We start from the raw sequence: 144179 nt of genomic DNA on the forward strand, positions 1-144179 counted from the left end.
TTGTAAATATGCCCCTTTGCGTGGCTTACTGGACCATCATTCCTGCAATACAGGTGCCTTTGCACCATAGTGCATGGGTGCCTACGCTGGTGCTAGGCAGCTTTAGCTGCAGGGCAAAGGAAAACACAGGGATTCACTGTATTCTTGTAAACACGGCGCATATCTGTGTTTTTTAAATGGCGCAGCGTGGCACAGCTAAATTGCTTGCAGCACCGCACTGCGCCATTTCGTTATAAATATGCCCCTTGATTCCACCTGGACAAGTTATGGAAATTAGTCCTAAAATAGAAATAAATGTGGAACAGAAGAGCACCATATGTGCGTACCGGGTAAGCTCTACGTACTGTCCTGCCCACATTTTAATGGTTCATGCAATTTTCTGCTACTCCTCATGTACGCGAAGGGCTTATTCTAAATCTGCATTTTAAATTACCCCATTCTAAAAAATAAAAAAAATGGTCTCAAAGCAGATGCAATGACTATGCATGGCCTGCATAAACATACATCTCCTGTACATTTAGGGTGTCATTAAGGACAATTTTGCCAGTTCTGCACTCTGTCTTCATTGCTCATCACAGGGGTCTACCAGCTCCAGGCTCTGTGCCTTTCCTGGGCTTTAAGTAGTGAAATGAATTTAAACCCTCACCCATGCCTTGTTTCAAAGCACACTGATTACATCAACACCTTCCATTTGGAGCTCCCCTCAGAGGCCATGAGATCTCTCTTCCGCTGTTACTAAGAATCAAACAGCAGGCTTGTTTACTGATGAGAGCTTTTTTCCCCAGGGTGTAGCTCACCTGCGTCTTACCATTCGCACTCTCTGCTTCTAAGATTTTGTGTGAAGTTAAAGGTGATGCCTTTGATTTCTAAAGCACTATTTTTAGCATTGCATCTGAGGGAGATGCCACACCAATCCAAGACGCCATTTTTTCTCTTAATAGAAAATTGGAATAATAAAAGCAGAAAGCCGGGGGATTTCAGAACGACTGCCAAGTCAAAGTCTAATTAGCCAAACTTTTAGTTACACTGGTACATGCCACAGCACTAACTGCAGCTTTTTTCACTAAATATATTTAATCTGCATTCTTTGTTTTCCCTTTTAAATTTATAGCTTTGGATTTTAGGATAAACAGGCACCAAGCACATGTTCCCTGTAAAAACGCCATTAATGATTGTTTTTGTGCAGGAAGGTGCTCCTCTGTAAAAACAGGACTTTTCTGATTCTATCGTGGCAATAAGTATTTTAAATATGCAGCTGAATTTTCTCTGGACTCTGCTTCAAACCTACTGTCACGATCTATGGCCAATAGGAGGACAAGGAGAGCGAGCACTGATGCTGCGCTCACCATTTTTTGTCATGGCCTTCCATGATTAACTGAGTATCGGGCATGTGCCTGCTTCTCTATTATGCATTATGTCCAGTGTGCCAAGCTGGCATGGCATTAGGATATGCTGGGGTCAGAAGACTCCTGCCGCCCACACACATCACTAAAACCAGCTGCAATGACATGTATGGAAATTAAAGGGCCTAAACATGTCAGTGCTTAGATTTACATTTCCAGCCTTACACTCAGTGCTTAGTTTAAGCCAGTGGCTTTCGGTGCTCAGGGTGGGGGGTGATGTACATCTGTGCTACAAGTATGGTGCAAATATTGTGCCTTTACCTGTGGTGATTTTTGGCTCTGTGATTGCAATTTTTTTATACAGCTGTGCCCCCAGTGCACCTGTTCCCCTTCCCAACCCTGCCCATGGGCACCTGTAATGCACTGCACGAGTTATAGTTACTTGAAGTAACTATAACTGGTAAATTTCAGTGTTTTAATAGTTTTAAATGGGAAACATCCATTACAACGCAGGCATTACAATGCAATGCCTTCACAATGCAGCCACTAAAATGCAAGTTCCATTACAAGCATGCTATTACAACGCATGTCCTTAAAAGCTGACCAGCACCTTCCCTGAGGAAAGCGCCTGGCGGTGATAGAATAGTAAATTACGTTGTAATGGTGCATGCGTTGTAATGGCTTGCATTGTAATGGAGCTTGCATTGTAAAAACAGAGTTGTTAAAGCATGCGTTTTAATAGCATGCGTTGTTATGTCATACATCTGTTTAACCCCTTCTGTGCCCCGCCCTTTCCCCGCCCTGTGCCGGGCGTTGAATTAGCGGGCGGGGTTCATGACGAGATAGTCTCGTCATGGGCACAGCGCAACCGCGCTCCATGACGAGACTATCTCGTCATGGGCACTGAAGGGGTTAAAACGGTATGTTTTAACTGACATATTCACCTAAGTGTAATGCCCCTTTAACCTTTGTTGTTTTAATTGATTTTCTAGGTTTATTTAAATGTAAAGAATTATTTTATACCATACCAACGTAACACCAACACCATGCTGCGCATAGCCAGTGTGGGTTTGACCCTGCATGTAACCTCATGCGGGTAGCCAACCCCCAACGCGCATGGCCTTTGGCTTTTTCTTGCAAACAGGCTGTTGGCCATGCATTCTTTGGCTGTGGGTGTCAAGGCAGTGACTGCCTGCTGCCAACCCCATGCTGCGTACGGCCAAGGGCCGCGCGTCGATGGGGGTTGGTTGCTCATGGGTGGTTGGATGCAGGACTTACAACTCGGCACTCTACCATGTACACAGTTCTCCTACAAGCTGTAAGAGATGGAGAGGTGGAGATATCATGAGTGTTGTTTAACATACTATAAGTGATGTAATGTGAAAACATATCAGCAGTGCATGGAGAAGGCGTGAGTTATATTTAATGTAATACAACCAGAAAGTTCCCAATGGTGAACGAGTTATAAGATTTTTTGGACAGGGCACAAGTTATAACTGTAAGGAATAACTCTAACTTTCGAATTTCTGCGTTTTTTTGTAATTTACGTTGGGTTTGAATACAAAAAATTAATAAAATTGTCCTGACTATAACTTATCCTTAAACTTTGTTTTTGTATTGAATTTCAATGTTTAAAAAAAATAAAAGGTTTTAAATCGTAGAGTGGGGCATCGTTGAGTGAAGTGTTGTTAAATGGAGTGTCATAGAGTAGAGTGGAGTGTCATAGAGTGTCGTAGATTGGAGTGGAGTAGAGTGGAGTGGTATAGCGTAGAGTGGAGTAAAGTGTCATAGAGTGAAGTGGGGTGGTGTGTCGTAGAGTGAAGCAGAGTGTCATAGAGTTGAGTGACGTGTCGTAGAGTGGAGTGATGTGATGTGTCGTACAGTACAGTGGAGGGGCTTAGAGTGGAGTGGCTTGTCATACAGTACAGTGGAGTGGCGTGTCATAGACTGACATATTGTAGTGTGTCTTAGAATGGAGGGAAGTAGAGTGGAGTGGCATAGACTGTAGTGGCATGTTGTAGAGTGGAGTGATGTGGAGTGTCACCGAGTGGACTGGAGTGTCGTAGAGTGGAGTGTTGTACAGTGGAGTGGTGTCTCATAGATCAGAGTGCTGTGTCGTAGAGTGGAGTGGAGTGGCGTTATGTGCCATGTCGTAGAGTGGAGTAGAGTGGCATAAAGTGATGGGACATAGTAATGAGTAGAGTGTTGAAGAGCGCAGAGGCATAGTGTGAAGTGACATGCTGTAGAGTAGAGTGGAGTGGCGTGTCCTAGAGTGGTGTGTTGCACAGTGTCGTAGAGGAGAGTGGCATAGAGTGAAGTGGGGTTGAGGGTAGTAGTGGAGTAAAGTGGAGTAGAGTAGAGTGGTGTGTCATAGAATACAGTGGAGTAAGGTGGCGTTGAGTGGCATAGATGGAGTTGTGTGGAATGTTGTAGAGTGCAGTACAGTGTCATAGAGTGGCATAGAGTAGAGTAGAGTGCCATAGAGTAGAGCGGTGCAGAGTGGAGTAGGGTAGAGTAGCATAGAGCATAGTGGAGTGTTGTAGAGTAGAGTGGCACGTTGTATAGTAGAGTGGAAATGCGTATCATAGAGTGGCGTGTTGTATAGTGTATTAGGGTGAACGGGGTAGAATTGAGAGGAGAGTGGCATAGAGTGAAGTGGGGTTGAGGGTAGTAGTGGAGTAAAGTGAAGTAGAGTGGAGTGGTGTGTCATAGAATACACTGGAGTAAGGTGGCATTGAGTGGCATAAATGGAGTTGCATGGAATGTCGTAGAGTGCAGTACAGTGTCATAGAGTGGCATAGAGTAGAGTAGAGTGCCATAGAGTAGAGCAGTACAGAGTGGAGTAGGGTAGAGTAGCATAGAGCAGAGTGGAGTGCTGTAGAGTAGAGTGGCACGTTGTAAGGTAGAGTGGAAAGGCGTATCATAGAGTGGCGTGTTGTACAGTGTATTAGGGTGGACGGGGGAGAGTTGAGTGGCGTAATGAAATGAAATTAAGGATTTATAAAGCGCTACACAAACCCGAGGGTATCTAGGCAGGCAGAGAGGTTGAATTGTCTGGTAAGTTAGTATGGCCAGGTTTTTAAGTGCTTCCTGAATAGCAACAAGTTGGGTTCTATTTTGAGAGTAGTAGGCAGGGAGTTCCCGAGTCTGGCGGTGGTGTAAGCAAAGCTTTTACCTCCCCATTTTACTTTATGTATCTTGGGAATGGAAAGATTGCTACTGTCTGACGATCTCAGTGATCTGGCCGGAATATAAGGCTTGAAGAGTTGCAACAGTTGTCGAGGGCCCTTACCGAGTGTAGCCTTGAATGCAATACATAGAGCTTTGAACTGAGTGTGTTTGCTGATAGGCAGCCAATGAAGCTCAGCGAGAGCCATGGAAAGCAGAATCACAGCGGGTGAGCCCGAGCAGGACTCTGGCAGCGGCATTCTGCGTCATCTGGAGTTTATGTATATTGCGCTTGCTCGCGCAAGTGAGAAGGGCGTTGCAGTAGTCCAGCCTAAAACTAATTAAAGCTGTGACCACTGTTTTCCTTAGCTCAAAAGGGACGAACGGAAGTACTTTTTTTTAGGATTTTAAGGATAAAGAAACAGTTGAAGAGAACTCAAAGGTTCTTTACCTTACTGGCTGGTACTGGGGGAAGGCCCATATCACTTGGCTACCAGCTATCTGACCAGATAATTGGCGTGATGCCAAATAGCATGACTTCTGTTTTTGAAGTGTTGAATTTCAAACAGTTAACCTGCATCCACTACATGGCTCATGCAGTCTTGAAATCGAGATGCCGCATCCATGGATGGGCTGTTGATGGACACAATAATCTGAGTGTTGTCAGCGTAGGATACCAGCATGAAACCGAAACTTCTTATCAGCTTGGCCAGGGGGTTAACGTACAAGTTAAAAAGAGTCGGGCTCAATGATGAGCCCTGTGGAACTCCTCAGGGAAGTGAGAAATCCGGAGAAACAAATACATCATGAGCCACAGATTACGTCCTATTGGACAAAAAAGATCTGAGTAGGAGGAGTGCTTTATCCCTGATTCCCAGCGAGGCAAGGCGCTATACCAACACGTTGTGGTTGACTGTGTCATTTGCCGCCGAGAGATCTACAAAGATAAGGACAGCACTCCCTACTCTGTCAAGGGTTTGCCTAAGTTCCTCTGTGGCCGTGATAAGTTCTAACTCAGTGCTGTGATGGACTCGGAAGCCATATTGCGAGTGTTCCAGGATGTCACCTACCACGAGAAAAGAGGACAATTCCTCATTTAAGAATCTTTCAATGACCTTGGCTGGGATCGGTAGCCTAGAAATAGGTCTATAATTGGAAGTGTCCTCAGGATCTAGATTAGGTTTCTTCAGGCGTGGCAAGATGGAGGCTTTTTTCCAATCAGTGGGAAAATACCCCATGGTAGCAATGTAGTTAAAGATGGGCCATAGGGCAGATACAATTATTTCAGGGACCATATGCAAAATTTTAGGTGGGCATGGGTTGAAGGGGGATCCAGACTTGATTAAAGAAATGTATTTGGCAGTCCAGTCAAGCATGATTGGCGGAAAGATAGGGTGTGTGGTGGTCGAGCAACCATCTGCTTTAGCGTGGGGAGTTAGGCTGGCGTTTGGGTTCTTTCCAGGGAGTGCAGATAGGTTTGGTTGGAGCACAAAAGCATTGAAGACTTGTTTAACTTTTAGTTTAAAGATATCTGCTAACTTATTACGGAATTGATGGCTACTTTCCTGGACTTGAGTTTCTGGAAGCTTAGAGAGTTTTTTAACCATAGTAAAAAGCCTTTTAGTGTAGCCTTTGACTGCTTCTATTTTTTCTTTAATGAAGTCTGATTTAGCCTTCAGAATGAGCTTTTTGTAGGTTTGAATGACCAGTCTGTACTCTGATTTAGTTTGGGCATCCCTTGCTAGCCTCCATTTCCTTTCAAGTCTTCTACAGATTAGTTTTAGTGCCTTCAATGACTCATTGAACCATGGTTCAGAGGGAGACTGCCTGACTGAGTGCCGCACGGTCTGGGGGGCCAACTTCTTCCCAGCTAGGTCAATTCAGGAATGATAGCTCCTCACTGCCTCATCTAGGTCCATAGGGATGGACTGACTAGAGCATTTAAGTGTCTTACTTAGTTCTTCTCCCTCCACCTTGTGCCAAGGTCGAGAGCTAAGTGCTTTCTTAGATACCTTAGAGGATCTTTTAGGTGGCAAAGTGATTTCAAACATTATTGCCTTGTGGTCAGACCAAATAAGTGGCAGAGCTCTATTGCATAACAGATTTGGGTGGTCAGAGAGGACCCGTACAGTGTAGAAGCATGTTGTAGAGTGGATTGACGTTTCGTAGAGTGGAGTGACATGGAGTGTCGTAGACTAGAGTGGAGTGTAGTAGAGTGGAATACTGTGTCATAGAGTCGAGTGCAGTGTCATAAAGTGCAGTGCTGTGTCATAGAGTGCAGTAGAGTGACTTGTCGTACAGTATTGTAGAGTAGGGTAGAGTGGCAGAGAGTGTAGGGACATAGAGTGGAGTAGAGTGTTGTAGAGTGCAGAGGGGTAGATTGGAGGGGTGTGTTGTAGAGTGGAGTTCAGTGGCCTGTCATAGAGTGGCGTGTCATACAGTATCGTAGCGTGAAGTAGAGTGGCGTAAAGTGAAGAGGCATAGAGTGGAATTGAGTGCTGTAGAGTGCAGTGGCATAGAGTGAAATGAACACAGCAAAAATAGTGCTGAATGACTGATATTTTGGTCTCTACGTAAGATATAACGTATTACTATGTTTTTAACCTACAGGAAGAAATTAGGCACTTTACCAAAGTGTGAATAGTTACTTAAAAGTATTATTATTAATGTATATATTTTTAAAAAAGGTATTGGAGTACCGCTATACTATATCGGAATACTGTGTTAACTAGTGAAATTAAAAAAACAAGGATTTATGCATTGATGGAAGTACCACAAGGTGGACTCTTTTACTACAATTATCTAGGAGGCAACTACAAATTAATGCAGCCCAGAAGGACTATTCACATATGGGACTCATATTGTTTGTACAAAAACGTTGTGTATGTCTTTATCTGTGGGTGTTTATGTAAGTATACTTAATGATTTTTGACAAATGATTTGGAATGGTGTGATACTATGACTGGCAAAATAAAAGCAAATTGAGTTGCACAAACAAATAATGCTCACTTCAACAGTTATCAGTGACACTATTGTTGAATTCCCTGAGGGGTACATTGAAATGTGCCCTACAGAGAACCTCTTAAAATTTTGTGCGACGGCATTATAGGGGAATTCTTGCATAAAGCAGTGAATAATAAATGAGCAGCTCCAGACGCTCATTTAGTATTCTTTTTTGTTTGTTTTATGGTTGCTCCGCAGCCCACCTGGGGCAGCCACAGCATAGCAAAAGTAGGGGGTCTGATGGGAGAGCCCTAGGACTCCACGCTACATACCGGTTCTCCTGGTATCAGTCGGCCCCTGTTTGCTTTTGTGGGTGCCCCTGTGTCCACCCATGGCACGCACCTGTTTTAAATAAATTGGGGGTTGCGGGTGGAGCCCCAGGGTTCCGTCTGGCTCCCCTGGCAGGAACCGGCCTCTGTTTGCTGTTGTGGGTCATTCAATGTCCACCTGTGGCACCTACATGTTTTGAATAGGTTGGGGGCTGAAAGGGGAGCCCCAGAAGCCACCGCAGCCCCTGCTGGCTCCCCTAGCATGAGCTAGCCTCTGATTTGTTATGGGTGTCTCGGTGTCCACCTGGGCTACCCACAGCTTTTAAATAAGTTGGGGCTGAGGTGGGAGCCCTAGGGCCCCTGCCGGCTCTTTAGCCAACACATCCTCAGTGCTGGCAGTAGCTGGCCACTAGTATACTACCGCCCAGCAGGAACATATTTTTAGTCTGTTCCTGCAGCAGGAGTAAAAGAAAAAGTTTGCTCTTGCCCTGGGGGAGCCATATATCGAACCCCAGGGAGATGGGGCTGTAGTAAGACTGGGTGAGGAGGGGCCTCATGAATAGGCCCTAGGAACAGGTCCCTGGGGCTATAGTATGGATCGGGGAGGGTGGGGCGATATGCTGCCTACCCAGAAATAAGATGATTGACCTGGACCCTGGCACACCCAAAATGGCATAGAATAGTGCAATTGTATTTTGTTGTTGTGCTGGTACCGCTAAAGAAAACAGTTTTTAGCCCCATGGTCGGTCATTCCTGGACGCCACACCACCAGGCCGAGGGGAAAGATTAACCATATCCTACCCCCCATTATGTTTTTTCCCTCAGCAGAGTGACTCCCTAAGTATTAAAATGGCTGCCACCCCACCTTTGTTCATGTGGCAGGCAATCATATCTCATCTTGAGATCTGTCGGCTCAGCGGATCGTCCGCGCTGTGAAATGTACGAATATTTTGAACCTCAATTTCTCACAAACTACTGAATGGATTTACAATTCAGAAAAAGCACACTGCCTCGACCAAATTCTAGTTGCTTGCCAAATTTATGTAATTCGGTTCAGCCATGTTCGCTGTATTGCTGTTCAATTTTCCTATGGAAACCTGCATTGAGAAAACATGTTTTGGGATCCCCACTTTTTCCCAGCCTCCCCGCTTGATGAATCACCCTGAACCTTTCCAGGAAGGAGCTGAGGTAAATGAACTTTTTAAAAAAGTTTTGTGAAAATTCGCGACATGGTGCCAAAGTTATTAGCAGCCCAAAAAATAAATTTCCTATGGAAACGTGGTCCTAACTATAACTGCACAGTGGAGTATGAGTATCTATATACATGTATATATATATATATATATATATATTCACTGAAAAAACCATAGGTTTCACACACGTTATAGTTAGGAATTAGCATTTAAAAAACCTTGCAAATTCACTGAAAAACCATAGGTTTCACACATGTTATAGTTAGCTGTACATTTCACTCGTAAAAAACCAATGAAATTCCCCCGTTATAGTTAGTGCAGGCAACTATAACTCACGCGACCGCAATCCTCTGCTGATGCTAATACTGTATTTAGACACTTATTTGCCCATGTCTTCTTCCATTAAATTTTAGCTATACATATATTACAAATATTTTTTTTTCATAAAGACACATATGTCATCAGCAGAAGATTGCGGTCGCGTGAGTTATAGTTGCCTGCACTAACTATAACGGGGGAATTTCATTGTTTTTTTACGAGTGAAATGTACAGCTAACTATAACATGTGTGAAACCTATGGTTTTTTCAGTGAATTTGCAAGGTTTTTTAAATGCTAATTCCTAACTATAACGTGTGTGAAACCTATGGTTTTTTCAGTGAATTTGTACGGTTTTTTAAATGCTAAGTTACTTTACGCCATTCGTGGCGTGCGCGCCCAGTTAACGCAGTTCGTTCCGTGCGCGCACGGTGCGCTTCGCGCAGCGCGCGCCCACTTTACGCAGTTAGTGCCGTGCACGCACGGTGGTCACGCGGTGCGCTGCGCGCACCGCGTGCCCACGTTATGCGGGATGGGCCATGTACGCACGATGCGCTTCGCGCACCGTGCGCACATGGGGGCCATATTATGCGCATCTTTGTGAAATTTATTCTTTGTTTATTTATTATCTGTAATAAGCCATGCACAAATGGTGCCCTTCGGACACCATATGCACACGGGGTGGGGAGGGTGTGGATAATTTTTTTTTTACAAAATTTTTACCGTACGCGTACGGTAAGCGTAATCGGCGATTTTCCGAAAAAAAAAAAAAATTTTATTTGGGCTTGGGGGTTGTTTGGGGACCCCTATATCAATGCTGGGTGGTTAGGATCTCAAGAAACTGCCTCTTTAGACATTTTTTGGCATCGTTTTTGCTGCCCAACTCAGAGAGCGAGAGAGAAAATGGCGGCCGCCGCTTCCTGGTTTCGACCGATTCGAATGTTTACTAAGATCTAACAGCCAATCAAAATCGCACTCGCGCACGCCACCGTACGCGTACGGTAAGCGCACCGTAAGCGCACCGTACGCTGGCTCAGATATATATATTGATTTAAAGGCTATTTTCTCTGAATCTACTGAACAGATTTACACCAAACCTACAAAAGGCACTTCCTTGACCTGAGGACTACCTCTCTGCCAAATTTCAAGTAATTCTGTTCAGCCGTTCGGGCTGTAGCTGTGTCTAAAGGTCCTATGGAAAAATGCATGGGAAAAACACGTTTTGGGACCCCCCTTTTATCTCAGCCCCCGCTTGACGAATCCCCCCGAGACTTTCAGGGTAGGAGCGGAGCGTAGCGCCCCACCTATTTTGAAAAATTCGCTAGGATTCGTCAACCGGCGCCAAAGTTATTCAAAATAGAATGTTGCGGATTTCCTATGGAAACGTGGTCCTAACTATAACTACCTACTGGCGACCGCCAGTAGGTAATATATCGCCTTGTCTCCGTGAACAGTCGTCGTTTTCGCTGTCATAAAGCAGAGTGCAGACCACAAGAATTGTGTTACCATCTAAGATTTAATCAGCCACAGCAAACACAGTCGGCATGACGCGTTTCGATCCCAGAAGGACCTTGATCACAATATATATATATATATTCACCCAAAACTGCCCAGCAGATGAGGCCGCAGCACACAACGAGTAAGGAACAACCTTTATTTTCAGTAACAGACAGCTTACGATTTCGTGCTCATTTCTCCTGGCCTGACGCGTTTCAAAGGGTGTCTCCCTTCTCTTCAGAGGCCGCCCTGTGCAAAAGGGAAATCCGTGCTTTGCCTCAAATTCCCTGCATGTTTTAACATATCTGATTGGCCACAGGTGTGGCTTTTTTTCTTTCAATTCAACAGTGCATGCCGGAACTTGTGGTTAAAGTTTAGTGCATAATAAATCCCTCCACTGGGTTCCAAATGCTGCAAGGTGTTTCTAGAGTTCCTTTTGAGCCCACCATTGGACCCCCGAATCGCACTCTGTCTGTCGAAATTCGTTCAAGTTGTGCCTTTTAACAAGGAGGAGGTATTTCCCCCTGCAAGCATCCAAGTGTTAGATGGCGCGATCCCTCCACGGCCTGGACCCGCCGTGTAATAAATTCACCCAAAACTGCCCAGCAGATGAGGCCGCAGCACACAACGAGTAAGGAACAACCTTTATTTTCAGCAACAGACAGCTTACGATTTCGTGCTCATTTCTCCTGGCCTGACGCGTTTCAAAGGGTGTCTCCCTTCTCTTCAGAGGCCGCCCTGTGCAAAAGGTAAATCCGTGCTTTGCCTCAAATTCCCTGCATGTTTTAACATATCTGATTGGCCACAGGTGTGGCTTTTTTTCTTTCAATTCAACAGTGCATGCCGGAACTTGTGGTTAAAGTTTAGTGCATAATAAATCCCTCCAGTGGGTTCCAAATGCTGCAAGGTGTTTCTAGAGTTCCTTTTGAGCCCACCATTGGACCCCCGAATCGCACTCTGTCTGTCGAAATTCGTTCAAGTTGTGCCTTTTAACAAGGAGGAGGTATTTCCCCCTGCAAGCATCCAAGTGTTAGATGGCGCGATCCCTCCACGGCCTGGACCCGCCGTGTAATAAATTCACCCAAAACTGCCCAGCAGATGAGGCCGCAGCACACAACGAGTAAGGAACAACCTTTATTTTCAGCAACAGACAGCTTACGATTTCGTGCTCATTTCTCCTGGCCTGACGCGTTTCAAAGGGTGTCTCCCTTCTCTTCAGAGGCCGCCCTGTGCAAAAGGTAAATCCGTGCTTTGCCTCAAATTCCCTGCATGTTTTAACATATCTGATTGGCCACAGGTGTGGCTTTTTTTCTTTCAATTCAACAGTGCATGCCGGAACTTGTGGTTAAAGTTTAGTGCATAATAAATCCCTCCAGTGGGTTCCAAATGCTGCAAGGTGTTTCTAGAGTTCCTTTTGAGCCCACCATTGGACCCCCGAATCGCACTCTGTCTGTCGAAATTCGTTCAAGTTGTGCCTTTTAACAAGGAGGAGGTATTTCCCCCTGCAAGCATCCAAGTGTTAGATGGCGCGATCCCTCCACGGCCTGGACCCGCCGTGTAATAAATTTACCCAAAACTGCCCAGCAGATGAGGCCGCAGCACACAACGAGTAAGGAACAACCTTTATTTTCAGCAACAGACAGCTTACGATTTCGTGCTCATTTCTCCTGGCCTGACGCGTTTCAAAGGGTGTCTCCCTTCTCTTCAGAGGCCGCCCTGTGCAAAAGGTAAATCCGTGCTTTGCCTCAAATTCCCTGCATGTTTTAACATATCTGATTGGCCACAGGTGTGGCTTTTTTTCTTTCAATTCCACAGTGCATGCCGGAACTTGTGGTTAAAGTTTAGTGCATAATAAATCCCTCCAGTGGGTTCCAAATGCTGCAAGGTGTTTCTAGAGTTCCTTTTGAGCCCACCATTGCACCCCCGAATCGCACTCTGTCTGTCGAAATTCGTTCAAGTTGTGCCTTTTAACAAGGAGGAGGTATTTCCCCCTGCAAGCATCCAAGTGTTAGATGGCGCGATCCCTCCACGGCCTGGACCCGCCGTGTAATAAATTCACCCAAAACTGCCCAGCAGATGAGGCCGCAGCACACAACGAGTAAGGAACAACCTTTATTTTCAGCAACAGACAGCTTACGATTTCGTGCTCATTTCTCCTGGCCTGACGCGTTTCAAAGGGTGTCTCCCTTCTCTTCAGAGGCCGCCCTGTGCAAAAGGTAAATCCGTGCTTTGCCTCAAATTCCCTGCATGTTTTAACATATCTGATTGGCCACAGGTGTGGCTTTTTTTCTTTCAATTCAACAGTGCATGCCGGAACTTGTGGTTAAAGTTTAGTGCATAATAAATCCCTCCAGTGGGTTCCAAATGCTGCAAGGTGTTTCTAGAGTTCCTTTTGAGCCCACCATTGGACCCCCGAATCGCACTCTGTCTGTCGAAATTCGTTCAAGTTGTGCCTTTTAACAAGGAGGAGGTATTTCCCCCTGCAAGCATCCAAGTGTTAGATGGCGCGATCCCTCCACGGCCTGGACCCGCCGTGTAATAAATTCACCCAAAACTGCCCAGCAGATGAGGCCGCAGCACACAACGAGTAAGGAACAACCTTTATTTTCAGCAACAGACAGCTTACGATTTCGTGCTCATTTCTCCTGCCCTGACGCGTTTCAAAGGGTGTCTCCCTTCTCTTCAGAGGCCGCCCTGTGCAAAAGGTAAATCCGTGCTTTGCCTCAAATTCCCTGCATGTTTTAACATATCTGATTGGCCACAGGTGTGGCTTTTTTTCTTTCAATTCAACAGTGCATGCCGGAACTTGTGGTTAAAGTTTAGTGCATAATAAATCCCTCCAGTGGGTTCCAAATGCTGCAAGGTGTTTCTAGAGTTCCTTTTGAGCCCACCATTGGACCCCCGAATCGCACTCTGTCTGTCGAAATTCGTTCAAGTTGTGCCTTTTAACAAGGAGGAGGTATTTCCCCCTGCAAGCATCCAAGTGTTAGATGGCGCGATCCCTCCACGGCCTGGACCCGCCGTGTAATAAATTCACCCAAAACTGCCCAGCAGATGAGGCCGCAGCACACAACGAGTAAGGAACAACCTTTATTTTCAGCAACAGACAGCTTACGATTTCGTGCTCATTTCTCCTGGCCTGACGCGTTTCAAAGGGTGTCTCCCTTCTCTTCAGAGGCCGCCCTGTGCAAAAGGTAAATCCGTGCTTTGCCTCAAATTCCCTGCATGTTTTAACATATCTGATTGGCCACAGGTGTGGCTTTTTTTCTTTCAATTCAACAGTGCATGCCGGAACTTGTGGTTAAAGTTTAGTGCATAATAATGCACTAAACTAAATTATGCACTAAACTTTAACCACAAGTTCCGGCATGCACTGTTGAATTGAAAGAAAAAAAGCCACACCTGTGGCCAATCAGATATGTTAAAACATGCAGGGAATTTGAGGCAAAGCACGGATTTACCTTTTGCACAGGGCGGCCTCTGAAGAGAAGGGAGACACCCTTTGAAACGCGTCAGGCCAGGAGAAATGAGCACGAAATCGTAAGCTGTCTGTTGCTGAAAATAAAGGTTGTTCCTTACTCGTTGTGTGCTGCGGCCTCATCTGCTGGGCAGTTTTGGGTGAATTTATTACACGGCGGGTCCAGGCCGTGGAGGGATCGCGCCATCTAACACTTGGATGCTTGCAGGGGGAAATACCTCCTCCTTGTTAAAAGGCACAACTTGAACGAATTTCGACAGACAGAGTGCGATTCGGGGGTCCAATGGTGGGCTCAAAAGGAACTCTAGAAATACCTTGCAGCATTTGGAACCCACTGGAGGGATTTATTATGCACTAAACTTTAACCACAAGTTCCGGCATGCACTGTTGAATTGAAAGAAAAAAAGCCACACCTGTGGCCAATCAGATATGTTAAAACATGCAGGGAATTTGAGGCAAAGCACGGATTTACCTTTTGCACAGGGCGGCCTCTGAAGAGAAGGGAGACACCCTTTGAAACGCGTCAGGCCAGGAGAAATGAGCACGAAATCGTAAGCTGTCTGTTGCTGAAAATAAAGGTTGTTCCTTACTCGTTGTGTGCTGCGGCCTCATCTGCTGGGCAGTTTTGGGTGAATTTATTACACGGCGGGTCCAGGCCGTGGAGGGATCGCGCCATCTAACACTTGGATGCTTGCAGGGGGAAATACCTCCTCCTTGTTAAAAGGCACAACTTGAACGAATTTCGACAGACAGAGTGCGATTCGGGGGTCCAATGGTGGGCTCAAAAGGAACTCTAGAAATACCTTGCAGCATTTGGAACCCACTGGAGGGATTTATTATGCACTAAACTTTAACCACAAGTTCCGGCATGCACTGTTGAATTGAAAGAAAAAAAGCCACACCTGTGGCCAATCAGATATGTTAAAACATGCAGGGAATTTGAGGCAAAGCACGGATTTACCTTTTGCACAGGGCGGCCTCTGAAGAGAAGGGAGACACCCTTTGAAACGCGTCAGGCCAGGAGAAATGAGCACGAAATCGTAAGCTGTCTGTTGCTGAAAATAAAGGTTGTTCCTTACTCGTTGTGTGCTGCGGCCTCATCTGCTGGGCAGTTTTGGGTGAATTTATTACACGGCGGGTCCAGGCCGTGGAGGGATCGCGCCATCTAACACTTGGATGCTTGCAGGGGGAAATACCTCCTCCTTGTTAAAAGGCACAACTTGAACGAATTTCGACAGACAGAGTGCGATTCGGGGGTCCAATGGTGGGCTCAAAAGGAACTCTAGAAATACCTTGCAGCATTTGGAACCCACTGGAGGGATTTATTATGCACTAAACTTTAACCACAAGTTCCGGCATGCACTGTTGAATTGAAAGAAAAAAAGCCACACCTGTGGCCAATCAGATATGTTAAAACATGCAGGGAATTTGAGGCAAAGCACGGATTTACCTTTTGCACAGGGCGGCCTCTGAAGAGAAGGGAGACACCCTTTGAAACGCGTCAGGCCAGGAGAAATGAGCACGAAATCGTAAGCTGTCTGTTGCTGAAAATAAAGGTTGTTCCTTACTCGTTGTGTGCTGCGGCCTCATCTGCTGGGCAGTTTTGGGTGAATTTATTACACGGCGGGTCCAGGCCGTGGAGGGATCGCGCCATCTAACACTTGGATGCTTGCAGGGGGAAATACCTCCTCCTTGTTAAAAGGCACAACTTGAACGAATTTCGACAGACAGAGTGCGATTCGGGGGTCCAATGGTGGGCTCAAAAGGAACTCTAGAAATACCTTGCAGCATTTGGAACCCACTGGAGGGATTTATTATGCACTAAACTTTAACCACAAGTTCCGGCATGCACTGTTGAATTGAAAGAAAAAAAGCCACACCTGTGGCCAATCAGATATGTTAAAACATGCAGGGAATTTGAGGCAAAGCACGGATTTACCTTTTGCACAGGGCGGCCTCTGAAGAGAAGGGAGACACCCTTTGAAACGCGTCAGGCCAGGAGAAATGAGCACGAAATCGTAAGCTGTCTGTTGCTGAAAATAAAGGTTGTTCCTTACTCGTTGTGTGCTGCGGCCTCATCTGCTGGGCAGTTTTGGGTGAATTTATTACACGGCGGGTCCAGGCCGTGGAGGGATCGCGCCATCTAACACTTGGATGCTTGCAGGGGGAAATACCTCCTCCTTGTTAAAAGGCACAACTTGAACGAATTTCGACAGACAGAGTGCGATTCGGGGGTCCAATGGTGGGCTCAAAAGGAACTCTAGAAATACCTTGCAGCATTTGGAACCCACTGGAGGGATTTATTATGCACTAAACTTTAACCACAAGTTCCGGCATGCACTGTTGAATTGAAAGAAAAAAAGCCACACCTGTGGCCAATCAGATATGTTAAAACATGCAGGGAATTTGAGGCAAAGCACGGATTTACCTTTTGCACAGGGCGGCCTCTGAAGAGAAGGGAGACACCCTTTGAAACGCGTCAGGCCAGGAGAAATGAGCACGAAATCGTAAGCTGTCTGTTGCTGAAAATAAAGGTTGTTCCTTACTCGTTGTGTGCTGCGGCCTCATCTGCTGGGCAGTTTTGGGTGAATTTATTACACGGCGGGTCCAGGCCGTGGAGGGATCGCGCCATCTAACACTTGGATGCTTGCAGGGGGAAATACCTCCTCCTTGTTAAAAGGCACAACTTGAACGAATTTCGACAGACAGAGTGCGATTCGGGGGTCCAATGGTGGGCTCAAAAGGAACTCTAGAAATACCTTGCAGCATTTGGAACCCACTGGAGGGATTTATTATGCACTAAACTTTAACCACAAGTTCCGGCATGCACTGTTGAATTGAAAGAAAAAAAGCCACACCTGTGGCCAATCAGATATGTTAAAACATGCAGGGAATTTGAGGCAAAGCACGGATTTACCTTTTGCACAGGGCGGCCTCTGAAAGAAGGGAGACACCCTTTGAAACGCGTCAGGCCAGGAGAAATGAGCACGAAATCGTAAGCTGTCTGTTGCTGAAAATAAAGGTTGTTCCTTACTCGTTGTGTGCTGCGGCCTCATCTGCTGGGCAGTTTTGGGTGAATTTATTACACGGCGGGTCCAGGCCGTGGAGGGATCGCGCCATCTAACACTTGGATGCTTGCAGGGGGAAATACCTCCTCCTTGTTAAAAGGCACAACTTGAACGAATTTCGACAGACAGAGTGCGATTCGGGGGTCCAATGGTGGGCTCAAAAGGAACTCTAGAAATACCTTGCAGCATTTGGAACCCACTGGAGGGATTTATTATGCACTAAACTTTAACCACAAGTTCCGGCATGCACTGTTGAATTGAAAGAAAAAATGCCACACCTGTGGCCAATCAGATATGTTAAAACATGCAGGGAATTTGAGGCAAAGCACGGATTTACCTTTTGCACAGGGCGGCCTCTGAAGAGAAGGGAGACACCCTTTGAAACGCGTCAGGCCAGGAGAAATGAGCACGAAATCGTAAGCTGTCTGTTGCTGAAAATAAAGGTTGTTCCTTACTCGTTGTGTGCTGCGGCCTCATCTGCTGGGCAGTTTTGGGTGAATTTATTACACGGCGGGTCCAGGCCGTGGAGGGATCGCGCCATCTAACACTTGGATGCTTGCAGGGGGAAATACCTCCTCCTTGTTAAAAGGCACAACTTGAACGAATTTCGACAGACAGAGTGCGATTCGGGGGTCCAATGGTGGGCTCAAAAGGAACTCTAGAAATACCTTGCAGCATTTGGAACCCACTGGAGGGATTTATTATGCACTAAACTTTAACCACAAGTTCCGGCATGCACTGTTGAATTGAAAGAAAAAAAGCCACACCTGTGGCCAATCAGATATGTTAAAACATGCAGGGAATTTGAGGCAAAGCACGGATTTACCTTTTGCACAGGGCGGCCTCTGAAGAGAAGGGAGACACCCTTTGAAACGCGTCAGGCCAGGAGAAATGAGCACGAAATCGTAAGCTGTCTGTTGCTGAAAATAAAGGTTGTTCCTTACTCGTTGTGTGCTGCGGCCTCATCTGCTGGGCAGTTTTGGGTGAATTTATTACACGGCGGGTCCAGGCCGTGGAGGGATCGCGCCATCTAACACTTGGATGCTTGCAGGGGGAAATACCTCCTCCTTGTTAAAAGGCACAACTTGAACGAATTTCGACAGACAGAGTGCGATTCGGGGGTCCAATGGTGGGCTCAAAAGGAACTCTAGAAATACCTTGCAGCATTTGGAACCCACTGGAGGGATTTATTATGCACTAAACTTTAACCACAAGTTCCGGCATGCACTGTTGAATTGAAAGAAAAAAAGCCACACCTGTGGCCAATCAGATATGTTAAAACATGCAGGGAATTTGAGGCAAAGCACGGATTTACCTTTTGCACAGGGCGGCCTCTGAAGAGAAGGGAGACACCCTTTGAAACGCGTCAGGCCAGGAGAAATGAGCACGAAATCGTAAGCTGTCTGTTGCTGAAAATAAAGGTTGTTCCTTACTCGTTGTGTGCTGCAGCCTCATCTGCTGGGCAGTTTTGGGTGAATTTATTACACGGCGGGTCCAGGCCGTGGAGGGATCGCGCCATCTAACACTTGGATGCTTGCAGGGGGAAATACCTCCTCCTTGTTAAAAGGCACAACTTGAACGAATTTCGACAGACAGAGTGCGATTCGGGGGTCCAATGGTGGGCTCAAAAGGAACTCTAGAAATACCTTGCAGCATTTGGAACCCACTGGAGGGATTTATTATGCACTAAACTTTAACCACAAGTTCCGGCATGCACTGTTGAATTGAAAGAAAAAAAGCCACACCTGTGGCCAATCAGATATGTTAAAACATGCAGGGAATTTGAGGCAAAGCACGGATTTACCTTTTGCACAGGGCGGCCTCTGAAGAGAAGGGAGACACCCTTTGAAACGCGTCAGGCCAGGAGAAATGAGCACGAAATCGTAAGCTGTCTGTTGCTGAAAATAAAGGTTGTTCCTTACTCGTTGTGTGCTGCGGCCTCATCTGCTGGGCAGTTTTGGGTGAATGTTGTGTGCGTGGCCACTCGCACTCAAGCCCCCACCCCCAAGAGTTCGGCGGACCGTGGCAACTGTTGGTGCATCTCAAGGCGCTTGAGAAAACGCCGAACCACCGCAATTCACAGCGTAATGCGAGGCCAGAGGACTGGGTGATTATTGTATCGCGGCGCCCTTGCTTACTCAGGCGATGGCACACCTGCTCGCTGTGATTACTGTTGGTGGGGTGAAGGTCAGTAGAACGAGCCACCAGAACACTACAAGGACCACAATCCTAAGGGAGCTGCAGTCACCGCCCACTGGGGTAAGGACTTCCACATGTGTAACTGCAGCTAGTTAAACTCGAGCAGCGAGCTTGAAGATCATCCCCTTTAAATGTGGCAGGAGTGTCTTCGTGTATTTTAGAGGGACGCTCTTTACTTGAAGTGGACAATTCATTTTGAAACAAGCTATGGCATCAGATGAAGGCACGGAGTGCCGAAATGCATAATGCCGTTTGTTTATTGAAATTAAAGGAGGCGGATTTTAACTTACCTGTGTGGGCTCACGTCTTTCCTACCGGAGAGGTTCGTTTGGTCGGATGTTGTGTGCGTGGCCACTCGCACTCAAGCCCCCACCCCCAAGAGTTCGGCGGACCGTGGCAACTGTTGGTGCATCTCAAGGCGCTTGAGAAAACGCCGAACCACCGCAATTCACAGCGTAATGCGAGGCCAGAGGACTGGGTGATTATTGTATCGCGGCGCCCTTGCTTACTCAGGCGATGGCACACCTGCTCGCTGTGATTACTGTTGGTGGGGTGAAGGTCAGTAGAACGAGCCACCAGAACACTACAAGGACCACAATCCTAAGGGAGCTGCAGTCACCGCCCACTGGGGTAAGGACTTCCACATGTGTAACTGCAGCTAGTTAAACTCGAGCAGCGAGCTTGAAGATCATCCCCTTTAAATGTGGCAGGAGTGTCTTCGTGTATTTTAGAGGGACGCTCTTTACTTGAAGTGGACAATTCATTTTGAAACAAGCTATGGCATCAGATGAAGGCACGGAGTGCCGAAATGCATAATGCCGTTTGTTTATTGAAATTAAAGGAGGCGGATTTTAACTTACCTGTGTGGGCTCACGTCTTTCCTACCGGAGAGGTTCGTTTGGTCGGATATATATATATATATATATATATATATATCGGAAAGTTCAAATTCCTGCTACTTCCACTCGACGGGCGGCGAAGAAGGAAACTCGGACCCCGCTGGACTTCAGGTAGGATGTTTATTGCAGTTCACAACCCACGCACGACGCGTTTCGGGCCTCGAGAGCCCTTGATCACATGATCATATATATATATATCTTTTAGGTGAAACCTTTGCTAAAAATAACGTGAAAATAAATAAATTGTGAAGTATCATCAAATGTGCTGCATTACTCTGCATAATTTACCTTTTCTTGCAGCATAATTTTGTCAACCCTGCCACATATTTTGGTCTTCTCCTGCAGCATAATTCCAGCTGCCCTGCCAATGATACTTTCTTAAACATATGTGACACTGCTTAGGTTGCATGGGCGAAATGTGCTTAACGCTGGATGTTTAATTAACTTAACTTATGATGCTAGTTGGTCGGACCGCCGGCCGCTATTGCAGGGGTCAGGAGACCGCCGATAAGCATGCACGTGTTCAGACCGCCGTATCATGATGTGATCAGCGGGCGGGTGGTCTCAAACTCATCGGGGGCGTGCTGTGGCTGTATTAAGGGCAGCAGCACATGCCAATGCTATGCAGCATCTCCTGCACGTTCATACGCCGTGTGCCATGCACCATGTTGTGCATGGCACATGGTGCACAGAGGTGAGAGGGGCCCTACATGTGCCCCCACAGTCAGTTTTCTGTGGCCTACGACGCCCATATCCCTTTCCGGGAACCTTTTCACAGCGTGATTCCAGCCATGAAAAGGCTTTCGGAAAGGAATATTATAATACCAGTAGGCGGTGCCTGCCTCAGCATCGCCGCAATTCAGGGACGCTGCTCCAACCGCCGCTCTGTCGGGATCTATGATCCTGGGAGAGCCGGCGGTCTTGCGTTTGACAGCTTAAGGTCCGACCAACAGTATCAGAATACGGGGGTCGGAAACAAAGGGCTGTCTGCGGTCGGACCGCCATGGACGGCCTATCGGCGGTCTGAGCTCCACCATTGCAATGAGGCCCTAAGTATACCTCAAGGTGCCACTGTTCACCTTTATAAATCTGCCTTTCCAAGCTCAATATTACACGTTAACTGCATTTCCTCTCAATGGTGTGTGTTTAAGCTCAAGGTTAAATGGCTCAAATGCATGTGCCGTAGTAATCTTTGTAGAACTTGTATGTTGTACTTTCTGATGCTGACATGCTGTTGTGCCATTTTTTTCTGCGCTGAAAATAATGAATATTATTGATCCGACAAATACTAACACCTAGCAATATTTATTTATTTTATTATAAAATATAATTCAGTTGCAGCATACATTCTATGGATAGTTTATATTATTATATCCCGCAGTACAAATATTTGCATTTTTCCGAGTTCTTTCTGTTTTCTTACCCATTTGGTTGTTGAGGCTTTTAAGAAACTGTAGTAGTACACTTGAAGCTTTTCGATATTGTTCTTGCCAAGGTCTCAAATCTTCCTTTTAACCGTTCTCTAGGTATTTCCTATTTATATCCAGCGAGATCTCTAGACCTTATGAAAAAAAACCTTCTCGGTTTCGAAAATAATTATTGTGAAAGTTCAACCAGTGTGTCGCGGGAGATCATGTCCTCTTTCACGAGCAATACAATCCAGTCCCCCGGCACTTGCTTTTAACTGCGCCTTGCTATAGACTTTCATGTCAATATATCAGGCTCTTTAAAACACCTGTCGAGCTGCACTTTACCGTTTTTTCCCAAAAATAAGAGTCTTCTTTTGCAAATGCGTGTATCAGAGTGCAGCCAAGGCTCTGCATGCTACAATGCCACGTCATGTTTTATGCTACTTGTGCGTAGCAGCCAATGTTCTTTAAACCTTTACTGTGCAGCAGAGGTTTCAGGCAGGTGAGGGAAACAAAATGGCGGACGAGCCTTTCTAAACAGGAGAACCTTCTAATAACAATGGTTGAACTCTTAGCTGCCGTTATCGGCAGACCTGTGAATCAAATTCAAGCAATTCTCTTTTGAATTCAGAGCGTCATAACTCATATTTGAATTATGAGAAAACAGCAGGTTTTTTTTTTACTCTGCTGAGTGACAAGGTCTTCTCGCTTCCCAGAGCCATTGGTGAATGCTTCTTTGTTAAAGTGTCCACAAAGAAAAAGTTGCAAATTAATTTTTACCTACACGCACCAGCTTGAATAGCAAGTGAGCGAGAGAGAAAAACTGAGTGCCGCCATTTTATGGCGAGATGGCGGCAGCAGCGCTACCAGAAGATTAGGCCAAAAAGTGGCAGAAACATTATTCTTTCTTTTAAAGGCTGCTTTGAAAGGGCAATAAACCCCGGCTCAATCTGCAGCACTGACAAGGTAATGTCACATAGGCCCGTCGACAACCGCGGTTAACGGTGGCCATCGCTCTCAGCTTTGTCATCTTACTTTATACGCTCCTATCCACTCACTATCAAAAAAGCATCCACCGAGACATACTCCTTCTTGCACCTGCAACAGTGTGCTCATATATTTTTTTTCCTGAAAAGATTTTTAATACAGATAAGTCAATGAGTTAAGTACTTGCTGCCAAGGGCGTAACATAGTCCCCTGCGGCTCTGGTGGTGTTGCATGCCCCATCCCTTCAGGGACCCACCATTTATCCCAAGACAAATAAATATCTGTGAAAATATGGGAGACTCAGGGGCCCCTCGCCACGCTCTGAAGGGTGGCCCCATCATTTTGTGTTACTCCACTGCTTGCTGCTAATGCCTGTGTTCGACCTTGGTTTAACCTAGAGGTCATAGGTTTGAATCACAAAAAACCCCTTCAAGGACAACAAACTGAGGGGCATACTTACATGCCCCTATCGCCACAGGAACGTCACTTTTAGTGATGTTGTGATGGCGATAGGAGCTTTGCCTTATTTACAAGGCCGTGTTAAGCCACTTAACGTGGCTTAACGCTGCCCTGTAAATAAGGCACCCTTTCACACTGTACTTAGCTTGAAAGGGGAGGGCAATGGGTTTTGCAGTGGGCGTTCAACCGCAACACCCATTGATTTTGACATTGGCCCCTATTTTCAAGGGTATCGTAAATAGGAGGCAGCGCCACAATGGGAAAACCTGGTCTCAAACAGGCGAAACAAGGAGAAATGCTTTATTTCTCCTCGTTTCTGTTGTTTCCATGTGTGCTGTGTTGTGCAGCACACATAGAAACAGCAACAGGCCATTGAGTGTTTATGTGCAGGAAGGTGACCGTTACTGCACATAAACAATCTTTTTTTTAAAATTACATTTTGTAACTTCTATGTGTGCTGCATTAAGCCGCACACATAGAACTGACAAAACACCATTTAAAGATTGTTTATGTGGTGGAAGGTGTCCCTTCCTGCACATAAGCACTGTGGTGCAAGGGCACTATGGTGCAAGGGTGCCTGCGTTGGCGGTAGGCTGCTATATTTAGCGCCAGTGCAGGGGAAAATGCAGGGCTGCACCATATTGTTGTAAATAAGGTGTAGCCCTGCGTTTCAGAAGTGCCAGAGCGTGGCGTTAAGCCAAGGAGGCTAACGCCACGCAACGCCACTTCGTTGTAAATATGCCCCTGAGTATCATCGTGTTTTCGATAGTAACACCTGTTATTTATAGAACTATGAAATGGGAAAATTGCAGCAGCAAGTCCTATATAAAACAGTTATCCTTATTATTGTTATATGATAACGGGGGGGCGTGGCCACGACGCCGAGCAAGATGGCCGCCTGACGCGGGACCTCCGGCGCACCGGAGCTTTTCTTTTATGCCGGTTCTCCTCCGAAGAGGATTAAAAACATTGCGGACATCGGTTTCAGATGTGGGAATGCAGCGCGCTTCTGGTGAGCGCTTTTTGACTCATTTTTAGGGCCGGGCTGCCTCTTTTTTCACCGCGTTCGTTCTCTCCTCAGAGAGCGGCCGCCATTTTGTTTGAAGCACGATGCCCGTGCTTACTGCTGGCTTGCCTGCATTTGCTCCACATTGCCCTTTTTTAGGGTCCTGCGCCTCCTGAATGCTGATTCATCCTTTTTTTGGACGCTGCCTTGCCCTATGACTGCCTTGTTGCTTGTGCTGCTTCACGCTACTGGAATGAGGTAACCTCTGACGATGGCTTCCATACTATGTTTCTGCCTCCTCTTTGATTACGTTCAACATTGCCTCTGACGGGAGCGTCCATGGCCTGGTTGGTCACTGACCCTGCGCTCTTCATTTCTGCATAGACCGGCACTTGCTTGTCCCTATGTGATTATCCTGGACTTTTTTCTGGAACATTTCTTTATTCGCTCCACAAGCTCTCCTATGGTTACTGCTTCACCTTATATGTGAGTGGATGCCTTCACTTTCTGGTCTTCCTTTATAGTCGTCCTCTTGCTTGCTGCTTGTTATTTCTGATTGGCTTCTATGGGCAAGTTACGTAACCCAAAATTTGTCTTTACTCCTTCGGGGAGCTCTCCTGTGGTAACTTCTTTACCTCACTCAACGGCAGACTCTCCTCCCAAAGCAGCGCCAATGGCGGGAGTAGCTCTCCCTCGTTCCTCCGCAGCACAGCCGCCTTTAAACAAATCTTCGCCTCCGTCAACATCTGCTAAGCGTCTCAAACAAGATTCCTCTTCATCAGAGAAGTCGCCATCCCCTATTTCCATGGAGATGCTTTTTGAGGAAATTCGTGCTCTTCGGCCGTTTGTGGAGGAGACCAACAGTAAGATGCAGTTTCTTGAGGAGAAATGGTCGTCCATGGATAACAGAGTTACATCTGTGGAGCAACAGATTTCGGATCTTCAGTCTACTTCCCAGAGGGTCTCCTCCTTGGAAAAATCTGTTTTGGCGCTTCAACAGCATACGGAAGAATTGGAAAACAGAAATAGGAGGAACAACCTTCGTATTTATGGTTTGCCGGAATCTTTAGAAGGGGACGACCCTGTGCTCTTTTTCTCCTCCTTTCTTCCGAAGCTTTTGGATATGCCGTCCACCACTTCCCTCAATATTCAGAGAGCACATAGACTTGGTCCTCGCTCGTCCACATCAACCAAGCCAAGGGGAGTCATTATTCTTTTTTTGAAGTTCACAGATCTTCTCTGTGTTCTCTCAGCGTCCAGGGCCAAGCGTCAGGTCTCCTGGTTGGGTCAGAGAGTGTATCTTTCCCAAGATGTTTCAAATGCTACTGCCTCTCGTCGGAAGGAATTTTTATCTCTACGAGCTCCTTTGAGGTCTCTTGGCACTAGATATGGTTTATTCCACCCATGCACTTTCAAAGTTACGCACCAAAATCAGACTTGGACCTTCCAGGATCCTGCTGAACTCAAAAATTTCATTCATATCCGCTCTAATTCTGCTATGGAGACCTCTTCCTCTTCTTGTGGCTGATTGTTTAACTGTTTTACGCCTGCAGATTACTTGAAAATGTCTAACTTTTGCTTCCCTTACAGATCATCCATTTTTGTCCCTGTCTTTGTTTCCGTTTATTAGTCTTTTCGTATTAGATTATAAAACATACTTTTCTTACTCCCTTGTATCTAACTTTAATCTCCCTCTATCCTTTGTTTAATAATTGTATCTTGTTTTTGTCCTTCAACAATCCTTTTTGACTTCTCTGCTCTATGCTTCCTCAGTTCTTTCCTTTATGTGTCACTCTTGGATTTTCACCCTTTGATCGTCGCAGTGTCTTTTCCTATTCTCAAATGTTACCCATTCTTTATTCATTTATCTAGATGGACCGACTTCCTCTCCACCTGGCTCTTCGGTTATGTTCTTTGTTCCGGTGCGATCCTGCCTGGTCTCCCGTCTTGGGGGATCTGTCTCGTTGAGTGTCGCCATTTCCCCGTTGTCCTATTTCGTACTCCCCTCAGGTATGTTTACTTCAGTCATCCCTTTGGGATATGTGCTGTCTCTCCTTGTATTCGCTTTCTTTTCCTGTTTCCTTTTTCCTTTTCCCTTTTCTCTCCCCTTTACTGGTTGATCAATTCCGATTCTCCTTTATTTCTCTTTACCCCTCACTTTTCTTTTTCAACCTACTTTATCGATATTTCTCAGAGTTTTCTCTTTTTCGGCTTGTTCTCTGCGCATGCCCCCTCTTTTTCACTTTTCCTGTCCTATTTGATTCTATGTTATTTGTTAATTCAAAGTTGTTACCTGGAATGTAAAAGGTTTCATTAACCCCATTAAGCGGCAGAGAGTTCTTTCCCATTTGGCTTCCTATAACCCAGATATAGCTCTCTTGCAAGAAACCCACCTTAATGATGTTGAATCTCTGAAGTTAAAAAGAAGTTGGGTGGGTACAGTTTTATTTTCACCCTCTGACAACAAAAAGAATGGAGTCGCTATCCTTTGTCACAAAAGGCTTAAATGTACGGTTCTGTCCCAGGAGACGGACTCTGAAGGTCGTTGGATATTAGCCAAATTACTACTGAACTCTATTCCTTTAACTGTTTTCAATGTCTATGGGCCTGTACAAGCAGATTGTTCATTTTGTCCTTTAATTACTAAGAAATGTATTCAATATAAGGATGTATCATTTATTTTTGGTGGTGATTGCAACCAGATTGTTGACCCGTTCCTTGACCGTAAATCCACAGTCCGTTTCGCACCGCACAAACCCCACAAACAATTTCTTAATACTATTTCACAATCACACCTTATTGACTCTTGGCGTCTTGCACACCCTGACACGTTGGACTATTCCTTTTTCTCTCCTCCTCACTCATCTTTTTCTCGCCTTGACTATATTTTTCTCTCTAAATCTTTATCTCAGAATGTTTTGTCTTCTTCCATTGAACCTATTGTCATCTCGGACCACGCTCCCATCGTGACAGATTTTGATCTACTCCCACCACATCCTTAACCCTCCCGGTGGCGCTTTAATAGTGCACTTCTTACTGATCCCAACTTTTCTTCCTCTTTTCGCTCTTTTGTTGAAGAATTCTTTTCTCTTAATTCGGATCCTAGTATTTCTTCCCATACTCTTTGGGATTCCTTTAAAGCCTCTGCGAGGGGATTCATTATTGACTTTGTCTCTCGGAAGAAGAAACAGTTTACTCAAAAGCGGAAATCCTCCCTGGCCCATATAAAATTTTTGGAGCATCAGTTTTACACATCTTCAGATAAATTTATGTCACCGGATCTCCTACGAGCTAAGCTGGAATTCAATAAATTAACTACAGACAATGCTTCTTCGGTTCTTCTTCGCAGTAGTGCAAGGTATTACGGTGGTCGCAATAAATCTGGTAAGCTCTTGGCTAACTATCTTAAATCCCGTAAGGAGCGCACTCTTATTGACTCTATTTATTCTTCTGCAGGCACTCTTCTCCACAAAGACAAAGAAATCCTTGAGCAATTTCAATTGTTTTACCAGAATCTTTACACCCCAGAATGTCCTCCCACTCCTTCTCTTATTCAGAGCTATTTTGAGAATCTCCCTAAACCGTCTAATTCTCATCTTAATTTTCCGAATCTTGACCTCGATCTCTCACTACATGAACTCTCTGCAGCCTTGACCTCCCTTACTAAAGGCAAAACCCCTGGCCCTTATGGCTTTCCTGTGGAATTTTATTTGCACTTTTCAGACATTTTATTGCCTAAACTTTTAACCCTCTTTCATTCATTTTCCTCCTCCGGCAAGGCAGAAGGCACTTTTCAAGATGCTACCATTTGTCTGATCCCCAAAGAAGGTCGCGATCATCAATTTTGTAAAAATTATCGGCCGATTTCGTTAGTCAATGTAGACTACAAAATTTTTGCCAAATTACTTGCAATGCGCCTAGATCCCCTTATGCCTCATCTCATTGGCAAAGAGCAATGTGGCTTCGTTAAGGGTAGACTTACTTCGGACAACTCTCGCCTTTTTCTTAACGTCCTAAATAAAGCTTCCTCACTCTCAACCCCTCTTGCTGCTATCTCTGTTGACGCAGAGAAGGCCTTTGATAGGGTTGACTGGTCTTTTTTGTTTGCTTCATTGCGGTGGCATGGTTTTGGTATCAAATTTATCTCCCTTATTTCTCTTCTCTATTCTGCCCCCAAGGCCTCGGTTCTTGTAAATGGACAGCTTTCTCCGTCTTTTAACCTTCAGAGGGGTGTTCGTCAAGGTTGTCCTCTCTCTCCACTCCTCTTCGTCTTATCTCTTGAACCCTTTTTATCTTCCATTCGCAATAACACCTCCATTTCTGGTTTCCCATATGGTTCTAATCAATTGAAACTTTCTGCCTATGCGGACGATATCTTATTGTTTATTTCTGATCCTGAATCCTCCATACCCCCCTTGTTATCCGAGTTTAACTCCTTCTCTTTGGTCTCAGGTTATAAGATCAACTCGGACAAAATGGAAATTCTCCCTCTCACCTCATCCTGTCTCCCCCATCTTTTCTCTGCTACTGGTTTTGCTTGGAGTAGCTCCAAGATTAAATACCTTGGCATTTTGTTTTCCAACTCCATCGCATCCTCGGTTAAATTAAATATGTCGGCAGTTATTTCTAGGATTGATCAATCGCTCTCAGCCTGGAATCCCCTCTTTCTTTCCTGGTGGGGTCGATTGGATTCAATTAAAATGATGATTGCTCCTATTCTAATTTATACCTTCTCTATGTTGCTGGTTCATATTCCTACATTTTATTTTAAAAAAATCGATTCTCTTCTTTCTCGATTTCTTTGGAAAGATAAGAAATCCAGAATTTCTCTTGCCACCCTCCGTAAGCCCAAATCTAATGGTGGGGTTAACTTCCCTGATTTCCGTCTTTATCATAGATCCTTTTCTTTACGTCAGGCCTCGAGATGGATCTCATCAACTCTTTCTCCTTTCACGCCCCTTTGGCTTCTCATTGAACACTCTTTACTATTACCCTTCTCCTTTGCCGAGGTGGTACGATTCTCTACCAGGAATCCCTATTCTCTTTATCCCCTATTCAAACATACCTCTTCTCTTTTAAGTCCTTTGGTTCTTCCCTCCATGGTCACACGTACGTCCTTTTTAAATTCCCCTATCTGGTATAATTCTCTTATTCTTCTAAAAATAGACCCATTTTTTGAAGATCGTGGAGGGTCAAGGGCGTAATGTGGGTCAACCAACTTTTTGATGGCATATCCCCTTGCTCTTTTCCCCAATTTTAACTTTTATTTCGATGCCCTCGTTCCTTTTTGCGGAAATTCACAACCCTCATGGCAATTATCCTTGATCGTTATTATTCTCTCCCCTCTACACCATCATCGTCACCTCCTCCGCCTCTTCTCAGTATTCTTGCTACACTCCCTAAAGCATCTCTCATCTATAAATCTTTTGTATCTCCTAACCCTAATCGTGTCAAAACTAAAGTGGAGCTCTCTTGGGAAACAGATTTTTGTTGTACTTGGCCGATTGCTCTTTGGGATAAGCTGTGGTCCAGATCTTTAAAAATTTCTCGCTCTGCTTCTCTTACTCAATCCTTATTTTATCTGTATCACAGACTCTACCTCTCTCCTCTTTCTTTATCCCGTTTTTCCCCCTCCTCTGACTCTAAATGCTGGACTTGCGGCTCTTCTGATGCTGACCTTTTTCATATGTTTTTTCTGTGCCCAGTTGTTTCTACCTTCTGGGGGAAAGTGTGGTCATGCCTCTCTCGTATCTTCCCTCTCCCTTCCTCTTTCACAAATTCCTTTCTCTTTTTGGGTAGTCTTTCTGAACCTTTGAACCTACCCGTTCATCTACACGGACTCTTTGACCTGACGCTTGCTCTTGCTTTCCAACACATTTCTTCCAACTGGAAATCTCTAGCTACTATTTCCTTACAAGGCTGGTGGAATTCTTTATGCCATTTTCACAGACTGGACGTCTCCTTTGCCTCCACTTGTAAACCTGTTCGTAATGTTGATCTTTTCTGGTTGCCCCTCACCACGTATCTGGACTGCTTGGCCCTGAAGAAACCTATACGTCTCAATGCAGAAAATTTTAAACCCCCTTGAATGTCTTGAACTCTCTCCTTTTGTTATCCCATATAGGTTTATTTAATACTACTGCTTGTTTATGATGGTAATTTTGCATCGCTGATTTATATAGTTTGAATATATGCCGTAATTATTAGATAACGCATGGTCTGTATTATTATCTTTATTTCTTCCCCTCCCCTCCCCCCTCTTTTCCTCCCTTATCTTATCCCTTCTCTTGTTTCCTTCAATGTTAAAATTCTCTTAAAATGCTTTTTGGGTTTCTAACATTGATATTAGCAGTGTTAAGTTTTTTTTTCACTGGATTCTGTATTGTTGCAATGTATGCTGATATCTTCCTTTTGTTATCAATTCTTTAATAAAGCTTTCAAACATAAAAAAAAAATTGTGATATGATAACATTACCAATCACTCTATATATATATATCTTGTTAAGTAAACGTTTTTTGAAGAATTGTATTCTAAATTTATGTCTTGAGGAATGTTCATCAATTATGCCAGATGCATTTTGGTCATTCATATTATTTTCCAATTCTTTTTCTGTTATTTACATATTAAAGGCCTGATTCACAAGGGTAAACTTAAACGTTAGTGTACGTTTACTATTTTTTGTTACTCACTAACAAATGTTGCTAATAGTGTCTTTACGACTGCTGAATCTCCACACTCGTAGCAGAGACTCCGCACAAAAAAAGATAGACAGCCCTATATTTTTATGTTAGGAGTCTCCACCACAGTCGTAAAGTTACTACTAGAAAATGTGTTCATGAATAACAAATAATTGTAAACTTACACTAAAGTTAAGTAGCCACTATTTTCAGAATTTTGCTGTTATTTTTGGCTGAGTCAAACAGACAGTGGGAGCCATATTTTACTTCATTTGTAAGTGTCTGGTTGGATCAATCAATCAATTCTTCCAGTGCTGTCAATCAGAGGGTTCTTTTTAAATCCAAAAATAGATGTCTTCATTAGTTAAAGGTGTCCAAAAATAACCCAATCCGATTTAGTAGTTCTATTTGTATTGTCTTTTAAAGTAGTTGTGGATGTGTAAGGCTGTTGCTGAATAAGTTGATTATTATTGCCCTCGGTGGATGAAGCTTATTTTATCACAGGGAAATAAATGTCAAATTTAGGCATATTAGGTAACTGAACAGCCAGGAACTCCTTTTAATGTATCCTAGGGTGTTTATTTTAAAATATTATCTTTAATTTTATCCTAAATATGGATTGTGGCCATAGTAGTGTTTGTATGTAAATTTGTATCTATTGTACCTATTATAGTGCTTTTGACCGAAGCAAAAGGAAACACTGTACAGAGCAAGTATGACATCAAAATATAAGCAACTTTTCATAATTAGAATCAAAGTTAGTTAGACAATTCCTTGACAGTCTAATACTCGGAGCGCGTTTTGGTGGCATCGCCTCTTTCTCGCCGCGTTTGACGGTGATGACTGCAGCAGCTCGGCTAAGCATGTCAGACTGAGGTCCCAGGTAGGAAATACTATCAATCTAGTTATTGGTGCTAGAGCAAGGTCCTCTATCTAGCATGCTGAAGATTTAATCATCACAAGTCCTTCACCTTTCTCTGCAGCAGTCACTGGAACAGACACTCTTGTGGATCTTCACTCACTAATTTGGTTTCTTGGTCGAGCATGGAGTTCGGGATGCCCTCTGGTTCACGTAGATTGGCTCTGGACAGACTAATTTGACGATTTGCTTCTGGGCCACTGCACTGACTGACTTGGTGGCTGGACTTTTTCTTCACAGGCAGATATCTCCTGTAGTAAAAGGCACACCAGTCTTCCCTCTCAACAGGCAGGCAGGCAGGCAGATGCATTGCTCTTTCAGCACATTATGTAGATTTCACTGCCTTGTCTCTGGTAGTCTGGATCATATCAGCTCTTTTCTTACTCTATGGTGTATCCCCATGAAAAGGCTGTCAGAAAGGGATATCATAATCCCGACCGTGGTAGGATGCTGCTCCGACCGTGCATCGTCAGGACTATGATCGTGACGGAGCCGGCTATCTTGCGTCTGACAGTTTAGGGTCTAACCGCCAGTATCATAATATGGTGGTTGGACCGAAGGGATGTCGGCGATCAGACCGCCACCGATGGCATGTCGGTGATCCAACCACCCCACATCATAATCAGGTCCCAAATCTCCAAGCACTGACTGAAAGTATGCCTTTTCAAGGTGGCCCAACAGTGGCCCAGTTCTCTCTAAAATGAACCACATGGATTCTTGAGTAGAAGTTGCTAGTAACATTTTTTTTTTTTTTTTTTTTTTTAAATCGTTTATTACATGTTAAAAAAGGTTACAAGTATGGGCCTACAACCATCCGGCCGGCCGCTAGAGTGGCAGAAGCATATGACATACCTACAGTAAGAGTCTCTTGGCGGTGCAGATCGGTAAATCAGGAGATATCAATAGCGCAGGCCCCATAACTCCAAGCCCACAATACGGTTTCCTTTTTCCAAACAGAACAACACAAAAAACCACACCCGCAAGGCAACCCGCCATCCAAAGTGACGGCACGTGCTCCTTAAGTGGGGGATCCCAACCAGCAGCCAAACTCTGAAGAGGGGAATGGGAATAGATCAGGGACAGGGGAACCACATGCCCGCGGCTGGGGGAGGGGGTCGGCTAAGGGGACGGAGCTGGTGAGGCGGCCGGTAGCAGTGGCGGCTCACAAATACCCCCGCGATAGGCGTTCCAGGGGCCCCAGATTTTCACCCACGCCCCAGGCTTACCCCTCGCAACATACACCACCTTTTCACGAAACATACACCAATCCATGTGTTCTTTCCAGGCCGACACCGCCGGGGGCCTCTGGGATCCCCACAATTGAGCAATGTCACGCTTAGCTATCATGTATCCCAGAGTCACCCACCGCGTCTGCGGGACCGAATAGTCATTTGGTTCCCACACATTCAGCAAGCATCTCCTCGCTTCAGGCAACAGCGCAACACGCGTCACCACACGCAGGACCTCATGCACACCACGCCAGAATCGCTCCACCTGTGGGCATTCCCACAGAATATGCATGAAAGTTGCCAAGGCACCACAGCCACGCTTACACAATCCGTCACCAACAAAGCCCATACGTAGAAGCCTTGGCCCCGTCACGTAAACCCGGTGGAGGATCTTAAGCTGGACGAAGCGAAGGCGAGCCGGGATGGCCACCTCCTTCGGAGAGGCCACCGCGGAAATCCAGTCCTCGTCGTCCAGTTCCAGCCCGTCGGCAACCCAGGCCTCGCGGAGACTAGTCAGCAGGCACAATCTGTCGTTGATCAGTTTTTTATATATAAGGGAGATCGTGCTGTCTGGGACATGGCCATCCAGCACTCTGTCCTCCAGGGGGGAAGACTCCGGAATGGACGCGACATCAGGGAAGACGGAGCCCAGCGCGTGGCGGACTTGTAAGTACCGAAAGTACTCACTGCCTTGCAGCTGAAATTCCGTCCGCAGCGTCTCAAAAGTTTTAAATCCACCCCTTGTCCAGAGGTCTCCCACTGTGCTGATTCCGATCGTGTCCCACTTCTCGAAGCCCTTCGATGTCCACAGGGAGCCCAACCTCTCAGACGCATATAGCGGTGTCGCCCGGGTCAAACGGTCCTTCCACCCCATCGCTGCATTAGCCGCGTGCCAGACACGCACCATGACACGCGTCGGTCCCGTCAGATGGGAGTCGGGCGCGCCAGAGTAGAGCGCTCGATTGTAGTCGCCACCGGGCAGGAGCATCTTGTCCATTTCAAATGCCGGGTTCAGGACGGGCCCGTAAAGGCCATGATTAATCGCAGCTAGCTGGGAGGCCCAGTAATACCGTTTAATGTCCGGGAGGGCAACCCCCCCATCGTACCACGGGAGCGTCAATTTAGCCAGAGCAATACGCGGCCTCCCGTCCCAGAACAGGCGCCGCTGCAGGCTCTCCACCTCACGGAAGTAGCGCGCAGGAACCAAGTCCATAGTGTTCTGAAGCGCATACAGAAAGCGCGGCAAGGACATCATCTTAAACAAGGCCGCTCGGCCAAGCGGCGAAAGCGGAAGACGCCGCCAGCGCGCAACGTCCTCCCGCAAGCGCTGGAGGGGGGGTAGCAAGTTCCGCTCGTAGCCGGCCTCCGGGTCTAGAGTAATATATATACCCAGGTACCGGAACCCCTGGGAGGCAATCTGGATCGGGCAGTCCCGTGGTAGGGCCGGAGCCTCCCCGGAGAGCACATACACGCAGGATTTCGCCCAGTTGATGACAAGGCCTGAGTTACGACCGAAGGAGCGCAAAACATCAACCAGGACAATCAGCGAGTTACGCGGGGAGGCGAGATACAAAAGGATATCATCGGCGTAGAGGGACACGCGGTCCTCATGCTCAGGGGTCCAGCGGAGACCACGGATGGAGGGGTGCCACCGCAGCCACTCCGCCAAGGGCTCCAAGGCCAATGCAAACAGGAGCGGTGACAAGGGGCAACCCTGACGCGTGCCCCGCCCCAGCGCAAAGGGGGCCGAGACTCGCCCATTCACCACCACCTGCGCCAATGGGCCCGAATACAACAATTTGACCCAGCTAATGAATCCCGGTCCAAATCCAAATTTCGCCAGCATCGCCCAGATGTATGGCCATTCAAGCGTGTCAAACGCCATGGTGGCGTCCAAGGACGCCAAGATGGCCGGCTCCCGCACAAACGGGACACGCGCGAGCACCCCATGCAAGCGTCGCAGATTAAGAGCCGTGTTGCGATGGGGTATAAAGCCAGATTGGTCTTGGTGGACCAAATCGCCCACCACGCCAACCAGCCGGTTGGCCAGTACCTTGGCGAGGATTTTGGGTTCCGCGTTCAAGAGCGAGATAGGCCTATAGGATGTAACCCGCTCACGGGGTCTCCCCTCCTTGTGGATCACCACGATTGTGGCCAGACGCTGGTCCGGCGGGAGGGAACCCTGCGAGTGGGCCGCAAGGAACATGGCGCGCAGGTGGGGCGCCAGTACATCCGGTCGCAGCTTGTAAAGCTCGATGGGGATACCATTGGGGCCCATGGCCTTGCCGGATGCGACCGAGCGAATAGCCAGGGCAATTTCGTCCGAGGTGGGAGGAGCGTCCAACAAATCTCTGTCCTCCACCGTAAGGGAGGGCAGCGCGATGTCCCGAAGCAGGGCATGGGAATCTTCCTCCGAGCAGGGAGAAACCGGGGAGTACACCTCGCGGAAGTAATCCGCGAAGCAGGAGACAATGGCTTCCGGCTCGGTGACAGGCACACCATCCATCCCCTCAATCAAAGGAACCACACGACTCGCTCTCTCCCTCTTGTCCAACCACGCAATCAATTTACCAGCCTTATCACCCACATCATACAGTCGCCCCTGTTGCTCTCTACTGAGGCCCCTGGCCGCCTCCGTGACGAGGGCCCTATAGGCCGCCTGCTTGAGGTGCAGAACATGCAACTTGGCGTCTGTTACCCCGCTCCCCAGGTCACCCTCCAGTTCCGCAATTTCGGCCTCCACCCGGGTTACCTCCTCCCGCTCGCGCCTCCGGGCATGGGAGATAGAGGAGAGGGCCTCCCCTCTGAGAACTACCTTAAAAGCCTCCCACAGGGAGATGGCCGAAGGGACAGACCCCACATTCTCATCAAAATATCGCTGTAAGGATTTGATCAAGTCGGCACGAATAGTGGGGTCACGCAAGTACCAAGCATTGATTGGAGCCACCCTGCCCTCCCCCCTAGGGAAGACATCGAAATGTAACAGTACTGGGGAGTGATCTGAAATGCCCCGCGCCAGATGGCACACCTCTCCCACCCTCCCAGCATAGGCCGCCGGGACAAGGATGTAATCAAGCCGCGAGAGGCTACCATGGGCACCCGAGTGGAAGGTGTATTGCCGCTGCGCGGGATGCTTTAGTCGCCAGCAATCTACCAGGCCCAGAGTATCTAAAAGGCCGGACAGCCAGGCCTGTGCCCGGGGGAGGTCCCTAGGGGGATGGCGATCCATAGACCCAGAAACTACCGCATTAAAGTCCCCCCCAACCACCAGCAGGCCACCCGGGAGGTCCAGGAGGAGGCGCCCCAAATCCGCAAATGTAGTAGATTGTAACCCAGGCGGGACGTACACTGATATAAAAACAAACACTCTACCCTCCATTCTACCCACCAGAACAGTGTAGCGTCCCCTCTCATCATGGCGCAGCTCATCAATCTCCAACGGGAGCGAGTTCTTAATCATGATACCCACCCCCCGCGAGCCCGAGGTGAAGCCCGAGTGGGCCACCAAACGATAGCCTCGCCGATTCATGGCATGAAAGGAGTTACCTATAAGGTGTGTCTCCTGCAGGAAGATAACATCTGGTGAGATACGTTTCAGGTACTGCAGGACCACACCACGCTTAATCCTGTCCCCCAGGCCGTTAACATTCCATGATAACACAGTCAAATCCCTACCCCCCATCATACGTAGAAGCAATCAGTCGTCCCCCACAGAGCATCTCGAGAGCAACAATACAGTAAAGGGCTTGCCTTGCGGTGCAAACAAACAACACACCCCCCCCACCCCCCCATCCCAACAGAACTCCCCCCTCCCTGCACCCCTGCATGAGCCCAGACAGCCCCCCCAAAGTGCAGTGTGCCTGTCGCCCCATAGATGAAAACTAACTAGTCCCCCAGAGGAGGAGGGAAGCCCCCAACAGACCCCACACGACCTCCATCGGAGGGGAACCTAAACGATCAGTAAATGGTAAAGGAATGTTGTCCAGAGCAAGGCCTATTCTTCACCCCTCAGGTCTGATCCGGCGGGCCCTCCCCGCCAACCGCACCCCCCCCACCCCCTCGGCCCCGATCTCCAGGCAGAGTGTCCAACCAGTCCCCAGCCGCCTCGGGTTGGTCAAAAAAGTGCGTGCGTCCATCCACCTCCACCCTTAGCTTAGCTGGAAAAAGCATTGAATACTTAAGGTTCCGGTCCCGTAGGCGACGTTTAACTCCGAGAAAACTCAATCTCAGTTTTTGGACCGCCGGAGTAAAGTCTGGGTAGAAATGCACATCCATGTTATCAAGCTTGACCGGTCCCTGTTGCCTGGAGGTCTGCAGGATAGCGTCTCTGTCCCGAAAATTAAAAATCCGGGCAATGAGAGGCCGCGGCGGGGCACCGGCCTTAGGTCTGCCCCCAGGGACCCGGTGAGCACGTTCCACCGCAAAAAGCTTACTCAGCCCCCGGGGCTGGAGATGGGTAAGGATCAATTCTTCCACAAAAAGATCTGCCGCCTCCGCCTCTCGTCCCTCCGGCACTCCCACAATGCGAACGTTATTCCTCCGGGCCCGACCCTCGGAATCCTCCAGTCGCCGGTCCATCAGGGCGCTCGCCTGGCCAAGCCGGCGCACCTCCTTTTGGAGGGCCACCACGTCCGTCGTGAGGCTCGTTGTGGTGTGGGCCAGGGAATCGACCCGGTCGTTGGTTTTGGACAAGTCAGCCCTCACAAGGCTAACATCCACCAGGACCGAGTCTATCTTTTGCGCTAAGGTATCGAAGCGCTGGTCCACCGAGGCCTTCATCTCTGCGATGGCGCCCATGACGTCCCGGAGGGTCAGATCCACCGGTTGAGCAGATGCCTCCGTCGGGCCCGCCGGGGATGTGCGCGATGTCTCCGGAGATCCCTTCTGGAGGGTGTAGCGGTCCATACTGTTGGATTGAGGCGCCGGGCCGCGGCGGGTCGTCTTCACCTTCGCCCGGTCGCCATCTTGTTTGGTGGACATGCCTGCTCTCCCACCGTCGTGCCAATCTCCTCGAAAGGGCCGATAAACCAGTTCACGGGTTCCGGGGGGGGGAGGGCGACCACTGGGCCGCGGGACGACTCGCGGCCGGCGGGTCAGCCGGGCACCTGGACAAGGCCACACCACCGCACCCCGCTCCGCAACCCTACCTCGCTTGAGGGCAAGGAGAGCGCAAAAGCGAAAGTGAAAGCACGGGATACGCGAGTCGCCCAGCCCTGCCCGCCGCTTTTGTTCGCTTTGTCCCCGGATCGCCCCACTACTCCAATCCGGGGGGCCAGCGCGGAGAAGGCCGCAACCTTCAATCGGTGCTCCCACCGGTGTCCGGGGTCCGATTCGAAAAGGAAAAACGGATGGCGCCTCAGCTCGGGTTCACCGATGCAGTCCCCTCAACAAGGACAGGATATAGCCAGGATTAATTCAGGAGGTCGTGGTGGTCCTCGGGAGCCTCGCACCTACGCGGCCATCTTGGTTGCGCGCTAGGCTCCTCCTCCGCTAGTAACATTTTTGATAACTTTTTCACACCCCAAAGAATAATCTTTGTTTAGGTAAACTTCCATTGTTGAAATATTTTCTTTCTAGCTTCTTGGAATTGGAAAAATATAATTTTGTCCATGAAGTTAAGCAAAGTTGGAAAACCTCAGCTTTTAGTGAGATCTGTTAAGTTTCCTACATTGCCTGATTTCACTGAGTCAATGTTTAACTTTGCATAACACCTATTCGTTGCACTTCAGGCCACAGTGAGTTGTTTTTGCTCCACATTATGAGGTGAAATGAAGGATTTCCACAAGATCTGGGCGGAGGAGAACAAGCAGGTGAAATTCTATAGGGGCTCACGATCCCACTAATATATTACACTATATAGAGTTCTTAGTTGCACTGATCGCTTTGCTTTTTTTAAATAAAATAATAAATAAAGTGTGTGATCAGGAAGTCTCTCCAAATCACTTGAGTTTCTTCAGTCAGATATCTGAACGTGTTTAAGGATTGTTCTTCAAAGCTTGCCGTTGTGCAATATTTAGAAAAGGCTTTAGATATAAATCCGATTTTACTTCAAAGAAAACAAGCTGCATTTAAAAGAAAAGGTTTCCATATTTAAATGCAACCACCAATATTGTGGTCTGCTGTTCCAAGCAGCCACCATCCCTGTGATGGTATCCAATATGAGTAAGTCACAATTTGCAATTTTCCTCTTTAATAAGAATGATCTAGGTCAGATTGGGACCCACTCTGAATGGAAATTTTGCAAGCCGACATATTGGTACATAGGTCAGTAGTAGCAGTCAGTTATTTTGGCAGGGTGGGGGCAGGCGGTTCACACACACAGAAATCTACACTCATTCATCCACACCCAAGGATTCACACACATGGGTGCATACACACCAGTTCACAACACTCACAACAAATACATACATTTATACATGCACACAGCTACCTAACCTAAAAAAATAAATAAAAAAAAATCCTGACCTGCAGCTCTCGAGAGGAAAGCCTTGGCGGTCCCAGGAGGGTTGGTACTGCTGCCTTCTCTCATTGGCTAACCTTCTGGCAGTCAGTGAGTGAAGCCAGCAGTCCCTCACTCGTCACAGAGTGGGATGGCGCCAGTGACACTAGTGACCCCCCAATCTGTGACGAGGTGTCACTCAATTACACTTGGCCCTGGGTACTTCAGGGTTTAAAACTTAAACGCCCAGGTCCGAGGCAATCAGTGGCGCTCCCCCTTTTAATAAGGGGGCTGGCCTCAAGTCATTTTTGCTATGCTCAGGAAGTCACACCAAGAGGGCTGTGAAATCCTCTGCCTGGCAAATTCCAGCTCAGGCAGCCAGGACCATGCGAATTTATTGCATATCTAACTGCTGGTGTCCTGACCTGAACAAGAGAAGTGTCTGTCAGGCTGACCTCTTCTTAGCTTGACAGACACTATTCTTCAAAAAAGATGATGGGGCATGGACCCTCCCCCATAAGGATGAGGCGCTGCTCGTTTGGTTCTCAAACTCAAATTGAATTCACAAAATGAATGTGGGCAATTTATGGCCACTTTGTATACTTTCAATGTAAGCACATCTGGCCCTTAATTCTGTACTTTTGATTTGGTTATTGGTTAAATGTTTCTCTGTTGCTGCTTTTATGTTCTAGCTCTTTCTCCTTTTAATGGGGGATCTCTACTCATTTTAGAATAGAAATATGAACTTAATGTAGTTTTTTTCTTGGTGATGTTCTCTCCCCCATCAGAATTGCAGTGGCGGCTCATTCGCAAAGGCAGAGGAGCACTGCCCAACTGCCTTTAGCAGTGAAAAAAAGGAAAAATAAAGTTAGAAAAATTCGCATTACTATCATTTTATTTGTTCCTGCTGTGGCGTCTTGGCCGGCCGGGGCGGATCTGCTCTGCTCTCAGAGCAGGGGGAAGAGTGGTGGGCACTGCAAGTGCCCATGAATGATTGACCGGCCCTCTTGGGCCAGCCAAACATTCATGCCTACATTGCATGTTCTCTATGCAGGCTGCATACAACCTGCATGGAGAACATGCCCAGGTTCCCATTCCCTGGCTGAGCGCCGAACCACAGTGCTCAGACCAATCACAATGCTGCATTGCGTTGTTGTGATTGGCTATGGGGAAGACACAGAAGAAGCCAGGAAGGGGACGGAGGAGAAGTGGCGGCGGGCCAGCCGACTGGCTAGCAGGTAAGTTATTATTATTTATTTTATTATCATTCCTTCTCCTGTTGCTTCATTTTTCTCTCTTGCTCAGGGTCAAAGGTTGATGGTGAAAGAAAAGTCAATTTCCCTAAAAATGAAGAGGTAGTGACCGCCACCTGCAAGCGCCGGCACAAATTAAGCACTGAAACCAGAAATCAGCATCTAGCATTGGCTTCAACAATAATTTCACTTCAAAGGCTGAAAGCTGGTAGTCAGCACGGCTCAGGTTTTCTCTGAATAAAATATAGATTCTTCTGTTGTGTATCATTAGCACAGTGACGGCACAACAATCCATATGTCTATATGACAACCGCTAGGTACATGCACGTTCATATTTCCCCACGGCTCAGCAACGCTATGTGAAAATAGAGTAGGAAACGGATCAATGCTTAATCCCGATTTCTTCTTCAATACAGAAATAAGGTAATCAGTGAAATGGTGACAGCTTGCTCTTCTCACTTGTCTGTAAATCTGCTTTGGATGATCGATAGGGGCGGCAGCTTCTAATCTAGAAGCCTCCTCTGCCTGTCAACACTTTGATCAATGGGGTTATGGGTAAATGAGACAGCAGCCATTACCACTGTACGTGTATTAGGTCTAACCCTTCTTCAAGTAGAGTAAATAATCAGCTTTAATGATTACCAAATTCTCTACACCATGTTGGGTCTATACCGCCATTCGAGAGTCCAACTCACAAAAATACTACGAAATTGCATCATTGTGCAAAGACTGTACCTGTATTGTGCAATCCTCTGATCGCAAAAGAGTGGTGGATGCTCATTAGCGATGTAGGCATTTTGCTCTTATATTCCAATGTTTCTCTTATTCCTATCAGCTTAATTTGGAAAATTCTACCCTCAGTGGCATTATAACCCTTTTGCACAGCAACACCTGTTGATAAAGGCCCTCTCTCTGTGTTGATGACTCTTGTCGGCTGTTCAGGACTGTAACATTGGTAGAGAGTCTTTAAAAATCTCTATGGTTTCAATATCTTCAATATCTTTCACTCCTCACCGAGTGTGGCAAGATACTCATGGTCGCTTTGTAGCGCTCAACGGGACTTGGGAAGGGGGCCGTACTTAATTTGTGTTCAGGGTATGTCCTGCCAAGGCTCCATGGCTGTTAACATTGCCCTTCGGGATTCTGGTTGTTGAGGGAGACATGAATGCAGTCATGGATGCTGGATCTGACAAAGCGAGTGGAGCTGCTGGATGGGAGGGGAACGGGTCCCTGTCTCAATTTGTGGCAGCGATGGGTCTGGCGGACCTGTGGAGGGAGCTTACCAGTGCCAATACATGCATTTCTCCCCACCACATGGGAGGTTCTCTAGGATAGACCATATTTTCACTCTTCAGGCCCAGGTGCCTCAGTTTAGGTATGCAATACACTTTACGAGGGGTATATCAGAAAATTCCCCGGTAAGGGTCCAACTCCTGGGCCTGACACAATACTTTCAGATTCCCCCGATACTAGTCACCTGATATCTGAGGGACAGGACAACACAAGACAAACTGCATAAATGTGCGGAGTTGTGCTTCAAAGAAAACCAGGGTTTGATTGGGTCAGCAATCACCCTCTGGGAGGCTTTCAAGACTGTGGTCAGAAGGGAGGCTCAAGCATTAATTGGGAGGTCCGCGAGGGGTCATTTCCTCAATCATTCATCCTGATCAGTAGGCTTTCTGCCCAATAGAAGCACCCGGCTTAACATTGGATGGCTGTATGCAGTGTTGCACTTGACGGGGTTACAAACGGAGGAACGTGCGGTATTTACGGCCCTAGAAGCCAGAATGGTGTTTGACTCTGTTGAATGGAACTATATGTTTGTAGTGCTGAAGAGGCTGGATTTAGGGCCAAAGATCTGTATGTGAGTCAGACTACTTTACCAAGCCCCCATGTCCAGGAAGTGTGTGAACGGCATCACGTTCTGTAGATTTGAGCTGTGGAGGGGCACTCACCAGGGCTCCTGCTTTCATCCATGATGTTCACCCTGGTGCTTGAACCATTGGCGGCATGGATCTGTCAGGATCCCTTGATATGGGGCATCGGGGCACCTGGAGGCTCGGAGGAGCAGATTTCCCTCTATGCTGATGATGTTCTCCTGTACGTCACACATCCCTACTTCTCCATAGACAGGATCATGCAGGTATTTTGTATCTTTGGGGACCACTCAGGTTATACGATCAATTGGTCCAAGTCAGTGATATATCCATTATCGGGAGTGACCCCCCGCTTGCCCTGGGGCTGCCGGGCTCCGGGGGTTCCGGTACCCGGGGATATTTGTCACCCAGGATCCACAGGAGCTTTTCTGTAGGCATACATCTCTCTAGTTGGAGAGGCTCAAGGTGGATGTGACACACTGTGGCAGCCTACCACTGACATTAATGGGAAGAGAGGCCCTGCCCAAATGATGAGCCTGCTGCAATTCCTCTACATCAATCCCTCGGGATGCCTTTAAGAGAATAGACCAAGAGGTCTGTAGATTAATATGGCAGGGGGAGTCCATTGAATAGCACTGAACAAGCTCCAACAGGGAATCTACGATGGCGGGTTAGCAATTCCAGATATCTTGAAATACTACTGGGCCTCACAGCTACTGTTGTTCAATGAATGGATCTTCATGGAAATCTGGGACCCGGTGTACAGAATGGTCAGGGATGCCAAGGGGTGAGCAGGGCACGAGGGTCCCTTATATGGTGCGAGGAGCACCAAGGGCATGCTGCATTACACACACACAGTGATTGGAGTCTGAAAGGAGGTCACAGAGTTTCTGGGCTGGAAGGTGGAGTTCACCAGGCTGATGCCGCTCTGGCATAGCTGCTTACTGTCTGAAGTGAGCAGACTGAAAAGGGTTCTCGAAGTGGGAGCTCATAGGCACAGTGCATCTGCTAGACGTCTGGAGGGCCCAGGCCATCATTGGATTTGAGGACCTCTTATCAGGAATACGTCCTGGAAGACTCCGAGTGCTTTAGATACGTACAGCTGGGGCATTTCCTTCGCTTTCACCTGCGGGAGGGCCAACACATACCTGAGTCTTCCCCTCTGGAGGACCGAATACTCACAGAGGCCTTGCCGGAGAAGGGAATGTCTGTGATATATATGAAACAAGTCAACAATTCACCCGATCTGCTGACCCTCCTGAGGTTGGTTGATTGGACAGAGGCCCTCTAAAGCCCACGAGAGATAGCCATCTGAGGACGATTCAGACTCATCTAATTTCAAATACTGCATAGGTTACAACTCACAAACACTACTCCACAAACTCGGCAGGGCTGAGTTACCGCTATGCAGGGGGGGTTGTGGGAGGGAGGTTACTTTTTTATGTACTCTGGGAGTGCCCACTCATACAAAGATACTGGGCTGAACGGCACAAATGGCCCGGGTTGCAGCTCTGGAGCTCCCCCTGGACCCTAAGAGGTTGCTCCTGGGGATTAAAGGGGAAGAGGCTTGGCCAAGGCACATCGAGGTCTGGCTAAAGTTGCCATCAGGGGTTGCCAAGCACCGCATATTGAGAGTGTGGGGTGCTGTGGCTCCTCCGGGAATAGCGGAGTGGGTGACAGACCGCGATTGGTGCCAGAGGGTCGAACAAGTGATATACAAAGCAAGAGGGGGGCAAGGAGTGAATACAGGGGGTGGGTGCAGATTGATGCTGAGGGAGAGATGTTGGGGTAATGAGGGACAAATGTGTGCATGCTGCTAATTGAGCATCGTGCTAAGGAGTCAATTTAAGCAGGGGTTCAAGATATGAATAGGGATAAAGGGTTTCATCTTGCAGGGCAGGCAACTTTATGTAAAATGGGCTATTTAAAGTGATCTACAAAGGAGAGGCTTGTAGTAATGTAAAATATCAATTACACAGCTTGAAAGCTTGAGCTGGCTAAAGGTGGCACAGAATTGAGCCAACCCTCATTCTCAGACTGAAGCTTGACTCAATCTATGAGAACAAATTCAGTTTTGATTGGTTGATTCAGTCATGTAGACATTTAGGATTGAGTGTTTTCCATGCTGAGCCTTATATGGTTTATTTAATACAAGATGATCCAACTCAAATATTGTGATTACAAAGGTGGGTTACATTTGATGAGGTCCCTCTACTTTTTGGGTCTCTGCTACAAACAGCTTCAACTTTCTGTTGGCCAGACCTATTGTTCCAATAAACATATAGGGCCTGATTATGATGTTAGTCGGAAAACCTCTGACCGACAGTTGGATTATCCTAGATCGTGTCGGAACCCATCCGCCCGACTTGGTCGGAAACATTCCCGACCAACCGATTACAATGCCCGTGGTCAGAAGGGGAACCGTTTGGTCATTCCGAATAGGTTCCGACCAGCATTTCGAGAATCCGAGTCTGTTGGAGCTGATTCATACAGCTCAACGGACAGCGTTTCTGACCAACCGATTACGAAATCAGATTCCACCACCCTTTCTGACTTGGTCTGTCCGACACAAAAAGGCTGTCGAAAACTGACTTTGGGGGCCCCTAGCAGGCCGTCCTTCATCCTGAGCCTTCCGGTTTGGAGTGGAGGGGGTACCCAGGGGACCTCCCTCTAAAACCATGCACATTGCTGCAGGCAACCTGGGGTGTCCGCTACAGAATGCAAGGTTTTCCGCAGTCACCCATTTTCCCCATAGGAGCCTGTGTTGTCGGTCGGAACACAGGCTCCCATTTAAGTCAATGGGAGTCCTTCCGAACGGTGTTCGAAAACATCATAATCAGTCGGGCGGAACCGCCGACCGCGAGTCGGTCGGAACTGAATCCTACAAGGAATAGGGCAGTTTAGTTTTCAACCGACATCTTAATCAGGCCCATAGTAGTTTTGGACCAGCCCATTGCTCATGAGTGAAGGGCTTGCTCCTGATTAGATGGCTTTCCTCCCTATTCATCTACTAACGTGCATAACCCGCCGGGAGCATTTCGGGCTCAATGTATTCTGATTGCTTAACTTACAACTTTCCATGGTTTACCCTACTTACATTCATGGAATTCCTTTTTTCTCTTTTTGTAATCACGCAGTGGAAGTGCATCTGTTTTCTTGCACTCAACCTCTTGTGCTGCTTCAACCCCTACCAGTCTCTATACTGCTTTTCCTGTACCTGGCCATCCTTCTCATTTTTTTTTTAATAACACCACACCAATCCTATTTCACGCACTCTTCCCCTGACCTTAGTTCCTAGATGTTGGTCACCCATCCCAGTGTGATTCTTTTTTGTATATTTTTTTAAAGGTCCTAATAGTTGCAAAATTAACCTGTACCACTAGCAACTTTTTCATACTAGCTTTTTTTTTATTTTAATTTACGGATCTAAAATGGCGTCTTCCGGGTTAGACTGGCAAATTAAAAATGGTCACCAGCGTCATGATGCTTGTGTGCACGTGTCACAATGAACCTAGGACATGCATGAATTATGATGCTGGCAGCTATCTTGGAATTAGTTTTCTTTAGAGATAGATTTGCATATAGATTAGCAGTTTAGAGGCAATACCTATTTGCTTTAGCAATGCTTTTTGTTTGTGTGTGCAACAGCACGTACACCCATACTCTCCATTTTTGTTACACTCCACATCGTGTATGCTATCTGCAGGAGAAGGATAAATGAAGGTGTGAATGAAAAAATAATTTTAAGGTTGATGAGATGGCAGGTGAGTTATTGTTTAAATGTGTCTCACCTGCAGGTCATGAGGCTGAATTCCAGCAAGGACAAGTTAGCATTTCATTCTTCTTAGATTGTTAAATGTAATTCAATTAAATGTATTAATAACATGTGTCTTATTTACAGTGTTTAGAAATGGCAAAGATGTAGATTTAAGTGTTTTTTTAGAGAATATGTTGTAATGGTATGTGGGTATTACCTACACTCCTTTTCTGTTAATGCTATCCAGAGTTATTGCCAGTGGTTTGACTATTTGCAAGCTTTCCTTCAATCTCCCTTTGTGTGCTTGATTGGCAACAAAAGATGGATTGGAACGCTACCCAATGCGATTGCCAGTGGGTTGGACTATTTTCAGGCATTCGTCTCACAACCTTACGTGTTTCTCTTTAGCATACTCGCCAACGTACTTTTTGTGTGAAATTTAGTGCCTTTTGTAAGCTCAAAATGGCAGTAACACTGACCAAAACCAGTAGGATTTAGGGCCAGATGTACGACCATTTTTTGCGGTTACAAACAGGCAATCAGCCTGTTTGACACCGCAAAATAGGTCTGCCCCATGTACAAACCCTATTGTGCGAGTCGGTAACCTATTACCGACAAGCAAAATAGGGTTTGCAACTTACTATTAGGAAGGGGTGTGCAAAGGGCGTCCCTTTCTATTAGCCAAGTCACACTTCAATGTACGATTGTTTTGCGACATTAATTGCGGTCGCAAAACACTCGCAGTTTACCACCTACTTCAAGTAGGTGGGAAGCCACTCTCAAACCGGAACCCATCCCCTTTGTGAATGGATGCGATAATATTTTTTAAGAACAGGCAGTGGTCCCGAGAGCCACTGCGTAGTCTTAGAAAATGAAACAGAAACGTTTCATATTTCTTTTTTAAATGCATCCCGTTTTCCTTTAAGGAAAATGGCCTGCATTTAAAAAACAACTGCTTTATTTCAAAAGCAATCACAGACATGGTGGTCTGCTGATCCCAGCAGGCCACCATCCCTGGGAGTGCTAGCCATTCCAAACGGGGTTGCAAATTGCACCTGTGTCATGAATATTAATGAGGCAGGCAATTTGAGAACCCATCAGGAATTGCAAACAGTGTCTGAGACACTGTTGTAAATTACATTTTGCGAGTCGCAAAACAATGTAATTTGCAACTCACAAATTGAAAGGATCGTACCTCTGGCCCATAAATCGCACATACAGGTGTGTTGGGAATTGTCTCAGAAGTAATGTCTGTGGACGCAGTATGAAATCGTACATTTTTCAAAACTTTTACATTTTCGATTGATTAAACGCATATCATTGCATCAGGCGCTCAGCCCACTGAGCTATCAGACTGACATTGAAACTTGGGAACTGCCAATTACGCAGCGGCTACAAACTAGTGCCTCACCCTGAGCTATTGAAAGCTGCAACCTCGAGAAGGCACTCTGATGTCTGGAGCAGAGGCCAGGATTTTGTATTCAGTCTTGTGCACTCCAAAGGAAAGTTCAATTTGCACCAGCATTTCAATATGAGGTGTCCTTTTCGGGTGTCTATTATACTTGGTAGGCAGCCTTTACCTGGCAGGAAGTTACTATGCAGGTAAGTATGACACAGGTAAGTATCACACTGGCCCTTTTTTAGTACATTACCCTGCTGCACTTTAGTATAAAAAAAAAATGAATTTAAGAGTTAAGATATAGGAAAGGGTTAAGGGATGTGTAAGATTAATGAAGGAGAGAGGTAAAGGAAGGTAAGGTATTAGGTTTTAAGTGTGGGTAGCGGCAGAGAAAGGTAAATCATTTTTAGGATACAGGGGAGGGTAGAATAAAGGGAGATAAGGTTTTGTTTTAAGGTTCAAGGACTAGTATAGGTAAAGAGAGGGAAGGTTAATTTAAAGTTCAGGGGTGATTAGAGGTTATGGGAGGTAAGGGTTTTTCAGGGTTCAGGGGAGGATAGAGGTAAAGAGAGATTAGGGTTTTTAGGGTTCAGGGAAGGGTGAAGGTAAGTGGAGGTTAGTGTTATAAAATAAAGGGAGGGGCTTGGGGATTTCCTCCTAAAAAGCCAAAAGAAATAAAGTGGGGAATTTGTTATGGCCATCCTCCCAAAAACCCTCAAAAAACCACGGCTATATAGATAGACAGAAAAAATAGATAGATTGACAGATAGATAGATAGATAGATATTGCACTTTACATCACTTTACATCAACATTACTCCAAAACGTATGCACTGTATAGCCCTGCAGGGTAAGGTCAGCGCGTTGTAATTCCCACAGGGTAAAGGCATGTGGGGTAAAGACGTGTTGTAAAGCCAGGCATTCATTAAACTTACCTTAATCAACCTGTTTGTGTCCTTACTTTTGTCACTTTTCTCAGAACACCTGTGTCCCTTCAATAACTCATACTTCCAATCAAAGATTTCTCTAACTTTTCCTCTGTGTATGTCAGTGTAAGGACCCTGTGCACCACAGCTGAGGCTATGTTCTCAAACTCACCATCTAAGTGCACACTTTTCTCAAACGCATGAAATTCAAAAGGAACAATGAGTTGCCAAAGTGTAAAATTGCAGTGAGCTAAGTACCACAATTCAAGGTGTTGTGAGCTTGGGTAACGAGTTGATTCAAGATTTATATTTAAAGAGCCATAAAGATAGTTAAACAAGTTCTCTGTTAATTCTAACATAGGTCCAGATAAACCACTAAAAACCTATAAAACATACAGTTTATCTTTGTCGCCTGCTAACATTCTGTTCAGATCAGTTCTGTGTGGCTATGCTGAAGAGTCTGGATACGGCAATCATAACTTTTCTTTGATAGATTACTTACTATCACAGCTTTACGTTTTCATAGTTCTGGTGATAACAGCTCTTAAAATTGCCCGATTCTGTTGTGATCATTTTATAACCTTGAATGGATGAAAAGTTGAATCAGACATGGCAGGATTTGAACATATGGCTCTTGTATTAAATTTAGATTTCTACAGAGTGTGCTTTGCCTACTGGGCTAGTTCAACAGCTTTAACATTGATTTTTGTTTACAGTACATCAAGGGAAAGAAAGAACACCCTAGAACAATTCAATATAAATTGAACATAAATGTTAGATGTTTTAACCCAAGGTAACAAAGTAGTAATAGATGTTAAAAAAACCTAATTAATTTGTCTGGTTTGATATGTATCTTGCTCTAAAAGTGCTCTCCTGGATCTATCGCAATTTATCGGTGAATTACTGAGGCTCTTTTTTATCCAACTAATTTCTAAAATCTTATAACGGTAGTGGGGCATCAAATAGTGCATCACATCATTTCCGTAGGCTAGTTATCACTAGCCTGCAAAGAACAGTAATCAAAAGGAGCAGATGATGCCTGTCCTATAACCACAAGACACTTTATATCCCCATTCACAAGATGCTGAACGAGAAAAGCCTAAAGCAGAATTTCCCAAACTGTGGTTCGCAAATTGATTTTTGGTGAGTCGTGAAAGTCCAAGCAATAAATAAATTTGCATTTGAATTCTATATTCACCTTGTCACATTTGCTGCACTTCAAAGACAGAAGTTGAATTTCAGGCTATGTCTTCTGACGAAGTGCTGCTTATTTTATTAACTTGAGGATTGGTGTTTACAAACCAGTGCTTAATTTGTGCTGGTGGTTTCCATTGCTCGGCACCGGCACTTAATTGGTTTCCGGTGCTCGGCACCGGCACATGTCAACACAGCACTCATGACAGTCTGCCACATGGTGGCGCTACTCGTCTAATTTAGGAATGAGCAGAACAACTGTTGTTTATGAAGGCAATATACTTTAAAAACTACTAATACTGCTTCCCCAGCCATTCCTTTAGGTTTGGGGACCTGTAATAATCTGAACTGCTGCACTTGCAGTTGAGAGAGAAATTGGAGGCGCAAGCTGCAGTGGCCTCCTGGCCAGGGTCCTGGCACTTGTTATTTTTCAAATTAAGCACTGCTACAAACTCCTCTTACTTTGCAGTCAGAGAAAACAAAGTTATGTAAATTATGTCACAATCTCTCCGGGGTACAGAGGGTGTGAAAGAAAAGGCTGTAGGATGTCATACTTGTAACACACAACAACATTTAAATACCTGTAAATGAACTGCGCACTTTCAGCAGTTAGGAAAGCTAAAATGAAAAATACTTTTTTTGTAATTCTGAAATGTGATGGAAACAAAGATTTTAATAGGATCAAATCAAGACACTTTAATTAGTGATGCACAAAAGTTAAACATTCACTGAAACCTGATTTCAACACACATTACCATTTGTGTGCAACATAGTTTTATCAGAAAAACAGTGTCTGTGCAAACTTAGTGGCCAATTCAATGGAAAATGCGCTGTCTGTAACACTATGCTTTAATTTTATTAAACAGCAGTCCATTAAAGATAGGTGGGTTGCAAACGTTTGACACGCTAATAATTGGGTTGTTGTTCTAAAAAGTCTGGGAAGCAGTGGCTTGAAAGGGCCTCAGTATGGCTTCCTGTGTTAGGCTGTTGTTCGTAGAGAATCAGTGCTGCTTGCACAGATGCAAAGTCTCTTAGGTGAGGTCAGACCACATGTTTTAATTTGATTTGAAGTTTATCTGGACCAAATGTGAAGGAGATGAGCTGAGTTCCTACCCCTTTACTGGTATGGAGCTTCAAATCTCAGCAAAGAGTCACTTCTAACCATTTCTAAAAGGTTAGGCCAGTCGTATTGCTAGAATCACACACGTTGCAAAAGGAAACAAATACTGCAATGCGTAACGATACTCTTTTATACTGTGCAACAGAGAAATAATGCCATATTTAGAGCCGCAGTCATGTACTTTGCAATTGAAGGAATAATGCAATGCGTATCACCACCAGCATGCCCTGTACCAGGAAGAAACAAAGCAATGCGTCATGCTACAATCCTGTACGGTGCAATTAAAAATTAATACACTGTGCCACGTTATCCTCAGATACTGTGCACTGAAGAAATAATGCAATGCTCCATGATACAATCAGGTAATATGCAAGGGAAAAATAAATGCAGTGTGAAGCGCACCAAGCATGTAGTTCGTCAGGCACAAATGAGGTCAGGCGTCATATGACAGTTTGATAGTTCGTTAGCAGCAATAATGTAAAGTGTAATTACGACAGTTTTACGTGCTCCGTTAAGAGTGCCCCCATTATTGATCAAATGATGACACAAAAGTACTGCTTCCCACTCCAGCCCCAGCACTGCCCCTCCTTGGGTCAGCACGGGCCAGGATCGGAGCCGAAGCAACGGCTAGCGCAGCTGACTGAAACGGGAGGCCATCTCTCCGTGCACACCACGACCAGGCGCTCCTCACCAACACCTTGGCCTGCACTTTGACATGCACCCAGCACGTTCGAGACTTAGCTTAATCCTGCGTGTCCACGATCACACGGCACAACTTCTGAGGGTCTCAAGCTGCAAAAGCACGCGCACACCACTTTGCTTGGGACTTCTCCGGAAACTTTTATGATCATGTATTTCCAAACAGTGAGCCAGCTCACATTGGGCCCTTGGGGGCAATAAGACACAGCACAAAGCACAGTCTTCTTCAAGCAGGGGGACCCAGTGCCTCCAGCACAGTCCCAACAGCCTCTCCCTTAGTTAGAACAGCAAACTGCAGACCAGCCCCAGATCACGAAGCAAAGATTGGCCTTTCCACAGCAGTGTCTTCAGTTGCTCCTTCTTTAGCAGAGGTTCCTCTTGACCACAGAATGGGTCCAAGCCTTTACAGTCTCAATCCATATCTGTTTCATTCCCACTTTCAGGGGTTTCAACTCTTCTAATTATACCCCTTAATGTCTTTGAAGTTCGTATGTGCTCAGGGGTCCTTGACCCCTCCCTAAATCAATTCTGGGTGTCTCCCTCCCAGTGTCACCTCTCTCCCTTTGATACTGGGGGTCTAGATCCTTAATCACTCAGCAGGAGATGGGTCAATTGATTTATAGCACCAGCCCAGGCCTTTTCACCTCCCGGGCTCTGCCCCCCCCTATTCTCCAGATGCAGGGCAGCTCAACCCCTGCCTGGGTCAAGACCTCTCCCAGCTCCTCTCACCTTTCAGTTCCAGACAGACAATCCACATTTCAGAGACACACAGAAATGCTCAGAGCACAAAACTCAGCCACTTTCTAAAAGAGTGGTTTATGAACACACAGTGACAAAACCACCTTCACAGAAAGATGTGTTATAACACTGTGAGTTCATACATACTAAACTTCACCTCTCCATTATAAACTGACAGGAAACTAGGCTAACAAACACAACACCCAGCCTCCCCCATTCTGTCCTATGGGCAGGATGGCCTTTCAGCAGTGAAAAATGAAATGAAGAGTTTTTCACTGTCAGAACATAGCACACACCTCAGAATATGTCCTACCTTTTACCTATACTGCACCCTGCCCAGTGGTTACCTGGGATCTACCACAGGGGTTCCCAATGTGTATGTAAAAGGGAAAGTCAGGCCTGACAAGTGGTTGCACTTGTCAGGACAACATACCAACTTAGCATTCTGCACGCAGGCCCTACACTGAAGGCCTGAGTTCCCTTCTCTGTGCGCCCTTGCATTACTAGCCCTTGCACACACAGTGCACATCACTAGGGACTTTTACTAGTAAGGCAAACATACCAATCATGGCCAACCAATCACCATTACATTTTAAACAGGGAACTCTTGTACTTTGACACTGATCAGCAGTGAAAAAGTACCCAAAGCGTCTAAATTGGCTATTCTGTCAGGAAAACGGTCTAGAGGGAAAGCAAAAACTTCAGTGCACTTTAGTCAAAAAGGCCAAGTCCTTCATAGACTCTTTTCTTTTGCATCAGCCAAGCTCCACCAGGGCAGAGGAGCCATGCAAGCAGAGTATGATCAGGTGACTTCACATGGGTTGCCAAATGCAGAAAGAGAGAAAAACATTAACATTCAATGTGTTTCTATTGTATTCATTCCTTTACACGGAAAATGTAACCCTCAAATTTTCCACACAACGTTTCATAGAAATAAAAAAAGAAATATTTTTTTAAGATCATTTATTTTTAATGAAGTGATATAATTCCATATTGGTTTTCGTTGGAAGGATTTCCTTTTTGTCGTGAGCTCTAGAGGCTTACTTCGAAGTATTAAGGACTTCACCGTAAAATCCTTAAGCAGTAATAAAGAATACATTCATCAAAAATGGGTGAATTTACTAATGTATTCTGCACTGGCACCTCCCATTAGGTTAGAGATGAGTGATATGTATTAATAAACTCAGCAGTTCTGATTGACATATTTACATCGTTTCTAGTTACTCCCACAGGGCAGGTCTTTAAAGGTTTAGTAAGATATGTTTGGCTAAGAGGCAGACACGTAACTAACTTATCAATGCTTCTAGTGGGATGAAAAAAGGTGGGGTTTGCGGGTTGGGAAGAGGTCTGTAAAAGGTGTGTTACTAAGGAAGTGTAACTAGGCATCCTTTCCAAGAGAGGTGGCTCTGTGCTAAGAGTGTGGCTGTTTTGATTGTGCCTATCAGATAACACAGAATCTTCCACACGGTAGCCCAACACCCGGTGCAGCCAAAAACGTTAACACAGCACCTTTAGAAAAGGGTTTTATTTTACAAAATGCAAAGATTCTCTCTTTAGGATAAGGCTTGTGGTTTTATTTTACACAATGCTTTCTAACAGAAAGGCTTTCCCAGATGTCAAATGCATAAGATTCAAATAAACAAAGAGATATATATGTTTATTTGCAAGCAATAATCTTAATACATGAATAATACTAATTAATAAAGAGATCAGAAAGATATCAATATCAAGGCCCAGGTGGGGCTGAAACGCGTCATGGCGGAGATGCAGGGCACCTAAAATAATTTTTTGACTGCACAATGAACTTTGGGTCCACGTTCATCTATCCGAGTGAGAGTGGATGTTTTGCGACAAAGTCAGCGATATATATATATACACGTCAGATGATTACTGTGGATGTGCACCTCAACTCACTCCTGCATCCCAAACAAAAAAAACACCTCAAATGATCAAAGCCACTGGCCAAACATCATAATGGTAATAACCAAAACTCAATCCATCACCTGGTGCAAACACCGCATCTCAAACTGGGGAAGTAAACAGCCGTCATTGAGAGCCTCAGCAACCAGGGTCCACTCTGAGGTAGACACGTACGCCCCCGTTCAGATTCCAAACTCCCAGTTTCCAAGTCCACAACCCCCAGCTTTAAACACACTAGAAGTTTCGAGAAAGACCTCCCCCTGGGCCAGAGGAATCTTACTAGAACTGGCCAGGTTTCAAGCAATTATTCCCACGGCAGGAAGGAGTTCTCACGTCCCCTTCTCCAAATCTCGCATGTTCCAGCCTCTATCTTGACGAAGCTCACAAAGCCTATACATAAACAATCCCTCACAAAAACAGAAAGACCTTGAACGTGAATAACCCAAGCAACTTGCAAGCGCTGCTGTGCACGCAGAAAAGTTGAAGCAAGGCAAAGCCAGGGAAAAATGATGACATGAGGCCATGTCAAAGCCAATAGTAAGAACTTCATAATTCTCATAATAACCCAAACAACTTGCAAGCGCTGCTGTGCACGCAGAAAAGCTGAAGCAAGGCAAAGTCTGGGAAAAAGGATGACATGAGGCCATGTCAAAGCCAATAGTAAGAACTTCATAATTCTCATAATAACCCAAACAACTTGAAAGCGCTGCTGTACACGCAGAAAAGCTGAAGCAAGGCAAAGTCAGAAAACAAGATGACATAAGGCCATTTCAAAGCCAATAGTAAGAGCTTCATAATTCTCATACAACACGAAGCACATGTGTGCATCACTGCCCACAACACTGCACTTCAAAACCAAAGAGTACATTCCACACCTCTCTCTCCCTTTCATGCTTTCAAATGCACATCCCACACGCTCTGCTCTTGGCAAGGCTGTTCTACTCTGTGACAGCTCCCACTAAAAGACTGCAAGATTAGAAGAAAGCAAAGCAAGGCATATGCAGGACCGTCAGACATTCAGGCTAGGATGAAATAACACACTAAAGTCAGTTAAAATAATGATAGTCAAAGGTCACCACTGGGTGTCAATCCACAAGAGTGCCTCTAGCACTACATTCCACCCCATGACCTTTGACTATCATTACCTACATATATCAAAAACTGAACCTCTTAACTGAAGGCATAACTATGATTGAAGAACTGCATTTCTTAACTGAAAGCACAAATATGATTGAAAAACTGCATTTCTTAACTGAAAGCACAACTATGATTGAAAAACTGCATTAAACAGTGAAAACATAAAGGCATGTAATAATCATTTCAAAGCATGTAGAAAAAGCTCATGCATATCTGGATACTCAGCAAGAATAAATGATTGATGGATACACAAAATAAAAGATGCAAATAGAATCAAGCATATGAACTCAGTAATGCTCCTAATGTCTCAAATGGCTAATACTGGAACTTCTACTGTTGAAGCAGGCAAACTTATATATTTTTGTGCTGAAAAATAAAGGCAACATCATCATCTTCTTTTTATCTTTAACTCAAAAAAAATCTTCAATTTCGATTTAAATTGCACAACATCTTTGTTGTTCTTTTTCTTTCTTAATACTGAACAAATAATGTACTCCTGTGTTAAAGACACACAGCCTTCTTGCATTTAAAAATATAACTGTGTACATTGTACTTCATGTTTATGATATCAGTTCATCAGTCTTGGGTTGGTACGACTGTCTGGTTTGTTCAGCCACAGAATGTCAGCTTGCACCGTCCTGTGATCACTCCAGGATTGGGGGGAAGGGGAGGGATCCCACCCACACGGGATAAACAGACATGGACATCAGGCACACCAACACGTCGCAGTATGATGACCTGGAAAAAAACAAGCATCACTCTTCTTGCAAAAATAAAACATTTTTCAAAAAGCACACGTTTTCCTGTCCCTGTTTTGAGTTTGAAGCCACAATATTATCATTCCTGTCTGCACGGTTCTCTGCTGACTCTAGGAAATTATCTGAGAATTCTACCCACACTTTAGCCTTTGAATTCTTGGTATTAGGATGAAACTCTCTTTTTCCCTGCATAGTAAGAAGGGCTGGGGCAGTCTCCTTTTTGACTATTTTTCCACTCACTGCTGAATACGTGCTCCCTTTACTAATTGGCAGAAGCCCAAGGCAATCCATCTGCTCTGTCTGCTCTGGTTATTTTCCTTTCTTCAACTCGCCCCTCACCTTCTGTGAGACTGGTCTGGCTTGTGCATACTGACACATAAGAATCACAGTTCTAGGTAAATCTAGGGGGATATGCATCTCTTCATTCTCTGCCCACCTGTTTGTATGGTCTTTCTCTCCTAGGTGCTCGTATTTAGTCATGCACACCAAATCTGAATCGTGTATCACCACCTCTGTCTCCAAGAGTTTAGCCTTTTCATCTGCAAGGGAACTAAATGTTCTGTCATGCACAGTAGCTGCACTTTGCAGTACAATCTGCCACTTCACTGGGGAATCCTGTGTTTCAAACTCCACCCCTGGACTTTCTATAGAGACCTGCACATACTGTTCATGCAAAAATGCATTCTCTGTCTGTATATACCACTTAATCCCCTTTGCTTTGTCCCATTGCATTTGAATCACATTATGTCTTATTGTTGAGGAACTTCGATTTTCGATCACGATCGAATCGACCCGCCATTTTGTGGCCCGCCGCCATTTTGTGTTGCCATCGCTCAGGCAGCACGGCGAACAAAGTCTATTCTGCTTTTTCTGCAGCCTGGTGTCGAAATACGCCTTCTGCCTCTATTTACAAAGCTGGTGTTAGAACTAGCCGAGTACACTAATCCCTGTCTGACTTTCCTAATCCCCGTCTCAACTATCTGTTGGTTCATACTATTCTTTCCTGACCTCATCTTATCGTCTGGCCTTCACTGTCTCCTGCTAGCATTCTCTCGTTTCACAACTGTCCTCCAACACACACAAACGTATCTCGCCACCTGCAAGTTAGTTATGAGTCTGTTAATAAATTAGATTGAGGGTGGGGTGACAAACATAGTTGGGGGAGAGGTCTCTTCAAGTCATCCGACACTTTTGTTTTCCAACTTTTCCCATTGGTTCCATCCTGTTTTCTAACTTTTCTTATTGGCTCTTTCTGTGTGTTTTGGGAGTGCTTTTGGACAATGTATACGAACTCTATACAGTATAAAACCTTGTGCGCCACAGAGTGAAGAGGCAGTCTCCTGAGAACCTACTTTGTGTACTTCTAGGATAACTGTACTAGCTGCAGCTAAATAAATCTGATCTTCTAACGCCGACAGAGTGTCCCGTGTCTCTGTGTAGCTAAGCAGGTGAACTCCGGAGACTTGGGCGTACCCTGCGCCGCCAGAACCCAAAAGGTTCTGGTTCTTCATTGTCATCTGCCCAGTGTCTTTCAATGCGCAAAAGCACAAAAGCATCGGTATTTGTCTAGTATTTAAAAGAAAATTCAGTCCACAACTTTGAAAGCATACTTTTCTTTCCCTGTGTTTCACAAGCACTAAAAATAGCACACTGCTCCTGAACTGGCACACAAGATACACTGTCTCCTTTCTGAATTGACCATATGTTTGAAACATTCTGCCCAGTCTGTTGTGCAGATAGATTCAAAATCATATTGCTCCATTTCTTTTCACAAAATAGTGTCTTTCCATGTAGAGAAAGATTCATCATTCAATGAAATGTTTGATTTATATCTGCAACCAGCAATTGCCAATTCTAAGAAACGGGTCTGTTTATTTTCCTGCACATTCACATTTTCTCGGTTCAAATTCATTTCTGGCAGAGGAATGTCCTCAAAAGAATTAATTAAGACCTCCTGTGAGGCCGGCAGATTAACTGGCTTCACATTTTTCACATATGACTCATTCTGATTATCTAAACACCCTAGCAAAACAAACGGCATCAGAGCTTGGTACATGTTTAACTCTTTTTTCAAAGACTTTTTTTCAAACTGAGCGTCAGTCAACTCTCGTCTCAGCTCACTGCATTCTTTTTCTAAATGTTCAAATTTTTGATACATGCTAAACAATGCATTCAAAATGACACCACTGTTTCTGTCTGAAATACCAAATTGTTTTCCCTCTTCAAATAATTCAGTTGGCATCTGGGACTCTGCAACTGAAAACATAGGCATTTTAGAGAGCATTTTCCCCTTTTAATTTTCTTCTCGAATCCTGCAAGTGATGCCAAGATGTTTTGATTGCGCCTATCAGATAACACAGAATCTTCCACACGGTAGCCCACCACCCGGCGCAGCCAAAAACTTTAACACAGCACCTTTAAAAAAGGGTTTTATTTTATAAAATGCAAGGCCCCTCTATTTAGAATAAGGCTTGGGGTTTTATTTTACACAATGCTCTCTAACAGAAAGGCTTTCCCAGATGTCAAATGCACAAGATTCAAATACACAAAGAGATATATATGTTTATATGCAAGCAATAATCTAAATACATGAATAATACTGATTAATAAACAAGCAGCAAATTATATGAGATAAGACCCAAGCAAATATACTGGACGTCCTGCAAGAGATCAGAAAAAAAAAAAATATATATATATACATATACATCAGATGATTACTTTAGATGTGTACCTCAACTCACTCCTACATCACAAATAAAACACCTCAAATGATCAAAGCCACTGGCCAAACATCACAATGGCAATAACCAAAACTCAATAATCACCTGGTGCAAACACTGCATCTCAAACTGGGCAAGTAAACCGCCGTGATTGAGAACCTCAGCAACCAGGGTCCACTCTGAGGTAGACGCGTCCGCCCCGCTCAGATTCCAAACTCCAGGTTTCCAAGTCCACAATCCTCAGCTTTAAACACACTAGAAGGTTCGAGAAAGACCTCCCCCTGGGCCAGAGGAATCTTACCAGAACTGGCCAGGTTCCAAGAAAGCATTCCCATGGCAGGAAGGAGTTCTCACGTCTCCTTCTCCAAATCTAGCATGTTCCAGCCTCTATCTTGACGAAGCTCACAAAGCCTTTCAGAATACATAAACAATCCCTCACAAAAACAAAAAGATCTTGAATGTGAATAACCCAAGCAACTTGCAAGCGCTGCTGTGCACACACAAAAGCTGAAGCAAGGCAAAGCCAGGGAAAAAGGATGACATGAGGCCATGTCAAAGCCAATAGTAAGAACTTCATAATTCTCATAATAACCCAAACAACTTGCAAGCGCTGCTGTGCACGCAGAAAAGCTGAAGTAAGGCGAAGTCAGGGAAAAAGGATGACATGAGGCAATGTCAAAGCCAATAGTAAGAACTTCATAATTCTCATAATAACCCAAACAACTTGCAAGCGCTGCTGTGCATGCAGAAAAGCTGAAGCAAGGCAAAGTCAGAAAGCAAGATGACATAAGGACATTTAAAGCCAATAGTAAGTGCTTCATAATTCTTATACAACACCGAGCACATATGTGCATCACTGGTCACAACACTGCACTTCGAAACCAAAGAGTACATTCCACACCTCTCTCTCCCTTTCATGCTTTCAAATGCACACCCCACACGCTTTGCTCTTGGCAAGGCTGTTCTACTCCGTGACAGCTCCCACTAAAAGACTGCTAGATTACAAGAAAGAGAAGCAAGGCATATGCAGGACCGTCGTACAATCAGGCTAGGATGAAATAACACACTAAAGTCAGTTAAAATAATGGTAGTCAAAGGTCATCAGTGGGTGTCAAACCACAGGAGTGCCTCTAGCACTACAGTGGCTTAAACCATGAGAACTAAAATCAATCATACAGTGTGTCACCAGCCCAACATTTGGGTACCACTCTGTGAACTTTCTGTTATTGCATTCAGATGTAGCACAACCCAACATATGCCAAAAGCAAGCCAGAAAGTTTGGCTTTGCAGTATATGAGTAACAACATCTATTTTGTTGTGAACGATTAGAAGCGAACATGTTTCAATTCTGAAAATATTAGACTGAATTAAACATTCCAAAGGTCTGTGAAGGGGGTAGTGGACTTTGAGGTGTCTTAACTCAGTCTGTTCTCGCCTTCAGCCCTTTTTCCTCTGTCGTCTCTCAGTTTGTTACTCACTTACGCCCTTTTTGCCGGACACCTTTCTGAAATCCTCTATGTGAATATCTCACACTTCTTCTCCTTCTACTCCATCATTGTTTTTTTCACTCTATTCTTTTGCATATACTTCATCATGTTACCTCTCCATCACTGCACCCTCTCTCTTTCATGAACTCTCCATCACCTGTACCTCCTCATCACTGCGCCCTCTCGCTTCCACACACTCTCTTTCACCTATAAACCCAGCATTTTCTTTCCCATTGGCACTGTCAATATCTCAACATCTGGGTGGGAGGAGCCTAGCGCGCAACCAAGATGGCCGCGTAGGTGCGAGGCTCCCGAGGACCACCAAGACCTCCTGAATTAATCCTGGCTATATCCTGGCCTTGTTGAGGGGACTGCATCGGTGAACCCGAGCTGAGGCGCCATCCGTTTTTCCTTTTCGAATCGGACCCCGGACACCGGTGGGAGCACCGATTGAAGGTTGCGGCCTTCTCCGCGCTGGCCCCCCGGATTGGAGTAGTGGGGCGATCCGGGGACAAAGCGAACAACAGCGGCGGGCAGGGCTGGGCGACTCGCGTACCCCGTGCTTTCACTTTCGCTTTTGCGCTCTCCTTGCCCTCAAGCGAGGTAGGGTTGCGGAGCGGGGTGCGGTGGTGTGGCCTTGTCCAGGTGCCCGGCTGACCCGCCGGCCGTGAGTCGTCCTGCGGCCCAGTGGTCGCCCTCCCCCCCCCCGGAACCCGTGAACTGGTTTATCGGCCCTTTCGAGGAGATTGGCGCGACGGTGGGAGAGCAGGCATGTCCACCAAACAAGATGGCGACCGGGCGAAGGTGAAGACGACCCGCCGCGGCCCGGCGCCTCAATCCAACAGTATGGACCGCTACACCCTCCAGAAGGGATCTCCGGAGACATCGCGCACATCCCCGGCGGGCCCGACGGAGGCATCTGCTCAACCGGTGGATCTGACCCTCCGGGACGTCATGGGCGCCATCGCAGAGATGAAGGCCTCAGTGGACCAGCGCTTTGACACCCTAGCGCAAAAGATAGACTCGGTCCTGGTGGATGTTAGCCTTGTGAGGGCTGACTTGTCCAAAACCAAGGACCGGGTCGATTCCCTGGCCCACACCACAACGAGCCTCACGACAGACGTGGTGGCCCTCCAAAAGGAGGTGCGCCGGCTTGGCCAGGCGAGCGCCCTGATGGACCGGCGACTGGAGGATTCCGAGGGTCGGGCCCGGAGGAATAACGTTCGCATTGTGGGAGTGCCGGAGGGACGAGAGGCGGAGGCGGCAGATCTTTTTGTGGAAGAATTGATCCTTACCCATCTCCAGCCCCGGGGGCTGAGTAAGCTTTTTGCGGTGGAACGTGCTCACCGGGTCCCTGGGGGCAGACCTAAGGCCGGTGCCCCGCCGCGGCCTCTCATTGCCCGGATTTTTAATTTCCGAGACAGAGACGCTATCCTGCAGACCTCCAGGCAACAGGGACCGGTCAAGCTTGATAACATGGATGTGCATTTCTACCCAGACTTTACTCCGGCGGTCCAAAAACTGAGACTGAGTTTTCTTGGAGTTAAACGTCGCCTACGGGACCTGAACCTTAAGTACTCAATGCTTTTTCCAGCTAAGCTAAGGGTGGAGGTGGATGGGCGCACGCACTTTTTTGACCGACCCGAGGCGGCTGGGGACTGGTTGGACACTCTGCCTGGAGATCGGGGCCGGGGGGGTGGGGGGGGTGCGGTTGGCGGGGAGGGCCCGCCGGATCAGAACTGAGGGGTGAAGAATAGGCCTTGCTCTGGACAACATTCCTTTACCATCTTCTGATCGTTTATGCTCCCCTCCGATGGAGGTCGGGTGGGGTCCGTTGGGGGCTTCCCTCCTCCTCTGGGGGACTAGTTAGCTTTTCATCTATGGGGCGACAGGCACACTGCACTTTGGGGGGGCTGTCTGGGCTCATGCAGGGGTGCAGGGAGGGGGGAGTTCTGTTGGGATGGGGGGGTGGGGGAGGTGTGTTGTTTGTTTGCACCGCAAGGCAAGCCCTTTACTGTATTGTTGCTCTCGAGATGCTCTGTGGGGGACGACTGATTGCTTCTACGTATGATGGGGGGTAGGGATTTGACTGTGTTGTCATGGAATGTTAACGGCCTGGGGGACAGGATTAAGCGTGGTGTGGTCCTGCAGTACCTGAAGCGTATCTCACCAGATGTTATCTTCCTGCAGGAGACGCACCTTATAGGTAACTCCTTTCATGCCATGAATCGGCGAGGCTATCGTTTGGTGGCCCACTCGGGCTTCACCTCGGGCTCGCGGGGGGTGGGTATCATGATTAAGAACTCGCTCCCGTTGGAGATTGATGAGGTGCGCCATGATGAGAGGGGACGCTACACTGTTCTGGTGGGTAGAATGGAGGGTAGATTGTTTGTTTTTATCTCAGTGTACGTTCCGCCTGGGTTACAATCTACTACATTTGCGGATTTGGGGCGCCTCCTCCTGGACCTCCCGGGTGGCCTGCTGGTGGTTGGGGGGGACTTTAATGCGGTGGTTTCTGGGTCCATGGATCGCCATCCCCCTAGGGACCTCCCCCGGGCACAGGCCTGGCTATCCGGCCTTTTAGATACTCTGGGCCTGGTGGATTGCTGGCGACTAAAGCATCCCGCACAGCGGCAATACACCTTCCACTCGGGTGCCCATGGTAGCCTCTCGCGGCTTGATTACATCCTTGTCCCGGCGGCCTATGCTGGGAGGGTGGGAGAGGTGTGCCATCTGGCGCGGGGCATTTCAGATCACTCCCCAGTACTGTTACATTTCGATGTCTTCCCTAGGGGGGAGGGCAGGGTGGCTCCAATCAATGCTTGGTACTTGCGTGACCCCACTATTCGTGCTGACTTGATCAAATCCTTACAGCGATACTTTGATGAGAATGTGGGGTCTGTCCCTTCGGCCATCTCCCTGTGGGAGGCTTTTAAGGTAGTTCTCAGAGGGGAGGCCCTCTCCTTTATCTCACATGCCCGGAGGCGCGAGCGGGAGGAGGTAACCCGGGTGGAGGCCGAAATTGCGGAACTAGAGGGTGACCTGGGGAGCGGGGTAACAGACGCCAAGTTGCATGTTCTGCACCTCAAGCAGGCGGCCTATAGGGCCCTCGTCACGGAGGCGGCCAGGGGCCTCAGTAGAGAGCAACAGGGGCGACTGTATGATGTGGGTGATAAGGCTGGTAAACTGATTGCGTGGTTGGACAAGAGGGAGAGAGCGAGTCGTGTGGTTCCTTTGATTGAGGGGATAGATGGTGTGCCTGTTACCGAGCCGGAAGCCATTGTCTCCTGCTTCGCGGATTACTTCCGCGAGGTGTACTCCCCGGTTTCTCCCTGCTCGGAGGAAGATTCCCGTGCCCTCCTTCGGGACATCGCGCTGCCCTCCCTTGCGGTGGAGGACAGGGACTTGCTGGACGCTCCTCCCACCTCAGACGAAATTGCCCTGGCTATTCGCTCGGTCGCATCCGGCAAGGCCATGGGCCCCAATGGTATCCCCATCGAGCTCTACAAGCTGCGACCGGATGTACTGGCGCCCCACCTGCGCGCCATGTTCCTGGCGGCCCACTCGCAGGGTTCCCTCCCGCCGGACCAGCGTCTGGCCACAATCGTGGTGATCCACAAGGAGGGGAGACCCCGTGTGCGGGTTACATCCTATAGGCCTATCTCGCTCTTGAACGCGGAGCCCAAAATCCTCGCCAAGGTACTGGCCAACCGGCTGGTTGGCGTGGTGGGCGATTTGGTCCACCAAGACCAATCTGGCTTTATACCCCATCGCAACACGGCTCTTAATCTGCGACGCTTGCATGGGGTGCTCGCGCGTGTCCCGTTTGTGCGGGAGCCGGCCATCTTGGCGTCCTTAGATGCCACCATGGCGTTTGACACGCTTGAATGGCCATACATCTGGGCGATGCTGGCGAAATTTGGATTTGGACCGGGATTCATTAGCTGGGTCAAATTGTTATATTCAGGCCCATTGGCGCAGGTGGTGGTGAATGGGCGAGTCTCGGCCCCCTTCGCGCTGGGGCGGGGCACGCGTCAGGGTTGCCCCTTGTCACCGCTCCTGTTTGCATTGGCCTTGGAGCCCTTGGCGGAGTGGCTGCGGTGGCACCCCTCCATCCGTGGTCTCCGCTGGACCCCCGAGCATGAGGACCGTGTGTCCCTCTACGCCGATGATATCCTTTTGTATCTCGCCTCCCCGCGTAACTCGCTGATTGTCCAGGTTGATGTTTTGCGCTCCTTCGGTCGTAACTCAGGCCTTGTCATCAACTGGGCGAAATCCTGCGTGTATGTGCTCTCCGGGGAGGCTCCGGCCCTACCACGGGACTGCCCGATCCAGATTGCCTCCCAGGGGTTCCGGTACCTGGGTATATATATTACTCTTGACCCGGAGGCCCGCTACGAGCGGAACTTACTACCCCCCCTCCAGCGCTTGCGGGAGGACGTTGCGCGCTGGCGGCGTCTCCCGCTTTCGCCGCTTGGCCGAGCGGCCTTGTTTAAGATGATGTCCTTGCCGCGCTTTCTGTATGCGCTTCAGAACACTATGGACTTGGTTCCGGCGCGCTACTTCCGTGAGGTGGAGAGCCTGCAACGGCGCCTGTTCTGGGACGGGAGGCCGCGTATTGCTCTGGCTAAATTGACGCTTCCGTGGTACGATGGGGGGGTTGCCCTCCCGGACATTAAACGGTATTACTGGGCCTCCCAGCTAGCTGCGATTAATCACGGCCTTTACGGGCCCGCCCTGAATCCGGCATTTGAAATGGACAAGATGCTCCTGCCCGGTGGCGATTACAATCGAGCGCTCTACTCTGGCGCGCCCGACTCCCGTCTGACGGGACCGACGCGTGTCATGGTGCGTGTATGGCACGCGGCTAATGCAGCTATGGGATGGAAGGACCGTTTGACCCGGGCGTCACCGCTATATGCGTCTGAGAGGTTGGGCTCCCTGTGGACATCGAAGGGCTTCGAGAAGTGGGACACGATCGGAATCAGCACAGTGGGAGATCTCTGGACGAGGGGGGGATTCAAAACTTTCGAGACGCTGCAGACGGAGTTTCAGCTGCAAGGCAGTGAGTACTTTCGGTACTTACAAGTTCGCCACGCGCTGGGCTCCGTTTTCCCGGGTGTCGCGTCCATTCCGGAGTCCTCCCCCCTGGAGGACAGAGTGCTGGATGGCCATGTCCCAGACAGCACGATCTCCCTTATATATAAAAAACTGATCAACGACAGATCGTGCCTGCTGACTAGTCTCCGCGAGGCCTGGGTTGCCGACGGGCTGGAACTGGACGACGAGGACTGGATTTCCGCGGTGGCCTCTCCGAAGGAGGTGGCCATCCCGGCTCGCCTTCGCTTCGTCCAGCTTAAGATCCTCCACCGGGTTTACGTGACGGGGCCAAGGCTTCTACGTATGGGCTTTGTTGGTGACGGATTGTGTAAGCGTGGCTGTGGTGCCTTGGCAACTTTCATGCATATTCTGTGGGAATGCCCACAGGTGGAGCGATTCTGGCGTGGTGTGCATGAGGTCCTGCGTGTGGTGACGCGTGTTGCGCTGTTGCCTGAAGCGAGGAGATGCTTGCTGAATGTGTGGGAACCAAATGACTATTCGGTCCCGCAGACGCGGTGGGTGACTCTGGGATACATGATAGCTAAGCGCGATATTGCTCAATTGTGGGGATCCCGGTGGCCCCCAGCAGTGTTGGCCTGGAAAGAACATATGGATTGGTGTATGTTTCGTGAAAAGGTAGTGTATGTGGCGAGGGGTAAGCCTGGGGCGTGGGTGAAAATCTGGGGCCCCTGGAACGCCTATCGCGGGGGTATTTGTGAGCCGCCGCTGCTACCGGCCGCCTCGCCAGCTCCGTCCCCCTAGCCGACCCCCTCCCCCAGCCGCGGGCATGTGGTTCCCCTGTCCCTGATTTATTCCCATTCCCCTCTTCAGAGTCTGGCTGCTGGTTGGGATCCCCCACTTAAGGAGCACGTGCCGTCACTTTGGATGGCGGGTTGCCTTGCGGGTGTGGTTTTTTGTGTTGTCCTGTTTTGAAAAAAGGAAACCGTATTGTGGGCTTGGAGTTATGTGGCCTGCGCTATTGATATCTCCTGCTTTACCGATCTGCGCCGCCAAGAGACTCTTGCTGTAGATATGTCATATGCTTCTCCCACTCTAGCGGCCGGCCGGATGGTTGTAGGCCCATACTTATAACCCTTTTTAACATGTAATAAACGGTTTCAAAAAAAAAAAAAAAAAAAAAAAAATATCTCAACATCTGGGTGCCTCCTCTCATATTTTCATATAAAATAGTAATTACAAGTGGCACACATGTGGTTGTTGTCCTATACACTCTGCTGAGAGTCAATGATTTGACAATAATGTAGTCTAAATACCTTGATCGACTGAAAGGCACTGAGACACTCACACTGCATTCAGCCTCAAATTCAGATCTCTCAACCATGCTCAGTCATAAACATCCATGATGTGAACACCCAAACACCTACTCTGTGCACATCGTGCACTATACAGGAGTTGTAAAAACTTCAGATTCACATCTGGAATAGCAAGTACTCCTAGTAAATACAAAATGAAGTCAAATGTGTGCAATGTAAACAGGGAAGCCTCGATGACATGGCAGGATCACACTAGTTAAAGCCCTGGCAACCAAACATTTCCCACAGTACTCTCTTTGTAAGGCGTTTTGGAGGGAATTCACAGCCTCTGCACTACTTGTCTGTGCCAGTTACTCGGATTAGCATCATGCAAGTTGTTTCATTTGAAGCCATTATATAAGAGCAAATAAAAGTTACATTTAGAAACAGTCTGTTCTTTTCACACTGATAGACCCTGCATGCTCTCTGTCCAGTGTCTGTAAAGTGGTTTTGAAAGAGCTGGCATCAATTAATCAGCATACTCAGTTAATTGACTAACCACGATCTCTTTCTGCACTAAGGGGCATATTTACAAACCCCTGTCGCCACTAAAACGTCACTTTTTAGGAAGTTGTGGTGGCGATAGGGGCTTCGCCTTATTTACAAGGCAGCGTTAAGCCACTTAACACGGCTAAACGCTAGCTTGTAAATAAGGCACCCTTTCATGCTATACTTAGTGTGAAAGGGAAGGGCAATGGGTGTTGCTGTGGGTGTTCCACTGCACCACCCATTCATTTTGACGCTGCCCATATTTACAAGGGTGGCGTAAATATGGGGTGGTGCAAAAATGATGGTGCAAGGGTGCCTGGGTAGGCGCTAGGCAGCCACATTTCACGCCAGTGCAGGGGGAGACACTGTGCTGCACTATAATCTTGTAAATGTTGTGCAGCCCTGTATTTCTAAAGTGACGAAGCGTTTCTTAGCCTTCTTGGCTTAACAACACGCTTTGTCACTTTACTTGTAAAGATGCCCCTAAGTTCTTTTTCAGCAAAACTGCTCTACACATTTGTGTAAAAAATGACACTGAATTGTCAAAGTGCCATATCCACAGGGCCTGCAATGGAAGCATTTGAAATTATGATGGCTAACATCAAGGATGTGATTGACCAGAATTTTGACCTGCTCTGGGGGAAATTAAAGCAATTGGACTGTGTCATGGACAATCTAAGCGGTGGGAAGTTGGACAAAGTTCCTAATGAAGTGGGGGGGGGACCCTATAACATCTGTGCCAACAAATATAGGCTTGATTTGCAACTGGTGGGTATTGTCCCTTCTCTGGATATCCCCTTTGTTAACCCTGGTGTATCTTGCCGTAACCGTAATGACTTTTCCATGCCGAACCCCACCCCCGCGCAGAGGGAAAGTCTGGGCATGCTAGGAGCGCACAATATAAACAACCCAAATTTGGCTCTAGGGAGCATGAACTTAAATCAGCCTCAGCAGGGTATTATTGCGGCTGACCTAAGCAATGATGCTGAGGACCGTTTTAGGGACATACGCTTAAGTCCAAATACTGATGTTCTGAGCCTATCATCGGCCTCCAGTCCTTATGTGCTAGTTCTGGCTGGTGTTCCTAATCTTGCTGGGGGTCAGAGGGAGTCCTGGCCAGATCTCCGCAACAAATCTGTAGATTGGCTATGCAAACATAAAGGTTTTCACCCTTCCTCAATGGATGAAATTATTATGGCCAGGAGAGTAGGGTGGGTTGGTTGTATTGTCCTTAAGTTCCGTAGACCACAAATGGTTCATCGCTTATTAAGTGTCCAAGAGCAATCTTTCCCACAAAGCATTGTCATTTGTGCACTCCCCCTAGGTTATTTTTACAAACCACCAGCCATACCGTTTAGGGATGTTTATGCACTACCGCTGGCAGCCAATAGGTTTCATCCACTTTCCAACTTAGATGCCCAGGACTGACAACCACTGCTGATGACTAACACACAGGATCATGAGGAGGACCAACTAGGTATTATACTCTCATCTTACAATGATAAGCCAGTTTCAACCAGGGCTAACAGGGGAGCTGACCTGAGCTTTCTAAGTTGTAATGTAGCGGGGCTTCAATCTAGGCTTGACGACCAGAACTGGCTGCGTGTAATAAAGGAACAAGACGTAGTCATGTTCCAGGAGACCTGGGCTATTGACGACTTACATATTGAAGGGTTCCACTGTTTTAGTGTAGCAGCCTCAAGCCCCAAAATGGGCAGACCGTCGGGGGACTTATTTATTGGGATCAATGTGGCCGCTGGAGGCAGTTTCAAGGCCCTCCCAACTAACAGTAAAAACCTATCAAGTTGTGTTTTTTAAAAAGGAGAGTTTGTTTCTACCTGGTAAATTTTTATAACAATGATTTCTATTCTGTTCCCAACAGGAACTTCATTGGGCGTTTTGATTTTAGCTCTAATTTAGACAGTAAAAGAAGGAGGGATCCATTGGGATTCCCTTGGGGGAGATTTTAATGCCAAACTAACTGATATGGAGCACGACGAAGGGACAAGCAATACTGGTCCCTCTTTTCGTAGGGGTGCAGAGCTAGCAATGTTCTTAAGATCGTATAATTTGACCAATGTTATGGATCTGGTGGGTGGTCCTAATGTCACCAACCACAAATTACCAACATTTAGGGGAAGGGGATGTTCCTCAACTATCGATTTTATTTTTATTTCCCCTTCTCTTGAAGATCAACTAATGGCCGCAGAGGTCATTACCACGGATCATGGGGATCACAACCCTATTAAAATAGTAATGAGTTCTAAACCTCGGCCCGTGTTTTCTTCTGAATGCGGGGCAAAAAACTTCACGCCCTCAACTGATAACTTAAGACTAATATGGAATGGCGTTGATAGTGGCGAACTCTTTAAAACATTGGTTAAGGACCATATGCATCTCATTAACTCTTGCTTGTCACCACAAACTGCACACACTGAGGTAGTCCAGGATTTTTCTAAACTGTGTTTGGCCACCAAAACTCTCCTGTCGAAACCTGCCCCTTCGGCAGGAAACAACCCTAGATGGTTCGACCGTGAGTGTACATTGGCCAATAGGAATCTCTGCAGGGCATTGTCATCTAACCCGAGGTGTGCCATAGATGTACAATTGGCAAGGCGGAAATATAACACAGCGATTTCGAATAGGACGGGAGCTCTTTTAAACGAACGCTGGGAAACTCTATCACAGGCCGCCAGCATAAAAAAGGGCAACATCTTCTGGTCTGCAGTAAGGGACCTTCGATCGATGGGCCAGTTATTAACTCCCATTAGCTGCAATATCTCTAGTGAGTCTTGGGAAAATCATTTCTCAAAAAGTTATGCTACCCCCCAATCAGAGACAGATCAATATGACCATGGCCCACTCACAACCATAGAGCTAACTGTCTCTGAAGTAGAGGAGGCTATCCATCAGAGCATTGGGAACAAAGCACCTGGCCCAGATGGGTTGGCAATCGATTTAATAAAATGGAAACCAGACTTCTGGGCCCCGTTACTGAATGTTTTTTAATAGTCTAACCCACGCTATGCTACCTGATACGTGGGCCAAGAGTATCATAGTTCCAATTTTTTAAAAAGGGGATCGATCCCAGCCTAGTAATACTCTAAAAATATTGGGAAGAGTTTTGTATAATAAGATCTTAACCTGGTCAGAGGAAAATGGTATCTTAGAGATCTGTCAGCTAAGCTTCTGTAGCAAGGTGGGCACAAATGAACAATGTCTCAACCTCAATTTGGTCATTGGGAAATATACCATCACACGGAAGTCCCTGGTCTATTTGGCCTTCATGGATTTGTCCTCAACATTTGACCTTGTCAATAGGTCAAAGCTTTGGACAATCCTTTTCGCATATGGGCTGGATGAGCCTTTGGTACACTTTCTAGCATACCTTCATAAAGACCTCCAGGCGCAGGTAAGGATCGGCATGGGAGGAGAGGTTTCGGGAGCCATTAAGGTCGAAAGGGGGGTCAGACAGGGTTGTGTCTTGGCCCCCCTCCTTTTCATTATCTACATTAATGGGCTGAATAACTCGCTAAAAACCTCGACTCATGATGTTCCCATAATCAATGGGAAAACTCTTCCAGTGTTACTATACGCAGATGATGAGGTCCTCATAGGCCGCACTCCGAACTCCCTGCGTATTTTAGTACAGACTTTTGTCAGGTGTATGGATAGCCTGGATCTATGTGTTCATTTAAAAAAAATCATTTTTAATGTCCTGTGGTCCTGGGAAGCGACAGCTAAGTTCTATTGTAGTGGGTAGTCAGAAATTGACAAGCACCCGCACATTCCCTTATCTTGGGCTGGTCTTTGCTGTGAACGGCTCCTAGACTGAGCATCTCGCTCACTCCAGGATCAAGTTCTCAAATGCCACCAATTCAATCCTTAGCCTTCCCCGCCCAAAGACCACTGGTGCCATTTTAGCCATTCAATTTTTTTTTAAATTACAGTGCGTCCCTGTGGCCACTTATGGGGCTGAGATTTGGGGTATTGCAAACAGTTCCTGCATTCAGCAGGAAGAAAATAGGTTTTGCAGGAAACTGTTGGGTATCCCAATCTCTACTCCACAATACATTTGCCACAGAGAAGTTAATCTTAATTTTATATCGGACTTTATACGTGCTCGACCTGCTCTTTTTTTGTTATCAGTATGGAAGAACCAGGCCGCCTCCCTTACTAGAGAGATTATTAATGACTGCGTTATGTGTGAGAAAGGGATGGATATTCTTTGGTTGAGTGGAGTGCACCTAAGCTTGCGCAGTGTCAACAAAGAATGTATCTTCTTAAACCCAAGTACAGCTGAAACTGTTTCTAAAAAGGAGTTAAGAGATGCCCTCTATTCTGTATATAACATAGAAAGGATTGGATTGGAATCTAAGACATCTTCTGTTCTTAGCTACATGTCTATCGAACAGTATCACCATCCCCTACCCATATACCTCACCCTATGCATGAGTCATTGGGAAAGAAGCCTACTATTCCGCTTAAGAGCAGGAACTGTCAGATTTGCACTGTGTTTTCCCCTTGAATACAACCCTAACCTCGATCATGTACCATGCCCTTGTGATGGGGTGAGTGGCCAATCCATTTTACACTTTTTATTTTTCTGTAAGTATTATATAAAATACATAAAGTGGCTATTATATCCATTTTTTAAAAAGAGAAGGCCTATTAGTTTGGATAATGCTTACTCGTGTTTAGTCTCCCTGGATGATGAAGAGTTGATTTTTCGTACAAGTACATTTTTGAGAATCGCTACCAGAGCACGCAAGACCATGTCCGAACCCTAAGATTTTATTATGATTGACTATCTTTGCACAATTGTAGGATGACATAATGTTTTATATAATAGTAATTTATTTATATATTACCAATGAAGTTCTTTTTCACTTGTAATCTAATTCACCAAAATGCTATGGTTATATCATTGTAAATTTTCTCATTGCCATGTATTTCTAAACTCTCCGCTTGTCACTTAATTTGCTATGATGTTGTGCCTTTATGGGTACTAAGCTACCCGAATAAAGTTTACGAACTCAAATGACACTGAATTGTATGAGACTGAGACGAGCACCAAGCTTTTTCTTTTTTGTGGTTACCCAGAACAGCAGTTATAGATCCCCGCCAGAGTCAGTGGAACTCCCACCAGCAGAAGTGGTCTCACTCAGAGTGGTGGAACCACGGGGTTAAAAAGTGCAGCAGTTTATACAGCACTAAACAAGCGAGAAACTTTCGTAAAGTGCAAATACCCGGCTGGATGCAAATTAGATGAAAAACAAACCTGTTTCTTTAACATTTAAACTAAAAGACAGCTTTAATTGTAACTCTATGTGCGCGCTCAGAACCTCATGCTGCCCTCCATGGTGAGGAGGTGGGAGGGGGCGCGCAGGCGTGCGTCTTAGGGAGAACACCTATTCTGACAGGAAAAAAAATCCAGTTATTTGCAAATATATAAGTGTAGTAAGGACCATTTGTTAAGACTGACCAGGCATCCCGGATTCACCTGGACAGTCCCAGTTTTCCACCAGCTGTCTCGGCAGATTTCAGGAAATTAAGCTCATGTCCCGGTTTTTTGAGAGGGCCGGCTGAAAACGGTGGGAGGTATCTTTTTATGTTTTGCAAAGCAGGGACAGTTAGCAGCTGTTGAAAGAAAGCAATTTAATTAACAGGCAAGCTACTAGCTTTAAAAATGGCAGTTTATGTACGTTCTTACTGCTTATTCTGTAATTCTCTGCTGAAGAGCACTGTCTCTCTGTGCGTGGGGGTGAAGTAAAATTGTAGTCCTTCTTCTATTATTAGGAAAGGACGCGGTTTTTGGCTTTAAAATTCTGGTCACCCTACCATTTGTGCCCCTAAAGTGTAGCTGATCTTCATTATCTGTGGTTTGCCAGCACAAATGCATCTTTTGGCGCTCCTGATTGCACTATTTCATCAGTGGCGTAGCAAGGTCAGGTGGTACCAGGTGCGGAAAATTTCATGTCACCCCAGGCTTGACAAAATGGCAAAAATATGTGTATAAAGCACATATTTTTGCCATTTTGTCACCCCCTCAGTGATTTCTTGTCAGCCCAGGCTTGACAAAATGGCAAAAATATGTGTTTAAAACACATACAGGCACATGCATCAAGCACAAAACCGGTCGCAAATGGGCAGATTCTCAGAATCTGCCCCTTTGCGACCGGTATTTTTGCATTTGGGATGCATCATCCCAAATGCACAAATCGCTATTTAAGGAATCTCAATTAGGGATTCCTTAAATAGCGATAGCATTTAAGGAAACCCTAATTGAGATTCCTTAAATGCAATGCATTACAGTTTTAAAAATAGCGATTTCGCTATTAGCGTGAGCAAATTACCATGAAGCTGGACTTCATGGTAATTTGCGAAAACTTAGAAAAATGCACTCATTTGCATTTTTCTAAGTTTCATGTTGCGCACACACATGCCCTTAGAGCATGTGTGTATGCAACATATGTGCAGAGTTAACATACATGAGTGCAATAGGGTGTCATTTTGACACCCTTGCACCATCGAAATTGCGGGAGCAATTTGCGAGTACCTACTGGTACTCGCAAATTGCTCCCGCAATCTCTAATCTCCTGGAGGCCCATAGGAATGAATGGGAAGACATTCCTTAATTGCGACTCGCAATTTGCTAGTCACAATTAAGGAATTTGTGGGAATCGCTATTTCTTTAGCGATTCCTACATGCATGGGGTTTTGCTACTCCTTAATTGCGATTCCTTAATAATCGCAATTAAGGAATCGCAAAACCCTATGATGATGCATGTGCCTGATAATATTTCCATTTTGTCAACCCCTTCAGTGATGACACCCGGGGCGGTCCTCACCCACTGCACACCACTGTATTTCACGACTTCACGAGGCAACGTGGGAGGTCATATGGCACTTCAAGAGGCAATTTACAACCTGCCTTATTGTTCTTTATGACTTCAGTGCTTAGTACCACCCCTTCCCTACATGTTCATGATGCTTCAGGGGCGCCCAAAGCCTTTCCTGTTTAAAAAGCTTTGTGATTTGATCGGCAGACACACATTTGATTAAAGTACACTTTAGAGGCAAAGCATGAAAAACAATGTCTAAACAAGCCTCCATTAGGAAGGTAATTAGCTGCTCCTTAATATTATGGGTAGCATACTTGAGAATTTTGAGAAGCACTCGGTTACTTGACAAATGGCGGAAGCATCCTGGCCCATGAAAAAAACAATGTTTTTTCGCTTTGGGCATGATGCTTAAAGGCACTTTACTGTTGTATGGTCTGTGATTCTCAAAATCAAAGGCGTCGCAATCACAAAATATCCTTTCTCAAAGTACAAAAAGCCTTTTTAGGAGTTGAAAAAGTCTCTCTGATTTATTTAGTTTTTTGGTTTCCTTTTCTGAATTTCAAATAGGAGGGTGTGTGAAACACGTATTCCCATCATCTTTGCAAGTCTCAAAAGAATGTATCAGTGGTTTGTGATCTCAAATGTAATTGCAAACCAATGAAAAATGACCGCTTCTCAGGTTGGGGGGGGGGGGGGGGGGGTTGGAAAGGGGAAGCTGACTCCTTGGGAGAGATTTCCCTTTGGGAATCTTGTCCGGTGGCTCAGGTGGAGCAGATGGTGGTCCAGGGGGCCAGCGCATGGTCCCTCTAATGTACTCACAGACAGGAAGCTCTTTTCTCTTTGATAGACATGGGATGTTTAATTTTTTTCCCCTGTTTTGGGAAAGCAAATAGTGGTTACATGTTCCTTGGAGGCCATTATACCTGCATTTGCAGCCAGTTGCAGGGTGCCCAAATAATTCATAATTAATATTCATTCGGTAGGCCATTTTGTGATCCCCTTAGAATGGGCAATTTGCAAAACAATCTATTTCTACATAAGTCACATTGCAAATTACATCTCTGTTCACAAAACAGTCAATGGACAATTTGCACATCCCTGGTTTGTGAAATGGGACACTGGGCCCTTTATTTTTTATTTAAGCACTATTAGGCAAGGGATATTCAGATTCACACATCTATCTATCTATCTATCTATCTATCTATCTATCTATCTATCTATCTATCTATCTATCTATCTATCTATCTATCTATCTATCTATCTATCTATCTATCTATCTATCTATCTATCTATCTATCTATCTATCTATCTATCTATCTATCTATCTATCTATCTATCTATCTATTTATCTATCTATCTATCTATCTATCTATCACATTCACATGTAGTTTATGAGTGGAGCAATAGATGATGGCTCTAGTTCATCTTGTTCAATAACTACCTGGGCACGGTGCCAATGGTTGCAGGTGGGTCCCACCGGCACTGATTTTTGGGCACTGGTGCTTATTTTTCCTCATCAGACTTTGACCCAGAAGAAAAATGAGAAAAACATAAAAGGGTGAAAAAGGAGGCTGAGAAAGTCAGAACAACAAAGACAAAGGGAGACAGCTGGGAAGAAAAAGAGCGTGTAGGAGTGAGATAGAGGGGCAGGGATGGTGGCCTCCAAGGGACAGATTACCACTATCCCAAAATAGGAAACTCTGGGATGACGGATTAAAGATGCATGAGGTGGAACCAAGACTACTGCAGACTTGGAGGCAGATTTACCTCTTTTTTACTAGCGCAATGCAGTAGCCGCAAATGCTGTGGTGCGTGAAAAGGAGAGAGACGAATTTACTGAAATACGGCACTCTCCTCCCCTTTCCCTGGCACTGGTGCTGAAATCAGCTGCCGTGAGCCACGGAGACACCTTTACCCCATGGGACAAGGGTGTCTCCATGAGTCTAGCATTGGTTTTGTACTAGAAGAGTACCCTTCCAGTACAAAATACTATACATGGACTGACTTAAACCATTTTGCCTCTTTGCATGTATGCTATACAGTTCAGCACACGTACAAAGTCAGAAAAGGAAAGAGAAATCATAGCATTTCTCTTACCTTGTGCCTACTTCAAAAGGGCGCAGTTCTCTGATGCTAAACCCCGTCTACTTGATTTAGAAAATTGGGTTTAGCATCAGAAACCTTGGGTGGTTGCATGGGAACCTTGGTGCTAAGTAATGCAAAGCGGCAACATGTGCTGCTTTGCATTACTTTTACGTTATTTCCAGCGCTAAACAAGTTTAGCGCTGGGAAGTAAATTGAAAAAGAACGTTTTTGTGCCGATTTACGTCACTTTTGTGATGCAAACATGGCGTAAAATATTAGTAAATCTCCCCCTTGATATACGGCACCAAGATTTTCTGCAACGCCAGCTTCTGAGCAAACGGTTGGGCCCCATCACTTATTATTTTACAAATTAAACGCTGTCTGGGCGTGTTACTGCCCTTGTATAATGCTGCTTTTGTACATCAGATTCTTAAAGTCTGGCATCTAATTCGCAATATGTTTTGTAAGATGTTGTTTTTCAGCTGTATCATTTTGGCGGAAGGTTACATGAAGGAAAACCATGATGCTCTGTGTTTTGTTTTATGCGATTAAGGGGCTGATGGTTTCTCCTGGTTTCCAAGGTGACTCTGACAATGAAATGCAGGTGCAGCATGCTCTCTTTATTGAACTGTGGTGGGGTGGATGATTGCATCTGTGCCTCTCAGCAAGAAATTCATTACATTATGCCTGAAACTCTGGTTGAATTTAGGGTTAGGCCCACCAAATATGGGTAATTTACCAGATAGCACAGAGAAAAGATGATTCCACCATTTTCAAAAGAACCCCTATGTTCCAGCCTAAAGTCTGTGAAATTCATGAATTCATCAAGAATCCATGTGGACCAAATGAAGGTGTAAATCCTATCAGTTGAAAGTAGACGTCTATATCGTTAATAATGTACATGCAGAGATTTGCGTAGTCGTAAAAACAGGCGCATGTCGTATTAGGGCATAAGCCGATAACAAAATGTTGTTCCCCATGTTATTTTTTATTTTTCATTTACTATCTCCACATCATACTGGTCCCACACTTACATATAATGCATCCAAACTATAATCCTTATTCTTAGTAAAAATATATTCTGTTTTATTGAAAAATAATTTGTTATTCAGCGATAATAATGTTTAAAAATCAAAACAGTTTAGAAACAATTCATATTTTTATCGATGTATACAAAATTATTTTTCAGTAAATGAAAAATCAAAAATAACACGTGGAACAACATTTTGCTATCGGCTATTTATACCCAGTTCCCTTTGTTCTTTAAGGCTTGCTCTCAAATTTGTTTTATTAGGGCATAAGGTCTAAGATGTACGCGTGAGAGTGTGGGTGGCTGAAAAGTCTGGGTGGGTGTGTTCTATGCAGAAAACCTGCCGTGAGCACATATTTAGTTTGCCTATGTGTTATTTTCAGGTTTTCAGTGTGGTTATGTGGTTCACTTCTGTGGTTTCTGATTGATGCTATGGTACAAGTAGTTAAGACAATGGAATGAGATAAGTATCCGAATTTATCCCCTTTTTTCAATCAAATAGTCTACTAATGCCTTTAAAATAGCGCAAAATGTAAAGGGCCTCATTTATGAAAAGTGACGCATCACTGCGTGAAAACAGTGATGCGTCACTTTTCACTGCGGCCTCCCTGCGACTCCAATGATGCGTCATATTTACAGTATGACGCATCATGTCGCAAGGAGTCACAGATACGTCAGTATTTCTGACGTATCTGTAGGCGCAAAAGTGACGCATCGCTGGAGTGTGTCACAAAAGTGACGCAACTCCAGCAATGTGTCCTTTCACATGGGGCAAGCCCCATGTGAAAGGGCCTGCGTCAGTCTTACGCCTGCTGTGAGGCAGGCGCAAGAAATTGACGCATTTGCACACTAGAAGTGGCGCAGTGAAATCTCGTAGATTTCACTGCGTCACTTCTACGACCCTTTTTTGCGTCAAAACGCCCCCCTTGCATACATTATACCTGGCGCAGGTATAATGTGGCGCAGGGGTTTACAAAGTGACGCATCTACCTAGATGCGTCACTTTGTAAATATGGCGCAACATGGCGCATGTTTTATGCCACTGGTGCGTCACAAAAAGTGACGCACCGGCGGCGCAAAAGTGACGCAGGGGCTCATAAATGAGCCCCAAAGTCTTTACAGGCGAACCTGACAGTGGAACCTTCTATCTGCCAGCACCTAACCTGCTATCCCTCCGCCAGTCTTAGCCCCTCTATACTTGCTGGGGTCTGTGTGCACACTGAATCGCACCCACCGTCACAGTGCTAGTTCCCTTGTAAAGTGTTCTTGGCAAAAAAAACAGCACTGGCTGAAAGTATCAATCACCCAAAGCTCACAAACTCCAGTCATCAGTGCTACAGGCAAACAACACACACTGACGGGGCAGATATTTGCATTGCATTATATGCAAGTATTTTTCTTGAAACAGAAAAAACCCAAATATTGAAAATTATCAGAAATGTACTGTACACAAAGGTGTTGTAATCTGATGCGACAAAGTAAACTAACACATGGCACATTATGCTGTTCGGTGACTACTGTCCTGTATTGGGCCATCCATTTTCTGATGCTATTGGGTTATCTCACAACCAGCTGTCATTAGAGCTAATTTTATTGACATCAGACAGATCTACTGAAGTAAACCACACTACTATTTGAACTTGTGACCTCCAGGTTACTGACAGCTTTCTCCATCTTGGGGTCAAGCCACTCCGCTGTCAGGACCGCAAGGTCACCTTTAGGTAGCACTTACTAATCACGTTCTGGTGCCGGTTGATGGCGCCTCTGAGCAAATAGGGGCATATTTATAAGGAAATGGCAAATTTTCAAGCGCAGCGTAGTTTCCAAAACGCAGGGATGCGCTGTATTCACAAGAATACAACGCATCCCTATGTTTTCACATACATACTTGCGCCATAGTACAAGGGTGCCTGCGTTACACGGATGATTGTTTATGTGCAGGAAGGTGTCCCTTTCTTCACATAAACAATGAATAATGGAGATTTGCTACTGCTATGTGTGCTGCATTGCACACATAGAGGTAGCGAGTTGCCATTATTTAAGAATTGTTTTTGTGCAGGAAGGGAGGCCTTCCTGCGAAAAATAATCATTAATGGTGTTTTGCTCTTTCTATGTGTGTGCAGCACATATAAAAAATGCAAAAACAAGGAGAAATAAAAGTTTTCGAACACCTGCTTTCTCATCTCCTTAGTTTTTGGCGCTGCCTCAGATTTACACATCCTTGTAAATCTAGGGCAGCATCAAAAAGCAATGGGTTTTGCGGAGGAACGCCCAAAGCAACACCCATTGCACGCTCCTTTCACGCAGATACCTGCGTGAATGGGTACCATATTTACTAAGCCGCGTGAAGCCACAAATAGTGGCTAAACGCCACTTTGTAAATATGGAGCAGGGCATTGCGCCAACGGAACATTGGTAAAAGTGATGTTCCGGTGGTGCAATCCCCTCTTAAATAAGCCCCATACTGTTGTGGCTGGTCCAGGTACAGAGTGTTACCATGGTGGTGTCTCAGTGGTCGTCCTAGCTTTTTGCAGCGACGAGGCCCAGGTCTTACTGCAGGCAGAGACGTTTTAAGGCATGGGCAAAGTAGACTCTGGCCTAGGGCACCAGCCTTTTAGGGGGGCTCTTATAGAGCCAGCCGTGTTCTGCAGAGTCTTGCCCTGATGACCTTGATTAACTCTTAAACAGATTGGTTTGAATACCGTTTCCCTTTAATTTATTTTTGATGTGGGCGATGTATGAGAGTCTATTATAGAGATTTTGCAGAGAATTGTTTTTAAGTGTCATGCCAAATCCATGAAAAAGTTTTAGATCAAAACAGCACCTCACAGAAATGGGAGGGTGTCACAGAGATTGTTTACAGTAATATTAGTAAGCTGATGCTGTGTGACCATATTGAAAGCACACACCACTATCCCTGAATATTAGATATAAACACATTTAGAATTTGGAGAAGTACTGCTGTGCAATGTACGTGACCGAGCTAAAGAGGGCATGAAAGAAATGAAATTGGATCATAAATTCAAAACTGTTCCGAACGGGGTCCCCAAAATGCGTTTGACCCAGGGCCCCCAAAATTCTGAAGATGTCGCTGGCTGCAGGATGCTGCTCACATTTTCTGGTAGGACTCTGCATCTGCTGTGTTTGTTGTGGCAGCCAAGGGATGAGTTTTCCCTTAATATTTGTGGATAGATACAGAGCATGGCAGGATAAAGTTTCGCAGAGCTCAAGGGCAGAGCACATCCTCGGATGTTCCAGTAGGATGACACTGATGCTCTTCCAGTGCTTAATTTGAGCCGGAGCTTTCCGGTGCTGAGCACCGGCACTTAATTGGTTTCCGGTGCTCGGCACCGGCACCTAATTGTTAAAACCACACTTAGGGCAGTCTGCCACAAGGTGGCGCTGCTCATGTCATTTGGAGATGAGCAGTATACCAGTTGTTTAGGAAAACAATATACATTTATAATTGACTAATACCTCCCTCCCCAGCCATTCCTTTAGCTTTAGGGACCTGAAATAATCTGAACTGTCACATTTACATGCGAGAAAGATGGTTAGTAGTTGTTTTGGCAGCGATGACAAGGGAGATGGGTGGTGCAAGCTGCGCTGGCCTCCTGGTCAGAGCCCTGGCACTTAATATTTGACAAATTAAGCACTGTGCTCTTCTCATCGACACTATTGTATGTGGTAAGCAAGTAAATGGTCCCCCGTCATCACCTGCAATGCTAAAAAAACAGACTACAATACCCAGAGTGCTTTAGGTTTTCACAGGAAAGCCCAGGACTGCAAACTCTGTTTAAGACGATGCGAAGATTGGTGGTCACTGAAGCTGAAAGTCTGACATCTCATCTATAATGCAGTAATGAGCTACCTGGCAAATGAGCGACATCCCCAGCAGCAGTGTAGCACTTGGTGGCAATGTTACCTGTGTCAGCCAGGCTTCAGCCTTAAGGGGGGGTTCACTCTCTCTCTCTCACACACACAAATGCACGCACGCACGCATGTGCACACACACACACATACACAAAGACTCATGACTGTAAGTAGTTGTGTAAAACACTCATGAGCCCTTTCGATGATACAAGAATTATTATAGATATGTGTTTTTCTGTGCTGTCAGACAGCTGACAGAGCTGACTCTGATTATGCGCACATGGAATAACTGTACTATCATCAGGCGGCGGCTGGTACAGAACGGGGGGGATTAGGGGATGTGAAAATAAAAGATTAAAATCCCACTTATCTGCTCTCCAAGGCTGCCGTCTCTCTGTCTGTCCCCCAGTGTTGTCTCTCCTCAGGAAGCACCCAGGCTCCCCTAAGCCAATCGCGGCGCTGCTGTCACCATGACAGCAGCATTGTGTATGGTCTGAGCGCCGGCGCTCAGAGAGGGACTGGGAGGCTGTGCGTGTTCTCCACCCAGGATGTGCATTACAGTCCGGTGGAGAACATGCTTAGTGCGCATGACTGTTTGGCCGGCCCACGACTGTGGGCCAAACCGTCATGTGCACTTCAGTGCATGAACCACTCCTCTTCTTGCTGGCTGTGAGACATCACAGCCTGCCCCCAAAACTGCCTCTGTAAGAAAAATACAATAATAATAACAACGTGTTATTATCATTTTATTTTTCCTTTTCTTCCTCTGCTGAAAAGCAGTTTGGCAATGCTCATCGACCTCAGCCACTACAATCATCTCTGTCATTTTGTGCACACTACTAGGGGTGGGCGGAATTTGCGAAATTAACTTTCGTAAATTATCGCGAAAATGTTTAAAATTATCGCAAACAAGCGGAAATATCGCGAAGATGCGGAAGTTTTTTTCCGACATGTTCGCGAGATTTTCTGCATGGTTGCGGGTCGCCAACTTACCCATGTGGTTGCTTGCGGGCGCGGCTATCTTGTTTTGAGTTGTCTCGCAGTGCATGATCGCGAGAAGAAAGACGTGATCGCGTGACGCATGACGTCACTGCGGACGCGAACTGTCGCGAGACAGCGCAAATGGCTAAAAACAATACAACATCTCATGGAGAACGCGACCGGATCAAGAAAACTTGTCGGCGAACGCAGGGATTCAGGTAAGGCGATCGCGCGCGCTTGAGAATGTATTATTTTACAGCGCGAGCAAGAAACAAATTATCGCCAAGCTGCGGAAACCGGAATTTTTGACATTTTCGCGCTCTCCGCGGAACGCGAAAATGTCAAATTATCGCAATTTCCGCGAAATTTATGCCCAGGCCTACACACTACCTACATTTTCACCAGCTTTGCCCTCTTTAGTTGCAGCTGACTGCGCATTGATACTCTGACCATAGTGATGTGAAGGACCCAAAGTCACTGAAGAGGAAAAGTAATTCCACCAATCAGGAGGCTGAAATAATTGGAAGATTTGGAGCAGAATACTACACCAAGCTCCACAGTATGGGTAAACATAATATAAGCAAAGCAGGGCATGTGGGTCGACCAACATGAAAAATGTGCTTGGGATGAGAGAGGAAGTACATTAAAAAGTGATGGGTGGGATGCTTGAATTAATCTCAGCTACTTGAAATTACTTGGGGCTGAATTTCAGTCCATCTGATCCTGACTAGCCCCGATCTGTGCAGAACCGGTTTTCGGTTCCTTTTGTTCCTGATGAGTCCCAATCTGGACGAAACCCAGTTGCTTGTGTTCCAGTTCAGGGAAGATCTGGCCTGGCAGCTCAGGCTTAAGTGTTGCTATTGGAGCACGGTTAAGACTAACTTGCATATGTCTGGGTCTAATCTGAGGTGGCAAGGTGAACAAGAGAACCATGTTTTGAGATGCTACCCCGAGCGATTGCCAGTATTTAGACTTATTTCAAAAAGATTTCCTTCACATTTTGTGTGTTTGGGATGGAAGAGGGGCACCACTAATTGAGGAAGAATGCATAACCTATAGAGGTGTTCTCTGGATGTTCTTCCGACTAACCCCTATTCTACACTTTCCTTGTGCCCCTGTATCCTTGTCCGCCTTTCTCCTTTATCACTTATCTCCCTGTCCCCAGTACTATTTTCACATTGCCACTTGTCCATGTAGAAACCTGGACACTTTTTGATAGTAATTATTTTAAAAAGATTCTAAATAGTATTAAATCTGGTTCCCCTTGTGATCTCATCCCTGTATCTGTGCTGCAGCAGTTGGATTCATCCTCTTTGATGTTAAGTATGCAGCTGCTTAATGCCTCTATTCAAGAAACTATTGTTCCTTCAGACTGGAAACATGCGATGGTTCTTCCTCTTTTAAAAAAGGGCAATGCTGATCCATCTCAGCCATCTAACTTTAGGCCTATCTCTCTGCTTCCTACTTATTCCAAAATCTTGGAAAAGCATGTTAATCAGCAACTAACTTAATTTGTCGAATCTACTAACCTTCTACACTCCTCTCAGTTCGGCTTTAGGGCCGGTTATTCCACTGAGACAACTCTGCTTGGAGTATCAGAAATGTTACGACAGCGATTGGATTCTGGGGAATCTGTGGCCCTTATATTGCTCGACCTGAGTGCTGCATTTGACACGGTGTCCCATACTGTGTTAATTAAATCTTGGCATTACTGGCTAAGCACTTGGCTGGCTTTCATCTTTTCTTGCTAAACGGACTTTTCAAGTTTTTTCATCTAAAGCCACTTCTAAAATCACTCTTCTTCTTATGGGGTACCCCAAGGCTCTATCCTAAGTCCTCTTCTATTTAATCTGTATGTTGAGGTGGCGGGGCTGTGCCTTTTCTCTTATGCTGACGACACCCAGATCATCTTTTCCCTTTCTACGGAAAAGACGCTTGGACCTTCAGTTCTTCAAACTGGTCTGAGGAATATTGCATCTTGGATGCAAGATAATCTTCTTAAGCTAAACGGCGAAAAAACTGAGGTCCTTATTTTGGGCAAAAATACAAATCTTTGGGGCCCCCAACATTGGCCGTGTGAAATGGGTGATCTTCCTCAGCCCTCTGCTTATGTTCGCAATTTGGGAGTACTTATTGATGACAAATTATCTATGAAGCAGAAGGCAGTAAAGGTGGCAGCCACCTGTTTCACCATCTTAAAATGGTCAAAAAAAATTATTTGGATGCTTCTGGTTTCCACTCAGAAAACCGTAGTCCAGGCGCTTGTGACATCTAGAATGGACTATGGAAACATCCTTTATTTGGGATCAAATAAGGATGTCCCACGGAAATTACAGGTGGTACAAAACTCTGCTGCCAGGCTGCTCTGCCAGCTCGCTAAAACGTCTTCTACTTCCAGTGCTTTGCGCAATCTTCATTGGCTTAAGGTTGAAAACCATGTGAAGTTTAAGGCCATGAGTTATATGCATAAAATCAAAGCTGAACTCTAGTTCATCCTTACGAGCCCCCTCGTTTACTTCGTTCGGCCACTCAGGATAAATTCTTGGTGCCCAGAATTAAACTCAAAAGAATGGGAGGTCGTTTGTTTGCCTGTCTTGGTCCATCTATATGGAATTCTCTTCCCATTGTAATTTGTAATGAAACTTCATATATGAATTTTCGTACACTTTTAAAAACGTGGTTATTTAACCAATAATTCACCTTGAATTGTATTTCCGATTTCCTTTATTTCTTTTGTCCTCTGTCAGGTTTAGCGCTGGGAAACCCTTGTTGGATAGCTGTGCGCTGTATAAAATTAATTTAACATAACATAACATGTACTCTTGTCTCCTTTTCCTGTGGCTTCTGACCCACATCTACCGGCTTCTTAATCAGGTATCTCGACTGACCCCCCTCCCTCACCAGAACACTCTATCATAGTAAGATTCAACTATACTTAGCCCATACTCACAAGCACCTAAGCCAAAGTCATTACTCGGCCCTCAGTGAAGCATCCCCTTGAGTCCATGTAACGTGCTTCATACTTATTATGTGGCCTGCCTAACAGGTGAAAGACAAATGTCAACTGAGCAGGCACCCATAGGTTTGATCAAGCACTGTTTCTGTATGTGACAGTATGCAAAGTGTGGCTACCAGAAGTGACCAGAATCATTCATTCCTGCAACTGACATCCACAATCATTCTTCTATCATGCAGCTCCTCTGAAGGTACACCCTTACCCCATACATCATCCACCAGTGCTGATTGATTAGCTCATCTGGAGGAGAATGTAAGTGTCCTGTAGGCCATCACCAGATGGAGGACACTGGCAAGTAGGAGAAGGTAAACATTCACGAGTATGTGGCAGTCAAACTCTTCTGCCAGCTCACATGCCTAGACATACACTTAATGGATCCTAATTTCATGCACTGTTGTGTACTTCTTACTACAGCAAATTCATGATTCGGCAGCAATGCCTGTAGTTCTTAAGATGGTGAGAATATACATAAAAGACTCCCTTTTCCCCTCACTACTGGGCACCATACTCAGAGCACTCTATCAACTCATATTAGCATTTCTCCAGGCTTGCCAGGTACATTTTTACTGAGAGGCACTTTTCCATCCTTTTGTGTCCCCTCTGCAGTATCCCATGCAATCCCAGTGGTATTTAGGTATGTTTACATGATGGCATGGACAAGTGCTGGGACATTGGTGCTGCATCGAAACAGTACTTCTATCAGCTGTAGGCGCCAGTCAAACAGTTATGCAACTCATTGCAGTGGTGGATGGACTCTATGGAGGAGCCTGGAAGGCTCTTGTGGGAAATGATCAGTTGAACACCGATCCCCCTTAAGCTGTTCAGGAGGAGACTCGTTCATTGATGAGGGATAAACTCTTGTGCCATCTGCAACTGAAGTGGGAAATCACGAGGAAGAACCAGGATGCTTTGTAACTGTTTAGGGCTCTTGCAGCAGCCATGCAGCTGTTTTCAGTCACAAGGAACCCCAAAGGGCCTGCTGTGTCTACCCCAACTGTGGCATTGGCTGTAAACTCAAACACGGAACACCAAAGTGCCCGCTGTGTCTGCCCCAACTATGGCACTGCCTGTAAACTCAAACACGGAACACCAAAGTGCCCGCTGTGTCTGCCCCAACTATGGCACTGCCTGTCAACTCAAACAAGGAAAACACCAAAGTGCCCGCTGTGTCTGCCCCAACTATGGCATTGCCTGTCAACTCAAACAAGGAAAACACCAAAGTGCCCGCTGTGTCTGCCCCAACTATGGCACTGCCTGTAAATTCAAACACGGAACACCAAAGTGCCCGCTGTGTCTGCCCCAACTATGGCATTGCCTGTAAACTCAAACACGGAACACCATAGTGCCCGCTGTGTCTGCCCCAACTGTGGCATTGCCTGTAAACTCGTACACCAGCACTCATGCATGGCTTGACCACACAGCGCCATTTAGATGCGGAAGACAATCAATCTGCCTCTATCTGCCCAATAATCTTGGTGATGTTGATAGCTCTGAGGATACCAATCATACAGGTCATTAAAAAGCTCTGGTCATGGCTTGGTTTGCTTTACCACTGGACACAGACTGCCTCCAGCGTTAGGTAAATGTCTTGGAATGAAAGGATAGAGGGGATAGCAGATGATGGTGATGTACCCAGAGTGCAAGAGACACCAGCCCTCTTCTGGGTTACTTGAATTCAGACTTCAGGAGGACTGGTAGGAAGAGGGTATCAACTCCTCGAGGAAGTCATTTGTGAACCTGTCTTGCTGCTCCTTCAGATCCTCCTCTGTGATATCTTGCCACAGGTTGCATCCCTGACTGGGGTCAAAGATCATCAGCTTTTTCTGCATAGTCACTCTGATTGTTTTGCCATTTCTGGATTAGTATTAGTACTCTGTGCATAGTGACACTGCTATTCAGTGCCACGGTGCATGCAGTCGGCTTAAAATTATATTATCAAAATTGGTTTCACTCAATTGGTCTATTTAACTTTCCTGTAAGGCCATAGATTGTGCAAGTAAGGAACAACTGGCATGGGAGTAAAATGTCATACGTTGTTTTCAGTGTGTATTAACAACACCCACATAGGTGACAAAAATATTTGGCTACCAAGAGCACCACAGAGGTGACAAAAATGTATGGGTACCAGAAGCACCAGTATGCTTTGGATGGCTGCATTTTAAAGTCACAGCAGTGTCAAAAGGAACGGAAAAATGCCTGTGCCACGTGGGAAAATTCATTTTTATATATTAATAAGTTTCACATAAAGTGTGTTTGCCGGTACTAAAATGGTACTGTCACGATTTGTTTCAGCCAATTCGCCTATTGAATGTTCTTTGTAAGGAAATGCCTCTTTTTGCATGTTCACCCCCATACTTTTGGACTGATGCTGCTGGTTTTTTGACTCTGAGAATGCACCGAGGCCTGCCAGTTTTCCAACCCCTTACAAAGTGTATGTCGAACTGGCTAACCCCAGTTGCCAGAGACTGGCTTACTTATAAGTCCCTAGTATATGGCACCCAGGATACCCAGGACATGTAAGGCAGAGTGTCCACCCAGGGCTGCAGGACTGATTGTGCCACTCTGTGTGCGACAACATACAAAATGGTGTCTAGCCTGCCACAGCAGACTGGAAGGGCTGTGGTAACACTGCTAGTTCGACTTTGCCATTCAAACCAATGGCTAAGCTCCCATTTCCCTGATCAATACATGTAAGTCTCCTTTAAGGAAGGCCTATCAACCCCAAGGCAGGGAGCTGTATAATATTAGGTAGGAAATATTTTTATATATATGCCCTGACAGCAACACATGCAATTTTTTATTTTGCTGTGGGTGAGTTAGTAGCCCCATTGGCTGACACAGGGTTACTGGCTGACCACTCTGTCTGGTTCTGAATGGTCTATTAAATGGGTATAGTAACATAGCAAATTAATTGTGGCGTTAAATCAGGCGTGATGCCTAAGTGGAATTTAGAGTCACAATTAAAGAAATGCAACTTTTAGAAAGTTACCACTATGTGACCCAGTTTGTCCAATGGTCTCACAAAGTCAGTGGCCACCGGACAGCTTTCAGGACTCCTCGGGAGTCATGTGAATGACTCCCAGGCTTAGGAACAATAGCAGCCGACTACAGGGAGAGGTGTTACCTCCCCTTTGCAGGAAGCCACTCGGGGGTTAGCACAAAAGGCGAGCTTCAAAGGCAATCACTCTCTTGAGAGGCTGCCCTTTGTTCAGGTAAACAGGCTGGCGACAGGGACAGAGAGGGGAGACTAGTGTCCAAAATGGTTTTCCAGTCGGTGTGTAAACTACAGGTAGCCACGCCTCTAGGGTGGGCTACCAAGCTCCTAACATCTGAGCAAGGGTTCAGAGATCTTGAGAGTGGGCATAATAGTGCAGTCTGTGGTTTCCAGATGCCACCCATAGCCGGAAAGTCATCACCAAGAGGGAGGGGACCTGGTAGCCCATTGGCTAGTGACCACATCACCTCCACAGGGCACCTTCCAGGGATAAATATGGCACCCCTGGTACCCTGAACCTCAGATCACACCAGAACTGGAAAGAGGACTGAAGCGGGTGTACCCTGCTAACCCCTGGATTTGGCAAAGAGAGGCTGAACTGTCTGCTGGACTGCACCTGCTGCACCTTGAGACTAACAAAGAGAGGACTATACCTGTGACTTCTGGCTTGGGGTAAAGTTGTTCTCCTGGCCAAAGAAGTGACTCCAATGGCCAGTCGGCTGACCCACTGGAACTAGTACCAGAAAAGCTGAAGTAGCCCAACTCGGCAAGTCAGTAGCCACTCCAGAAAATTCTGCGCTAACTGCCGCTGGGTGCCCCAAGAGACCAATCCTCGATGGTCAAAAGTTGCACCTGAGTCCGCCAAACCCAGGACTGTTGTCTGAATCCAGATTGGTCACCAAAGAGAGACACCAGCCTCCACCAAAGGATATCGCAGTGACCTCTGTTAACAGAGACTGGTAGCCCAGCTGGCTTTCGACTGTCTCAAAGAGGTCTTCAAGGGACTCCGACCTCTGTGGCCAAACTGGTCTCGCCTGACCCGTGGACCAAAGAATAACCGCAAAGGCACCCCGTCGACTGTACAGTACCCAGAGCATACTTGAGTATATTCCATCACCTGCATCCGCAGCATCAGGACCACTCCATTAAAGTCTATTGCTGACATGCTGTAAAGTTTGGAACTGAACTGGTAAATGCTTTGGTGGCCAGGTAACTGTCTAAATACTCTTTATTGGCCCCCCCAGACCTTCTCCCTGTCGGATTTGGTCACCAAGCTGAGCCAGAGTAGTCGAACTCAACTTGCAAACTTTTCAAAAGTTTACACATTTTACAGTTACCAATGCTTGTTTGCGATTAAATTGAGATTTAAGTTTTTCTTTAAAATCTGTATTTCTGGAACTCTTGCATTGATGTTGCTCATCTTCGACTCTAAAAATTATTAACAATGTAATATATTTATAGAACTGGTGTCAGATTTCTAAACAAGCCTGACTGGACCCATGACTGTTTTTGCGAGTGTATTACACAGTAAGACGCACAGCCATACCATGTAATATACCCACATCCTCACATTCTTGTAAGGCCATAGTACTTGGCATAGAAAATGCACCAATGGCTGGGGAGTAGTCTTGTGTGAGCTGCAGTGTGTATTACAGAACCCACATAGGTGACAAAAAATATATGGCAACCAGGAGCAGAACGGTGCTCTAGCTGCAGTTTGAAAGTTCTGTAGTGACACAGAAAGGGAACATATTGGGGCAGATTTACAAGCCCCTTGCGTCATTTTTGCGCTGCATTTGCGTCACTTTTTGTGACGCAGCAGCAGCGTAAAAATGCGGCCCATTTACAACGTGGCGCATCTAGGGAGATGCGTCACGTTGTAAAGCCCTGCGTCACATTGCACCTGCGTCAGGTATAATGTATGCAGGGTGGGCGTTCCAACGCAAAAAAGCCTTGTAGAAGTGGCGCAGTGAAATCTACAAGATTTCACTGCGCCACTTCTAGGACGCCACTGCGTCAAATTCTTACGCCTGCTTGAAGCAGGCGTAAGGAGTGACGCAGCACAATGAGGATAGGCCTCCCCATGCATTGGTGGAGTTGCGTCGTGCTTGCGACACGACTCCAGCAATGCGTGACTTTTGCGTCAACAGATGCGTCAGAATTTCTGACGCATCTGTCAATCCTAGCGCCATGGTGCGCCGTATTGTAAATACGGCGCATCCATAGTGGCGCAAGGGTTTCTCAAAGAGGTGCAGGGAAAGTGACGCATCTTCACAGATGCGTCACTTTCTTGTAAATCTGCCCCATTGTTTTTATATGTCAATAAGTCACACATAAAGTGTGACTTGGAAGCCCACTGGGCAGGGTGCATACTACATAAAAAATAAAGCACAATGCATATTTGAAATAGCGTGCCATCATAGTAAATGTTCAAAAGTTGTTTTTACTACGTTGGTTTGGGCTACATTCTCCATTAACAGGCCTAAGTATAATTACAATTCTTAACTGATATCTTCGCTTGGGAAAAAACTAGCAAGATGAATTATTTTTTACTCAGTTTTCAAAATATGATTTAATGGAAAAATCCGATTTTGATAACTTTAGTGGATATTGACATTATAAAAATGTACATCGTGCTGTCTGAACTAAAGGTATCTTAGAGCAGTAGGCAGCTTGTGCAGGTCCCGCCTTGTGTGCCTGGCTCATGCTGTGGAGGCACGTGGTTAAGTAGGATTTCCACCTCCTGCTTGTGAGGATGTGGGAAGGGAGAGAGTGGATTCATTGAATCAGCTCTCGTGGACAAGTAAGCTTTGTGACGTTACTACTAGCCTGTAGTAAGTTAGCACACATGAACAGTGATGGCCTTTTCTTATTATAGGCATGTTCTGATATCAGAATGCCTCTGTAAGAAGAACATTATTTACAGTCATTTTTAGGGGATTACAAACTCCCACATATTTTCTTTAATAATAAAAGTTATAGTAGTAATTGCAATAATGCCAGTTATAATATGACTCACACTTCTTGTATTAGTGTACTTGATTGTCTTCAAAGTAATGCAGGGTGCAATGCAAAATGATTACACTACCTGCCTCTAATCTTTGTGCACCAAAAGAGAACATCTTAAAAGAAGGATGGTTGGATTACAAACATTGGGGCATATCATCAAGGACCGGCGATAATTATCGCTAAGCGCACTTAGCGCTAGGATGATTATCGCCGGGTAATGTGGAATTTTATTGCTGAGATAGCGTGCTGTCAGCAACGCTTATCTCAAAAGCGATAAAATTTCAAGCGCTAGCAGCCAAATGTGAGATTATCGCTGGAAATCCAGCGATAATCTCACAAAGTTTGGTGATAGCTTGCTGATAGGGCAGGGCAGACTCAGCCATGATATCCACCTTACATTGGATATCATGGCTAAATCAAACTAAAAGCAGGCGTAAGAAAAGTAGCGATAACTAAGGTTAGCGCTACTTTTCTTATCGCTATGCTTGTTAGCGTGCCCATTGATAATTGGAGAAATGTCGGTTAGCAACATTTCTCCAATTATTTTGGGACAGAACGCCCACTTTTCATCTCATTAGAGATGCAAAGTTGGGCGTTACGTGAAAGAGAGCTAATGCAAGGATTCACGCGATAGCGTGACCTTGCTGATAAGGCAATAAAATTATCGCCGCTTTTCGTCTGAGAACGGACGCAAAAGCGGCGATAATTTTATATCGCCTCCTTGATGATATGCCCCATTTTTTGGTTGCACTATTATAAGTCTTGGCGCTAAATAGTTAACTATTATGTGCAAAAAACCTTTTACCACTTATGAGAAATCTTGGTTCAGGAGGTCACAGGGAAACCACAAGTTACTGAACCCTAATCGTGTTACTGGGATCTTTCACCTCTGATGTCCTAGGGCCTCTGTACCATGGCACCCTCAAACAGGGGACCAAGTCCTGCTTTTAAAACTCGACAGGGGTAGTGACGCAGGGCAGGACAATCTTAACATAAGGAGGTGTTATAGGCTAGCAGATGAAAAATCAACAGCACAGAAAATAACAATCATTGCCCTGGCAGTGTTTTTTTTATTTAAAAATGAAAAGTTCTTAAAAACAAAAACAACGAAATTCTATACATACAGTTACAAATATTGACAAGATTACATGCGGAATGACAAGCAGAAATTGCTCCTAAATGGCTCCTGCAGAATAACAAGAATGCAAATCAGATACCCTAAAATTTAGCATGGGTCTAGCTAATTCTCTAAATCCTGTCAGTTTATGGGGGGTCACATACCAATTTGTAGAACAACAGGCTATAACCTACACAACAGCAATGCTCTATGTATGTCTTAAGCAAAATCATTTATATCTATTCATGGCTAGCAAGGCGTGTCTTAACATCATACCTAAAGCCTTTGGCAGTGCATGTTTCAATTCAAACTATAAGCCTAGTGCTTTATAAAACATATAAAACACTTGTCTTTCACCACATAGCACCCAAGCTTACTGTCTTTTACATTTATATTTCAAATATAAAAAGTAAAGCCTATACCCTTAAACAACATTATTTCTTTATTTGAATAGGTTGCTTACCAATCCCTTTTGACCCCTTAACGCAAGTTGCCTGATTTCACAAAGTCTTCAAAATGGTTTAAGGTTGGTGTGCTCTCTCCTACCTGGGCCCCCTGTTTTCCGTAATAATGCACAGCAATACATTCCTCCCTGATCCAATGTGCTCCTTGGGGGCTTTCCTCTGCTTCCAATAACTTTCAATACTTTCTTGCTGCCCTGGACACTTGGGCATTCGCTGGGGAAATTTGCAATATTCTTTCCTGCATGTGGGACTTGGGGTGCATGCAGAAGTCACAAGGCGATTCCTTTACCTTTAATATAATGAGATGTTCACAAAAGTGGGTGCCACTGTCCTTATGAGACACCTGTGCATCTCCTTTCAGTTCCCATGTAGGTTTGCTTTTTTGATGATTTCTTGCCACCTTTCCACAGCATATGACATTTTCCTTTCTCCTCCTTAGCAGTGGAAGCTTTGTCCTGCTCTCCTGTCCAGCCCTGATTGACTCCTCCTGATCTAGATTCTTCTTGGCAGGAAGCAAAAGGTCCTCCATGGATGGCCACTCTTGCCTTAACGTCTGAGCCAACCAGGATTTCCACCACATGCAGAGGGACTTACAAAACAAGAGTCTGCAGTGTCCACTTCTAGGGCGACCACAGCAGGACCAGTCCAAGAAAAGTCTAAGGGATTCTTCTCCTTCAGGATTCCCAGCAAGTGCACATCATGCAGGTCCTGGGAGGGAGCAGGGAGCTGATGTGAACAGCCTTGGAGAGAGTCCACAAAAGGACAGAGGACAAGCATGGAGTCATAATATACAGCATCAACCATCTAGGAAGAATATCAACTCTGTCACTTGCATATCCTCGAATGTCATATATCCATTAAAATGTAGGTCAGACCTCGAGATCTAGGAAATCAGGACTAGCAAAACACAAATTTAACATTAGAGATAAAAATGTGAAATTTAATGTGTGAAAACATTTTATGTAGATGAAGCATGATCAAAGTCAAATCAAGTTTCAATTTTATGCGATTCACGTCGAAAAGAGGAGGTGATTGACGTAAAAAATATCGCAATTGTGGTGGATTGAATTACTGCAAATGTATGTTCCTGAAGAATTAGAAGAATTCATTTTATACAGCTGTTTTCTTTAAACATCTACAGAAGTGACTCAAAATATTCTGATGGACATTTTAATAATAGTAATGGCTATACAGGACTGTATAGGCATAGTAGAAAGATCCGTGATGACATTTCTAGAACCAAAAAAGACAACAACAAAAGACTACAATCTTCAAATAATTTCTAATTTTATGCTTATGTTAATTACTACTTTGAAAAAACTTGGGGTAAACGGGTGTTAGACAAGCCTTGGGACCTTTCCGCAACCGATATTATTGGGATGCTGCCTGGTCATCTTGGCTTTTCATTGAGAAGTCAAAGAAATATGGTGAGTCTTGCAGCTGCGGGCATGCTAACAGAATCGAGCAGGTAACCATGTCTAAATGTAGAAATGGTTGTTACTGTTATGTAATATTTGACATAATGAGGAGGTTTTCTAGTAATTTAGGAGCATATTATCAAGCACGGCGTTAAATTTATCGCCGGTTTAGTGGCAGATAACTGCTGCTAAAGTGGCGATAATGGGCTTGATAATATGCCCTGGAGAATTCCAATAGAAGCCCATGTTCACACCAGAACATGGACTTCTATTGAAATTCTCAAGGGCATATTATCAAGCCCATTATCGCCGCTTTAGCGGCAGTTTTCTGCCGCTAAACCGGCGATAATTTTTAACGCCGTCCTTGATAATATGCCCCCAAATGCTTCTTATTCCAGTTTCTTTACTTAGAGCCTTATTCTGAGTACAACGAGCCTAGGACCACCATGCTCACGGTGGCGGTCCGACCACCGCCACCACTGTAGGTTTGCCCTCTGTATTTCGGACCACCACAGGACCACTGCCTCTGCTGGGATCCAGGATCCCTTGGCGGTGGTGCAGTTGTAAGGGGCAGTAATATGGTGTTGGTGCCAATGCGGCACCACCGAGCATATTCCGACTTGCAAATCCACCACCCAGAGGAGGCGAACATGCACATTAAGGGGCACTACCAGGGCCCCTTCTATCTCTGGGCTTGGGGGTGCATGTGTAGGGTACATGTTGTGCCCCCCTGACTTGCACCTGGTTTCTGCACAGTGTGGCCTGCACAACATGGTGGCATGCAGGAACGTGCTGAAGGCGCTGTCATGGGGTGGTCTGCTGTTAAGGCTCTCCTAGGAGCCTAACACAGCCGCTGCCGTGAGAAAGCTGCCGCACAGCCCACCCACCCTGGATTCAAGTCAGAATCCAGCAGGCGGGTGCACTACGGTCTTGGTGTTCCTCCTGGCAGCGCAGCGGTGGTGGTGCTGTAGGAGGACCACCAAACTCGTAATAAGGCCACTTGTGTTTTAAGTTAAATACTGTTTCACTGAAGATGGCACATCGGTCCCGAAACATGTAGGAATTTGCATGTTACAGACCACTATGAAGGTGATTTGTTCTGTGGATACAAATTAGAATGTAAGAGCGATTTGTGTAATTAATTGCAATTGCTAAAACTCTTAAGAAAGTGGAGCATGAATACAACTCGACTTAAAAGTTAGGTGAAACATATACATGATGTTTGCCCTTGTGATTGGTGAATGATTTACTGAATGACTCAAACAATGCATTAATTTCAATTGATTCAAAGGTGTCAAGGAGTACTGATAAGCAATTAACCACTAAAAGAATTGAAAAAATGAATTTGCATTAATGTTACGGTTTTAAGCATGGCAGTTTCCCCCAAAAGCGGAAGCACTTTTACCTCTAAGCCAATTTCCACCCAGTTTGGCTTGCAGGTTCCCTTTCTTACACTTCAACGCAACCCACTGCTAACCCATGCTGAGAAACAGAACCAGATGCCTGGAATCCTTTGGGAGTGTCCATCCCTAACTTAGCAAGTAAGTGTAGGATGGGTGCAATGGAGAATACAGCCCCACCCACTTTCTCCAGCAGGAGATGCTTAGTCTTCCTAGAACTGGGTTTCTTGTTTTTCTGGGGACTATGATCTGCTAGTTTGTACTAAACATTAATTAAATCACACAGCAAGACAGCTCAAAGCATGGATATCATCTAGGGCTGGCTGGGAGAAATATCCCCAATCATAATAAATTATGACCTCATATTTGGATTTCAGGCCAACTAATGCGTATACAAGTAATTATCATGATCTCTGTAACCCATGCTAATCTGAAGGCACTGGTTAACTATGATTTATCAAAAAAGTGTACAGTGAAACATCAAAAATTATACACCTTATCAGGAGGGATTGTGCGGCACCCCGCAGTCTCCAATAGAACTATGTTAATTAAGTCTAGACCCCATTTTCACAATGTTACTGGTGTGTAGATTCCCAGCTGAGTCAGACAACAATCTTTCTCAATCGGCCTGCACATGCAGGTGCATATGTGTTCTATGCAACCTGCTCGGAGCCCTTTACCTAGATGGTTTTATCTTGTACTTTTATGGATATTTTTGTATCCGAATAAAGAATTAATTGATTGATTGATTGACTAAATTTGTGTGCACACATCTTCTATGCAACTTGCTAAGAGCCCCTTATCTAGATGGCCACAGATGCTGACCTTATCTTAACAAGCATTTTCAATGCAATAGGTCTCCCATTTACGCAAATTTAAGCTAGTGGCATTGTAAATGACAATGCCTTTTATCTATGTTTTAAAAACGAAAACAAAATTAAAAGGCATTGTTATTTGCAATTTCAGCAGCTCAAACTTGCGTAAATGCGAGACCTATTGCATTGCAAATGCTTGTTCTGTTGTATTATGAGATTTGTAAAATTATGTGAGGCTGTCTGTTAGGTTTTCGACTTTTTACTGTTTGAAAGACAGCGTCGCAAGTAAACAAATATATCGATGCCTGCATCCCCCATCCCCTCTTCAAGCTCCCCCGCCCCTTTCCCCCCGGTGTCAGCTGTCTTTAGGTACAACTTTTGATACTGACCGATAGGTGTTAATTTGTGCACTAGTGCCCTGCCCCCTGCTGGCCAGATGCACAGCCACTGACAGCACAACATAGAGGTCAATCAATGCTCGGGCATTCAACATAACAACCATGTACACTGCTGCTGACCGAGGCACCCACAGGGGGCCACTAGAGAGGTCAGCACTCTAGTGTCGCCTGGGCACCCCACCCCCCACCCCTTTTAAGGGCAGGGACTCCGGTCCCCCCTCCTATCCTGCCTGGTCGTGATGCTAAGGGGCGTCACTTCCTGGGTGTCCTGGCCTTGGGGGAGGGTATATATCCCTCCCACACCATTTTGGCGATCTCTTTGATTGCCGTGCACGCCGTCCACGCAGAATGAGGCTAGGGGCTAAATCTGGGGAGGCGGTCGAGCATTCACGGAAGCGACTTAATGGGGCAATGCGCAAGTTCACTGACCAGAGGGGTCTGGGATTCATCAGACACGAGATGATTCAAGAGAAGGTGAAAGGGTACTTTGAGGACGATGGCGTTCACTTATCGCCAGTAGGCATGGACCATTTTCTCTTAGACTTAAGCGAGATGCTAGAAATGAGAGGTTGCAAGTAAGACCATAGATGTGGTGGGGGGCCCTGGCGGTGACGGGGTCCACCTCCAGAGCTGTGGCGGAGTTACAGGGCGATCTGGAAGCAGGCCGGTACCAGGGGTACCTCTGCACGGCACCATAGGGGGTGCCAGAGCCAAATCCGAGGAGCCTCATTGGAGGGTACTTGAAACTGTGTTGGCGCCCTGCTAGTCCTTTGGGCGGTTGTGGGCCTGAACAAACGGGGGGTTTGCTATGCGGCGCTCCGCCCTGAAAGGGGCGTGAGTAAGAATGTACCAATGGTCACATGATCTGGGAAGAGGATCACTAGTAAGGGCAGCACAGGCGGGGTTCTCCCCAGTGCTGCCTGGCTCATCAGGCGGGCAGGCGGCCCAGTTGGTTGCCTGCCCTTGGATCGCCTGTAAGATAACCCACCTATTACATAACGGTGTATGTAATAAACCTGCAGAAATTGTACCCAATCAAAAAATCTGTGTTGTGTGTATATTCATGGGAAATGTATATTATGTTGGAGGGGTGGAAAAGGACGCCAGTGACGATACTATACAGCTGGGGCAGATGCAGCGCTGGCAATGGCAGCGCACTGCAGCGTCCCTTGGTGCAGTGCTGTGCACAGTGTTCAATACATTGTAGAGCTAGGGATGCGGCTTCACTGCAACCCAGCACACAGCTGTGAGGCAGGGCACTATAGTGGTTAGTGCTACAACACACAGCACTAGATGGCAGAGCACTGCAGTACCCCCCAGTGCAGTGCTGTACATCATTCTTAGCTCTGTCTGTCGAGCTGGGAAGGCAAATTCAGTACAACCCAGCGCACAGCTGCGAGACAGGGCAAAATCACCAATGCACTATAGCGCTTTATATTGCAGCACACAGCACTAGACGGCAGCACAGGCACACGCGTCACCACCATACAAAGAACATGCGCAGCACAGGAACGAGCAGTTAAAGAAGCCGTCACTCTTAGAGCAGGCACGGCGTTTACTACATCGGTACTGGCTTCTTGTCTGGCGCAGCATCTGGGTCTGATGAAAAGGTCACACATAGCACAGACTTCGTCACTTGGGTGGAGAAGTACTACAACAAGAACAGGCGAGAGAGACCCTCTTAATCGAAACAACAGTGATGCGTGGATCGGAAGCAGGGCTGCTGCAGCTCTGGCATATACTTCAAATGTAACAACAAGCAGAATGTCGAGAATGCACCATGATGCTATAAGGAGAACCCCCTGGACAAAGCCAGGCGCTCTGGTGGGCGTGCAATGGATAGTTCTTAATCTGCTGTGCACAGAACAGGTGTCAGGCTGGCAGCAGCAGTAGTGAATGTCTTCCCTTACTCGCAGGACAGCGACAGCCCGGGCAGAAATAGTGCTGTACACATTTACACACGCAGAACAGGGGCAGCAGTGGGGGAGTACGCATTTACAAACGCAGAACATGCACAGCGACGTGAAAACAGCTTCACTTTAATGAAAAAAGTGCCTACACCGAGTAATGAAGGGGACAGTGTAACGCCGCAAGGAAACAATCCAGTCCGGATGGGCCGGCTGACAAGGAGACAGGGTGGTAACCTAAAAGCCTCCTTTTCAATTGGAAGCCAGCCTTTAGCATAAACGCTGACACGACCCAATGAAAATGATGGGCGTGGCTTCAAGTCCACTTCTGAAATCTCCTTGATCACTATAAGCCTCGCAGAGCGAGGAGCATATGCGCGCTCCAGCTCTAAGTCTGCGAGACCTAAAAATGGGAGCTGGTAGTTACAGCTCTAAACTATTTTCCATACAGCATTGCATTGGCTGACACTCCTTTAGGCAGCCAACATTCAGCAGAGGTCGAAAGACTATAGGTCAAAAACCAAAACAAAAAATAAAAGGGTTTTCACAGGTAGGGGTTAATTCCTTTCACCACTGTAGTTGACAAATTATTTGTTTACACAGAACCATATCCAGCGATTGGATCCTCTACCTCACTCCTAAATCCTGGAACAACTTGCCTCTGAATTAGTACTTAATTTGTGTTGGTATTGCAGGTGTAGGACACTAGAAGGTATTTCTTAACGCCAGCACTTTCTTATGACAGGTCACCTCATGGTGGCGCTGTATCACTATTTTTGAAAACAGGATATAACAATGCATTTATCAATTCAATACACATTAGAAATGTGTGTATATAATACCAGTGCCTGCAGGACAACTTTATTTGACCTGGTATAGTCCAACTGGTCACTTTTGTATGAATGTGATTAGATTGGCAGGCGCTTGCAGAGGCAGTGCTTGGGACAAACTGCAGTGGCATCCTGTAAAATACCCTGGGCTCCGCACTTGTTATTCTACAAATTAAGCACCGCCCTCCTCATCAGAGCCTCTTCCTCCTCAGTTCTTGATTCAGTAAGAAGCCCTGACTCGGCCCATACAACTCCTGTTTCAACACCAGTATACCCTCCCAGGTGAGCTGTCCGCTATGCGTTTATGCACAACATTACATAACAAATATGGCAAAAATGTTTGTGGATACTTAAGTAGAAACATTGTGAGGAAAGACAACAACGCACATTACTATATCACACCTACACAAATCTGCACAGCAATGCAACACAATAGGACCGCACAATGTACCATAATGAAACACGTCAACAGATAAAATGTACAATACAACACCATAACACAATACTACACAACAACACAATAGTTTACACCAACACAAAACAATAACACAATGATAGCAGAGGAATAAAAGAAAACAACAACACCAAAACACTACATTACATTATATTAACACAGCATCACAATAACCCAACTTACTATAACACATCACAATACAGAAACAAAGCAGCAATGGAATAACACAACTGCTAAACTACACATTGACAAACACAACACACGAACTCACCATCACAGCACACTCATTGTTTGCCACAAGCAATCCAACTACACAACAACCAGATAGAATAAAAACATATAACAACAAAATGACAGTACAACACACCGCTAACATACAAAATGCAATATTATTAAAAAGTGTGCAGAATCACAGTACAATGGCAAAAAAACATCAATACAGTGCAATGTAGCAATTTTGTCTTCTTTGTGTTTTTGCAGTTGCTTTGGCGTCCTGTGTTTTTATATTTTAATTGCACTTGTGTGTGTTGTGGTGTGTTCACGTGATGTGATGTTGATGAGTTGGATTGTATTATAATGTAGAGTACATTTGGGTATGGTTATTTTATTGTGTGATGTGATTTTGTTTTGCTGTGTTGTTATTGTTTTGTATTTTTGTGTGACAGTGAGGCCACTTTGTATTGTATTGTTTTCCGTTTTTTATTTTGTGTTTTCATTAGAAAATATGCTGTTTTGTTGGCTTTTTATGTTGTGGTGTTGCTGTGTTGGTTAGTGTTGATATGTTGTGGTTGTGTTTCCCTTTGTTTTGGTGTCTTGTGCTTTTGTGCTGTTTTCTGTTTCATTATTGTGTTCTTTTGTTATCCTACTACCTTGTATTGTAATTGTGTTGTCATTGTGCTAGGATTATGCTTTTTTGTTGTGTTGTATACTGTTCTTGCAGTCACACTTTACTGTTGTATTTTATTGTGCTATGTAGATCATTTACAGACTTCAACCAACAAATGTTGCTATGTTCCCAGTCAAAAAAAGTTAAAGTGCCATTAAAGAAAACTACACTTTATGGCTCGCTGGGGTGGTAATATACCATTACACCAGTCCCTGGTTCACCACAAAACCATGGCATAGACCTGGTGTTAATTTAGCCATCCCTAGCGCACTTTATCTGAAGCTGAAATATCAAGCAAATTCTCTTTAGTGTAGGGGAGTAGGTAGATATCCCATCCTATTGTATGGGGGAGTTTTTTGTGTAAATCTTTATGAAGAGGAGTAGGAACACTGATGACATCTATAAATGAGGATAGGAATATCCCTCGATGCTGGCTTCATGTGTTTAGGACATTGTGAGTTTGGGATAAATCTTGCATCAGAATTTTGACAGAAGTGTTCCTTTTTAAGAGATGTAACCATCTAGAATGGATGTTCAATTTTGAAGCAAGAAACGTTTGCGTGACCACAAATGCATTTTAAAGTTAAATTACCTGTGATCATTGACATGATGAATAAATTAAGATTTTGCATTGAGCATACTATACCAGAACTAGATTGTTCGCATTTGGCAAAACGGCGCCGGATAGATTACCGCTGGGATGCAATCAGATAGGCACAATTTTTTTTATTTTATGTTTAAAACGTTTTTATTGAAACAAAACAAACCATGGGGGAGGGGGATAGGAGGTTAGGGTACATTTAATACAATCAAAGAAAAAAGGTGCAACTCAAGAGGGTTGGCGATGGATAGCTCGATGGGCCAGGGGAAAAGCACAGTAAATGAAAGGCTAGAAATGCAAACTGTGGATATCCCTGCGTGCATATCCAACACCCCAAATCTGAGCAATGAAAGCCAGCAGCAACTCGACAAAGCACAATCCACCCCCCCATCCCCCATCCCCCCAGTAAAGAAAGGAAGAAAAAACAATACCCCACCCCCCCCGTCCTATGGTCCCGCGTCAGATTAGTCCTCACCAAGAAGCCCCGCACCCCCCCCCCGAGGCCCCTGTCTCACATGTGATCTAGTCCGCCGGGATCACCGGCGGCGTCAGCCTGAGAAGCCTAAGATACCTCGGACAGGTGAGCTCCCGGAATTCGGTGGACAGCAGCGCTAGAAAGGGTTGCCACAGCTCTTCAAATTGGTCTATTTCCCCCGCCACCGTGAGCGACAGCTTCTCCATTCCCAGCACATGCCAAAGCCTATGCAACCAACCCGTGATGGAGGGGACAGTGTTGGTGCGCCAGTGGATAAGGATGTTCTGGACCGCAGACCCCAGCGCAATCGCGATCTGCCTGCCCCTGCGGGACTTCAGTGGGTACATTAGGTCATTGGGGAGGCCCAGCAGGACATACGCCGGGAAGCGCGGCAGCTCTATCCCAAAGTGCTTATCCACCTCGTCCAAAACTTCCTTCCAGTAAGCGGTCAGCACGGGGCAATCCCAAAGAATGTGTGAGAGGGTACCCTCCTGCCCGCAGCCCCGCCAGCACCCCTTGTCAGTGTATTTATGCATTTCATACAGTCGCTCCGGGGTGTAATACCAATAAGTGGACACCTTAGTGAAGGTCTCCGTAAGGCCCGTGTGATATGCAGAGTGCCGCGCCCGATACGCAATTTTGTCCCATTCCTTGTGGCTGAGTGTCCTACCCAATTCCCTGTGCCAGCGCTCCCTCCCCGGGTTGTAATAGTGAAACGGCGGGGGTTGTAGGTACTTGTACAGATCGGTAATTAGCTTAGCGTCGGAGGTCCGGGTAGCCAGCCACCTCTCATACGGTGTAATTTGACGAGCAGCGGTGTCACGCACCTGGGGCTGGAGGGCCCAATGCCGAACCTGCATGTAGCGCAATCTGTCCAGCTCCGTCAGGCCGAACTCCTGGCGGAGTTGCTGAAACGGAATCACTCCCTCCGGGCCATAGATCTGGAAGAGCGCCCTGCAGCCCGCCTGCACCCAATGGGAGAAAACTCCCGGCTCCATCCCTGGGGAGAAGTCCGGGTTGCCCGCTATGGGTGTGAACGGCGAAGGGAAGGTAGTGAGGCCCCGAGCCTCACAGACTGCGTCCCACACCCGCAGGGGGACCCGCGTAATAAAAGAAGCGTAAAGGTTAGAGGGGCGGTGCGCGCGGCGCAAGAATGGAACCTCTTGTAAAGTGCGGCCCGCCACTGCCTGGTCTTGAAAGAGCCAGTGTTTGTCGGACTCCCACCTGCTCCACTCCACCAAATATCGCAGCTGTGCCGCCTGAAAGTACTTACGGAGGTCCGGAATACCGAGGCCCCCCGCCTCCGGAGCTAGCGTGGAGAGGACCCTCTTCATTCGTGGCTTGCGGCCCTGCCAGACAAAGCGGGAGATGTCAGCCTGCATTTGTCGTATCCAGCCCACCGGGGGCTGGAGAGGGAGGGCCCGGAAAAGATACAGTATCTGGGGCAACACCGTCATCTTAACCGCCGCGATTCGCCCCTGCCAGGACAGTAGGCCTTTGCTCCAGCGACCAAGCTCCTCCTTGATCTTCCTGCTGAGGGAGGCATAGTTAGCCGTAACCATCTCCGGTAATGTGGGCGCCAGCAGAATCCCCAGGTATGGCACCGTGGAGGAGGACCACTGCATGGGGAAGAGTCGCTGAAGGTCCCTCCTGGTGTCCGCAGCCAGGGACACGTCTAACGCCACCGACTTGCTCATATTCATTTTGAAGCCGGCCACACAGGCAAAGGCGTCTAGTTCCTGGAGGCAAGCAGGCAGCGACCTCCTAGGGTCGTCCAAGGTCAACAGGACATCGTCCGCGTAGAGACTGACAGTGTGGACATACTGGCCCATCCGGACCCCAACCGCATCCGGGTTATCGCGAATCCTCTGAGCAAACGGCTCCATGTAGAGGGCAAACAAGAGCGGCGAGAGGGGGCAGCCCTGCCTTGTGCCGCGTTCGATGGCAAATCCACCGAGCTGCACCCGTTGACCCGCACAGACGCTGAAGGATGCTTATAACAGTTGAATACCATGGTGCGGAACTTATCCCCGATTCCCAATTTCTTGAGAACCAGCTCGAGATACGGCCAGTGAACTCTGTCGAAGGCCTTCTCCGCGTCGACGGACAGCAACATCCGCTCCCCCGGGATCCGCGAGGCCTTCTCCAGAACATGCGCCACCCGCTTGGTATTGTCAACCGTCTGTCTGCCGGGTACAAAGCCAGCCTGGTCCGCCTCCACCAATCCGGGGAGGTGTGGACCCAGCCTGGACGCTAGAATCCCTGTATACAACTTGAGGTCGACATTTAAGAGCGAGATGGGTCGATACGAACCGCAGAGGGCCCGGTCCTTCCCAGGTTTCGGAAATACCGCGACCGTCGCCCTCAGGAGATCCGGTGGGATGGCTCCCAGTTCGGAAAAGGAATTAAATAGCCGAGTACGGACAGGGGCCACAGCCGTGCAAAAAGTCTTATAAAACAAAGACGTGTACCCGTCCGGGCCCGGGGCCTTACCATGCTTCAGCCGCGCGATAGCGGAAATCACCTCCTCAACATGGATATCCCGCTCCAGGTGGTCCGCCTGAGCCGGATCCAGCACCGGAAGGGTCACCGACTCCAAATAACCTTCGGCGTCCCGTGGCGAGGAGGGCTCCTCCGCATACAGCGCCTCGTAGAAGCCGCGGAAAGATTCCGCTACCTCTGCGTCCCCGGAGACGACCACCCCGTCCGCGCCCACCAGTTCCCTCACGACGCCACGCTGCTGCGTGACCCGGAGCCGGTGTGCTAGGAGCTTGCCACATTTGTCCCCCCCAGTGTAGAAGGCGTGTTTCAAGCGCAAGGCGGCATACTCCGCCCTATCAAGATCCAATGCCGACAGGAGCTTCCTCGCAGCCTTCAACTGCCTCCACACCCTTGGCGCCCCCGTGCGGCGGTGGACCTGCTCAAGCTCCCGGACCTGAACGGTCAGCTCGTCCCTCTTCCGTTGCCGCTCCCTATTTTCGGCTGCGGAGATAGAAATAAATTCCCCCCGGAGGACTGCCTTCAATGCCGCCCACTGTGTCGCCTGCGAAGTGTCGGTGTTGCTATTGTGAGTTAGGTAGTCCTGTATGACCTCCCCAATGCGCTGCACTACAGACTTTTTGTGTAAAAGGGTATCCCGGAGGCGCCACACCCCCCGAGAGGGGGAGGCCGCCGGCCACTGGAAAACGCCGGTGACTGGTGAATGGTCAGACAAGGTCAGGACCCCGATGTCCGCCGCCGTGGCAGCGGCATGCATCGGTCCACTCACCAGAAGGTAGTCCAGCCGTGAGTAGTTTCGATGTGCGTGTGAAAAGTAAGAGTAGTCCCTATCCGTGGGGTGCATGGAGCGCCAAAGGTCGTGTAAGTCCATTTCCGCAATCCGGGCCTTCACAGCCTGGGACAGTTCCCCCGTCTGCGGGAAGCGCTGCGCAGATCTGTCCATCACAGAATCGAAGACAATATTAAGGTCTCCCCCCAAAATGACGTGGCGGTCGGGGGAAGCAGTGACATCCACCAACACGGAGTCTAGGAAACGCTCTTGGTGGTCGTTTGGGCTATAAACGGAGCCGACCGTAAACGCTATGCCTCCTAAGCGCATGCGATACGCAAGAAGCCTCCCCTTCTGTTCAGCACACTTATACAAAACCTCCCCCCTAAAGGAGCTCGCTAGAAGAATGGCTACCCCCGCCGTCTTGTTCGCTGCCGAGGAGAAGAACTGGGTAGGGAACTTAGCAGAGCGCAGCCTATGGCAATCCCGGGACAATAAGTGGGTCTCCTGTAAAAGGCAAATGTCCGCCTGCGTCCCCTCCAGCAAAGATAAGATCGCTCTGCGCTTCACGGGGTTATTCAGACCCTGAACATTAAGGGTCACTACCTTTAGGGCCGACATTCCTCTCGGGGATCGGGAGCGCCGTGCAATGGGCAGGGGATCAGCGGGTGGGGCGCGCGGGGCAGCCGCGCAGGACAAGCCATAACAGACCAAGCGTGGGCATGGACAACATCGGACGGGACCTCCCCAACCCCAGAACAACCCCTACACCCACCCAAAACACAACACTGGCAACTAGCCAAACGCAAACTCAAACACCCCATTGTCCCAGTCAAGCCCCAAAACGGGCAAGTCTGTAGAAAAGAACGAAGTGGACGTCCAGCCACTCACCTCCAGCCGCTCCCCCCCGACCCCCCCGCCCCGTACCCAGCATTTAAAGAAGCTAAAGGCATCTCCCCCCGGAGTGAGTGTTAGGCCGTCAAGGCCACGCCGGTGGAGCCGGCCGAGTCCCTGGCCGCCGCCCTCAAAGCGTCGGCCATGTCCGCCCTGATGGTAGGGGAATCAGGACGCCCTGCGCTGGCCGCTGATCGTCGCCTCGCCGACCTCCGCCGGCTCCGTCTCTCCGAGGCCCTCCACGACGGTGTAGCTCCTTCCTCCTCCGCCGCCGTAAGCCCCAGGACTCCACAAATGTCCTGCAAGGAGCGTAGCTGGTGTAGCACCCCGTTCCATCGGAAGATCAGGCGGAAGGGATGACCCCAAGAGTACGGCGTCTCGTGTTCGCGCAAAAAGTCAGTGGCAATCCTGAAGGACCTGCGTTTCTGCAGCGTGATGGCGGAGAGGTCCTGGTAAAGCGCCACCGGCCGCTCCCGGAAAGTCAGGGGCTGTTTCCTGCGGGCCTCAGTCATGATGCGTTCCTTCAGCGGGAAATCGGGCAGGAAGGCCAGAATGTCCGGTGGAGGTGCCGATGATTGGCGCTGCCGGCCAACCCTATGTGCCCTATCAATGCTAATGGGGAAGTCCGCAGCTTCCCCCAGGATCTCTCGGAACAGGTCCCGCAGGTAGCTCCCCAGATCGGACCCCTCGTCTGCAGTCGGCACACCACGCACTCGAATGTTGTTCCTCCGTGATCTGTTCTCAAGGTCCTCAGAGTGGGCCTAGAGCTCAACACACTGCTCCCGGAGGCAGAGAACGTCCTGTTGAAGATGGACTATCTCCTCCTCCCGGCGTTGGGCCTCCGTCTCCACCGTTTCAACGCGCTCGCCAAGGCCCTCCACTTCCCTGCGCACTTCCCGGACCTCGCTGGCCACCTCCCGCTTCAGTGTCTGGAAGTCCTCCCTGAGGGAGCTAAACAGTTCCTCCGTAAAGGTCCTCGTGACGGGTGGCTCCCCCCCAGTCACGTCCGCCGAGGCCCGGGAGGTCCCCGGCGAAGGCTGTGTTCTGTCCCGCAGTTGCTGGGCCCTGCCAAGCATGTCCGGCAGGGTGCGGTCCCCCTTCTTAGAGCCTCCTCTTCCAGACATCGCAAGCACTGCGGTCGGGCACTGGTCCAGCCGCCCCAGGGATGCCCAGCTGCTGGCAAGCACTCGACGTGGGTGTCCCCCCACAAGCAGGGTCGCTGCGTCACAGGTGACAAAATGGCGGTCCAGCCCGGTCACCGCCAGCCGCGGGTGCCCATCCGAGACAGGAATGGAAGCTACAGTGGGGGGCTCCTCATCAGCACATCCCCCAAAAAGTCAGCCCGGCAGCAGCGGCGGTCACATACATCCGCCAGCAAGGGCTCCGGTGAAGGCCAACACCACTGATCCCACGGGGACAAGATGGCAGCAGGGCGAGGCAGGGCAGAGCGACCAGGCCCGGCGACACCACCGGGGCCCCCAAAACGCACAGCAATCAAATAGGTTCCACCGCCGGTTTCAGTCTGTCACACGCAGGGGCCCAGATGGTCCGACCCCAACAGAGAGTCCGCTGTACTTCGGCCAAGGGACAGGGGCCTACACAGTGCGAAGTGTCGCCGACACAGGTCTGAGTGCCAAAGCACCCGTCCTAAGTCTTCCGCACCGTCGGGTCCCCTCCCGCAGGGCTTCTTCACCCTCCGTCGAGCGACGGGCCAGATTCCCTCCAGATCGCAACTTTCAGCACCAGGCCCAGCCGAGGCGCCCGGACAACACTCCGATGCGCTCCGCCTCTCAGGCCCTCCTTCGCTCCTCGAGCTCGATCGGACTTTTTGGGGGCTTCCCCCGAGGCGATCAGAACCAAAACGGCAACAACGTGCGCACCAGGTGCTCCGCCACGCTCCTCTTCCACGCTGAGCCTCAGCGGGGGGAGAAAAGCATAAGAAAAGGGCTCAAGCTTGGCCGGGCCGGAGGAGCTACGGGAGGAAGCGTCCGCTCACCCCGCCATCTTGGCCACGCCCCCACTTTTTTTTTATTTTGACCATTTTATTGCATTTTCATAACAACATTGTTCAATGTTACACATGGACATAGTACGTTGACAGTATGTGTACATTGATCACCGAAACAGGGTTATTTTGACATTGTACAAAAACGAAGGAAGCCATGGTTTTTATCGTCAACTCATGCAACCAGACAAACTTTGGAGAACATGTGGCAACACTACTGTCAGTGATTGAGGCACACTTGTACACACTTTATGGCACTGTCTTAAAATCCACATGTTTTGGGAGGAGGTCTGTAACAGGATGTCTTATGTTCTAGATGAACCTTTGACACTAAACGCCAAGGTAGTGATGTTGGGGATCTGGGGAGAAGAGACGCTAGATAGATATATGCTCCTCCTCTGCAATGTAGCCTTGATTGTACCACAAAGAGATGTAATACAAAATGGGAAAGTATGCGGGGCGCGACGGAGTGGCAATGGGAGGCATACATGACCTGGTGTATGAGGGCGGAGGAACAGATATACATTGAACAGATTGCCCAACAAATTTACAAAAGTGTGGAGGTCATGGAAGGGGATTGTTAGAAATGGGATCTCTGGTTGGCTAAGGCTTGCTTCAAAGCCAGGCAGAGACCACCACTCTAGTCAGGGCAAGGGAATTACACACCAAAGATAACCCCTGCTCACCCCCTTGGTAGCTTGGCACGAGCTGTCAGGCTTATCCCGGAGGCAATGTGTAAAGCGTTTGTGCAACACACACACACAGCAGCAACACACTAGGCACACCACAAAAGGAACTCCACACAAGGTTATATCAACTGGCACTGGGCAATATTTACTGGGGATTATATACACATGACAGGGCCACATGGACCACTGTCAGAATCATCGCTTAGAAGAAATAGTAAAAGTAAGATTTATCATAAAAGTAGAACACAAGCAGTAATTGTAGCACAAATAGTAAATGTAGAGCACAACCAGTAACTACTGGCACAATAATGACCTCAGCCTTATCACATTAAACATAAAACATATTAGGAGAACGCATTGCGCAATAGGCATCAAAGTGGGCATCACAAGCATAAATACATTATGCAATACCTGTAAGCATGAGCACCATCACATAAAAACCTGGGGCTCTACAAATACTCAACTCACCCCCTTGCCAACTGACCTGTCGCTGGGGCTCCAATGCCCTCTGTCCCAAAGTTTCAGGGCTGCAGGCTGCCAATGCAGCAGTTAGGAAAAGTGTGCAATAAACTTGGCCTAAACGTACCAGCTACCAACTACTTGCTGGGCAGCTGTGCAGGCAAAAACATATGGGCACCGGCACTCCTGCACCTTTAGTCCCCACTGGCAATATGGCGCTGGCACCACTGTGCCCTGAGTACCCCACTGAGATTCGTCACCACAAATTGTGCCCACGTGGCAGCTGCCCACTGCCAAACGGGGCAGCTGGAGCAAAAGGAGCCCTGGCACCACTGTGCAAAAGTGGGACCCACTGGGACTCTTACAGTCCAAGGTGCCCTCGCTGACATTGAGCACCGGCACCACTATGCCCAATATGCAGCCCCACTCATCGGGGTCTCCGTCTGGTGCAACTGGCACCCGGAAACTGGCCAGACTCAACCCCCTTTGAGCCCCACTCACCGGGGCTCTCTGTGGCGTCTCTCGGCCTCTTCCTGGCAGGGCACGGCGGTGCGGGACACGGAGCTCCGTCTCTAGGGATGCCTCCCTTCTCCAGGTACGTTGCGGGGCTCTCCCTCACGCAGGCAGGACACGCAGGGCTCATACCGCAGCTGCGGGAGCCCTGCCTTCAGGATCCCTCAGAGCTTCGTTTGGGCTTACGTAGCGGAGCTCTCCCTCACGCAGGGGAGCTCCGCGGGTTCACCGGCCACGTTCAACACAGACGGGGTGGGATCCCGACCGGCGCGTCTCTTCCGGGCCGCTCTCAGGCCCCGCTCAAAAACAGGCAGTCCCGCCTGACTTCCTGTTCGCCGCTCGGACATGGCAGTTTCTTTATTTGGATCTCAGGCCGCGGCGGGGATTTCTAGGCAGCAATGCGGGGTGGGCTCCCGTTGAGTAAATAAAAACTAATGAGGGGTGGGTACCCGCTTCTGTTTAAAAATGTATAACGCGGGGCAGGTTCCCGTGCCGCACAGGCCAAATGCAGGGTGGGCACCCGCTCTTCCCATGCTCTGTGGGGGAATCCCCACGTCGGGATTCCCTCTGGGAAGATCGCAGCGTAGCGCTGCCAAGCCCCGCTCCTCTCTCCTCTGGGGAAATTTAAATAACAGCGCTCCCACGCGCTAGAAGCCACAACGTTTTTGCCAAGGCAAAAAGGAAGAGTCCTTGGTGCTGGGGAGACCCTAGCAAAGCGCAGCCAGGCAGGCCAGCACGCAGGGACCCCCAGGAAACAGCAGCTGGGTCCCGCGGCGGTTCCTCCTGGCAGATGGTCCTCCCCAAGTAAGAACAAGCACAACCACTTCATGGGGTCACAGCCCCTATATTTATACCAACATTTCCTTTGTGTGTAGGCACAGGGCTGGGGGAAAAACCAGATGCAACTGGTTCCAGGGGGATGTGGAGCACTCTGTTTACCCAGCTCCTCTTCCCCTTTGTCCAGTGGGGGCTCACCATCAGACACACCACAAGGGTGCGGAACCAGCATTCACTAGGCAGGCACAATCCTATTCAGGGACCAGAGACTTCCTCTCCCACTACTCAGGATGCAGATGTCCCTATTCAGCCTAGCGCTGACTCACCATGCCCCTCCTGGAGACACCCACACCCCTCAGCTCCTGTCACTCACAAGCCAGACATGCACTCCACATCAGGCAGGCAGACACATAGCACACAGAAATGCCAACTTCTAAAAGTGGCTCTTCTCCACCAGTCACCATAATTCTGCGCACACCGTTGAGCAGCATTTATTCTCATGAACTCATACATACTAAACTTGCCCCTGCACTCCTCTCATACCAGGAATTACCACGGACACACATATCCCCCATGCATTCCCATGGGAGGGCAGGCCAATCTTACAAATGTAACGCAGAGAACGCACGCACTTTACACTGGGCCACAGTGCTAAAGTGCGCAGAGGCCAAAAACCACCAATGTCAGGTCACTGAAAAGGCAAGGAGACAGCCAGGAATTTTAGGGGTGAACCTGCCAAAAGGGCCAAGTCCAACAGGGCTGAAAGATGTTCTGTCAGAAAATGTGCACAAAAGTAAGGCTTACAATCAAAGTGGGCCCACAAGAGCAGAGATGGGTAGCCTGAGCATCGTTTATAGTACATTGTGGCTGGATATAAGGCAGTGAATTTAAGGGTCTGTCCACCTGTCAGTGATTGTGCCACTGAGTGGGAGAGAGAGGGGGAGGATCGAATGTGTTCAGTGGGTTTTGTTGGTTGCACCAAAATTTTATAAGAAGATTAAAAAAAAAGAGCACTCAGTGCGGTCAAAGTATAAGTTGGACTGGGGTGGGGTCAGGGTAGAACTGGGACAGAAAATAGTCCATATACTAAAATGAAAGACCACACCAGTAGCGAGTCAGGTAGCTAAAAATAAAAATGCCCCACATTTGCAAATGGGGTACTTTTGAATACACAGTTTTGCAAGGTTTGGGAGACAGCATGCATTAGTTCTTGCTGCAGGTAACGTTTGTGGTATTATAAGGGAACTCAACAGCAATTACCGGTTCACCAAACCATAAAGCAGGCTGGCAACAGCTAGACTAAGGAACTGCCCTGGCAGAAATGCTCAAACAGGCCCCACTTCCTTCCTCTCCTCGCTCTGTCTTCCCATCTATCCAGTTTCTCTCTCCTTCTCTTCTTCCTCTTTGATAGCTCTCTCTTTCCCATCCCTCTCCCCCTTTCTCTCTCTGCCTTGAAGCCTCCCCTACTGCAATGCATCTCAGATTCTAGTTTCCCTGATAGGCCAGGCTGACGCTGGGTTGGGGTATCAGTAGCACAGGTTTAGTCACAGCAGTTGTGAGTAACAGCATGCAACACCTGTGCTATTATGAATCTGCAGACTACTCCTTTTGTCCTCCCTTGATGTCATCCAATTTCAGGGGGTGAAGGCAAGGAATCAAAATTGAGAACTACTTTAGAAGCATTTCCAGCAAATTTGTAGCAAGCCTTCAAATGTCATGATCATTATAATCCAATGTGAAACACGAAAGAAGTATCTGGAAACTAAAAGAACAAACTGTTCTTTGAATGAAATCCTGCTTGATTGGATAACCTTGGAGCTGGAGTTTTTAACTGTTATGCACAAACCTTTCAGATATTTTTAAATACACATTTATTGCAAAACCATATAATGTGCATGCTCTGAGAAAGCACCAGCATGTTTCACAAGTATTAAGAACTTCGATTGACGAAGGACTTCTCACTTTTCGATAATGTTTTTAACATGGTCGAAATGTACTGTTGGCACACTGCGCTTTATCATCTTTTGTTTGGAAGTCCAGCGACGATTTGACCGCCGTTACTGATTGATCCCTTTATCATTATGTATGATTTTTTTGTTTTGTGTGTTTACTTTGATCTGATAAATTTCTCCCTATTTTTCTGCTCAATAAAAAAAAACCTTGCTTATTTTCTACACGACTGAAGCCCAGAGGAGGCCAGAAAGGCACTTCAGTACACGGTATCCACACTAAAACCTCGAAAGTGCCGTTGGTGCTGCACTGCCCCTTACACTTTATCAGGTCAGTGTGCGCCAGAAGTCGGATTCCAAGCTGTGTGGGAATTAATGTGCTTTGTGAGTCTTCACTACATACTTTGACTGGCAGAACCTAGCGGAAATTGTGTGTGGGGGGAAGCACTAAGGGCCTGATTACGATGACGGTGAGACCGCCACAGACAGCCTGTTGGTAGCAGTCTTACCACCATCATAAGCATGTTTTTCCACCTGCTACATTAGGATGGCATGCGGGGAGTTGGCGGTCTGAGAGGTCGACCGCCACGGATCCAACGGGCTGAAGGAGGGCACTCCGATCCCTACAATGGTGGCAATGCCTGCCAGGCAATGCTGTAGGAATTATGATGTCCCTCCTCGCCAGCTGTTTCCCCGCCATGATAAGGCTGGTGGAAAGGGACCATGATGGCCCGCAGTGGGCCCCCCCTTCCCCCTTAGCCCTCAGTGTTGGGTTTCGGGGGTCACCTATGGTGCCCCCCTACATATCCCTGCACCATGTGGCAGGCACCGCATTGTGCCTGCCATATAGTGTAGGCATATGCACAATGTCAATTTATGGACTGCGGCGTGTGCTGCAGCCAGCAGTACATGCCACAATGCAAAAAATACACTTTGCGACAGCCAAGGCGGCCGCATTGTAATTCATGTTGCGGGACCGCGGACAGCTTGTTGGGCGTTCCCATCCCTGATACGACGTATGTCCGACCGCCATCATAATCAGCCCCTTAATTCTGAGATTCCATACCTCAGAAACGCGGAAAGGGCATTATTCTGAGATGCTGAATGCAGATTGATGTGGTAATACCATACCATGCAAATTCTACATCCTGCAGCATCAGTATTTGTGGGGTGCGGTATTACCACACCAAATACTGCTGCCTTTACAATGAGGGTCCAAGTATCTCTTAATTGGGCCATTTTTACATCGTATTATTTTTTCCCGGAACCCTGTTCTCTGAGTGGGTCAGTCAATGTGACATTGATTTGGTTCAGGTTTATTTTCTCCTCATAGCCATTCACTACAGTTTGTTGTAATCCCTCACTCTTCACAAAAGTAATTGTCAAACTGGGCCCAGTTTTAAAGATACAACAACATATTCCTTTATAATGCTAAGAGATCGTTTCTGAGTACTCTAGTGTTTTGGGCCCTCGTTGCAAGTTGGGAGGAAAAAGGTGGGATATCAATCACATCTGGTAACTACCATGACCCCAGGGTGAGGCATTTACCAGATGTGGTAATATACCGCCTGTTCTAAGTCGTCAAGTTGAAAATGAGGTATAACACACAGAATGAGTATTTAACACATCAAATTACACCTGTTTTCCTCTTGTTTGCACAGGGATCGAAGTTTAGCCCTAATCTTGTAATGAGAGCTGTACCTTATAATGCACAGTTACTTACCAGCAATATTAATTACTCTGAGTCTAGGTCTTTCAGTCACAGTCCTTACACAATGAGCAGTTCTCCTACTCCAGAGAAACCCACTACCCAGCTAAGCCAAAAAAAATCTCCCAAGATGGTGTGTAATGCCTATCATGTATAATGGGAGGAACTAGTCATGACCACATCCTGAAATACCTAGCAAAAATAAGAAGAAATAATCACCATACAACTAAAATGGGAGGCAGGGTGGGGCTCGAGACTGTGACAGAACCTTGTCCATCTTCCTGTCCCAGTCCTTACACAATCAGTCAATACCCAAGCATATGGTGTTTGGTTCCCAAAGAAATAAAAAGCAAACACTGCTTCATGATGCAACACCTGTGAAGGTTTTAATAGCAACAACACACATCACACACAATGTACAGCGGATAAGATCAGAGAACCAAAGTCCGAAGATGCCACCATCCGCAACTGAAGACGGTAATGGGATAATATAAAAATTCTGAGGTGAAGGCCGCGTTGCAGCATCACAAATGTCTATTATGGGTGACCCTTTAAATATTGCCCAGGAAGGGTGAAATGCTCCTAGCAGAGCGACTTTGAACTGAAGAGGGAAGGCGACCCTTTAGCAGCATCATAAGCGTGAACGATATGCAACTTAATCCACCGGGATAGAGTGAATGAAGATGGCATAAGACCTTTTCCAGATAGGCCAAAAGTCACGAACAGAGAGTCCACTTTCCAGAAATGAACTAGTTCTCTCCAGGTAAATCGAAAGCGCTCTAAGAAGATCCTGAGAATGATCTCTTTCCTCCTTTGGAGAAGAAGGATCAGGACAAAAAACTGGGAGGACAATATCTTCCTGACACTGAAATTTAGACACTACTTTGGGCAGGAAAATTGGGCTTGGACGAAGAATCACCTTATTGTCACAAAACGTCGAAAAGGGGGGAGAGGTAAGAAGTGCTCCAATCTTACTGACCCTCCTACCGAAACAGATAGCCACCAAAAACAAAACTTTGGCGGGAAAAAAATTAAGATCTGCTGAATCCAGGGGCTAAAAAGGAGAACCATGTAAGCATGGAGCATCAAAGGCTGAACCCAAGGAGGGGCTGTGAGTGGAAACTGACCATTGAAGAAGAAAGCCTCTCAGAAGACGATAGACAAGAGGAGCCACTGAATGCACATCAGAACCCCGAAAACCCAGAATAGATGCCCACTGAGTCTGAAGAGCAGAGACCGCCAGGCTCAGTAGAAAACCATCCCTGAGGAAATCCAAACACTTAACAGGGTCACATTCCTAAGCGGACTATCCTTTACCCCGGCACCATGATTCCAAATTCCGCCAATGGTGATTATGGGATCTCAAGGTGCATTTTTTTATAGGAAGCTGAATACATTCAGCTAAGGAACAACCCTGAGCCAACAAATTCAGCCTCTCCTATGATACTCCCAGGAACAGGCATATCAAAGAGGGAATGCTCAGACATGGAACCCTCAGCGGAGATGGATAAATGGGGAACTGCAAATAGGGAGTTAGCTCTAACTGCAGAAGGAGGGGAAACCATTGTCAGCAGGATCCATTCCAGCACTACTTGCAGAACCTCTGCATGATCCTCTTGAATTTTCCTGAGAACCCTGTGAATCAAGGGAAGGTGAAGAAACATGTCAAGAAGACCCCTGGGCCATGGAATGGCAAGAGCGTTGGTCGTCCAAGCCTTTTTGGAGGGAACCAGGCTGCAAAAAAATGGGAGAAGCGCATTCTCCTCTGAAGCAAAAAGGACCAACCAAGGGAGACCAAATCTGGTAAGAATCTGATGGAATACAGTGAGAGAGAGGCAAACAGACACTGAAGAGGAAATCACTCTGCTCAGGGAGTCCGCAGGCCTATTCTCCTTCTCCGGAAGATAGATTGCATCCTGATAAAGGAGAGGCCTATCTTCCAGGAAAGCCGATACAGCTGAACCTTCATGCCCCTTGATGGTTGATGTATGCCCTCACTACCTGATTGTCCATCTGTAGACAAACGTCATGATTTCTTAGTAGAGAAACAAACCACAGCAGGGCCTTCTATACTACTGCCAGCTCTCTCCAGTTCAGAGAGTCTAGGGTCTCTGAAAAACTCCATTTGCCCTGTGCTTTGTATTCCCCCAGCACTGTACCCCAACCCAGGGCACTGGAATCCATTGTCAAAACAGTCACTGGAAGAACAAGCAGACCTTGGCCCTTGGATAGGTTCGATGGTGAGTGCCACCACTGAAGTGCCTGGGTTATTTCTTGTGTAATTGGAACTGGAGCCTTGTAATCCTGGGAAGACGAATTCCAGTGGCAAAAGAGATAATGGACCAGAGGGTACAAATGAAGGCGTGACCATGGGAGAAGCTGTAGTGTTTATGCATTTTTACCTGGCTTCTCCAGCTAAGACAAGCTGATGCCTGGGGCTGAGCCAGAAAAAAGGATAATGCTGTATGACAGAGAATTGCCTTTCCTGCGTGAGGAACACATCCCCCAAGTCCATTCTGAACAGGGCACGATGAATTTCATAGTCTGAGTTGTTCGGAGAGTGGACTCCTTGTCATTCATCAGGAACCCGAATTCCACCAGAAGACTGCAGACCTGTTGCACATGTTCCATTGCCTTATGACGAGAAGGAGACACCCAGGTATGGATACACTTGACTATTCGTAGAATGAAGAATATCTACCAATGAGGCCAAGAGCTTTGTAAAGCTCTTGGCATCGATGAAAGGCCAAAAAGCAGGACCTGGAACTGTTATTGGTTTGTTTCCATGGCAAAACGCAGATACCTTTGATGGGATTTGGGAATGGGTACACGAAGTTGATCGTCCATCAGGTTTAAACATGCCAAATAGTCCTGTTGATGGAGAAATTGCAAAATGGAATGTACCATCTCCATTTTGAATGGCATGTAGTAGAGAATATGGAGATTCACCCCTTTGAGATACAGGACAAATCAATAATTTCCTGCAGCGACCTGAACCAAAAAAAAAGATAGAGTAATAACCATGACTCCCCTCTGAAGGAGGAACTGATGTTCTGGCTGATTTCCCCAGAAGCAAATGGAACCATGACAACAATGCTGCTTGTTTCAAATATGTTTTAAGCAGGGGGTTAGGTCTGAACGTTTGAACCGGAAGGGAGGAGAACTCTATTAAAAACCCTGTTGATACTTTCTGAATCTCCCAAGCATCTAGAATTGAAAGCCACCGATGGCTGAAGAAACGAAGACGACCATTACTGGAAGGGATGGATAGTCATTTCTTAGGAGGAGCCGGGGTTTAGACGGCTGTAGATTGAAACCGGGAATTGTCTAGCCAGGTGTGCCCCTACTATGACCATACCTTGAAAGGGCTGGATGTTAACTTTGAATTGAAGAGGAGGAAACTCTCTCCTATAACCAAACCCACTACCCCACTGAGAAGGGTGAACTGGAGTGATATTTTAGCAGGAGGGCCACCCGGCTCTCTAGCTTTAAAAGCTGCCTGCGCTGCCTCATTTATCTGCAGGTGAAGGCTATCGAGCATAGGGATTTCTGCCTCACTGGTGGAGGGACCTGAAGGCTCCATATTCACTACACGACAACCTCGTCAAGGGTATTTCCTGACTCCAAGACATTTCTATAGCAGCAAAATAACACAGCCACTGAACTCTTGCAGTAGCCGCCATCTTGGAGTCAGCAAATGACCCAGTCAACTCCATTTATCATGGCCGCCCGACAAAGACGCTTCACGTCCCTGTATAGCCGGGACTTGTCAATGCCTGTCTAGCAAGGTGGTTTGACCAACAATGCCTGGAGGCTGCTGAAGCCAGTCTCGGATAAGAAAATGTCAGCCATGTAACAAAAATAACAACAAGAAAAGGAAACAGTACTTATCTCTGGACTTCCAAGGTAAGGATTCTGCAGTGCAGTAAAAAAGGAACAGGATGTGGGCATGACTAGCTTCTCACTTTATGCATGATGGGTATTAGACACCATTTTTGGAGAACATTTTAGCTTAGCTGGGTAATTGGTTTCTGTAGAACAGGAGAACTGCTCATTGTGTAAGGACTAGGACAGGAAGACGGATGAGGAGGTAATACTACACCAGAAAAACTAGGGTACCACAAGGTACAGTATTTACTGGGTACATTGTAATCCACCTATTCCGAGTACCACAGGTCAGAATGAAGTCAAGTCAAGAAAACTTTATTCGACGATTGTCATAAAAGCATACAAATACCATACATTTACAAGACAATACATTTTAAAATATTTTAGGATGGTTTAAAACAATAAATAAATAGAGATATTTACAGAATAATTGAGCAATTCACGGGAAGGAAAATTAATCAAGACAACATTTTGCTCCTAATCACCCATGCCCTGCCAAGAAACTTTGCAACAGATATATAAACAAGTGAAGTTTCAGCAGACCGTAAAATACGAACTGCCACCTTGGTATTTCTAGTACCCAAGGTCCGGCACATTGGTTTAAGCCAGGTCTGTCGAGGGATTATATAGGAAGGGCATTGGAACAGAAAGTGATTAACAGATTCAATAGATGCAGTACAACCGGGACAATTAAGCACATTTTCTGTGGACCATCTAGATGTGAACTCTCTTACTGGGAGACTACCAACTCTGAACTGAAAATAAAGCTTCCTGTCCAAAGGACTGGTAATATCATCCCAAAAGGGTGCCAAGGAAATGGTGTCCTTAAAGTCCAAGAAGATGCCAGATAGTGAAAGCGGTGCTGTAGATCTGAAAACTCTGGATGCTACCATTTCCCAGTACAAAGCCTTCAGGACTTGTTTAGTGGGGAAGCAAGCATTTTGAGGATCCTCCCACAGGTTTTTTAGGCCCAGGTCCCGAAGCGACTCATAGATCCTACGGAGCCACTTGACCTTTCGGCAAATGTCCAGTTTGATAATGTCCATGAGGCCAAGAGCAAAAAGCCTAAGTTCGGGGGTGACCCATAAACGCCGCCAGTATAGAATAGGGCGGAATGAGGCAATTAATGCTATCGGTCTCATACCAAGGTCATAGAACAGGGGACAAAGGGGAGTACTCTGAGGTAGTCTAGTTAGATTTCGAAAGAAATTATTTTCAGAGGAAGATAACTTATGTACATTTTCAAATCCCCACAGCTCAACTCCATAAAGTGCAGCTCCAACCACTTTGGCATCATACACCCGAAGTGCAGGATCAATAGGTTTGGTCAGAGATTTAGCATGTTCTTTGCTTAAAGCACCAGAGAGTTGGGAGTGCTTAAGAGATGCCAGGTTAACCTGCTTTTTCCAACCCAGATCATGCTGAATACAAATGCCCAGATAAGTAAAATCTTGGACCTGGTCCAGTAACAAATTATTCATAAATATCTTACATTTAGTAGATTTTGGCTGATTAAAAGACATAAATTTGGATTTTAAAACATTAATTTCGAGCCCACGGGCTAGACAGAACTCCTCGAACAAACCTAAGGACCTCTGTAGGCCGCTCGGGGTTTTAGAAATTATAAGGCAATCGTCGGCGAACATTAAAATAGGGATTTTCGCACCTGCCAAAGAAGGGGCATCCACTTTCGCATCTATTAATAGTTTTGCTACGTCATTGATATACAGAGAAAATAAGGTTGGCGCAAGGATGCAGCCCTGTCTGACCCCCTTTTGGATAGGGAACTGCCTGGTCACTTGTCCAACACCACCCCATCTAATCTGCGCAAAATTGTCTACATGGAGTCTGGCAATTAGAGAAACTAGGACAGCTGGCATCCCCAGGTTGTCTAGGACAACCCATAGGGTTTTCCGAGGGACTAAATCAAAGGCTGCCCTAAGATCAATAAAGGCGGCATATAGGCTGCCTCCCCCCAAGTAAACCACCTTCCAATAGAGCATAGCAAAATGCAGCACCTGATCGATGGTGCTTATTCTTGCTCTAAAGCCGGCTTGTAGATGGGAAAGGATTGCATTGTCTTGGACCCAATCCAACACTTTGTTCAGGATCAACCTGCCTAAGATCTTTTGTGTGGTATCAATCAGGCTGATTGGACGATAGTTTACAGGGAGAGACTTGTCCCCCTTCTTGAACACTGGAATAATTTCTGCTCCCTTCCAGGACGTGGGAACCGGAGCGCCTCTAGCAATCAAGTTGGCTAAAATTAAAATATAGTTACCCCATGACAATGAAGTATAACACGCCTTATCGTAGTTTGCATTCCTAATTACTGCATTCCTCTTTGCCTATTTCAGCTCATTTTTCTCAAACACATTTTACCCGTTTTTCCCTAACAAAATGTGTCCTGGTGACTATGACTATTTGGTACTTACAGCAAAATACCTATTTTCACCGTAATCAAAATTCACATGCCACTCGAAAAAACACCCTTTTCCCTTTTCACATTTCACATTCTGCGCAACATTTTTGTAAGCATTCTGTACACTATTGTGAATGTTTATTAAACATGTACCATTAGGTAAAGCAATCTGCCTTTAATGTACTTCCTACCAGCTTGTCACATGTTGATGGTGAGTGTCAGGAATATGGTCGGGTTTTGGTACACAGTATTAGCCAAACAGATGCGTTTTCATTTTAGTGAGCCAAATACTCTCCTACTGCAATCTGAGTGCAGAGAATGGTGGTGAAAAATATGTTGAGGATTGAGATAATCTGTATTTAACTCTCAAGTCAGAGACTCCAAATCCAATTTATTAAATCGATGAAAATGTACTATCCAGATTGTTAATAGCAGTAGTTAATTAAAAAGTAGGAAGTGACATTAATTTTGGCTTTTACATATGTTTTCCACCTTTTCATAAAGCAAAATTCAGAAATTATGCGCCACCTGTATGAAAGAGATAACCCTTTGTATTGCTTTTTTTTAGATGAAAGTGAATCGAACGTGTACATATTGGTACATACCACTTGTAGCAGCAAAGCTAATAGGTGTTTAAAATGAACTAGATAACTGCAGCTTATTTCATTATCCCTCGAAGAATAAAACGTAAGTTACCTCAGTTGGTTGATGCACTTGCTTCCTGGATCTGCGCAATATGCTAGTCACAGATTGAAATTATCATAAAATAGTTTAGATGATTAATGTGCCTGCTGCAGAGGACTGCATGTAAACTGATAGTCACATGTCCACCTCCTTATGAGACAGTGCAGGGGGATCCAGCATTTCTGCAGTGATTCTTGCGAGATTGTGGTTTAATCTGTAGGCCACAGACTCCTATACTGGCAAGAGGTTTGGAGATGTGTACAATTGACTCCACCCCAAAGAACGTGTTAGGAGTGCATTATAGCCACATGTAGTCTGCACTCGCATAAATTCTGTGTGACTAATGGCAATAATTGAAGTGGGGGAACGATATATATATATATATATATTCACTGAAAAAACCATAGGTTTCACACACGTTATAGTTAGGAATTAGCATTTAAAAAGCCTTGCAAATTCACTTAAAAATCCATAGGTTTCACACATGTTATAGTTAGGTGGATATTTCACTCGTAAAAAAACAATGAAATTCCCCCGTTATAGTTAGTTCAGATAACTATAACTCGCGCGCCCGCAATCCTGCTCATGACGTCACATATTACATCACTCATGACATGGTCAGTGGCATTACTCATGACATCACTGATGACATCATCCTTGTGATAAAGTGGCGGTCGCGCGAGTTATAGTTATCTGAAATTACTATAACGGGGGAATTTCATTGGTTTTTTACGAGTGAAATATCCACCTAACTATAACATGTGTGAAACCTATGGATTTTTAAGTGAATTTGCAAGTTTTTTTAAATGCTAATTCCTAACTATAACGTGTGTGAAACCTATGGTTTTTTCAGTGAAATTGTACGGTTTTTTAAATGCTAAGTTATGTATGTATTATTATTTTTTTTGTATATTTCTTGAACAATAAACTACGTATTACATTTAAAAAAAAAATTTTTTATGGTTTTTCACCGTGCGCGCACGGTGAGCGCACCCCCGCGATTTAAAAAAAAAAAAAATGTAAATGTTTTTTTCTGCCTTCGGGGTCCTTCAGGGACCCCCTGACAAAGGCTAGGAACTCTCTACCCTGCCCCCTTTTCACATTCGCCACCTTCCTTTTTCACTCTCGCACTGAAAACAAACAAAATGGCGGCCGACACTTCCTGATTTCGACCGATTCGAACGTTGACTGACATGTAACCACCAATCAGAATTACGCTCGCGCACGTTAGGGTGCGCGCATGGTGCGCGCACGCTGCGCGGCTATAGATATGTATGTGCTTTTAAATGCAATTTTCTTACTGAACAGATTGACACCATATATGCAAAAGGCACATCCCTGACCTGAAGACTACCTCTCTGCCAAATTTCAAGTAATTCTGTTCAGCCATTCGGGTTGTACCTTCGACTAAAGGTCCTATGGGAAAATGCATGGGAAAAACGCGTTTTGGGACCCCCCCCTTTTTTCTCGGCCCCCGCTTGACGAATCCCCCCGAGACTTTCAGGGTAGGAGCTGAGCGGAGCGCCCCATTAGTTTTGATAATTTCGCGAGGATTCGTCAACCGGCGCCAAAGTTATTCAAAATAGAATTTTTAGATTTCCTATGGAAACACGGTCCTAACTATAACTATCTACTGGCGACCGCCAGTAGATAATATATATATATATTTTTTTTTTTCATATATATATATATATATATATATCATGCTCAATCCCCGCCTTAACTCCCTTGCACTCTCGATCGGGTGCTTTAGTAGTGCGGTGACGGAAACCGCACGGATCATCAATCCACAGCTCACGGCACAAATAAATGGACCAAGCACTCTCAGGAATGGATAACCCAAAGTTATTTAATGGGTTCTTTGACACGACCAGACGCGTTTCAGCTATCGCCTTTGTCAATGGTAGCCGGCGCCGGTCTGAGACACACTTAAATCAATATCCACTGTTAAACATAAACAAAGGACACCAACCATACTTTGGTCATTGGTGTCGGCCATTACTGAACATGTTGTTTGTTACAACAAAACAGAATAGATGAATCAAAACGTAAATTTGTTTCAACACGCTTATAGCCCTGGATGGGCTAGATTGTGCAAACCACTATTTGTTTAAATAAACACAAATTACTACATGCATGACAATCTTAATTTCCGCCCTGGATGGGCTTAAATTCATTATGTTTGTCAGTATATTAATTAACAGTGATAATCAATGGTCACATGTATCTATATTGAAAGATTGATTCTAACCCTACAAGATACTAGTGGCATTGATACAATGAAGACATATTTTCATAAAGAACAAGCAGCATAGGTAAGTATAAACATATTTGTCATTACAGATGCACTGCCATTTCCTCACCACTGTTGAGACCTCCCGGTTTCTTAGTCTGATTGTCAATAATATGTCTTGACTCTAACCTACGTAATGACAGCTTCCTGTTTCCCCCTCTAACATTCAGAGGTACTTGATCAATACAGAAGAAACTTAACTGGTCCCTGTTGCTATTGTGGCACTCCTCGAAGTGTCTGGCCACAGGATAAGTGGGATCCCTGTTCTGTATTGCCCTAAGGTGTTCCAGAATTCTTATCTTAGTGGGATGGATCGTACTGCCGATGTAACGTAGGCCACACGGACATACCAAACAGTACACCGTGTGGCTGGTGTTGCAATTCATCAGGCTCTTAATTTTTATGGGTTCTTTAACTCCTGGTATTGAGTATTCTAGCATCTTTTTGCTGTTTTTACATGCCCTACATTTGAGGCATGGAAAGAAACCCACCACACCCCCAAAAGGTGGAATTCTGCTCTCATTCCCACAATGACTCTGGACTAGGGTATTTCTTAGGGATCTTGCTCTCCTGAATGTAATTAAGGGTACTCTTGAAAGATCCTTCCCTATTGTAGGATCTGACCTCAAGACATGCCAATTTGTTGCAAAGATTTTTCTTATAGCAGAGGCATCTTCTGAGTAGTTAGTGATCATCCTAAGATTGTTAGTTGCAGCAGCCTTAGGTATATTACGATCCCCACTCACTATAAGATCTTTTCTAGATTTTTTGTCTGCTTTGGATTTAGCTTCCACCAATATATCTTTGCAATAGCCTCGGGCCTTTAGTCTATTCATGCTTTCTACTGCAGCCTTTTCAAAATCGCATTCGCGTGTGCAGTTCCTTTTTATCCTGAGCAGTTCACCATACGGGATACTACTGATAGTCTTCCCTGAATGGCAACTGCTAGCTTGCAGAATAGAATTTCCTGCGGTCGGTTTCCTGTGCAAAGATGTGCACAGCCTTCCATCTGCAGAAAAGACCTTGAGGTCTAAAAAATTGACAGTTTCCTTGCTGACTTCGCCTGTAAATCTGAGATTCAAGTTATTGTTGTTCAGGATTTGGATATACTCTCTGGCTGACTGTTCTGTACCGTTATAGATGATGAAAAGATCATCTATATATCTACTCCAGCTTATTACATTGCTGGTCCAGGCCACATTGCATTCTGCCCAGGCTACCTGCTTCTCCCACCAGCCCACGAACAAGTTCGCGTAACTGGGGGCGAAGCAGGTGCCCATCGCAGTACCGTGGATTTGTTTAAATAACTGCTCCTGGAAGAAAAAAATATTGTTTCCCAGACAAAACTCCACAAATTCCAGTATCATTTTGTTGTGTTCAGCCATATTTATCGATCTTGTACCTAAAAACCATTTGACTGCTTCAATTCCCTGTAAGTGGTCAATGCTGGTGTATAAACTTGATATGTCAAGTGTGATCATTACATAGTTCACATCCCAGATTAAGTTCTCCAATTTAATCAGAAAGTCTTTAGTGTCTCTGATATGAGAAGACAATTTCTTTACAAAGTCAAAAAGAAAATAGTCCACAAACCTTGACATGTTCTCTGTGAGGCTTCCCAATGATGACACGATTGGGCGGCCTGGTGGACAGGTTGCATGTTTATGCAGCTTTGGCAGATGGTAGAAAGTCGGTATGCGAGGGTATTTGCATTCTAAGAATGCATACTCCTGTTTATTAAGCATGCCTCTGTGGAGCCACTTGTTCAATAGTGTCCGATGAGCGTGAACGCTCTCTTCAAAAATTCGTTTTGTCACCCTTACATAATTAGTTTCATCATTAAGTTGTGATAAGGCCTCCTTTATATATATATATAAAGATATCCCTGCAATGTAAAGCAGTTTATATGCGTGTTTAGAAAGTAACTGATAGGCTCAGCAAAGTGTTTGTGAACGTGTCCACAGACGAGACAAATAGTGCTTTGTTACTAAATGAAGATTCATGTGCTTAGAAACCCTAATTGAATAATGATGTTATTACTGTATTAACTTTAAATGTACATGTCGAGAATTTTGATTAATCTGAGTGTAAAGAGTGCACTTAAATGTAACCCTGCACTTGTTAACTGAGCCTAACTTGTGGGTCTAAGATGCAATTGAATTCATATTTTTTTTCCTTTGCAGTAGAATGTTACATGTATTTTGTGTTCCCGCTGCAGGTGAACAAGGCTTTGTTAGCAGAGAGAAAGGGATCTTAGCAGATAGTGAGGCATGTGAAGCGGCAACTGGTACAAGGAGGCCAATAACAAGATGGGAGGCGAGTTCTCATGGGAGAAGAAAAGTACTAGGCGGATTTATGGGATGTTTCTTAGATGTAGCTGATGGTATGATGTAACGTAGTGAGGGATAGTTAGCATTTTGGGTTAGGGCGCCTTGAGGGACAGCCCTCATTGACATCTGTGGCTTTATACTACTTGACGCATGTTGGAGCTTCTTTCACAGAGGACTCTGACAGCTGACAACTTTTCCCATATTTTCTCCTTACCTAAATCTTGCCGTAGCTTAGGGTTGCCATGTTAGAGTTGAGTGGGGAAGGGACAGACAGGAGTCTATGCTTATCTTTAATGAGAAATTGAATAAATCTTTTATGAAGTTCTGTTTCCTTATTACTTACATTGCAATTATTGTACTAGTGGTTTTCTTTTTACAATAAAGGGTGAATCGCTTTCGAATATTTGGTTTCATCCTATTTGCATTGTACTTCTATACTAATATGCTTAGAGTGGTATATATTAATCTGTTTTTGAATCTGGAATAAAACTCACTAACTTATGACTTGGTTTAGAACTGAGTTATTGTGTAACTACATTGGCTACACTGGATTTAGATATTGGACTGAAATGTTCCTCTTCTCACCTCTCAAGTGGAACAGAAAGACAGTTGAGTGAGTGTTACTGAGTAAGTGGGCACAGATTCCATCAGGTTCACCAAGTTAAGCAGCTACCACAAACATCTGTATGGAACCAACAAAGTATACATTTGCTTTTTTTACTGAGCTCATTAATGTTAGATTTGTTAGAGATCAATACCTTTAACACCATTGTCATAAGAAAAAATTAACACTTATTATTAAGTTACTATATACTCAAGAACGTATTTTTACTGTAATGATAGACTTATTAGTTCATATATCTGTATACATGTTGTACAGTACATGTGTGTTCAACTAATGACGCAAGCCAAGGAAATGCGGAGCATCTCCAACATTCACTTCACAACAGTCTTCAAACAAACAAGACAGAATGCTAGAACTGTCACCTCTCAAACTTTGCCATACCCAATCAAGACACATAAACCAGTTGCCGGGATAAAACATTGCATTTCTAAAATACAGATAAAAAATTGAAAGAATGCAGGATTATCAACTGATTGTAAATTTTTTTGCACTGTAAGAAAATGAAGGGAGTCAGATTTCCTGCAATAGCATCAAATTATCTTCAATATCTGGATCAGCTCATGTGTCGTTCTCTGCCAAACATGCTGATCCTAGGGCATTATGCATTTGTTATGCGGTCCCTCAGAGTGGCCAGGAGTCAGTCCTGGATTTCGGTGGAAAGTGGGAATACTGCGGTCGGGGGAAATGTTGCTGGGAGGAAGGATGTTGAAGATGTGAGCAAGAACATGGCGCTGTGGGAGACAGATTAATGTCCAGGGGTTGATGGTGCTACGGAATAATGCACGGGGTTGGGGGTGGGTGAATGGGCCTTTAGTGGTGGATAAGATGATAGTGCGGTTTGAGAACAGTGATGCAAGGAAGAGATCATGCTGTGACCAATGGTAAGAACATGTTGATGGTCCTGGGTTTTCACAGAATGGAAATGGTGTTCCAATAGAGAAATGGTGCCAGAGTGGTTAGGGAATGATGCTAGAGGCTTTGTGATTGTAATGCTGGGTGAGGTGGTGGGAGGGTGGTGGTGGGGACACTGTTGCTGCTGAGGGAAAGGTCAACCTTCGAGTGATGTTGCTTTCTCTCTTTAAAACCTAGATTTGGCCCCCATCCCCACCAGCAGCTTCAAAAACATGAAAAATAAAATAATAATAAAACGGGTTTAAAACCTGTTTAATTATCGACTATTTTTCTTCTGTGTGCCATCTCTTGGGGGCGGGGCCAGGGGGGTAACAATACTGAAGAGGGAGTGGTGGCCATTGCCTTCAGTACGCATGACGGTTTGGCTGGGCGTCTCAGGCTGGCCAAACTGTCATGCGCACTGAAGCTCTCTCCAACCCGAGCTGTGCTGCTGGGTTGGAGAGAGCAGGCGCAGGCTCCAAGTCTGTCTGGGAGAGCAAATATGCTGCACTCAGGCCAATCCTGAAGCTGCTCTCATGCATGAGAGCAGCTTCAGGATTGGCCACAGGGCAGTCTGGGAGCCTGTGCCTGCCTGCAATGGTGCCAGAAGATCGAAACGCTGGAGGGTGGGAGGGAAGTTCTTTTCTCTTTTTTTTTCTCAGTCTCTCCCTTCCACCCCTACCACCCTGAACCTCCACAGCCTCTTTTCCCTGACACGAGCGACTCCTGTCAATGAGGGTTTTTGAATCTGTCTATGATGGTAAAACTATCTATAGGAAGGAGCCTGCCTTGAGGACCTCTGTGTTGGGAAGCTGCATAAGACCTCAGCCCAGAGGAAGCTGCTGTCAGAGAACCCTAATACAGTGTTACAAAAGCTGCAATGCAATTTTGAAGACACAATGAATCAGTTCTTTAACCTCTTCAGTGCCCATGACGAGCTGGACTCGTCATGGGCCGCGGTAGCGCTGTGCCCATGACGAGTCCAGCTCGTCATAGACCCCGCCCGCTAATGCAACGGCCGGCACAGGGCGGGGAAAGGGGCGGGCACTGAAGGGGTTAAATATGTACAGAAAGTTCTGGACAGGAGCAGTCTGTGCAGGTAAGGGCGGTAGGGCAGGGTGGGGGGGAGGGGGCTCGAAAGTCGACGACGAGTGAAAATGTAATAAATAATTATTTTTCGGTTGTCGTTGTCTGTCGAGTCCTCCCCCACCCTGCCCTACCACCCCAACGCTCTTACCTGCACTGGCCGCTCCTGGTTCTGGTGAAGAACACAATTTATAGACTAAATCTAGTAAAACGATTAGGAAGTGACAAAATTAATTTGAAGTTCATTAATTTGAGTGAGGAATTAACCATGGCATTGTTGTGAGTATGATTTGAACTCTGTCGAGAACACTACATCGTCAAAGGCCCTTAATATGACTTGCCCAGTTAGTTGTGATATGTGCAGTAACTCCTGGGCTGTTACTACAGTTACTACAGGCTCACTGTGCCACTGGATTCAAGCAAGCCTGGCTGAAGACGGCTGAAATGCCAGAAACCGGTCCTAGGAAGCTTGTTTCTGGTCCAGGGAAGGCATGGCTTGGCAGTTCGGGCTGGACTGTTCCCATGAGGCACAGGGTCAGACTGATTTGCATATGGCCATGTCTGAACTGGGGTGGCAGAGTGGGCTAAAGAATGGTGATGGATCAAACCCAGATCTGTTGACTGGGGGTGAGTGCTTGCAATGTTCAGCACTCCGTCCATCATCCCCTTTGGTGTTACTACAGTTACAGCACATAATTATCCGGTGAAAATTGCCTAATAATAATTGGGACATTTGTAATTTGGTACGTTCAACACAGGATTCCTCTTGTTCAGGCAAAAACTCATAATTAGGTGTTATTTGTTGGACCTGATAAATTCCAATCCAAAACCCAACCTGGATTTTGTCAGGTTGAATCAATATCGGCCCAAATATAGTGGGCCTTAGTCAGGAGTGCTGTAAATGTCAGAGTCTTTCATTACATCTACGGTGGTTGAAGTGGTGGCTGGAAAGACACTTATGGACTATAAAGACAGGGTAGCCAGTATGGTGTTTATAGCCAATAGAAAAAGGGGGCCACTTCATTTATATGAAGAGTATTATGTTTTTCTATCAGATACACCTGCATTCTTATATTTGATTTATTTTCTGTTTCAAAGACAGTCTAACTTCTCATGGTTTAATATGCCCTGATAATGAGTGGACCAGAATGGGGTGAGGCATTTAGCACACCTGGTAAATTCTGGTACTCAAGGCGCTCTGGTTTTCTAGGTGCATATTCTAAGATTTTACAGATTAAATGAGGCACAACTTGGATGCAGTAATTATTGCACCAATATCAATATGACTTGACTGTTTTTTGGCAATCTCCACTAAGACATTTCGACAGGTTTGACCTGTAGCCATTTTTATGAGAGATGTGTAATAACCTCAAGAGGTGAAAAACACCTCCCTGGGATGAATAGTCCATTTGGTAATTCCTGCATTACGTCTATTTCCATCGCATGCGTAAACTAGTATCTGAATGTAGTCCTTCACTCATAATCTGGGGTAAAGTTTTGTATTGTTCAGATTCCGTTTTTTCCCTAGCTGCACTCCTAAACAATTAATAACTGTAATAAAAGGTTATTTTCCATTACCAGTTGCCTGTTTTGCTCTCCGGTACATATGAAATAACTGGGTGAAGAAATATAGGCAGTGAACCTGTCTCCTGCAGCTGACATGTGACTAATTAATTTGATAAAAATGGCTTTCATTAGAGGTTAATTTATTTGAGCTGACAGTCGTCTACATTAGTAGACATGTCTAAAGGAGTCACACTGAGCATTTTTATGGCAGTGCTTATTTATAACCCTGGGTGATTAGATTGCTACAAAACTGAAGCAGATACAGTAAGGGAAGGTAATTATGGTGACATCATGGAGGAAAAGCGCCCATACATATTCATAAATGAAGCTGTGGGCAGGGTGTGTGATGGTGATGGCAGAGTGGTACTATCAGTGCCAGCGGTAGCTTGGCAGCTTTATATCCGAAAATATTCCGGGAATATCACTTTTTCAATTACGTTTGTTTTTTTAAGAGCTATTTGACGTTATTTAATTAAAACACACATATATGTAATTATGTGTTCTCGAGGCAAAGAGGGATCATGGGTTTTTAGTAACCATGGCACTGAGGTCTAATTATTTTTCAGTGAGAGTTTTTGCTGTGCTTCTGAAAACACAAACTCAGTTTCTTTGGACTTGAGCACCTAAAAATGGATTTTGTAATTTGTAAGTAAAAAACACACACGCTGCCTGTGCCCCCAGAATTAATAGTAGCACTGCTGATGGCAAACATGTTGGATCATTAAAAATTAGCAGCAATTTAAGTAAACAAACAATTACGTGGGAAAATGGGCCCCTGTGAATTGCAATTTCAGCTCAATGGGTTGAATGCTGTCGAACTGGAACATAGGACAAATTCCCAAAAATATAAATAACGTGATGAGAAGTACGTGTCCTGGGGAACAAAGTGTCAGAACTATTTTTTTTTAAATATCATTGGGAAATTAACCTCAAGAATACACACGGTATAGCTGAAAACTTGCATTTTCTTTTACAGTCAATTTTTGTAATTAATTTATTTGGTACGATGTTTTTCAGAGAGCCAATTAATTCAATAATGTAAGGTAATGGGAAATAATGTTATCGATCATTCATCTCGGAAGCTAGAGAATTCCTTGGTGGTAGATCAAGGAATGTTAAAAACGAGTATTAACTCATCAATCTACACCACAGAGCAGAAGTTGGACATTTTAATGTTCACTTTTTCTAAAACAAATTGTTGTAATGACTTTTACATATTACTTTGAGATATGCCATCTTTGACATATCTCACAGTGGGATGTTGGTCTTCTAGAATGTGAAGCTACCATGAGCTGGTTGTAAGAATGTACAAGTCAGTCTGGAGATGAGCCTGCTGACGGTTGGGTGGCTGAGCTGTTATTACCTACGAATAAGAATAAACTTCTCTGGATCTACATTTCATGAATCTTTATCTTCTTTCATCATAAGAGGTTACCTTTTAACACTGGCGACGACTGGGTCTACCAACAGCTCAACTCCAAGTTTCAGCGGCGTTTTCATAATTCAGGAAGGTCACTCTACGTCATTGCTTTGCTCAAGAAGACAGAACTGTCAAGTAAGATCTTTCCTTAACTATCACAGCGCTTGATAAAATTATTGACTGTCTAATTTTGATCTGGCATCATCTAGATTACACCGCGTTTCGACTGTGTTCTACCTGTTTAAAACGTTCCATTCTCTCTTTATAAGCCCTAACCTCAGCGTGATTCAAATACCAAGATTTCAAACTTCCCTACCTTTCTCTGTGTGAGGCGTCCAGCTACACAATTCAAGTTTCACTTTGAAGTGTAGACTTCTACATTTTGAGAAACACGTAAACAATTAGCGTTAAACGGATGTACCTTTAAAATCTATGTTTTTCTCATAACATAGATAATATGCCTAAAATCCAGCGATACACGCTTCATGGGCCTAATGTTTTGATACGTTTGTCAGTTACGCTGTTTCTATTTAAATTAGACTCACCCTGACACTCGCGATGTCACGCGCTGCATTTTTCCTCGTGTTGTTTATGATTACAGCAAGGAAGATTCTGCTGTCCATGTTCGTTTTTGAGACTGTCATGCATGGTTTCTTAAATTGACTGTTTCGTCACACGCAAGATACGTGAAACGCAACTTACAACATGGAACGCAACGCAACGTCCCTACCTCCATGTTGATGATCTTCGTCTCCTAGCAACAATTGTGCTTCACTCGAAATCGACGCTGGCACACACAACACTTCCTTTACAACGTGGAACGTAACGCAACGTCGTTACCTCCATTTTGAAAATTTTCATCTCCTAGCAACCATTGCGTTTCTCTCGGAATCAACGCTGACACGCACAGCGCTTCCAATTACTGCGTGTCCTTCATATCTTAATTGTTTGTGACTTCAATACTCTGAAATCATCGTGTCAACGCTGGCACGCACAGCTGAGTCAATAACTGTGTGTCTCCATTCTACTAACGTTTGTACAACACTGACGCACACAGTTTATATATATAGCGTGTCTTTCATTACTTGTGCAGCGTGTCAACTGACCATTGCTCCTACAGTGCTGACACGCACAGCGTACTCATTTAATGTACAGTTTATATATTTACAGTGTGTCTTTCATTACTCGTACAGCGCTGACACGCACAGCTTATTTGTCTAATGTGTGTGACCGCACTAATAGCGTGTCTCCTTCTGACCATTGCTCCTGCAGCGCTGACACACACAGCATACTCATCTAATGTACAGTTTATATATTTACAGTGTGTCTTTCATTACTCGTAGAGCGCTGACACGCACAGCTTATTTATCTAACGTGTGTCTCCTTCTGACCATTGCTCCTGCAGCGCTGACACACACAGCTTACTTATTTAATGTGCAGTTTGATGCGTGCCTCTTTTCCAGTAAATGCTAGCACGGTGCTGACATGTACAATTTACTTATCTGACGTAGGTTTTGATTTTATTACTGCAGTTCTACGCAGATACGCACGGCCTATTCATCCATTGTGGTTTTTTTATGATTCAGTCTCACTTTTATACACTGTGTTTAGCTCTGTGTCCCATACATTTACACATTTCAGTCTTGACACATCAAATTTTCATTTTGGGTACTTTAAACTTCATTTATTTTTTTTCTACATTTACACTATTCTATTCTTTCTATTATATGGTCTTCACGATTTTTCTTTCCCGTCTCTGTTTATTTTTTTTATTCCTTACTATACAAATACTCAGAGAATCATGCAGAATGTTACTGTAGCTCCATTCTTCCTACAATCTCCAGGTGATCCACCTATCAAATGGTCTAAATGGAAGACAGTTTTTGAGCGCTATGCTCGTGTATGTAGCACCTCTCTCAGTGAGAAAAACTGCTTAACTCATGCACTATCTTGGTTCTGAGGGACAAGATGTCTTTGATCACCTCCCAGATGTTCCTGACAGTGCTGCAGCAAGTTTGAATGAATTTGAACAGTGTATTTATAAACTTGATGCACATTATCTACCAAAGGTCAGTACTATTTTAGAGTGTTACCACTTCGGTAGACATATGCAAAAAGAGGGTGAAAGCCTAGAGAATTATGTAACTGATCTTAGACGTTTAGCCTCCACATGCAAATTTGATGTTCTGATTGAAGAGAGAATACGGGACCAATTCATGCTCGGTTGTGTGTCTGAGAAGGTGCGGGATGAACTTTGGCTCAAAGATGAACCATCTCTTGATGAAGTTTTAGTAGTAGCCAAAAGAATAGAACATTCACTGCAGTGCGTGAAAGAGATCAAAAAGGATCTCAATAAAGATGTTTCAGTGGTCAACACTAGTGTAAGCTCAAAGCCAAAATACTCTCAAACAAAATCCCAAACTAAAGACAAACCTATTAATAAGTCTCGAGCCAATCTCAATAAGGAAAATAATTGTTATAGATGCAACAGCACTGCTCATTGGGCCAATGATAAATCTTGTCCTGCTCTGAATGCTGTATGCTCTTATTGCAAAAAGAGGGGTCAGTTTGTTAGTGCTTGTAGAATCAAAGCTTCTAAAAAGAACGTATATGAAATTTCCCATGGAAATACACCCGACCAACATGACTTTGAATGTGGGCAAATTGTAGTCCAGATTGGTGGTGATGGGCCGCTAGATTTTAAATTAGTAGAAGGCCATAAAACTAAAGTGTTGTTCGATTCAGGTGCAAAGATTACTATTGTCTCAAGTAAATTCTTTGATGACAATTTGAGTACGAAAGTTAAATTACTAAAACCTGACATTCGTCCCACTGCCTATGGAGGTGACCCCATTGAACTGAGGGGTTATTTTGTGGGCCTGATAGAGTATGAGGGTCGTTTCACTACTGGGAAAGTTTATGTCTCAAGGAAGGGTGATAGTATCATTAGCTGGTGGCATCAAAAAGATCTAGGTGTCATGTTAGACCCCAATAATACTCCTCCCATCGTTGTCAAAGAGAGGAAAACTATCAAGTCTGTTGATAACTCTTCTTTACAATCTCAACTTATAGGAGAATATCCACAAGTATTTGGAGATAAGTAAGGTTGCTTGAAGGGTTTCTGTCACAAAATAAAGTTATCCCCGGGTTCTGTTCCAGTTTCCAGCAAGGTGCATAATGTCCCTTTTACTGTTAAAGAAGACATGTTTAAAGAGTTGAATAAACTCAAATCCCAGGGCATCATTGAGGAAGTAGAAGGAACATCATGGCTAGCTCCGGTAGTGGCCGCTAGGAAGGCTGATGGGTCCCTGAGATTATGTGTTGATCACAGACAACTCAATAAGTGTGTACTGGTAGACAAGTATCCTCTTCCAAACATATCAGAGCTGTTGAGCATGGTCGGTGGTGCAAAGATATTTAGTACCATCAATCTGACGTCAGCGTACCATCAGATTTTGCTTGATGAGTCTTCCAGGGATTTAACTGCCTTTGTTACGCCTTTTGGGACATTTAGATTCATAAGACTTCCATTTGGGTTGGTTTCTGCCGCTTCCGTTTTCCAACGAGTTATAGAAAAGGTATTAGTTAATATACCTGGTGTCTGTGTATACTAGGATGACATTTTGGTATATGGGTTGGACGTGTCAGAACATGGTAAGAGAGTTAGACAGGTGCCAGACAGACTTACAGCTCACAATCTAATTATTAAACGAGAAAAATGCAAATTCGGACTTGATAAAATTGATTATTTAGGACATACCATAAGTGCTGATGGTGTGGTTCCAAAAGCTGTCCTTGTGAATACTATCAAAGATCTAACTGCTCCCACTTCTAAAGTGGAACTCATGCGTTTTCTAGGGATGGCTGAATACTATAACAAATTTATAAAATTTTTTGCAGAGGTCACCTTTAACATGAGAAATCTGCTAAAAAAGGGGGAGAAGTTCGTGTGGGACGAACTATGTGATAAAGAATTCGGTGAGTTAAACTTAAATTACAGAATGCACCGAATCTCCGGAATTTTGATCCCACTAAATGTTCCATTATTTCCACAGATACAAGTTTAAAAGGGCTTGGTGCAGTCTTATATCAAAGTGATTTCTCATGAGCGTTGGCTCAATGCTTGCAAGGATGATGTAATCATTCAAGATGTCTTAAAACTTACTTATTTGTGATGGTTGGCATCGTAAAGAACAGGGTGGCTCATCTGTGAAAGATTTTTGGTCAGTGAGGGATCAGCTCTCCTGTTGTGAAGGTTTATTGTTGGGGGGTCACAGACTAGTTCATCCCGTATCCTTAAGGAAAGACATACTAGATTTAGCCCATGAGGCACATTTGGGTATCTCCAAGACCAAAGAAAGAGCACGCTCCAGTTATTGGTGGCCAGGACTGGACACTCAGATTGAGCACTTAGTTCGAGAATGTGTCCAGTGTTCTCTTAGTGAAAAGAGCTTAAAGACTAGGACTCAACCCATGGAAAAGAGACCTCATCCCAGTGGACCCTGGAAGGATATAGCCCTTGATATCTTAGGACCTATTCATGGCGATGGTTCTGACACCTTTATCGTTGTTGTCATGGATTTGTTTTCAAGGTGGCCAGAGATATTTTTTGTAAAGAATGTGAACACCAGTACTGTTATAAATTGTTTAATAGATTTCATTGCTAGGGAAGGGATTCCTGAAACTATGCTCACGGATAATGGTGTACAACTCGTTTCTGGAGATATGGAATGTTTTCTTAATAATTGTGGCATTACCCATAAAAAGTGTGCTTTATATCACCCTGAGTCTAATGGTACTGTCGAAAGATTCAATAGGGTTCTTAAAGAAACTGTGTCTCTAGCAAAGCTAAATGGTCTTAATTGGAAAGATGAAATTTCAAAAAGAGTCTGTGTGTATCGTTTTGCTCCCCATACTACGGAAATCTCCTTTTTTTCTTGTTTCGGGGGAGACATCCTGATACTTTTTTGGAACCACCGTGGGTGAACAAGAAAACTATGATGTGCGACACGCCGTTAAATCGACCAAAGTTTTTGTTGGTAATCTTGTTAGTATCAAAAAACCTGGGTTTTGTGTCTCTGGTTCCAAATTTTCAAAACCCATAAGAGTTATAAAAGTTTTTGATAACGCTATAAGAACCTATGATCACAGAGTGTGGAATTTGGGTCACGTTGCTTTATGCAATAAAAATGATGTTTTGGGTTCCTCTCAAAATTTTTTAGAACAAAAACTGTCCCTGAAGCTGTTAAAAGACCCAACAGAGTTTCACGTATTCCCTCTTATTTGAATGACTATGTTGTATGATGGTTTTGTTAAAAATTTTCTTTCTTCGTTTATTTGTTTTTTGTTTCTCTTCTGTAGTATGTAAAGGAGGGAGATATGTTGTAATGGCTTTTACATATTACTTTGAGATATGCCATCATTGACATATCTCACTGTGGGATGTTGGTGTTCTAGAATGTGAAGCTACCATGAGCTGGTTGTAAGAATGTACAAGTCAGTCTGGAGATGAGCCTGCTGACGGTTGGGTGGCTGAGCTGTTTTTACCCACGACTAAGTATAAACTTCTCTGGATCTACATTTCATGAATCTGCATCTTCTTTCATCATAAGAAGTTACCTTTTAACACAAATATTTACATGATTCGACTGTCTTCATGAAAATCAACCACTAGATCGCTGTAGATGATGTGCGTTTCTTCCTAGTGGTAAGTGGTGTTAGGTGGCAATGGACTCCATTAAGGAAGGAAAAGTTGGGTAACAAGTACGACCAGGGAAGCTCCAACTCCTTGTATTACCATCTGTGGCATTATATACTGCGACTTTAATGACACCAATGGTTGCGGAAATTTGCACATGATTATTCTCAGAAAAAGGAATTCCATACCCACCTCCAATGCTTACACCTGATTGCTGCAGAAGGGTTTTTCTAAATGTAAAAATGGTGATGGGCTGGCATACATTTGTTGGGATGGGTTGCTCTGAGAGTCTCGAAGGCTCCTGAACTGGCAGGGTGGCCTCATCAGGGCCCACACAAGGGTTAGGCCATTTACCTGACCTCCTTTACCAGAGGTGTGTGCACTCCTGGCACCACCTAGTACACTTGAGGACCTGTTGTACCATAGGCTGTGCAGCAGTAGCGGCTCCTGCACTATGGCGGAGGAACATCGACACATTTTATTATTGTTTTATTTCTCCCTTGCTACTGAGTCTTGGAAGTGGGGCCATGGGATGACATGCACTTCATGGTAGTGCACTGTTGTAAGTACGCATGAAGGTTTGACCGGCCATCTCAGGCCGGCCAAACTGCCATGTGCACTGAAGATCTCCAACCAAGCTGCGTTGCTGGGTTGGAAAGACCAGGCACAGGCTCCCAGTCTCCCTGGGAGCACAAATTCAGAGCCCTCAGGCCAGTCCTGATGATGCTCTCATGCATGCATCAGGATTGGCTGCAGGGGAGGCTGGGAGCCTGTGCCTGCCAGGAGAGGAGTAGAAGAGCGCGATGCAGCCAGCTGCAGATACGTTTTTAAAATGTGAAAATGTATACAAAAATGTATTTTATCCCATGACCGCCTGACCCGCCACTCCTACACATCACCGGCTGCTACTACTGTGCAGCATTGCATTGTGTATTCCACTGGCAACATGTTCTTGGGGATGGACTCATGTTTTACTGCAGTTGGTTTTCTGATCGGGATATACTTATAGAATGTAAATCTTAGGGATTGAGCTCCCAAGTTTCTAGTTTTAATTCTGCCTTTGTTAAATAATTATTTTAGACATTACTTTTTTGTTCTGTATTGAACACATTTATTGTCTGCATTGACAAGTGTTTTCGCTAAGGAATAGATTTTCCAAGGCAAGAAAATGAAAAAAAACACAAAGAAAAAGGTGTAACAGCTTGATATTTATAGTCAGCAGTTGTTGGTAATTAATATAAAACACCCTGCCTGATGTCTTATTACTCTTCATCTAAAGCAGTATTTATATATCGCTTACTACCCCTGACATATGTCTCACATTGGTTGTTGAAGAACTTGATTTTCACCAATTCTTTATTTTTGTCATAAATACATTTAGCTCGTGAACAAGGATGTGTTGATTGCAAGTAGTTTTGGAAACAAGAAAATGATACCATTTATTTATAAATGCAGAAGATGGGATGCATCATTATGAAATGCAACCAGAATATATGATTTACTTTCCTAATGCATATGTCTTTTCTAAAAAGCTAATGTTTGTATGTCGAATATGAAAATACAATGTCCGGTACTGCTAACTCCTTTTTATAAACATGCTCAAGATGTTGTTTAGTTTGTTGGCTTTATAATTGTGCATCGCAGAAAGTGATGATGTAACATGATGTGGTTTTAATTCAACTATGTTGCCTGGTTGATAAATGTTAATGTTTAAGTTTCTGTCTGGGAAGTTGGTCTTACAAGATGACCCCCTCATTCTTGAAATGTATCTTTTCAATTAATCTCCATTATATTCAAAATTGTCTCTACACTCGTAGTGAGATTTGGAGCACCATGTGTTGCATCCTTGAAATGCTGGCACCTCCTATTTGCAGGACAAGCTCAGACAAGAAAACCAAAGACTCCAGGGCTTATTTATGAGCCCTTGCGTCACTTTTGGCCCACCGGTGCGTCACTTTTTGTGACGCACCAGCAGGGTAAAAATGCACCATGTGGCGTCATATTTACAAAGTGGTGCATCTAGGTAGATGCGTCACTTTGTAAACCCCTGCGCAACGTTATACATGCGCCAGGTATAATGTACGCAGGGTGGGCGTTTTGACGCAAGTAAGCCTCGTAGAAGTGACGCAGTGAAATCAATGAGATTTCACTGCGTCACTTATAGGATGCAAATGCGTCAATATCTTACGCCTGCCTCACAGCAGGCGTAAGACTGACACAGGCACATTGAAATGGGACTTGCCCATGTTAAATGACCCATTGCTGGAGTTGCGTCACTATTGTGACACACTCTAGCAATGCGTCATTTTTGCACCTACAGATACGGCAGAAATACTGACGTATCTGTAACTCCTTGCGACATGATGCGTCATACTGTAAATATGATGCATCATTGGTGTCGCAAGGAGGGCGCAATGAAAAGTGACGCATCGCTGTTTTCAAGCAGCAATGCGTCACTTTTCATAAATGAGGCCCTCCATATTTTGGGTCTCTTTTACCAAAAGCATGAATAAACTCAAGTAACTCTTTTTCAATCTGATGCGGAGGTATGGATAATTTTGAGTTGATTAATTAACGGCGCCCTAACTTTTTTTTTTTAACTTATTGATTTTGTGTTGTTAATTTAACAGATTGCATGAGAAATAGATGGAAATGAAGAATCTTTGAAGAAGTAATTTTAATATCCCCAACAATTTTTTGCCTGCACATTCAGAGGTCAAGGTGCATCCGCTGTTAGAGGTGTGTGTCAAAGATGTCAAATGGGTGAGTCACAACGAACTGAGCTCCGTGAGCCCAGTCCATCCTAAACATCCTTCAGTGCAGCCTGCCCTTCATTTGCTGCACTTGCGACGCCTGCTGTTTGGTGGTGTGGCCCCTAATTGGATTTCTGGCTGGTCTGAAATTTGACACGGCAGAGGGAAAGCCTACTAACATCTGCCACGTCATGGACTTGAGTGTGGGCGGTGCCTGCATCTCAACCGGGCTCTTCTTATTCCCATTGCTAGAAGGGCAGACACTGGATCAGGCCGTGATTCTCCACTGTCAGGCCATGCTGCAACTTTGACAGTGTTCCAGGGGATGGATCGAGGCCGGGAAAACAGCTGTGGCACCCGGCTGGTGTTGCCCTATTGCTCGGCTCAGAGCGACTCCCCGGGGAACCGCCTGCCTCGTGATGAATCCGAATGCCAGGACCAGCTGCTCCTACTGTGAATGCACCTGCCCAGCTCGGTCGCATCGGGCGAGGTCTTGCGGCCCCCTCTCCACCTATCCCCGAACAATTCCAACTGCACACTTACAGCCCTGTATGTGTTGGGGCCAATGATTTCCGCAGCGGCTTCCTCTCTCTCGCGGCTTCTCTCCCTCTTGGCTCTGTGAGATTGCAACAGGCCGTGTCCGGACTTTCCCTACCAAACTGAGGCCTACACCAGAGCGGTCCTGGGGGATAGGCCTCCCCACTTAAGGAACTGTGGCCAAAACCTCTGAGCACTATCTGTGTGGTACATGGGCTGATCTTGACCCTGGGACCTTCATTGCCCACCCCCCTCCTTGCCATCATACTCTAAAGACCTCGGACGGGGGCTCCATGGATGGTCTTCTCCAGGCACCATTGCTGCCTGTGTGCGACCCACTAAGAACAGCGTGGCATGGAGGGGCCCCTACCACCCTCCCCCACTTATCGCAGACTATATTAGGACACCATATCAAATGGGGATCACTTCCCCATCCATCCTTTTCAAAGTCTGCGGCCTGTATCGTTGCCCTCCCTCAATCCTCTCTTTTTCAACCACCTGCCCTACAACAAGGGGGGCTTCTGTGAACTGAAATAGGCACATGGTACTGTGTCCCTGTGGGGAGATGTGTATTCAGTGGTTTCCTGCCCGCAGGTGCCCCTATCCTTCTAGCTGGCCTTATTGTTTGCCCTAAACATGACAAGGCCACTGCGGTCACGGCTGAATCAGTGGCTCAGATTGAGGTGCCCTGCGACCTCCTGATCGAACGATGCAGCTTACGCTATCAGAAGACTCTCGAAAATTCGAGGAGATCCTACAAGGTGTCCTAGACATAAAATCTTCCCTGAAACCCAAAATGGATGCCCTGGTTATTGACACAGGCTTCATGCATGAAGACCACAAGAAATTGAAAGGCCAGGTGGAGGACATGGAATCTACTCTGGCAGCACTCAGGCCGGCAGACTTTCGTATCATAGCCCTACACTAGGAGGCATACTACCTCAGGAAATGAGTCGAGGATCATAAAGGCTACTTCTCCCCTAATAATGTGAGGATTGTGGGACTCCCGGAACGAGCCAAAGTCCACAGCATTGACCTCTACCTAGAGGATTGGCTTGCACAGACCGTTCTGAGGGGGGGTAAACTATTGACCCTTTTCTCAGTGGAACGAGTGCACAGTGTTTCAGGTGGACCGCCCCATCCCGGTGCCTCTTTCCTGGAAGTGAAGAAGCACCTTCGAGCCCTGGAAATTAAGTACGCCTTGCAGTTTCATGCCACTTTAAAGATAATACATAATGGCCACACCACCTTATGTGCAACCCTAGGAGAAGCGTGGACCTGTGTGAAAAGTCGGGGCATCGTTTCGCCACCCACGGGAGAAGGAGTACTTGGGAGCTGGCAGGTGCAGAGGCATCGGAGGCCCTGTGACAGGGTCTGGAAGGTGGGCCCCATGAGGGAACAGGCAGACAGTACCAGTGGTGGACTGGTCTCAAGGGTTTCCTTCCTGGATGATACATTGCTCCAACATCACCCCATACCCTCAGTTGAATTGCTGCTACCTCTCTTAACTGCTATGAGAACATGTTTCTATGCATTATAGCGTTGCTGGCTGGGCGCCTGTTGTCACATTGATGTGGGAAGGGGTGTTGGGAGGTTGATGTTACTTTTCTTTGTTTGTTGCATTTTTTATGTTTTTTATATGGTATGAATGAACAGGGATCGGGGTGCTTGTTTGGGGGTGGGGTGGCGGCATGTGGTTATAGCATCTGGCTCTTATTGCATTAACCATGTGAGTCAGTGATCATTTTGCTGGGACACAGTACCAGCTTATGACCTGGAATGTCAGAGGCATGTCTACTATGTTAAAAGGTATTGCATCTACAAATATCTGAGGAGGCACGGGGTACGCATAGACTTTCTTTAAGAGATCCACCTCTTTTTCCCTGCTATAGAGGGGGTGCGCAAGAAATGGCGGGGTACAGTGATAGGGACCACGTACTCCAGTTACACATGGGGTGTTTTGATATGGGCTGCTCCAGGGGTGCCTCCTTAGGTGTTGTACGCTAAAACTGATCTGGATGGGAGATATGTAGTGGTGGAGGAGTTATTAGATGGGTCTCCAGTTCCCCTAATACCATTATATGACCTAACTCCAGCCAGGCATTTTTTCTAAACTCATTAATCACAGCGTTACTGACTGGCACTCCGTGTTATTGGGGGGACTACAATTGTCTCCCGGATGTGGTGTTATATTGTTTGCATTTACCAGTCCCTGGTGCACAGTCCATTTCCTTGACGATAAACCTGCAGCAAGGGGTGTCCCATGCCCAGGTGTTGGACGCTGGCCACTGCTTACACCCACAACTAGGGAATACACCTACTACTCAAGTTGACATGACCTCCACACTAGAATCAATCTCTTCTATTGTAGAGCCACTGCACTCCCCAGGGTATAAAGACTGAGTACCTTGGACAGACCTCCTCTGACCACAACCTGCTCTTACTGTCGTGATGCATGACGACGTGGTGCCTACCTGTGGAAGCCCTACAGGACAAGGCGTTATGAGCTACTCTGTCTAAGCACCTGGACTTGTATTTAAGAGAGAACGCGGGTATTGCCTTGGATGCCAGGATAGAGTGGGACATATTTAAAGTGGTACTCAGAGGTCTAGCTATCAAATGGTCTATGGCACCAAATTCATATTGCAGAAGAAGCTTCAATGCTTGGAAGCAGAAATCAGAGTACACAAATTATCATTACCCACAGAACAGCCAGGCAGCCGATCTTCCATTAGTGCAGGTGAAGCTCGCTCACAGTACCACTTTAGTTAAACTGGGTACCCTGGACTACAGGGAGTACTTGGCTATGAAACATGCGAAGGAGGACAAAGCGGCCAGACTCCTTGCCTGGTTCATTATTTCAGACTTCCCCAGGACCCCCATCACAGCTATTTGGGATATGACTGGCACCATTGTCAACTCTATGGAAGCAATTAACCTTGCTTTCTGCTCCTATTCCAGCATGCTCCGGTAACAGTGGACACCTCCGCGATACAGACATTGCTAGATTCACTGCATCTCCCATGATTGTAGGCATCTCACCAAGCAGAATTGGAAGCGTCACTCTCCGGGGACGAAATCTCCGAGGCACTCAAACAAATGGCATGCAGTAAGATCCTGGGCACGGACGGTTGGCCCGTAGAGTTCTACACTGACCTCTCATTGCAGCTCACCCAGCAGGTATTTCCCTAAGAGTCTGGAAGGGACAGTTTTGTAGCAGTTCAGCAGTTTTAAAGGCACTGCAGAGTCCCTTGTATATCCACTAGTTTTCAGGCAATAATAAAAGTGTCAAGATAACCTCGTGATTGATGTAACTGCTGGGGAGAGATTGGAGTTTTGTCTAGCGGCAGTTTTGACTCATCTAAGGAAGTACAGAGGGTTAATATGCCTGCTGCAGAGGACGTATACCATGCTGATCACAGAACAATATTTTATGTGCTTCACTTAGTGGGATACAGCTTTTGTCACAGAGGCCCTTTTGTTACTGTGCAGTTCATAAGTTACGATCATAATCTAGCACAATGAGATATGAAATTTCATCTAAGAGCTGCATGCAAACTGTATGCCACAAGTTAGAAGGTTATGTTTTTTCTGACTCTTTTATTGTCCTAATGTTGCTAAAAGGGTTTATTTGGGTAGAAATACATTCTTATTAGTGAATCCAACCCTAACCACTGTGT

This window comes from Triturus cristatus, chromosome 10 (assembly GCF_964204655.1).
Source record: "Triturus cristatus chromosome 10, aTriCri1.1, whole genome shotgun sequence".
NCBI lineage: Eukaryota > Metazoa > Chordata > Amphibia > Caudata > Salamandridae > Triturus > Triturus cristatus.